At 43.5% G+C, this 138,994-nt stretch overlaps 1 protein-coding gene across 1 annotated transcript; it reads left to right on the forward strand.

The window, feature by feature from the left end:
* The first annotated feature begins 1,745 nt into the window (after positions 1 to 1,745).
* Positions 1,746 to 120,762, forward strand: RFX7 (regulatory factor X7). The gene is made up of 9 exons (XM_027818797.3): positions 1,746 to 2,534; positions 54,418 to 54,451; positions 65,755 to 65,837; positions 67,382 to 67,504; positions 91,796 to 91,912; positions 95,407 to 95,491; positions 96,234 to 96,441; positions 111,885 to 112,180; positions 113,564 to 120,762. Exons 1-9 carry the CDS (start codon positions 2,374 to 2,376, stop codon positions 116,873 to 116,875), a joined length of 4,419 nt encoding a protein of 1,472 aa, XP_027674598.2. The 5' UTR covers positions 1,746 to 2,373; the 3' UTR covers positions 116,876 to 120,762.
* The last annotated feature ends 18,232 nt before the right edge of the window (positions 120,763 to 138,994 follow it).

Raw genomic sequence — 138,994 nt, forward strand, 5'->3', positions numbered from 1 at the left:
GTACTGATCTATCTAATGTACTTCTCTGGCACCTATCAGTGTAGTATCTTAGCACCTCACAATCTTTAATATATTTATCTCTGCAACTCCCCTATGAGATAGGGAAGCCTGTGCTGAATAACTACATCGTAGTGTTACTGTTATCCCCTTCCTTCCTTAACCTCCCTTGACAGTTTTTCTGCAGTCACTTTGTTGCATCCTGTCTGAAATTAGATTCTGACCCTGAATCAGATCTGTATGGCTGGACTCCATGTCTGCATAAAATCTCATGGAATCCAATGGCGCTGCATGCAGGTAGACTTGGGTGAACCCCACTGCTTTCAAAGGACTCTGCGTAGGTCTAAGATACTACATGTGTTGATCCAGTTGCAAAACTGGGCCCTTGGTTTGTAAGCTCTTTGGGCTGGGGATCATATGGCTCGATTCTCCACTCCATCTGAGAGGCAATAAATACAGGAATGCTGAGAAAGTGAAAGGTACATAAAAGCCCCCTTGGTGCCTCCTGTATTTTCCATCCTGCTAGAAGCAAGTCCAGCTGCTGTTGTATGTTAGATCAGCCTCCAGGCTGCTCTAAGTTTGCACTGCTCATAGCTCCACAGAAGCCATAGGAGGCCAAGGGTAAGCAGAGTGCAGCACTGCTCTAGTTTTCATCCAGAATTCCCCTATACTGAGAGCTTTACGGTGGCCACCACAAAGCTATTTCATTGGCTCTAAGCCAGAAAGGGAGGCCCCTACACTAGGGGTAAGACCCAAGCATGGAAGGGAGATCACTGCCTTTATGGTACCTTTATGCCACTGGAGTGCATAAATGGTTGTAGGGCAAGAGAGAATGAAGCCTATCATTCATTGTTTTATCTGTATTGTGGGGTTTCTAGGAAACACAGAGCACTGTAAAATAATAAACAACAGTATTTGTAAATGACAGGTTTCAGAGTAGCAGCCGTGTTAGTCTGTATTGGCAAAAAGAAAAGGAGGACTTGTGGCACCTTAGAGACTAACAAATTTATTTGAGCATAAGCTTTTGTGAGCTACCGCTCACTTCATCAGATGCATTCAGTGGAAAATACAGTGGGGATGTTGTTTCACAAACATTAACCCACGTTGCCTGACTTTGGAGAATCTCTGTATATGCAGTAGAATGCTGATAACAGAATATCAGGGAAGACATGTTTAGATAATTGGTATGGCAGAGTGTAAATTTAAAGTACATATCTATGTATACAGGCACAATACAACCTCAGTTATTCTTAAATATCGGGTGTGTGAATTCTAACCAACAGGTGTTTTGCCTACTACAGTGAGTAGCTTTTAATGAAATGGGGCTGTTCATGTGAGTAAACAGAATGCTAGGTAATACTGTATATAGTTACAGATTGGGCCCTGGGCCCTAACTCAGCAATCTGATCCATGTTTGCAGACCCCTGCACCTATGTGGCATTCCAAGGGACCCTTCTTGTGATGCGTTTATCTGTAAAATGCCATACAGACCTATGGCCCTGTACGTATGACTAACAAAACCAACAGCCCAGTCTCAAAAAACGTAATCTATGCATTTGGCTAAACAAGGATGTGCAGTGTAGGGGCACATTTTACCAGTGCTATTCTGAGTGGGCTACCCCAGCTCCCTTCCCCTGGTGTGATGCCTTGTGGGACTCCTGGGTAGCAGGTGAAGGGCTGCCCTGTATCTCGGGGGCCGCCTCCATACCACTGCATCTGGATCTGTTGCTGGGTGCCTAGTGCAGGGAGCGCCCTGCCCAGCCTTCTCCTTCGCATGGCCACTTGGCAACACTGCATAATCCTGCACAAACAGCCTGGACCCCCACTGACACAGCCAGCCGGAATCAAGGGCAGGGCGCTCCTTTCCCCCCTGAGTCCGCCGTGCTGCCTGGAGCCGGAGGCACGCTGCTGCGGGAGTCAACTTTGCCCCCCTCCCCGCCCGGCTACCGCCGGCTGGGTCCCTGCCCTGGTTATTCCTTCCCTCGCCCCCCCTGTGTCTGAGCCGTGTTGTTGCTGTCTGCACAGGGCGGCAGTGAGCCTGCGCGCACGGGCTGCCTTCGCCTGGCAGCGCCGCAGCAGGGCAAGCGGCAGGCAGCGCTGTGCGGGCTGCTTCGGGGCTGCAGCGGGACCAGGTGCTGGCGGGGGGCGGCGGCGAGCCCGCAGCGACCCCAGAGCGCGGGGCAGCGCCGCGATGCGCCTTCCCTTTGGGAAGGCTCCCCACCCTCCGGCGTAGCAGCGGCTGGACCCGACGCGGCTTCTCCTCCGTGATGTCCCCCAGGCAGCCGGGAAAGGCGACTCACTCGAGTGCTGGGGTGAAGGCCTAGTGTCTCCAGCGCCGCTCGCGCCCGCTCCCTCTCCCGCACCCCTCCGCCGGCGATGATGGCAGAAGAGCAGCAACCTGATCCCCAGCAGCAGCCGCCGCCGCCGCAGCAGCTCCCCGGCACCCCCGCGCCAGAGGGGGCTCTGCCAGCCCTGGTGCCCGGGCTGCAAGGGACGGAAGCCAACGCGCTGCAACACAAAATCAAGAACTCCATCTGGTAAGAGCAGCAGCAGCCGCCGCCGCCTCCATGGCACGCTGGCTGAGCGCTGAGCCGGAGATTTGCTCGTGCAGGCTCCGCGTGTGCATTGCCGGAGCCTGGCGCGCGCTGATAGGGCCCTTGACTTTGTTTTGGGGGTTTATTTGGGGGTAAATTGTTCCCTAATGTGCACATCTGAAACCACCCTCCCGTCCCCCCGAAAATAAACGCTAAACGTGTTTGGGGTTTTTTTTGTTTGTTTGTTTGTTTTTGAGCTGCAGAAAAACAAGTTGCTTAAAATCTATCGGGATCGAAACACTTGGTGCATTTAAAAGAAAGGAGGTTGGGAGATAACTTGCACTGCATGATGGTGGTGTGTATCTGAGGGGTGGGGGATGGGGAATGGAAAATGTGTTTACTTGGCTTTGCAGAGAGAGAGAGAGAGACCCCCCCCCCACACACACACAGGAAGAAGCGTATTGTGAATTTCAGCCAGACGGACCATTGTCCATAAGAATATTAATAGGCAACGCAAAACCTGCTCAGCTGTAGGATTAGTTACCTTCCCTAAATGTTTTTCCATTGTTTATTCAAGATTAAAAACCATCCAGGAGAGGTGGTGGTTCTGCATTTCCTGGGAAGAACGCACCTTTTGGAAATATATATCATATACACACACCTGTGTGTATAATATATATTATATCACGCACATAAATGTGTATCTCTTTTATTTAGAGGATACCAGCATTTTCCCCCGAGGAATTATATACAGTCAAATGTACTCAAGGGTTTGGTTGGCTATGTTTACATTCATTGTATCCAGAGATAATGGTAATTATAGTAGGTTTGTGTCAATATAATGGATGTAGCCTCACCTATTTAAGGTATCTTACTAATTGAATATTGTTTTCTGCTTATTAATAGTCTTTTTGATATATGAATTCATCTCATTCCCCAATAATACAAAGTATTAATGCATCAAGGAGTGCAAATGTTATAATAAAGATTGTATCAGTGTTCCTATTATAAACCTCTATTTCCATGGATTTGCAATTAAAATGTGATTTGGGCTAAAACTTGGCATGGTGGCATTTCCAAGAATCCAATTTTTGGTACAAATTTTAAACAAAATCACCTCACAGTAAACCCATGTTCTGCTGAATTTAATATTAGTTTTTAAAAACTAGTTAAAAAAAGTTAATTGAGTTACGTTTGTCCGCCAAATAAAAAAATTGCTTTGTTTTGAGAGTGAAGTATTGCAAAGGCCTCGCACCTGCAGTATGTGGATTGAGCCCTTTGGGTACATTTTGAAAATTGGGAATTCTATAAGTTACAATAATTTTTGCCTTTTGCAGTATCCATATTATGGATGCCTAATAGCCAATGTACTGATCCAGTGTTTATAGTGCTTCATACTATAGTTAGCTTTTATGGTATGTTGAATTAATATGTATTTTAAAAGGGGGTCCAAAAATGTTAAAAATATTATTAGGGAGGTTGTTATGTAGTTAAACTGATATTTAAAAAAACCTAGGAAATTAAAATTAAACAGTAAATCATGTTCTCTGTCCTTAATCCACACACAGCCTTTTGTTTAGTTTTTGTGTGCAATAAGGTGACTTAAGGAGACAATATTAACTGATGAATTTCCTGGATGTTCCGATTGTGTTACCTTCAGATTATTCTGATTTATAATAGGTTTTTGTGGTACATATTTATGTTTTCTCCCTTTTCTTCCCATCAACATGGTATTTGGAAATCAGCTTCTCAGACAGCATGTTTACATTGCATTCAGATTAGGTATCATGTCCAAGTTGAAGACAAAATGGCTACTAAGTAAAACCTCTCCTTTAATAAGAACTTGCTTTTTAAAAAGAAGACTTGGGTATTATAACATTACATTCAGAGATAGCTTGGTTCAAATATGTAAAGTGTTTGAGTAAATAACTTTTCTTCACTTTCAGTACAAAAGAACTTTATTAGCTTCACCAAATGTACTAGCTTAGGCATCACCGAAGTATCTGAAACCATCAGAGGTTTTGCCAGTACATTGTGATTGTCTCCTCTCCCAATATAGCTTGTAGAATTAATAGATAGTTGATTAGCCATCCTTCACATATACATGACCTTTGCTTCTTGACTGTCCTGGCAGCTTTCTTGACAGGTCTAAAACTTCTGCAGCACTTCCAGATAGTATCAGTGCTTGCATATTGTACTGTAAACATACAATATGTGAAACAACTTATTTATAATAAAATTGCACTTCATTTTCAAACCTTACTTTACATTTTGTTTTTCTGTCTGTGGAGAGCTAACATGAGAAATCCTGTGTATTCTCTTAGTACTGTACTGCTAGCAAGCAGTCTTCACCTGAATGTCTGATTATTATTTTTTTTTGTTTTTACTATTTACTAGTGTCCTATATACTATATTAGTGCAGATTCAGTTATTCTTATTAACCAGAAATTAAGGTAGCTTTGCAAAAGAAAAGTAATATACATACAGTACTTATATCATGCATTGGAAACTCACTTCTTCCCTGCTCCCAACCCAAGAATTAGTACTGTTTACAGTAGATGGAGTGTACTGGCAGTTAATGTATTGTACAAGCTATTCTTGAGCATAATACTAAAATGACAAGATTCCATCTTTATGAGTAGCTTTAACTTATCACTTGTTGAGAAGAGTATTTTCTCCTAGGTTTTGTGTTTTAGGAGGTCAGTGTTTTTTAAATCCTGAAGGATTTAACACATTTAAATGAGTAACTTTTAGCGTTGTCTCTACTGTTTTATTCGGGCCCCCCCCCCCCATTTGCGAGTATAGGGGATGGACATTTTTAGTTTAAAAGACGTGTTTTCTAGTATGCAAAACATATTTTCAATCAAAATAGTATAGCAGGATATAGCAACTACTGAAATACTGGACTTGCTGAGCACAAACAAGTCTGTGCCTGTCCTTCCACTGTACAGACAAATATAAATATAGTATGTGATGTAGGCCTCTAGCAGGACAATGAGTTATTCATTATCTTTGCTCATAGTTAATTTATTCTGTTTATTAAATTAAAATGCAGTTTGACAAAAGAAGTAACTCTTCTATAATTGCAAACATCTAGTATCTCTTTAAAATTAAACACTGGATTAAATTTGAGTGTTTAAGGTTGACGGCATGGTGCATATTGAAGACTTTCAAAAGTATTTAGCAGCATTTTAAGTTAATATTTTTATTCACACTTTAAGAGTCCACTGGAGGGGATAAATGGGAAATTTCTCAGATGTTTTTAAAATGACCAGGAAGCATTAGCATTACAATCATGTCTGTGTACAGGTATGTTTGATAGTTATGGCTTATTAACACTTTGTTGATTAAAAGATTAAGGATTCTGTATTGTCTGTCCACAGAATCATTTTTTTCAGCTGACCCGCTTGAATGGGCCCAAAGAAGTGTTGTCCATTTTTATTTTGTATCGCACATATAACTTGCTCTGACAGTTGGATATGTTCTTACAGTGCTGATGAAAAGGACAGAAATAATATTAGACTTCTTTTCCCAATGACGGATTAGAAGTCTAGACTAGAAAGAACCTGTCTTTACAGAGCCTAGACTCTCTGATTAATATCAGGGTTTGTAAATTGCCTTAGTCTTCCCTGGACATTGGGCCTCAATATGCTTATTTGCATATCATTGTAGATTCATTAAAGCTTTTACATTAATAGCTTTTTGTCCAGACACTAAAGCCTTAGGAGGGAAAACCTTACCCTGTTTAGCTGTCTGTGCATATAGACTAATGGAATTTCAATTAATTTTTTTGAGTGAGAATATAGTATTATCAAATAAGTGTTTTATTTATATATGGAGCCTGTGTACACAAACATACTGCTATGGGTTTTGAGTCTACTCAGAATTCCATTAGGTTGCTAGAGAATATCCTTTGTTGGTGGAAAAAATCAGCCAGTACTGTACATGCATAAAAATGATGTGGACAGAGATTAAGAAATTTGGATTGCAAACAAAGAAAAGTATTTGCTGACATTCTGCACTATATGCAGTAAACAGTAGCCCCAATGGTTTTAGGCAGTTTCAACCCTCTCTTAGTACCCTATTCACAAGGTCCAGTTCACATCCTGTAGCTAGTGGAAATTGTTTTGTTTTCTTTATCCTTATTTTGACTGCTTGGCGAAAATTATTAAATTAAAGACTTGTTTACTGTTGCTGTAAATTGTCTTCTGTTTACATCCACACACGTAGTCAGGCCCTGGGTTTGCTTACCTAGCCTAGATACCAGCAGTTTATTTTTGTCCTTAAGGCATTTGCTATGATTTTAATTTATTAATTCTGCATGAGAGGTGAAGGCTTTTTTCCCCATGTCAGACATGAAAATCGCACTGAGGACTAGGCAGTGTGGAGTTTAGAACACAAAGCATTCGCAGTCTGTCTAAGCAGCACTGGGCGTGGGCTTCTGATCATAATTTTGTCCTCAGATCTGTCTTTCAGCTAGTAGTATGGTGCGCTATGCCAAAACTGCATGAGCTGGGCTGCTCAGTGGCAAACTCCTATGTGTGGCAGGGTCCAGTTTAAGTCCCGTTGAAGTCAGTGGGAGTTGAATTGGCCCTTGTTCATTTTAGACTCTTGGTTTTGTGCTAAGAAACTAGGCTGGATTTTATATCAGTTGTTCCTAATCTCTTGAAAGCCCAGCCCCTCTTCTGGAGAATGAAACAAGTCATGCATCCCCTGCAATCACACCTCTCTTAATTAATATGTCATCTGCTCATAAATTGCAGATAACTCTTCATGCCCCGTGCTTTGGAAAACACTGGTGTGGGCCTTCATAATTTGAATCTCTCCTTTTTTGCATGCTTTGATGAGCAGTGAAATAGTTAAGTGTTGACATTTAAAGAATCACTATTCAAATGAAGGGGCAGTTCACACCTCAGAGTTATTATTTCAGACTCTCTGCAAACTCAGGCTCAAACATGTTTAACAGATTTATTCTGCAATCATGGAGGCTAAAAACTATTGTGGGGGGAGGGGGAGAAATGCTGAAACTTTGGAGGACAGTTTAGGAGTTTGTCTGCAGGCCCTTCCACACCCAGCTACTCTTTCATGCCTCCACAAGGAGCATCTGCCATGATTTGGGAAACATTGTTTTTACTATATAAAAATCACAAAACTAAATTGTTTTAATCCAAAGGGGAAAAAATGAGTATAGAAATAAACTTTATCAACAAGAGACTCTTAATTTCCCCCATCCACCAAACTTGGTATTTCAGTGCTGAGGGGTGTCGGTCGCTCACATTTATTGGAATTTTGTAGTCATGGAGTCTTTGTGTATATTTTATTGTTAAATCTACCACCAAGTTAAATCTACCAACACAGTAGGCCAAGTTTATCCCTGGCGTAAGTCAGTGAGTTATATCAGGGATGAATTTGGCTCAGTAGCTAGGTTGTATTAATCTTGCTGTTAAAATATTGACGTGCTGCTAATGACGGGTCGTCAACAGCATTGAAGCAGTACAGCTTCACAGATGCCCTGTAAATACAAGGGGTTACAGCATGTATACTTGGCTAATGAGTAAGAAGACTTATCTGTTTGAGTTTTGCTTCCTAACCAGACTATTGATAAAGGTGCGGACTGGGAATTTCAAAGGACTCTATGGAGTTAGGAGCAACACATTAAATTTCAATGATATTTGGATACCTCATTCCCTTATGGTCCTCCAACAATCCCAGCGAAAGTGCAGATCCTCTGCATCTGGAAGGGGACAGATGTAACAAACAGAATACTTTGAAATGGTGACAGTGTCTGTATAGACAGTATCTGAAATCTTCCATGACTTGTAATATTGTGTGTATTTATGTATTGTTTCTGTCTGATTGAGCTGTGTGCAATGCAACGTAGTCCAAGGCCCTTGTAATACCTAAGCACTATGGGACAAATAAAGAATTAAGTGAAAGGGATGGTCTAATGACTAGAGTAGGGGACTGGGAAGTAGGTTTCTTGGGCTGTGTCTACACAACAGAGGCTATGCCAGCATAGTTGTGCTGGCATAACCCTGTAGAGTACATGCAGTCTATACCACTGGAATGGGTTTTTCCATTGGTGTAGGATCACCTTCCCATACAAAATCAGCTATGTCAATGGAAGCATTCTTCTGTCAGAGTAACTACATTTACACAGTGAGCTAGGTTGGCACCGCTGTTTGGTCAGGGGTGTGGGTTTTTTCAGACCTCAGCAAATGTAGCTGCATCAACCTAATTTTTAAGTGTAGACCAAACCTTTGGTTATGCTCCTAACTCTGTCACTGTTCCTGTAGTCTCTTGCTTGTGTGACCTTAAACACATCATGCCAATGCTTGTGCCTCAGTTTCCCTATATATAAAATGGAGATGTTTACCCACCTTTGTAAAGTACTTTTGAGATCCTCAAATAAGAGGTACTGTAAAATTGCCAAGTGTTATTGTAGCTAACTCAGTTTTCCTTGGCTTTGTGGCTCTACTGTCATAGGCTGTGTAGGGAGACTTTCCAGTCCAGAACGTACTGCTGTTACTGTATACATAATGAATTGTAGACTGTGTACTTTTTAGGTCAGTGCGTGCTGGCTGCAATGTGGGTCAGCCTGATCAGTCCTCTCTGGCTGGAGTTATCTGGGTGTGACTGCTTGTTCTCTCCAGATTGGGTAGGCACCATCTGCCTGTTACCCTTTTACCTTAGTTGGGTGTGGAAATGGGTGTTCCATCCTTGATCAGTGAATGGGGGTAGCCTGCCCCTTGACCAGGAGAGCTGGCTAGCCCCACATCTGTCATGTGAAGGGGGAGGAGGCAATACCTTCTTCCTCAAGGAGACTTCCTCCTCCGGATACCTGCTCATCTAAAATATCTTCCCTCATTTAGCTGGTTAAGAAAGCACTTACTCTGCCCCTTACAATGGCAAGGAGCTGCTCTTGGCAAACTCTGCATCCTCAACATCCCTCCCATCAACAGGTGCAGCCTGCGACTCTGTCCTTGGGGAATGGACAAACTTAGCTGCATAGATGGTGGGGGCGGGGAGAGCGGAGTAGGGAGAAGCAACTTTTCAAAATGGGGAGCATCCACCAGGACAGGGGAGTCTCTCCAGCTCTGGGGGCATTTTTTTACGAGATTAGAAAATAATCTGAATAAAATGAACACTGACCTTTATGTAACTTTTGAGAGCGAGTTGAGGTTCTATAAAAGACCCTGACTTTCTGAACGTGGCAGAAATAACTGCGCAGAAGTGAACCATTGCAAAGCTGCTAGGAGCAAAATCAGATCCAGCCTTTTCCACATTTATTTGGAAACACTGGGAGCTAAGAAAATGTATTGAAAAAACATTGCCAAATCTCTTATTATTTGAAAAAGAGCCACTACTGTTAACTTCATTTAAAATATATAGGAGAGCATTAGATTGTTGACCTCACAGCATAAAGATATATGATTTATTTTTTTCATAAACATTCCACTTGCCACCACAGGTGTTTTCTTTTTCTCTTTGTTGCAGCAAGTCAGACGGTGCAACATTGTAATATAGAATACATTTCTAATTCATTTTTAATAAGCAAAGAATTGTTTGGACTGTCATCTCAGGCTGATAATCTAACCTCCCTTGAGCCCTAAAGGCCAAATTCCCTGTAAATTGGTGCAGTTCAATTGATTTCATTGGCATTGCACCTGTCTGTGTGCTAGTGGGAAGTTTGATTCCAAATCTTGATATGTTTTTAAAAATACTCCCAGTTTTATTTCCAGCTGTTATAGAATTTAATAAAAAATATACTACTACTGGAGATCGTACTGTTTAATTTTAAATTGGTCTGACCAGATTTACATGGAAAGCACTGACATATTTTTGTAGTCTTGAGAGAGGGGATTGCAGCTTCCATGACTAATGTGTGTGCTTTCTCTTCTTACCCTAATTCTGCACATTTTGCCAAACAGAAGTATTTGGAATTGAGGTAGAGCTGCAAAATTCAGATCAGGATCCAAATCTGGGTTTTTTGTTCAGTCCATCTCTAGTGTTAATTAGTTTATTTAAAATAGTTCTAAAAAGCTGATACAGCTGCAAAATAGATAGATGGATACGAATACATACATTGACCTTACAAAAAGGCACCCATCAGAATATCTCAGAGTGCCTGGTGCAAAAAGTCTCACAACAGTAACAAATTTTAGTTGACCACATTCAGCATAAATCAAAGGAATAAATAAAAATGCAGCAATCCTGCCATTCCTACCAATAAAATTCTACCCTGAAGGTCAGCAGAAAGGAGCTGTTCCAGACTTACAAGAGAAGTGAATTCTGGAGTTTTCCAGAAATACCCTGCCACCAGCCTCCATACTTTTGAGTGTTGGAACTTCTTGCTATAGACCCTCAACAGATCTTCTTTGTAGAAGAATGTAGGGACAGAAGCCATTTTTCAGGTTCTAGGCTCCAACCCTTATAGACCTTTATTGGTTAATAGGAGAACTTTGAATTTACCAACAAGCAAATAGGAAGCTAGTTGCCAGCCATCATATTATTAGTGAGCTTTCATTGACTACCAACAAGAGCTCCACTTTCTACCTGCTAAATCATTAAGACAGCTAAAAATTAATTCAAAGGTGTCAGATATTTTTCCATGTCATTATTTGCTGTAATTGCCATAGGGATGTTATACAAGTGAAACAGGATGGGGAGGTGGTCTGTGCAGTTTCAGATGGGAGGGAGTGTGTCCATGAGTAGATCTAACATATGGCCCCTGCTTTGAGTAGGTTTGAGAATGCCTGGTAGAATTGATATTTGTGTCTATCTCTTACTATGAAGCACAAATTTCTTTGCCGACTTTCTGAAGCTGGAGCTATTCAATTAATTAAATTGGCTAATTCTTGAATTTAGTATTGCAAGAATAAACTTGATGTACACAAACAAAATTTTTGGCAGATTGTTAAAATTACACAAAGTTTTTACTATCCCGAATGCTAAAGTTTTGTTTAGTACATTCCTGTCGACTGCAGAGACTTTTTCTGGATAAAAATTGTTTACATAGTATAGGTATGAAATAGCTCAGTTGTGGGTTTTCCCCTTTGTGGTGAACAGTGACTGTTCATGCCAGACCACTGTAAGCTTGTTTCTAGTGGTAATGTGTGAAGTAAACTAGGGGAAAAAATTGGTTGACTAACCCCTTCTTTATGATGTGCATTGTCTTTAATGGTAATGATGATACCAATGATGATAGTTACCTTTAAAATCATCTTCAGTTTTTCAGTATATGTACTAAATACTTTGCTTTCAGAGTTATACAGAGACTATTTTCTTTCGTCAGGTAAGCACAGAAGTAAGTGCTTTGTTTCTCCTTTATTGGTTTGAGCCAAAATTCCTTGATTGAAAAAAAAATTCTGGGAAGAACCAGCAAGAACAAAGAACTGGGAAAGAAAAGCACAGTCTAGGAAAGAGAATAAGATAATGGGGTCTGAAACTATAACTCAGAAATTAAATAAAAATAATTTTGAAAACATTTAACTATAAAAATCTAATATACACCTGAACTAGTTCTATTGTACTTATTAAACTTATGCCATTTGTTACATACCATAGCTGTAGAAAATTAAAGCTTGATGTCCTCCACTCTGTTATTCTTTAAGCAAAAATGGGTTGTATTCCATTTGATCACTGCTCTTTCAATTGGATATTACAGTACACGGCTAGTGTGCAGTCTACATAGTTAAACTGTGGTTTTGTACAGACTTCTTACACCTGTATCACTCTGAGTATCTTGCTTATTTAGTTTAAAATACTACTTTAATGCTTTTCAGATTAATTTGCACTGTGATAGATGTCTCTCATCTGGGTTCAGGTATCCGTACAGAGTTAAAACTATGCTCGTTGCAGTAAAATGATGTTTCACTGGCTTCAGAAAAGGGTTAGGTGGCCACTGGCCTTACTGAACTTTCCCTCAAGGCTTCATGTAAGTGACTGGAGCTGTTGCATTAGGACCAGATTTTTAAAGCTACTTAAACGTTGCTGCGGTCAGCATTGAAATGGCTAACTGATTGAGGAGCCTAAATCTCAATTTCAGAAGGGGTTTATGCACTTTGGAATTTAGACTCCTATGTGCCTAGATCCCTTTTGAAAATGAGACTTAGGCTCCTAAATCAGGTAGGCATTGCAGCGCTGAGTGCAACAATGCCTAAATACCTTGAAAAATCTGGGCCTTATAACTAAAGGATGTTGTTGGTATGTTTGGAATGCCCTCTAGTTGTTTGGATTGTATCCGAAATAGGAATAAATTGGTGACACTGTGTGCCCTCTCTGAGGACTTGAAATGTGGCATCCCTCCAGCTTTTAGCCTGTCTTCATTTACACATGATATGTTATCTTTTCTTACTGTGGAATAGAGTATCGGTGTGGTGTTTCACAATTATCTTGCCTGATAGACCCTTCAAGCCCAATTTTACCCCTGGAGGTGTGCTTGGGTGATATTTCTGCTCATTGTCAAGATGCCTCATTTCCAAAAAGAGAGGTCTGGTTGCTGGCTAGGGTTCATATCTTCACTTAAGGGAAAGCTTGACAGTAGTTATAAACTTTGTCATTATTTTTAGAACACATCTTTTTGATGGTCAGGTAGGTGATTCAGACATGGAACAAAATGTTCATTTTCAGATGAGAAATATATATGGGCTGCATCCATATTCCAGTGACTTTGTACCAGCAACATGTGCAGTTGCCGCTACGAGGTTCTTAAAACTTCTCTGCTAATGCAAAAAGTAGGAGCACTACTGCTGCCCAACCCAGTTACATTACACTGGTTGCTTATAACAGTGAATATGTATTTTTTTAAAATTTAAAGCCAGCAATTGCCTAAGTACATTTGAGAGCACCACCAAGTGCTACATCCTCAGGAAGCCTGTCCTCCAGCAGCACCTGCTTTGGGTTGGCAGGAGTTTGTGCTACTGATGCAGTGGTTCCTAGCATCTGTAACTTGTTCCTACTGAGCATCTTCCATGGCTGCTCCTTGCCCATGTTCAAAAAGTCATCTGAAAACACTACTTCAGAATTTTTTTCTGTTGTAATTTGGCAACCCCTCAGCAGGCCTTCAGCCTTTCTTTTTAAAAAATTGGTACCATATTAAAATAGAGACCAAAAGCTGAGTTACATTATGCAGCATTTTGGGGTGGAACACTATAGAAATAAGTAATAACTTAGTCAAGTTAAAGACACATGAGGCCCAGAATTTGAAGTCTCTAAACTTTATCTGGGGTAAAAAGTGTTCTGTGGATCGGACTGTAAGCACCCTTTTAAAAAAATCTGCTTTGGCTCTATTGTTAATGGTAATGTTGGAATGCTAACACCCTTTTCCCCAAAACAAGACAAAGTTTTAGAATTTAGTGGCTGGTTCTGTTTCTTTTGAATAAATATCCCAAGCTGACTCAAAGAGCCCTTTAATAACAAAGAAGTAAAAAGAAGTAAAAAATTTTAAACTCTCAGTACTGTGGATGACCCTACGTGTTGCAGTTGAACAGTGATATCTTTATTAAGGAAGGTGTGTGTAAATCGATTGCCAATACTTGCATTTTAAAAATGGAGATCTCTACTACCGAGGGATAAAATTCTGATGTAAAATCTGAAAATTGCCTCTTTTCTGTATGACAGCCTCAATGATGTTACCAGCTTTAGGATCAACCTTGAGGCATGCCACCACTGTAAGTGTTAAGCAGTTTTTTCCAATCCCCGGAAGGGGTTACCTTACCATAGAATAGTTCTTGTTCTCCAGAGAATGATGCAACCACAGTCAGAGAAACAGATTGCCTCACCCTTGTTGCTGTTCAGAGCTCTGCTGTAACGTACTGCCGGTCCCAGAAGTTAAAAAAATCCTGAGCCAGACCCCCCGCAAAATGAGATTGGCTCTAGCACGATGAGCCTTTTTTCACTGAAATGGTTTGAGCCACCAGTACTTGTGCAACTTGGAATAATATGATTGTGGCAGGTGCTGCTGGAACTCTCACTGGAAGACTAGCCGATCAGGGTCCTATTGTGCTAGACATTGGATAAATACATAGTAAGAGAGAATCCCGGCCCCAAAGAGTTTACAAGCTAGTGTAGACCATGATGGTAAGATTGTGATATGGGAGCTGGAACTGGGACTACCAAGCTCATATGGAAGCCAGACATGCATTAGATTTGAACAGGATTTTTGTCCCTGCTGAGCTGGGCAGGATTCACAATGGTGACTTTACAAGTGAAAGACTGTATCTCATTTGCAATGCCCGAAGGCATCTAGTCCCTGTAGGTGCTAATGTTACACCTTGACAATAAGGCTGGCTTTCTGGAAATGTAACCTCACTATGGCCTTTTCCACACTACACAGTTTGTACACACTGCAATGCTCCTTCTGCCGACAAAACTCCTGCTTTGCCGACAAAATAAAACCACCTCAGTGAGAGCCGTAGAGCTTTTTCTGGCAAAGTTATATCAACAAAGTATCAGTGTAGATACTGCGCTTGGTTATGTCGCTGTAAATGGCCTCCAGGAGGTGTCCCACAATGCCAATCCTGACCGCTCTGGTCAGCAGTTTGAACTCTGCTGCCCTTCACCCAGGTTCACAGGCATCTACCCCTCCCCCTCTGAAGGCCCAGGAATTTTTGAAATTTCTCTTCCTGTTTGCTTGGCGTGGAGTGGTCTCATCACATCTTCCCAGCTGACCATGGCTGCTCCACATGGCAAACGCTCTCCTGCTTGGAGCACACCTGAGTTGTTGGATGTGCTGGCACTGTGCGGATAGGAGGCTGTGCAGTCCCAGCTCCGCTCTAGCCATAGGAACTTCTTGTGGCTTGTTGGATAAGGGCTATGAACAGGACATGCATCAGTGCCATGCGAAGATAAAGGAGCTGAGGCAGGCATACCAGAAGGCAAGGGAGGCCAATCGTTGCTTTGGTGCTATGCCAAAGATCTGCTGTTTTTATAGGAGCTAAATGCTATCCTTGATGGCGACCCCACCTCCACCGCCAAGAGCCCGGTGGATATATCAGCAGGGCTGGAGGCGGCGGACAGTGGACTCAATCCCGAGGACAAAGTCATGGATGACGAGGTTGAGTTAGAGGACAATGTGGAGCCCATGGCAGGGTCGTCTGGTTGTGCAACAAGTTGGGACCTCTTTTCCACTCTGGAGGGGTCTAACCAGTCCCAGCAGTCTGTCTTTGGCGCGCATGATGCAGGAGAGGAGAGCCCTGGTAAGTGATCTTTTTGAGTTGCTGCTGCTCTGTTATATTCTAGAATAACAGGACTGGAAGGGACCTCAGGAGGCCATCTAGTCCAGGCCCCTGCACTCATGGCAGGACTAAATATTATCTAGACCATCCCTGACAGGTGTTTGCCTAACCTGCTCTTAAAAATGATGGAGATTCCACAACCTCCCTAGGCAATTTATTCCAGTGTTTAGCCACCCTGACAGGAATTTTTTCCTAGTGTCTAACCTAAACCTCCCTTGCTGCAATTTAAGCCCATTGCTTCTTGTCCTATCCTCAGGGGCTAAGAAGAACAATTTTTCTCACTCCTCCTTGTAACAACCTTTTATGTACTTGAAAACTGTTATCATGTCCCCTCTCAGTCTTCTCTTTTCCAGACTAATCAAACCCACTTTTTTCAGTCTTCCCTCATAGGTCATGTGTTCTAGTCCTTTAATAATTTTTGTTGCTCTTCTCTGGACTTTCTCCTATTTGTCCTCATCTTGCCTGAAATGTGGCGCCCAGAACTGGACACAATACTCCAACTGAGGCCTAATCAGCACGGAGTAGAGCAGAAGAATTCTTGTGTCTTGCTTACACCACTCCTGCTAATACATCCCAGGATGATGTTCACTTTTTTTGCAACAGTGTTACACTGTTGACTCATATTTAGCTTGTGTTCCACTATGACCCCCAGATCCCTTTTCCGCAGTACTCCTTCCTAGGCAGTCATTTCCCACTTTGTATGTGTGCCACTGATTGTTCCTTCCTAAGTGGAGTACTTTGCATTTACTATTTACTTCAGACCATTTCTTCAGTAGCTGAAGGGATGGAAATGTACAAGACTAGTTGTGTTTGAGTGTGCTCCACATTCCCATTTGCAGCTAAGCAGTGCAGTGGAACAGTGTGTTAATGCACACCAAGATTTCATGGGAATCCTCCAGAGAGATCGCTAGGAAACTTTCCTGGAGGTATTCGCCAGTCCTCTGCTGAAGGTTCTTTGGCAGAACTGCTTTGTTCCTTCCCCTGTTGTAGGAAACTTTCCTGCGTCAATTGGCAATCACTGGTGCAGGGACCAAAGTGGCACACAGGTGAGCAGCATGGAGACGGGGTCTGAATCTGCACATGTGCAGAAGATGCACCCTTGCTTACCCTCAAGAGTGAGATATCGGCTTCAGTGACCCTGCCTGTGGAAAATGGTGGTGGAATTTACAATATTGTCCCCAGTTGCCTGCAGCGATCCCCTTAAAAAAAACACCTAGACCCTTTGTTCCATCTTGAGGCCCCCTATCCCGACCGAACTCACCATGTTTAGGGTGTTTGCTGAGATGTGTGCTTGCCAAGGGACAGTGAGAAAGTGATTTGTATGTAAAAAGAGGTATATTTTAGTATGATGATTCAATGCTGTGTGTGAACTAACAGTCATGCTTCTGTGAATTGTTTCTTGTGCTTCTGCAGATGTGGCTTTCAGGGGAATGCCCTACACGCTGGCGGAGCACCTCCCTTAGATAAGGAAATGACCAAGGTGAAGCAAGGAGGACATGTTCTGAGAGGTGCTCCAATCCTCAGAGGCTGCAAAAAGCAAAAGCAGGGAATGGAGAGAGACCCTGAAGGAAAAATTTAAAATAGAAAGGCAGGACAGAAAGGAAAACAAGGAGCACACTGTAAAGAGCCAGGAGCGGATGATAAAAGTGATGGAGGAGCAAACAGAGACGCTGAAGTCCCTAATCACGCTCCAGGCAGAACACATGCATGTTTGCCCCGGCCCTGCAGCTGGTACAGAACTGCTTTCCAGGACCTCCCCAGGCTCCTCCCACACATTCCTTGCAACTTTCTGGAACAGTCTGGTACCCTGTTTACTCCATCCCTTTAGACAGTTTACAAAATGATAGCTGGACTTACAGCTATGACAGCCTGCACTGCCCTGCACTCTTATCTCCCTTCGCACCAAGTCTTTTGTGTGTGTTGTTAATTGGTATTTAATAAAAACAAACTCTGTTAAAGATAATTAATCTTTATTTGTATCCTACAAATGGTGGTTGCTGCTGGTAGTAATACATCGTGGCAATTTGATCATTTGCTGACTACAGATCCTGGTTAGGAATCATAACAATTTTCATCCAAGGCAGCAAATTAACAAAGCATGGCAGAGTGCTGTATAGAAAGATATATTACTGGTGCTCATTGTCAAAATGTTGCCTCAAAGCCTCCCTGATTCGAATATCCCCCCACTGTGCTCCTCTAATAGCCCTGGTATCTGGCTGCTCAAATTCAGCCTCACAAATATTATGGAGCGCACAGCAGGCTGCTATGACCACTGGAATATTTTCCTCATTTAGGTCTAACCTGCCACAAAGGTAGCGCCAGCTCACTTTTAATCTGCCAAAGGCATATTCTATGGTCATTCTGCACCTGCTCAGCCTATTGGTTAAGTGCTCCTTGCTGCTGTTCAGGTTTCCTGTGTAAGGCTTCATGAGCCATGGAAGTAAGGGGTATGCTGGGTCTCCCAGGATCACTATGGGCATTTCAGCATCCCCCCACTAGAATCTTCTTGTCTGGAAAGATAGTCCTTGCTTGCAGGTTTCTGTACAGGCCAATGTTCCTGAAGATGCGTGTGTCATCCACCTTCCTGGACCACTCTGCGTTGATGTCAGTGAAATGCCCACTGTAATCCACAAGCTCCTGCAATACTATAGAGAAGTACCCCTTTCTATTGATCTACTCTGTCGCAAGATGGTCCAGGGCCAAAATTGGAGTACGGTGTCATCTATCAACCCACTGCAATTAGGGAATCCCATTGCCACAAAGCCATCCAATATTTCGTGCACATTGCCAAGAGTCGCAGTCCTTCGTAGGAGGATGCGATTAATGGCCTGGTACACTTGCATTACCGCAGCCCCAGTGGTCAACTTCCTGATTCCAAACTCATTCGTAACTGACTGGTAGCAGTCTGGAGTCGCCAGCTTCCACACAGCGATTGACACGTGCTTCTCCACTGAGAGGGCAGCTCTCATTTTGGTGTCCTTGTGCCGCAGTGCTGGGGTGTGCTTCGTACACAGTTCCAGGAAGGTGGCTTTCTGCATCCGAAAGTGCTCGTCATCCCACCGCTCAGTCCTTGATTCCTGAACCCAAAAGTAATGGTCCACCATATTCAACTGTTCCATGAATGCCAAAAGTAATGGGGCATTGTTTCTTTCAATGGCACAGAGCAGGTGAGGCAACTCTGATTTCTGTTCAGATTGGGAGTTCATGATATACTGTATGACCATCCACGATGTGTTCATAACAGTGACCACAGCAGTAGAGAGCAGTGTGGGATCCATCCTTTCAGACAGATGGCTGGTGCACAGTAAGCAGCGGCTTTTGAAAAATGCCACGAAATGCATTCGGAAGCCTATGGAATGCTGGGACGGAAAAAACTGCATCATGAGATGTTGAGCCTGCACCCACGATGCACTGTGATCCACTTTGTCTTCCCACAAGTCCTAGCCGTAGAAGGTGGAGAGTAGCACAGTGGGACAGCTACCCACAGTGTACTGCTCTCACTGTTGATCCTAGAGCACAAAATGTTGATGCACTCCGCCAACAGAAGGAGCGTTGTGTGAATGTGCTCAAGCAATGTAATTATACCGGTTTCTGATTGTCGGCTTAACTTGCATCAACAAAACTGTGTAATGTAGACAAGGCCTTAGTCTAGCTCTGAACTTTTTGGCTCTTTCACAGGCAGGGTCTTCCACTCCTTTTTCATGCAAGAAAAATCTCCCAGGCTTTGCTCAGCCTCAAACATTCTAAAGTGCCACATCCTTTCCTAAAGGACACTCCCATTAACACAAATCCTTACTTAATGACCTGTATACTAGTATATGGATATTTTTCTTCATCCCCACAAGTCATCAGTGGTGTTTGATCCACAGCTCACATCGTTTCTTCTTCTGCTATCAGAATAATTGGAGCAGTGAAGGCATGCTGTTATCCTTTGTGGATGAATCCACGAAGGAAAAAAAGAACACGTTCGGGCCATTGGTTAGAGCAGTTGAATCCTGAGTATCCGGATTCTTGGTTTCTCTTCCTCAGGGAGCAAATTGTCATCTAATTGCTAGAGATAGTATAGCCAAATGTAATGATGCCTATGATTAGGTTGGCCCACCACAGTTAGGGATCCCCATTGCAGCAAAGCCATCCACTATGACCTACACATTTCCCAGAGTCACTACCCTTGCTAGCAGAAGGTCACTGATTGCCTTGGCTACTTGGATCACAGCAGCCCCCACGGTAGTGTTGCCCACTCCGAATTGATTCCTGACTGAGCGGTAGCAGTCAGGCGTTTCAGGCTTCCACAGGGCTATCGCCACTCGCTTCTCAACTGTCAGGGCAGGTCTCACCTTGGTATTCCTGCACTTCAGGGCGGGGGAAAGCAACTCACAAAGTTCAAGGAAAGTGGCCTTACACATGCAAAAGTTTCCCAGCCACTGTGAATCATCCCATACCCGCAACACTATGCGGTCCCACCGGTCTGTGCTTGTTTGCCGGGTCCAGAATCGGCATTCCACTGTATCAACCTGCCCCACTGCCGCCATGATGTCCCAATTGCCACATCCCGTGCTTTCAGGAATGTCTGTGTCCATGTCCTCCTCACGAGTCGTCCTCGTGCTGGCATCTCCTAGCCAGGTTCTGCACATACTGCAGGATAATGCGCGAGGTGTTTACAGTGCTCACAACGGCAGCGCTGAGCGGGCTCCATGCTTGCCATGCTATCACATCTGCATGGTAAAAAGGCATGAAACGATTTTGTTTGCCGTTGCTTTCAAGGAGGGAGGGGAGACTGACAACATGTACCCAAAACCACCCTCGACAATGTTTTTGCCCCATCAGGCATTGGGAGCTTAACCCAGAATTCCAGTGGGCAGCGGGGACCGTGGGATAGCTACCCACAGTGCACCACTCCGTGAGTCAATGCTAGCCATGGTATTGAGGACACACTCCGGCAACCTACTGCGCTTAGTGGGGACATACACAATCGACTGTATAAAATCGCTTTCTAAAGATCAAGTTCTATAAAATCAACCTAATTTTGTAGTGTAGACATGCCCTGAGAGGACAGAACCAGATCTCTTGGCATGGAAGCAATAGCAGAGTCAAACAGCTATAATGTCTAGCAGCTAGAGGGTAGCAGAGCCACACTATTAGCATGGGTTACAGAAGCATTTGATTTAGCATGTTCCTTCTGAAAAATGATGGCAAAGTGAAAGAGACTTGGCACTGGTGAACCGGACGGCTGTGTGCTGTTCCTAACTCTGCCACAAGTGTTCTTATGCAAGTTCTTCTTTTATCTGTCAAATGGGTGAATGATAGTACATCACAATAGCAATATGAAGCCTTGACTCATAATAAGGGTTGTGAAGGGCAAAGGAATAGTAAGTCAGAGGAAGAGCTGTGGTTAGAACCTCATTATTTCTGTGCTTGCAATTCAGTTAATCTTTCCCTAGCCAAAAGGGCAGTGTGTGTGTGTGTCTGCTTTCCCAAATTCATACGAAAGCTCCAATTTTATATTATGGGGAGACTGCTTGCAGAAAGGCCCAGAATCATGTTACAGTTTGGAAGTGTTAACATGGTGTAGACAGGATCCTCTCTTCTTAGGGCTCTGGTAGAGTAGCGTGTTCCTTACATTGCAGGGGTCTTGCCTATGGGCCAACTGGTTTTTTGGAGGAAGATTATTTAATGAGGATTGACGGCATGGGGTATTCTTCACTTAATTGCAAGGTGCAGTTATTCAAATCCAGGAGAATTAACTCGATATTAAAAGAAACACAAATTTTTGATTTGTCAGGTTGAAGCTTTGTACATATATCTAACTTGAAAATTTGCGTTATTAGTGTATAAATAAACTATTATTTTAATGTCACTAGTAGTAGGATATGTCATCTGAGAATTTCAGAAAACTGCTATAGGAAAAAAACCCACTATTGTGCACAGGTATATTTAAGCAGTATGTAACCGTACACACGACTAGTCCTCTTGAGTTCAGTGGGACTATTTATGTACTTAAAGCATGTGTGTAAGTATTTGCAGCACAAGGGGCTAAAATTATAGTTTAACAACTTTTTAGTAGCAAATCTTTGCCACTTCAAAACAAAATTGCTTCAGAGTTAACAAATAAGACTTACACTTTCAACACATCATAACTGTTGTGAAATTTATACACTGGCCAAAGTTTTCACAAATAGGACCCCGATAAGTTAGAATTCTAATGTGGAATTTTCGAAAGCACCTAAATGACTTACTGACTTCATACGGCAGACTCTGAGGAATGTGAGCTGTTTGGAGCACAATGGCTATGAAGTGTTGAAATTTAGTATATAAGAAGGTAGTGTTGTTTTTTAAGTATAGCACAAGCTATTTGCTTATCTGTCTTGTGTTTCAGGTTTTCTCACAAGTAAGGACATTAAGGTAGTCATGGATTTTTCTTTTAAAATAGTCATAAGCTGAAAATGTGAAACACACAAAAAAATCTATGTAGAATCTAAAATTCTAACTATTAAGAAACTAACAACTATAAATGTCCATATTAGCAATTTAAGACTAAAGGGGGAAATAAAGAACTAGCAATACGTAAATGAGTCTAAATCCTTTTTTAAAATGATTTTTTTAACTGCACTGCTTTCTGAGCCTGTGTATTAGCCCCTTTCACCTTTTTCTGAGGGGTAGGATACATACAGCCTATCTATCACATTCCATTCAAGAAAAGAGCTCTCTCTTCAACTCCCTGCCAATTTCAGAAAACATACTGGAATGTTAGTAGTTTGAATTCTCTTCTCTTTTTTTAATATAGAGAAACAGTTCCTTTAATATCCTGAATAGTTTACACTGAAAAATAGGCATACAGCTGTGAAATCAAAAACTTATTTATACCTGCCAGGGAAAGACACTGTCGTGTTCACAAGAGAGAGTCAATCCCCTTGATGCCCAAGTCTGTTCTCCATTACATTTGTGAGAGGATTCATTGGTGTGAAAATCGAGTATAATCAATTACATAGCCCTCTTTTATGGAACCCCTCTTTTCAGAATTAATGGTCAAACGGAGATTACTGTCCACCTCAGAATAGTACTTATGCAAACAGTTCAGAAAAATTGTTAGTTGTTTGAAGATGAAGCGATAGCAAGTCATGTACCAGATTGAGCAGGTGACTTTCTAAAGTTCATCTAGGTAAATATTGTCTTTTCCTTGATTGGTATTTTTGTGTCTGTAAGCCTGTCCTGAGTTGAACTCCTTGGTGCTTGCAAACAAGTGGCACTTCGCATAAGAAATTTCAGCTTTTACTGTAAGTTTTTTAGGACACCTGTCTTGGGTCTTTGATAAAGAGCAGCCTTTTTGTTTTATGTTTCTCTTAATTTTTTTCATGTAAACGTAGTACAGGTCTATACTTAAAGTTAAGTCGACCCAGCTACATCACTCAGGAGTGTGAAAAATCAACACCCCTGAGCAATGTAGTTAAGCCAACCTTACCCCCCAGTATAGAGGATTGACGGAAGAATTCTGCCATCAACCTAGCTACCACCTCTCGAGAAGGTGGATTAGCTACAGTGACAGGAGAACTCTCCCATCTCTGTAGTGAGTGTCCACACTGAAGTGCTACGGCAGTGCAACTGCAGTGCTGCAGATGTGCTGCTGTAGCATTTTAAGTATAGACGTAGCCTGAGAATAAATGATGTAGTTTAAAGGTTTTATTGGCATGAGTTTGGGAGAGGTATGTTACTCTTGAGCAGAGAAGCAAAGAGAGTTATGCAGGTCCTCCCATTTGGGTGCTGATAAATCAGGGGTGGGAAAACTACGGCCTGTGGGCCGCATCCGGCCCCTTAGACGTTTTAATCTGGCCCCCCAGGAACGGGGTTGGGGGCTTGCCCCGCTCTGCCTGCCCGATGCTCCCACACTTTAGGTGGGACCTGCGTGAGGGCATGCATGTTACTGCAGCTGCACAACCCAAACGCGCCATCAGAACCTGGAACTTGTAAGCCCACGTGTCTGCTACTTGTTGGCTTAGGTGACTGCTGTTTTAGTCTTGTTAATTTTCCATTGTTGAGGATAAAACAAAGAGTAGTTGGCTAGGGAGTGCCAGCTGCATTGTTCACATTAATCAAAGAGGGCGTGGAAAGGAGGTAAGTTTGGTTTAATTATTGTAATACTTAATGATGGTATATTTATAATGGTAAGTAAGGCTTAATGTTTATTTCCACTAAAATGTGTCTTTATTAAATAAAATTTATTTGAATATCTCTGAATTGTTAATTTCATGAGCATTCATGGCCCACCATACAATTTCCATACCCAGATGTGGCCCTCAGGCCAAAAAGTTTGCCCACCCCTGTGATAAATACTTCATGTTATGCTAGCATGTATTCTGCTACATGTGTTGCAGAGAAAACGTGAAGTTTAGAGTTTTTAAAAAATGTATCAAGGTCCCTTTTGTAACTCTGCCTGCGAAGCCAAGTGCATTAGTTACTATTAAGTTAGGGGGAGAGATTTGAAATGGAAAAAGTGATCTAAAATATCTCATGCACACTTAAAATGTCAGGGCCTTTCATGTGTTGTGTACCCCATGTAAAGCTGGGATTGACCCCATGCCTAGTTGTTTAAATGCCTGTTACAATAGTCCTGAAAAGATGAAACATTGAACCTTAACTTGACTAGAGGTCCTATGTGTAGCATGAAGTTTTCTGATGAGTTATATTTCAGGGGAGGGAAACATCTGGCGGACTTTAGTGTTAGCTGCTTGGCTGCTCCATGTTGGAATTAGTCTTTGCAAAGATAGATTAGTAGGCAGATGAAGTGGTCAGCAGTGCATATTACATGGCTCTCATCTCCACATGTGTGGTGTGTGTATGTTTAGGAAGTTATCTGGCATCATGTGTTCTTCCTGGCAAACCTAACATGAAGTTCTTGCTTGTTTGGGAATAAAGCAGCACAGGCTCTTGGAGTGTAGGCAAGACAAAGAAGGCCTCCAAATGTAGTGTTTGGCATGCTCTACACAAAATTGTACTGAATAGTGAAAGATGTGATTTTTGTACCAACTTAGTCAAACTGGTACAACTTTGAGTGGACACTCATAGCTGTTTAAGCCTGCTTTACAGGCAAAAACTACAACAGATGGAAGTGTGTCAGCACACTCAGTTACTCTGGTTTACTCTAATTGAGTTTTTACAGATTTAAACAGGTACAACTTATGATTGTAGACAAGCCCTAGAATCCATTAATAAGCTACAATTCAGCCAAGGAGACTCAAGCTTTATAAACAAAATCCCTAAAGACTGGAGCCTGGTCTGCACTAGGGCGGGAGGGGGCGGGATCTATCTAAGTTATGCAACTTGAGCTATGTGAATAACGTAGCTGAAGTCAACGTACTTAGATCTACTTACCGCTGTGTCTTCACTGCGGTAAGTTGACGGCTGATGCTCTCCCATCGACTCTGCCTGTGCCAGGACGTGACTCAGGGAAGGAGGGCACAAGGGATGGTGAGTTCAGGAGGCATGAGGGACCTTGGGGTGTTGGGGAGGGAAGGGGCCTGGTGTAGGTTGGGAGGTAGTGGGGCTGTTGAACTTGAGGCAGGAGTGCTTAGTGAGTCATTTGTGTGTGCAACTTTGGCCTTATAAGAGTGAAGAACAGGCAGTGGGACATCAGTTTTGGGAGTAGGGAGCAACGATTAGGGTGGGACAGGAAGTTCCTTCCTCATGCTCAGTTTCCCTGTGCTGGTGAATCCCTGCCTGTCTGATGTGGAGACGTCCAGCACAAAGAAACCTCAGCTCTCAATGGGCAAGATGTCCCTTTGCTTAGAGAAGACTGGTTTATATTTTGGGAATTACTCATCACGGGGAAGCTCAGCTAGTAGTGGGGGGAGAGGTGGGTTCCTTGTCTGAGTCTATGAGCCAGGGCTTAAGTCCAGACACTATGTTCAGCCTGAGTCCTACCAGTTCCTTCCTTAGAAGGGAAAGGGGACAGAAAGAGATGGTGTGAGGGAACACCATGAGAGGAGTGGGGTTTGGGAGGAGTCAGGTAGTTTGTGGAAGCATGAAGAGAGATGGGGGGCCCGTGGTGCTGGAAGAGAAAGAACAGTTAGGTATTGTATGTGGGAAGTCAGGCTATGAGGGGCCTGGAAGGAGGTGGATTGTTAGAGGAACCCAGTGTGGGTGGTAGTGTTAATATGGAGTACAGGAAAACAAATGAATGGGTATGGCATGGGGAAGATGACGCTTTGGGCAACCAAGTGTTTGATGTGAAGGGTCAGGGGAATGCAGTATCAGTGAAGGGAGGTGCTGTGGATGTTAGGACTGACTAGTCTGTATCTCCTTGGGCAATAGCCGGTGGTCTTTTTAAGGATGTACGGAGGGGTAGCCAGCCCCTAGCTTCAACGGATCTTGCAGTGATGCCTCCACCTCATTTGCTGCTATTGCATACAGAGACTGAACTTTAAAAATTGGTTAACAGGGCTTAATTAAAAAAAAAAAAAAAAAAAAAAAAGGCAGGATGGGAGTTTCCCTATAACTGGACTCCAGTTGGAAACCTAACTCTGAGAAGCTATTTGCATCAAAAAAAGCTAACAGCATGTTAGGAACCGTTAGGAAGGGGATAGATAATAAGACAGAAAATATCATAGTGCCACTATGGAAAGTCATTGTACGCGCATATGCTGAATATGTCATGCAGTTCTGGTCGCCCCATCACAAAAAAAGAAATATTGGATTTGGAAAAGATACAGAGGAAGGCAACAAAAATGCTTACGGGTATGGAACCGCTTCCATCTGAGGAGAGATTAAAAGGATTTGGACTTTTCAGCTTGGAAAAGAGATGACTAAGGGGGGATATGATACAGGTCTATAAAATCACAAATGGTATGGAGAAAGTGAATAAGGAAGTGTTATTTACCCCTTTCCATAACACAAGAACCAGGGGTCACCCAACGTAATTAATAGGCAGCAGGTTTAAAACCAATAAAAGGAAATACTTCCTCACACAGTGCACAGTCAACTTGTGGAACTCATTGCCAGAGGATATTGTGAAGGCCAGAACTATAACTGGGTTCAAAAAGAATTACGTAAGTTCATGGAGGATAGGTCCATCAATGGCTGTTAGCCAGGATGTTATCAAGGATGCAACCCCATCCTCTGGGTGTCCTTCAGCCTATAACTGCCAGAAGCTGGGAGTGGATGACAGGGTGATTCACTCAATAATTGACCTGTTCTGTTCATTCTGTCTGAAGCATCTGGCAGTAGCCGCTGTCAGAAGACAAGATACTGGACTAGACGGACCATTGGTCTGACCCAGTATGGCCATTGTTATGTTCAGTGAACTGTAATTGAACTTTTCTCACTTCAGGTGTCATTTCTGTAAAAGTGCAGTTATTAGACCCACTCTGGCTTCCTGTAAGAACACTCTTAAGTGAGGAGGAAAAATTCTTCCTCTCTCCTGCCTCTTTGACCCTGTTTCATCCAGCATTGCACAGAAGCACCTGGCTTGGAAATGGGAGGGCATTGTGGCATAGATACCAACTATTTGAGATCAGCACACAAACCATAATAACACGTAAGAACCAGTGATGAAGTACTTTCCCCACTAAATCAGTGTTGCCTCACTGCTTCTCAGTGTGGTTGCTGAGCAATTCCAGAAGTATCTGGACAGATGTTTTGCTACCTTCTAGGCTTGTTTCAGGCCCCAAACAGCACTAAGATGACATCGGTGTGTATGATGGATAATTTCCATCCAGTGATGGAATTGTGACTCCTCTCCAAATTGATAATGGCTATGAATTTTTACTCTTTCATTTGTGAGAAGGCCAGTTCCACAGACTAGCTGGAGACCACTAGTTAATTCCTTTTGAGGTTGTCATTCATTGATGATGGGCAGTTACATCAGTGCCGAAGGCCCTGCCTTGTGGAGTACTGCAAGATTCTCTCAGCTCTGTGGGCTAGTGCAGCTGTAGTGTAAAAGCACAAAAAGATCAATTTGGTGTGGTTGGCGATATCTTCTGTATAATAATTAGGGGCCTACCAAATTCACGGTCCATTTTGGTCAATTTCATGGTCATTAGGATTTTAAAAATAGTTTTCACGATTTCAGATATTTAAATCTGAAATTTCACAGTCTTGTAATAGTAGGGGTCCTAACCGAAAAAGGGAGGTGTGGGGGGAGCTCCTCAAGGATATTGTGGGGGGGGTGTTGCGATACTGCTATCTTTATTTCTGCAGTGTTGCTGGCGGGAGTGCTGCCTTCAGAGCTGGGCAAACCGAGAGGGGCAGCTGCTGGCCAGGAGTCCAGCTCTGAAGGCAGAGCTCCTGCCAGCAGCAGCGCAGAAGTAAGGATGCCATGGTATGGTATTGCCACCCTTGCTTCTGCGCTGCTGCCTTCAGAGCTGGGCTCTTAGTCAGCAGCCGCCACTCTCTGAGGATAATCAATGTACTACCAGAGTACTAAATATATTGGAAGGACAGAACAGGTCATGCTGGTGCAGGAGTGGCACTATATGTCAAAGAAAGCATAGAATCAAATGAAACAAAAATCTTAAATGAACCAAACTGTACCATAGAATCTCTATGGATAGTAATTCCATGCTCTAATAATAAGAATATAGCAGTAGGGATATATTACCGATCACCTGACCAGGATGATGATAGTGACTGTGAAATGCTCAGGGAGATTAGAGAGGCTATAAAAAAAAACAACCAAAAAACCCCCTCAACAATAATGGGGAATTTCAGCTATCCCCCTATTGACTGGGTACATGTCACCTCAGGACAGGATGCAGAGAGAAAGTTTCTGAACACCTTAAATGACTGCTTCTTGGAGCAGCTCGTCCTGGAACCCACAAGAGGATAGGCAATTCTTGATTTAGTCCTAAATTGAACTCTTGATCTGGTCCAAGAGGTGAATAAAGCTGGACCGCTTGGTAATAGTGACCATAATATAATTAAATTTAACATCCTTGTGGCGGGGAAAACACCATAGCAGCCCAACACTGTAGCATTTAATTTCAGAAAGGGGGACTACACAAAAATGAGGAAGTTAGTTAAACAGAATTAAAAGGTACAGTGCCAAAAGTGAAATCCCTGCGAACTGCATGGAAACTTTTTAAAGACACCATAATAGAGGCTCAACTTAAATGTGTACCCAAAATTAAAAAAACATAGTAAGAGAACCAAAAGAGAGCCACCGTGGCTAAACAACAAAGTAAAAGAAGCAGTGAGAGACAAAAAGGCATTCTTTAAAAAGTGGAAGTTAAATCCTAGTGAGGAAAAATAAAAAGGAGTATAAACTCTGGCAAATGAAGTGTAAAAATATAATTAGGAAGGCCAAAAAGAATTTGAAGAACAGCTATCCAAAGACTCAAAAAGTAATAGCAAAAAAAATTTTAAGTACATGACTAGCAGGAAGCCTGGTAAACAACCAGTGGGGCCACTGGAGAATTGAGATGCTAAAGGAGCACTCAAGGACGATAAGGCCATTGCAGAGAAACTAAATGAATTCTTTGCATCAGTCTTCACGGCTGAGGATGTGAGGGAGATTCACAAACCTGTTCCATTCTTTTTAGGTGACAAATCTGAAGAGACCTCAAATGTGAAATTGCAGAACTACTAACTATAGTTTGTAACCTATCGTTTAAATCAGTTGCTGTACCAAATGACTGGAGGATAGCTAATGTGGCATCAATTTTAAAAAGGGCTCCAGATGTGATCCCGGCAATTACAGGCCGAATTACAGACTTCAGTACTGGGCAAACTGGTTGAAACTATAGTAAAGAACAAAATTGTCAGACACATAGATGAACATAATTTGTTGGGGAATAGTCAACATGGTTTTTGTAAAGGGAAATATTTGTAAATCACCAATCTACTAGAATTCTTTGAGGGGGTCAACAAGCATGTGGACAGTGGGAATCCAGTGGATACAGTGTACTTAGATTCTCGGAAAGCCTTTGACAAGGTCCCTCACCAAAGGCTCTTAAGCAAAGTAAGCTGTCATGGGATAAGAGGGAAGGTCCTCTCATGGATTGATAACTGGTTAAAAGATAGGAAACAAAGGGTAGGAATCAATGGTCAGTTTTCATAATGGAGAGAGGTAAATAGTGGTGTCCCCCTGGGGTCTGTACTGGGACCAGTACTGTTCAACATATTCAGAAATGATCTGGAAAAAGGGGTAAACAGTGAGGTGGCAAAATTTGCAGATGATACAAAACTACTCAAGATAGGTAAGTCCAAAGCAGACTGTGAAGAGCTTCAAAAGGATCTCTGAAAACTGGGTGACTGGGCAACAAAATGGCAGATGAAATTCAGTGTTGATAAATGTAAAGTAATGCACATTGGAAAACCTAATCCCAACTATACATATAAAATGATGGGGTCTATATTAGCTGTTATAACTCAAGAAAGAGATCTTGGAGTCATTGTGGATAGTTCTCTGAAAACATTGACTCAGTGTGCAGCGGCAGTCGAAAAAGCAAACAGAATGTTAGGAATCATTTAGAAAGGGATTGATAATAAGAGAAAATATCATATTGCCTCTATATAAATCCATGGTATGCCCACATCTTGAATACTGCATGCAGATGTGATCGCCCCATCTCAAAAAAGATATATTGGAATTGGAAAAGGTTCAGAAAAGGGCAACAAAAATGATTAGAGCTATGGAATGGCTTCCATATGAGGAGAGATTAATAAGAGTGGGACTTTTCAGTTTGGAAAAGAGACAACTAAGGAGGGATATGATAAAGGTCTATAAAATTGTGACTGGTGTGCAGAAAGTGAATAAGAAGTGTTATCTACCCCTTCTCATAACACAAGAACTAGGGTTCACCAATTGAAATTAATAGGCAGCGGGTTTAAAACAAACAAAAGGAAGTATTTTTTCACACAACGCACAGTCATCCTGTGGAACTCCTTGCCAGAGGATGTTGTGAAGGCCAAGTCTATAACAGGGGTCAAAAAAGAACTAGATAAGTTCATGCAGGATAGGTCCATCAATGGCTATTAGCCACGATGGGCAGGGATGATATCTCTAGCCTTTGTTTGCCAGAAGTTGGGAATGGGTGACAGGGGATGGATCACTTGATGATTACCTGTTCTGTTCATTCCCTCTGGGACACCTGCCATTGGCCACTGTCAAAAGACAGAATACTGGGCTGGATGGACCTTTGGTCTGACCCAGTATGGCCATTCTTATGTTCTGGCTGCCCATCTCTGAAGGCAGCAGCACAGAAATAAGGGTGGCATGGTATGGTATTGCCACCCTTACTTCTGCGCTGCTGCTGGTATGGCAGTGCCTTCAGACCTGGGTGCCCGGCCAACAGCCACCGCGCTCCAGCCACCCAGCTCTGAAGGCAGTGCCACTCTAGCAGCAGCACAGAAATAAGGGTGGCAATACCGTGACACACCCCTACCCCATAACCTTGCGACTCCCCTGCAAACCCCTTTTGGGTCAGGACCCCCAATTTGAGAAAGGCTGGTCTCCCCCATGAAATCTGTATAGTGTAGGGTAAAAGCTCACAAAAGACCAGATTTCATGGTCTGTGACGTGTTTTTCGTGGCCAGGAATTTGGTAGGGCCCTAATAATAATGCCATCTGGACCCCAAAGGTCTCCAAAGTTACTGAACAGCTTATTCCTCAAAGGAGGATACTGAAGAGGCACAACTAACCTGTTCATTAACAGAAAATAAATGGGACATTCTTGATCATGCTCATGATCAAGGATCAGTTTTTGCTTTTACAGTGGTTTAGCCCATGAGCTTTGTAGACCAGATTAAGTAAAAATGCTCCTTTTGTTTTTGACAAAGAATGAAAAGACCAGGATTGAAACTTGCCACTCATATCTCCTTCAGAGGCACCTCTCACTATATGTTAGCAAATCTGGGGATCTGTTTATTTTCTCAGTCAACATCATGTACTTAGTCACCCCTCTGTCACCCCAAAGAGACCATCAGCACTATACCTTAGTTAACTGGAGGAGTTGGTGCTATATGGAATGATACTCCACCCTTCCCTTCTGCCCTACCCCACTGGTGTGGATTACTCTGCTGGACTGGGGAGAGAGACCATCTGTTAGGCCCAGATCTCTGGTATTTGGTTTCTGGTAGGAGTGCTCTGTGCTTCCTTTGTCAAAGGTTTCAGTGTTCTTTCCATATGATCCTTAGGAGTGAACTCCAAAGGCAGTAAAGTTACTGGCTTATCTAAAACTTCTATCAGAATAAGCATCCAGGAAAAGGAAATAGGTGCTGAAAGAGGGGCAGGGGAGACAAATAATCCAGTTTTACTCAATTGAAGACAATTAGGTGTTTGAGGCTGGATGTCCTAGGCCTGGTTACACTAGAGTTAAGTCGACATAAGCTGCCTCACGTTGACCTAATTCTATAAGCGTCTACACTAAAGTATAGCTCCCACTTATGTAACTCGCCCACTACACTGACTTAATAACTCCACCTCCATGGTAGGCGTAGTGCTTAAGTTGACGTAGTTAGGTGAACGCAGTGTCAGTGTAGACACTGTGTTGCTTACATCAACTGTTGCTGCCTTTCAGAAACTGTTCCACAGTGCCCGCACAGTAGCAGTTAAATCTGTGCAAGTACTCCTGGTGAGGACGCGCTGACACAAGGAGCAGAGTATGGAATTGTAAAATGGATTCAATTATTGCAGTGACTGTACATCGATGTAAAGTAGGTTGACTAATTTTGTAGTGTAAACTTGCCCCAACTCAGTCTTTTAGCACAAGAGTTGTAGAGTTGTCAGGAACCAAAAAGGAATTAGAGTAATAGTGTGTTACACTGGGTGACATAAATACAAGTCCAAGTTATGAACGTACTACAAGCGAGATATGGCTGTTATATATTCATGCCTTTTGGCTTTAAAACAGTTCAGAGCTATTGCAGTAACTATGAGCACTATTGGGGAACATTACCTTCAGTTTCACTGAGCTTGTTCTTTACAGAACTTTGGAGATTTAAAATTCTACAAGAAATCACATCAAGGATTACACTTTTTCTAGTTTAGGACAACACTGAGCACTATTGAAAATCCTACCTTTGGTGTTCTTAGCTGTTGACAACCTGGATTCAGATGCTTCTATAGCTGTTCTTGCTTATGTCATTGGGATTCTTGGTACAAACGTTTATTGAACGGTATTCTGAAGTAGGTCAGCATCTTTCTAGCCACAAGAGTTCAGGTTTCTTTACAGATTGGAATCTTAAGCTCAGAGTGCTTGCTATGATAGATGCTTTGACCTTTAAGTAAGATCCCACATATGGTGATCATGTCCATTCATTCTGCTGTTCTAGCTGAAGGTGTTTAGATATAACTGTCCTATACAAGCAGGTTCTTTTTCCTATAATACTAGCCAGATCACTCAGCACTTTCTGTATTTAATCTCTCTGATTTTAGAATACCCTGCAGTGCCTCATCTAAACTGTTAACAATAATATATACAGGACATGGCTCCTCTGAAGCCATATTATTGTCCCATATGATGTACAGAAGGCATCACAGCCCATGATTAGCAATGAAACTGCTTGGATTTAACTCTGCACAGCCCAGTGTTTTAAAAATCTAGGAATGCAAGTATCTAAGCAGCTTTTTTGCCACTTCCAGTTTATTAAAGTAACTTGTGGCAAAATATCAAAAAGTAGGAACGTAGGGGGGAAAAGATTACCACATAAGAGTGTCTTGCTGCTGAAACAGAGCACCTAGAATCAGTGGGTAGGTATAATTTTCCTCAAGCCATTTTATAAGAGCTGCAAGACAAGGAGTTTTAAAAAATATAAAAGCCAGATTGACACCTGTCATGGTGACTGGATCTGAAGTTTGACCTATCTGGGAAAACATTCTATTAGCCGCTCAGGAAGGATACAGTCGTGGTCAGTTGACCACATCTCAACTGCTCTAAGTCAGCTCTTCATTATTGTGGGCCAAGTTTGAGAACTGGGTTTTACATTAGAAGCCCCAACTTCCTTCTTTCGTCAGTTACTCATCTGGTTGTTCTTAAATCCTTATCAAACCTGTAACAGTTTTGGAAACAGAAAATGTAATGAAGGGGTTGAAATTATTATTTTTTAAAATCCTATATTGTAAGTGGTATGCTTAGTTGCAAATGTTGTTTGCAATGTAGTTGTGGCAATGTTGGTCCCCGGATATTAGTGAGACAAGATGGGTGAGGTAATATCTTTTATTGGACCAACTTCTGTTGGTGAAAGAGACAAGCTTTTGAGATACACAGAGCTCTGTGACCTGAAGAAAGATCCGTGTAGCTTGAAAGCGTCTCTCTCATCAACAGAGGTGGGTCCAATAAAAGATATTACATGTTTGAACATCTGTATCTAGAGCAGGGATGGGCAAACTACGGCCCATGGACCGGATCTGGCCCCTCAGGGCTTTGGATCTGGCCAGCAGGATTGCCCCCTGTGGTGCCGCAGGCCGTATGCCACTCTCAGAAGCGGCTGGCACCACATCCCTGGGGCCCCAGGGGAGGGGCAAGAGGGCTCCATGCGTTGCCCTTGCCTCCAGGCACCGCCGTCCCCCCCTCGCAGCTCCCATTGGCCAGGAACGGGGAACTGCAGCCAATGGGAACTTCGGGGGAGGTACCTGGAGGCGTGGCAAGGGCAGTGCATGGAGCCCTGTGCCTCCCCTCCCCCAGGGGCTGCGCAGGGATATGGTGCCTGCTGCTTCCCAGAGCGGCGCAGCGTGGGGCCAGGGCAGGCATGCAGGGAGCCTTCCCTGGCCCCGGTGCGTGCTGCTGCCGCCCCGGAGCCAGTTTAGGTAAGCGACACCGGGCCAGAGCCCGAACCCCTCCTGCACCCTACCCCCCAACTCCCTGCCCTAAGCCCCTGCCTGCACCTCGCACCCCAACTCCCTGCCCTGAGCCCCCTGTCGCACCCTGCACCCCTCCTGCACCCCAACCTCCTGCCCTGAGCTCCCTCCCACAGTCCATACCCCTCCTGCACCCCTGCCCTGAGCCCTCCCTGCAGTCCGCACCCCCCTGCACCCCAACCCCCTTCCCTGAGCCCCCTCATACACCCTGCACCCCTCCTCTGTCCCAATCCCTTGCCCTGAGCCCGTTCCTGCACACCGCACCCTGCACTCCCTCCCGCACCCCAACTCTCTGCCCCGGCCCTGCATACAATTTCCCCACCCAGATGTGGCCCTTGGCCCAAAAAGTTTGCCCACCCCGATCTAGAGGACAATTCCAAAACTCCTTGCTCTTAAAAAAAACAAAAAACATTTCCTTGCTCTTAAAAAAAAAAAAAATCAAAATCAAAATCCCTCATGTACTTCTAAAGCATATTTACACTGAGCTTTTTAGAGCTTATCTGTAGTAACCGTGTCTTTGCCCAGTTTAATACTAATGAGCTGGTATCATTAAATGGTTAGATCAGCTTCAATCTGTTAGCTGCAGGCAAGCCAACCATGATTTTTGCTGCTGTTAGCAGTTGCCGTATCTTTATTGTTTTGGATCTACTTGGAGCCAGATTCTGCCCTCATTTATACCCTGCAGTTCCAGTCAACTTTACTGAGGTTGCACAGGTATAACCAGAGACAGACTGGGTTACGTATGAGATAGCATACGTGTTACCATCTTTAAACATAAGCTTTGTGTCTTCTGACACTGCTCAGTCTTCAGTAGCTTAAAGTTGCAGCATGTACTAGGTATGACATTTTACTTATATTTGACAGAGCTAGTACAGCATATGAGAAGTCAGTCTGATTTTAAGGACCAGTTTAGCTGTTTGATGTAGTGTTTTGAAGAACTATGTGTATGAGTAATACCAGTTCTGGTGGAAGAATGTCTTTAGCTGTTAATGGCTTTGAATTTTTCAGCAAGGATGTTAGGCCACCTGACCAGCAAGATTTGTCTTCTATTTGGCAAAGATGGGTTTGTTTCCTGTTTTAAACAGAAGACAACATGGTTCACTTTTGTTTACTTCCTTATTTGTATATCATCAATGTCAGCAGGAGTGAGCCCAGCTCCCTAGTGTTCACTAGATACCTGCTGATGCATAGGGAACAACAGGCAAGCACAAAGCACTGCTTTAGTGTACATCTTAGGAAAGAAGGTTTGTTTAGAAAAATCTTTTCAGTGAAAGTGGTGAGTCTTAACACACTTGCAGTCGTCTGGACACTATTCCACTCCACATAACTGCTAGATTAAATGTCCAATATTGTCCAGCAGAATGTACAGCACCTGTGTTACTAAATATTATATTACATTACATTAGCTTTGCGTTAATAGAATTCATCAGCATAGCTGGTACAGAGGGCCAGCAGTGTCTTGACTGAAGTAGTCAGACTTGGGATCTGCATTACCCGACTGTTGTTTTACGGGGAACACTTCCAGGTCGGCAAGTTAAGTTTTGGGTCTCAGTTGTTTTGGAGGTGCCATTTTAGCAGATAGCTAAAGTAAACTCATTTTGTACTTGTGAAAAATGGGGACAGCTGCAGATTTAAGCATGTATTGAATTGTGGTGCAAAATTTGTTTCTTCTGTAGATGCCATCCAGGATTTTTGAACTGGATAGACTAATCTAGGTTGTTAATGATTTCACTGCAGTGGTTTGAGGTGAAAGTTACTGACTTAGACTAAATGAGGTGTTAATTTGATGATAGACCACAGAGATCCTGCTCTTTCCACTCATCACTTAATGTAATTAATTCCTACAATAGACTGAGCGTGTTCACCCTGGATCACCTTGAAACAAACCTGCATGGATGATTTTTAAAATTGTCTCTGTGCACCTTGTCCTGGGTATCTGTTTTAGGCCCTGATCCTGCAGTTGGACTAGTGTAGGCAAACCCAATTGCAGGGTTGGGGCGTTTACACTGAAAACTCCATTTATTTGGTACCAGTATAGTACAATTATTGTACTTTGAACTCTCCCTTCTTGACATTCTTTCTTGTACCTTTAGATTCAAGGCATAATTTGAGTATTAGATCCTTGTTGTTGTTTTAATTCTTAAACTGATTATACCCTAAGGGAGTGCCTTGTCCTGTGGTTAGACAGTGTTAGACCTGAACTCTGCTCCTGGCTCTGCCATTGATTACTACCCTGGGTCACACATAAAGATTCTCCCATTTTGATCAAGATTATCAGTTCTAATGGTAAGCCCACATTTTAAGCATAGGTTCTCTCTAGTATCTTTCAAAATGGAAGAAGTTATGTGTGATTACTGTGTATGGCCCTAGGTAACTCATGTAACCTTTCCATAACTTAGTTTCACCATCTTTAAAATTGGCATATGCCTTGAGGTGTAATAAGGATTAGTGTCTCTAGTGCACTTTGAGATCCTCCAGTGTAAGGCATAAGATCTTAAGGGCAGAGGCAATCAGTTTGTACAGTGCCTAGTGCCGTGGGGCTTTGGTCTGTGACTGGGGCTCCCAGACACTACTGCAATAAATAACTATATACATACCAAGCATTAATTCTTTGTAGCCACAGGCACTACTCTAAGGTCTGTCTTAATGCATGTGTCAGAACTAAATATGGATTTTGGTGGTAGTAATCTTAGTGTGTCTTATGAAATAAAACCTTCTTTCCTTTCAAACTCATGATTGCTTTTCATGGTAACTTTTAGTATGGCAGTTTTAGTATGGCAAAAACTACCTTCTCTTAGTTTATCTGCTCAATTTATCTTCCCACTTTGATATCCTCCACTCCCCACTTCGATATCCTGCACTCCCCACCTCTTCAAACCTTGTCTTCCCTAGACTTTCATGGTTTGTTACTCTACCATCACCCCCCACTGCAAACCTTCCTAAACTCTGCCACTTATATTACTATAGAGCTTACAGACTCCAGTTGAGGTCAGGGCCCCAATTGAGCTAGGTGCTGTCTGAAATACCTAGGAAAGTAGATTGTAAGCTCTTTGGGGGCAGAGGTTAAGAGCTCGTCTACATGGGGAAATGGACAGAACTATAGTTATGCCATGGTAGCTATGCCAGCATAACTCCCTGTGTGGACATGCTGTGCTGGAATAAGTGACCGCAGGGGGCAAAAATCTTTATTCTAGAATCGTGTGTCCACATAGGGGTTTGTACTGGATTGGTATAGCAGTATAACTATACCAGTCTATTTCCCCAAGTAGATAAGCCTTAAATAGACAAGATAAAGAGTGGAGAGGTAAACAGCTGAACAGAGAGGCAAAGTGATTTTTTTGTTCAGCATCACACAGCAAGAAGAGCCAGAGATAAAACCCAGGCCTCTGTAGTCCCAGTCTAATGGCCACACTCACTTGGGCTAAGTCTTCCTACTGAGATGCTCTGCTGGCTTCCATTCATATACATAAAATTTAAGCTCCCCTTATTCTGAAAGCTAGTATCAGTTTGTCAAGCAGTGGTGTAGATAAGCATGGGCGTTTTTACCACTTGTCATGAACGTTTCTCCTTTTTGTGACTCTGTGGTAAAGACACCCACTTATGCTACTGTTTGCATCTCTCCTTGCACTAATGCAGCTGTGCTGTTGCTAAAAAGTGGATATACATTTTTAGCATAGCTGTACTGACAGAGGGAAATAGTGTCTTTATTCTCCCCCTCTGCTATGCCCTTCAATGACTTAGTTTTCTGAGCCATGAAGAGCAGAAAGTTCCTGCAATGTAGGATGCTTGTGGCCACAGTCAGCAGGGCCATGAAGGCTCGCACTCCTCCCATTTAGTCACTTATGCACTTGTCTCTTTGCAGGGTTCTAGAACCTGCAGTGCTGAAGTAACATCTCCCCCTCCTACCCTCACAGTTCATAGTAATGAAATAAAATTCCCCCCTTTTGTATCCTTTTATTCTCTTAGCTGCTGGTGTTAGCCAAAGTTTGATCAAGAGTCAGACCCCATTAGTTTCAAGTTGGTGAATTTAGGATGCAAAGGTAGAAGTTTCACTGATTTAAGTTGATTTTTGCATCTCTGTGCACCAGCAGGGAATGAATCATTCGGGAATTGAATTAGCACCACATATTTTCAGCCACTGTACCTGAGATCTGCATAGATTCATTTCTTTCTTGATGTTCTTTGAATAGACTGACTTGTTGTAGTGTTGAGCACCCACCCACAAGCTGTACTTGAAATCAGTGGGGGTTGCAGATGCTCAACATTTCTGAAATTCAGGTGGTAAAGTTTCACATTAGTAAGGTTTATAATATCCATTAGTACGTTAGGTTGTAGAAGTATCCACTGGGGAAAGAAAGCTGTAGCCAGGGAGAGAGCCTCTAGGTGGCACCAAAAGGCTTGGTTATTGGATCATTCATATTTTGCACAAGTACCAATTTGGGGGTGGAGACTAATTCATCTGTTCTGAATTGGCCAGAATGAAGAGTGGAATTCCATTCTCAGGTAGTTTCCATGTGCAACAACTAATATTACCACAGGCTAATTTTTTAATTGTCTCAAAAATTGCTTGATCAAAAAAAGCTGGGCAATACATAATATTTCAGATATGTGTGGCAAAATTTTGGAACAATGACTGGCAAAAAGTGGGTTTTTTGTGTTTTTTTTTGTTTTGTTTTGTTTTGTTTTGTTTTTACAGCTGGTTGAATACTACTACCACTAATAGTGTGAGCTGTGCCAGAGAATGTAACATGCCCTGTGTGAATATCTGTTAGTTGGGTATCAACATATATAGGCAATGGCTTCAGAATTTTTCCTCTGATTATCCCTGGTTGCATTTTAACATTTCATTACACTTCTAAAGAGAAGGTTATATGCAAGACAAGTAGATTGATTTGGTAAGGTTAAAAATTATGGGCCTAATCCTGCAACTGCTAGTGCGGGATAGTGCTTACCTAATATGAGAAGTCCCATTGCCTTTAATAGGACAACTTACAGTATTAAGCATTACACCCCTGTTACAGATGTTTGCAGAATTTGGCTCTTAAACAAAGCATGCAGGATGAGGATAAATAGGCATCTTTTTAATGGTTTAATTATTGCTGTTAAACCTGGTTAGAGTTCTAGAGAAGACCGTTAGGCCTATTCCAAGGGAGTTGTTTCAGTGTGTGCTTAGGTTAAAGATATGGCACATAAAAAGTTCCTTATTTCTCAGTATGGCTTTCACCAACATGACATTCATTATAAACGATAAACATTGTTGATGTTTGCTTCTATCGATCTGGTAAATTTCCATGGGTATATCATTCTGTTTGAAAACACTGACAAGAGTTTGCAAGAGGTAAGGAGACAGGGAAGCCAAACAGAAAATAAAGCTCAAGATCAGAGGGGGAGGAAAGAGTGTGTTCACACTAAAATGGCCCCTGTGGCTACTGGACAACAAGCCTCATTGGTTCAAAGGCTGTAGATGGTGTGCATTTAGACTTTTAAGACTTTCCAGACACTACTGTTAAATAATTTGACAGTGGCTCTTGGGGATCATAGGAGGGGAACAAATGCCTGATGCAGTAGGAGGTGATGAGTTCTTTCATAGCTGAATGATTCTTAAAAGGCGGTATGGCCAAAGTGTCTCTTTGGCAACAGCTACAACATTCAGTTTATACTTTGGTTTGCACTGAGTTCACATTTGAAAGGTTCTCTTTTCAGCCACCAGAGTAGAAATATTGGGGAAGATTCTAGCCACTGTATAGCATATGAGTAAAATATAGGGGCCTTATATGAACTGCAAGGGGGAAAGGGATGAGAATTCTCCTGATGTGTGAGAAGCATGTGTGCCCAGCCAAAAACACCCTACACCAGTCCTTCCTTGCAAGCTCTGGCATAGGAGGCTGGGCATGTGTTGGAGGTAGAAGAAGGTGTAGCTGTACCTTTGCCTTGCTTTCCTCTGGGCTGCATCTCTCAGAAGAGCTCAAAATCTGGCCCTGAGGTTTTTTTCCCCCCAAAGGAAGTTAGATGAGGCTCAAATTCTTATCTGTTAGGTGGCTAGCCTAATTAACATATGTATGTGCTAGAATTTTGCATATTTGATTTTGCAGAACCTTGCACACTGGCACTAAAGAAACACATGCCTGTAAAGTTTAGTGTCTAAGATGATGATAATAATAAGGCTCTGACTAGTTAGTCATTCATATTTAGAACCTTGTTTTCTTATGTATGCCTGTGCAGTGTCTCACTCCCTAGACTAGGTATCCTTATACCTAACAGCAGGCTACCTACTTCTTCAACTTTTTCTGTCGTTTTTTTGCAGTTAGATTTTTCCCTTAAAATTTTAGTAAATTAAAAGGGAGAAGTCCAAACCTCTGTATCCATCCCATAATTAGAAGCATGTAAACTTAGGACAGCCTAGATTGCTTTGTTGCCGTCCTTTAGCAATGTAAAAGATGGGTAAAGGCATTCAGGGAAAGCTGTCTTGTATATTTCTGTGAAGCGAATCCTTCAGGCACTGAATAATGGATAGACAATATATGGAATAGAAAGTGTGTGTAAGTACAACTCAGACTGATGGTCTCACAAACTTTATTCATTAAGGTTGGCTGACTTGAACAAGGTAGGGTCTCTGATATATCCACCATACAATACTAGGCACATAAGTTACTATTGCAAAAGGTATGTATTGTAGCTTGCATAATCTTTTCTTATTGCGTATTGGTATATGCAGTGTAATATAGCCAAATATAGGTATGTTGGAAAATCAGTGCTGCTTTGCAGACCTACAGTGATGACTCCATGCTATCTGATCAGGAACCGTGTCCTGTCTTCATGATAGAATGGAGCGTGAGACTAGCAGGTAGCAGAGATGAGATGTTTGTACTTTGGGGCCATATTAATCAGACACAGTGAGTGCGTGGGAGTTGTATGCATACAGAGTATGGCTATGCACACAACCTGGTTTCAGAAACATGCTCTGTGCTTATGCAAGCCGCTTGCAGAAGTGGACTAAATAACAGGATGTCTAGTTCCTTTAACAGACTATACTAACATTGCCCCTGCATGCAAGAGTCTAATGAAAAGTGACCCATTTGGCTTTCTAAGGCTTAATATAGGCAATCTGTTAAGATTTCTTGTACCACAACTGTGGGACCGTATGTCACGTATGATTTAGTGCCCAGTCCTGAAAAACCCTATTCACGTCTTTACTTGTGAGCAAATACATTGAATTCAGTGGTGATTAGGCACGGGAGTAGACTTTGTGGGATCAAGCCCTTACTTTGTCAGCTTTTTTGTGCAGGAATCTTGTATTAGGAGTTTTTTTAAAGTAGAGTTTATGAACAGGCTTAGTCTGTGGGAATCTTAACTGTTGGCTGACTTGGGTAAGATTTAGTTTTACAAAGAACGTGATAGTGAGAGAGGGAATTCGACCAGCACTGCAGGGAAGGATACCTGTGTCTTGCAAGGAAGACAGGCATCTCACTCAATATTGTTTAACTTCAGAGATCTGACAAGACCATAGGCTGCAAGTTAGTGGATTTCTGTTGTTCGTATCTATAAAGAGGCCTCAGGGAGTGAAACAACAGGATTAAGAGTCTAGTGCAGGTGTCCCATGCAACCTTGTAGAGCATTTCTATTAGGCAAGAAAACAAATTAAACGCAACTCATTCATTAACACGACTATCACAGAACAGTAAGTTGCTCTGGAAGGGGAGGTCTCCCTCTCACAAGAGGAAGTCATGGGGAGGGGTACCCATGGAGCATCCCCTTTGAGTTTGTGTGAGGAAGATATGCTTCCCCTGGCCCTATCCCATGTACAGATGCTGTCTGGGGGAAAGAATGAGTCCTCCCTCTCTGTGCTGCAGCGTCCAGTACCAACCTGGGACAGTCCAAGTCGGTGTGTAGGACTACAGAGTCAGTAAGTTTATGCAGTTGAAATTCTCTGTTGTAAAGACCAGTGTTTCAGAATTTATTGATCCCAGGGTGCTTGTGTATATCTGCAGTTTGAATTTGTTACACCGTTAGCTATAACATTTTTATGAACTGCTTTGCCATTTGAGTTGATAGGGGTTAGTGTCAGTGATTGCACAAGTTTTGAGAGGGTTTATGAAGATACTAGGCAATAGCCAGTAAAGTTTGAGTGAGAAACATTTCCCAACCACTTCCCCTTCTGCTCTCCCTAAGTCTTGAAGTCCTCACAAATCCCTTGTGGCTAGGTAGGCTCAGCTATTTGCAGCCTGCTCAATATATTATGTCCTAGATTCTGCTACCGCTGCTCAGTATTCCCACCTGACTCAGTGTAGTAACATCACTGTTACTACTCATTGACCAAGGTACTATTTTACCTGAGCCAGGGAGACAGAATCTGACCCTATAAAATTTTGTAAGAATATTGTAACTGTTTACTTACACCCACCTCTGCAAACTTAGCGAAGCTCACATTCTTCATTCTGCATTATGTTCATGCCAAATCCATTAAAATGAAGTCATATTTGAGTCAGAGCACAAACAGGTCACTGAAAGAACTATGCATTCACCTTTCATATAACTGATTTTCTTCATTAAAAACACTCTGGGTAGAGACAAAGGGCAAAGCTTTTTAGAAATGCAGTCTCATTTTCAAGAATGAGTTAGGAGTTTGTCTAATTGAAGGTCAACATGATTTATATTCTTAAGTGCTTGTCATTTCTGAAAAATTGGGCTACTTAGTCTTTTCTGAAAACTTTACCTTAGTCCTGAGATATTTTAACTCCAAAGTTAAATAATTGAGACAGTTAAGATTGACTGGAAGGGTTTACAATAAAATGGCACTCAACCTGAACTACATAGCCAATACAGTTAAAAATGATAAACAAACAACAAAAACCCCACACATTTATCTCTGGATAAAACGCAGAACTAGGAGCCTACTTCATTCTCAATGCAGTCATTCTAACAAGTAGCTTCTGTCTTACACGGTGCTTCCTCAGCCTTTTTTTAGCCTCACATTCTATGCTATTTGATCATAATTAAGTTTTTCTAAGCTTCATAGTATAGCAAGTGGATTCTTGTTTTTTTGACAAGCGTTTAAATTGATGGTTATTGACACTGCTTTAGGTTTCTAATACCTGACTTGGACCACACTATAGCCTTGAGTTTTTGTTTTTGCAGAAAGTTCTAATTTAAATGGGATTTTCTTCATACAGAGGATAGTATACTGTCTTCTTGAATATCTGTTTGTGAACATTATTTCTGTATCTTTGATTTCATGTAAGCAATCTACATAACAGTATCTACTATGGGAAGTTGTACTATTGATTATGGTGGTGTCCCTATTGGCATTTTTGTATATTTTGATTTTCATAGTTTTATAACTGCGAGTTTTATACCAAACTGAAAGTTTTTAAAGCTGTCAACCCAATGCAGTTGTTAGAATAATCAGTTTGTCAATCACAAAACAGACTGAAGCTTTCAGATATGAGGGTAGTTAACTTTTAATTAATTTTAAGACAGTTTAGTTCAAGCAGTCATCTAAAGATGACTTCCCCTATTAAGTAGATTAGTTCATTTTAACTTCACTGAGATTTTTTTGGACCTCCAGATACTGCTTCTAGAAGCAGCTGTCCAGGAGAAGCAATGCTAGTTGTGGCTGATAATTTTAGTTCTGTATTTAGTTTTCAGATGGGCTTAGGTCATTAATAGATTCAAATGGTTATTTTCATTAGTGAGAGCATCTATCACCTCTCTACTCTCCTGCACCTGTTGTGAGACATGTAGCAAAGCGCCTGGATCACAGACTCCAAATGTTAGTGTAACCCTTCTGCCAGGCCGAGTTGATAGCAGCAAGGGCTGGGTTCAGTACACAGGGGTTCCCTCTCATGAAAGCAAATGCAAAACTGGCTCGAACCCCCACCCAGTGACCTGGGAAAATCTTACACTCACGCCTGGGCGCCTCAAAGAGGCAATACTTCCCCTCTCGCAAGCACAGAGTCTCGGTGTAGCAGAGAATCTTTAATAACATGAGGTAAACGACATCAGCATTAAATTGGGAAAACACCACAACTAGGGTTCATCAACCAAACCATGAGCAAAGACCCACCCCAGCAAATTGGGCCATGTCCTTTCCCTTGGGTTCTTGAGTCCAACAACCCAAAAGTCCAGCCCCAGAGTTCAAAAGTTCATCTGCAGAGTGTTACTCCCTAGTCTGGGTGAAAATGTGTGTGGTGGGGAAGTGGGGGGGGGGGGGGGAAGAGGTAAAGGGCACCTTACGTAATCTGAAGCTGACTGCCCTGCAGCTCCATAGGGCTTCACTCCAATCCTCCCCACGAGCCGTCCCACAAACCATTCTGCTCCACAAGCAGCTCCAGCCGTCCCGAAAACTGCTCTGCTCCACAATAGATCTTCAGGCTCCCCACTACTTAACACAGTGCTCAGTGATTTCAGCTTGTAGTAGTAGGAGCTTTAGTGCTGGTGCACCATAAGGCCAAAGTGAATTCAGCTCAGCACCTGTAGCTCCTAATAAACCCAAAATTAGCTCTGATGTTCTACAGTGGAGAGAAACAGAGATGCAGTTGATGTTTCAGGCCCTCATAAAGGAGCCCACACCACCAGGTACTAATAGCTGTCTCCAACCTCTCTCAATTCACAGAGTTTTGGAACCCATGTCCCTTGCCTAGCGAGTGCTACTTAGTTGATGGCGAGTCCCTCCATCATAACAAAAGGCCAGGTACAGTTCCACTGTCCTTGATTCCCATAATCAGGATAATAACAATTTATTCTTCCTGCCCCAATAACAGAGACACTGGGGATTCTACAGCAGCCAGAGTGACCATTTGGGCAGCTATGGGCTCATTCTAGGCGGGGTGGGTGTGCCTATGCAAATGAGTTCAGCCCCTGAAGTTCTTTTCCACAACTTGCCACACCTCACCACCAAATGTCAGGGTGGAGCTCATCCTGACTCTGCTTACATTAGCAATTATTGCATATAGGGCCCAATCCAGCTGACAATAACCATGTTTTTTTGGGGCTGCCAGCAGTCTCACAGTCTCGGGAGGTCTGCTGAGGTAACAGCTGCCAGCAGTCTCACGGGAAAGTAGACTGGATGAAGCCCTCGGTTATTATAAAATTCAGTACAAACATTGCAGTTATTTAGCAGTAATATTTAGCTCAGGGGTCGGCAACCTTTCAGAAGTGGTGTGCTGAGTCTTCATTTATTCACTTTAATTTAAGGTTTCGCGTACCAGTAATACATTTTAACGTTTTTTAGAAGGTCTCTCTCTATAAGTCTGTATATTATATAACTAAACTATTGTCATATGTAAAGTAAACGAGGTTTTCAAAATGTTTAAGAAGCTTTATTTAAAATTAAATTAAAATGCTGATCTTACGGCGCCGGCCTGCTCAGCCCGCTGCCAGCCTGGGGTTCCGTTCACCTAGTCCGGCAGCAGGCTGAGCGGGGCCTGCGGCCAGGACCCCGGCTGGCAAGGGGCTGGCAGCCAGAACCCCAGACCGGCAGTGGGCTGAGCGGCTCAGCCCACTGCCAGTCTGGGATTTCATCCGCCAGCTCCTGCCAGCCAGGGTCCCAGCTGCCGGCCCCGCTCAGTCCGGTGCTGGTCTGGGATCCCAGTCCTGCCCATATAGAGTGGGTACCTACCTTCTCCCTGGTTCTAGCCCATTCTCTTCCTCTCTCTCTGCACTGAGCTGAGGGTGGGAGTGCACTGAGCACAGGGCTGGGGGTGAAGGAGCAGGCTGGGGGTTGGGGTGTAGGGTCTGGCCAGGAGCTAGAGTGAGGGAGGGGGCTCAGAGTTGGGGCAGGAGGTTTGGGGGTGGAGCGCTTATCTGGACAGCTCCCATTTGTTGCGAGGGGTGCAGGTGGGAATGTGAGGGGGTGGGGGTGCAGGAGCTCCCATTTGGTGCTCAGGGTGGGGGTGGGAATGTGGGGGGTGCAAGAGTCAGGACATGGGGTGTGGGGGGGGCTGGGGGCATGTGAGGGGCGTGCAGGAGTCAGGGCAGGGAGCTGGGAGTGTGTGAGGAGCGTGGAGGAGTCAGGGTAGAGGGTTGGAGGCATGTGAGGGGGTGCAGGAGTCAGGGCAGAGGGCTGGGGGCGTGTGAGGGGAATGCAGGAGTCAGGGCAGAGGGCTGGGGGCGTGTGAGGGGGTGCAGGGGTCAGGGCAGAGGGCTGGGGGCGTGTGAGCGGGGTGCAGGGGTCAGGGCAGAGGGCTGGGGGCGTGTGAGGGGAATGCAGGAGTCAGGGCAAAGGGCTGGGAGCATGTGAGGGGGGTGCAGGAGTCAGGGCAGAGGGCTGGGGGCGTGTGAGGGGGTGCAGGGGTCAGGGCAGAGGGCTGGGTGTGTGTGAGGGGATGCAGGGGTCAGGGCAGAGGGCTGGTGTGTGTGTGAGGGGTTGTAGGGGTCAGGGCAGAGAGCTGAGGTCGTGGGGGTACTCCCAGCCCCTTGCCCTGAGCAGCTCATGGCAGGGGGCTGGAGGGGATATGCCCTGATTCCACCCCCGCTTCCCCACCACCTCCTCCCCACCTCTTCTCTGCCTCCTCCCCGGAGCAGCAAACACCCTGCAGAGCTCCCTTCTCCCCCATTCCCGCAAGGGCCGTGCAAGGGCCATCAGCTGATCGGCAGCAGGGAGGGAGAGGAGGAGGGGCAGGAACCCAGCATGGCGGGGGAGGGGCGGAACCTTGCCTGCCCTGCAGCAGCAGCTGACAGGACCAAGCTTCTTCACCCTGCCCCCACGGGGGGGCAGAGAAGAGCGGGTCGGGGCAGGCAGGATTTTTAAGGGCATGCTGCTGCCTGCCGGGGCCCCGGCCTGGGTTCGGCAGCGGGCTGAGCGGGGCCGGTGGCTGGGACCCGGCAGGCAGAAGTGTGCCATTAAAAATCGGCTCACGTGTCGTCTTTGGCATGCGTGCCATAGGTTGCCGACCCCGATTTAGCTAATACATGCACTGTACAGATCATACATGCACAATCTAAGTAGCTATAGACTAATAGTTATTTGTAGAATAATTTCGAGGTAAGTTTTCAAGGAATAGCTGTTTTCCCTTTGCTGGCTTATTTGAAAGGTAAGTAGTAGACAAAGATAGTAAGTCTGTTCTATCTAGGTCGACTGTTTCACCATCATCCCTATTGCTAGGCTTGTTGCTTTTTATTCCCTGACCTAATGGAGATACTGTACATTTTATAGTTTCCTAAGCGTACATGGCACTTGAGACACAAGGCTAACGTCCTTGTTCCAACAACTTTACAATCAAAGGGCCCCGGGGTGGCAGGTTCGTATAATTTTTTGGTGTTGCCCAGAACAGGTCCAAGTCCTTTCCTGGCTCTACCCCCGGCCCCCCACCCCAATATATATATATTTTTAAATAATATAAAAATGGACTGGAAACAGTAAGCATTTAACAGTTTCCCTATATTGCACACTGGGGGTGGGGGGGCGCTCTGGGGTGTGGCTGGGGATGAGGGTTTTGGGGTGTGGGAGGGGGCTCAGGGCCAGGGCAGAGGGTTGAGGTGTGGGGGTGAGGGCTGCAGGGTGGGGCTAGGGATGAGGGGTTCACGGTGCAGGAGGGGGTTGAGGGCTCTGGCTGGGGGTGCAGGCTTTGGGGTGGGGCGGGGCTGAGGATGAGAAGTTTGGGGTGCAGGCAGGCTGCCCCGGGGCTGGGGCCGGAGAGGAGGACTCCACGGTCTCCCTAGCCCTCTCCCCGCCAGCAGCAGTGAGCTCCAGGAGAGGGGCCCCCTTCTTCCTCCTTTGGCAGCACACTCACCCAGCATTGTCACTACATATGTTCCTAGAAGCTGGGCCCTCTCAGGTCCAGGAAGCCCCTGCGCCTCCCCTGTGGTGGGGGGAGGGCTGCCATCACGTGTGCACCTCCTCCCCTTCTCCCTCTGAAGGTGGTGACTGCCTCAGCCTGCTGCTGGTACCACTCCCTTTTGTAGCCGGCAGCGGCCAGTGAGGGAGCACAGCATGGAGTGTCATGGCAGCTACCTGCTGCCCAGGGTGCAGGCAGGGATGCTCCAGGGGAGGCGCGTGGGGCAGCAGGTGGGGCCAGGGCAGAGACCTGACCCCGAACATTGGTGGAGCCGTGCCCCCAGGCCCTGAATTTGCTGGAGCACAGGCACCACAGGCCCATATAACTTGCCACCCCTGAAGGGCCCTGGTTCCACAAAGTTGCTTATGCTTAATGCTCACATGAATGGTCCCACTGTATGGCAGTAGAGCCACTCATGCAAGTAAACAAAGATTTTGCAGGATTAGGCTATAACTCTGAGATATCAGCTAGGATGGAAGTTTTAGATTGTCTATATTAAGCTGTAGCATACGGTGTCTCTTTGTGAGGCTAGGGAATGCAGAGCTGGACATTCATAGAACTAACTGCTCACTGCTGTTAATAGATACCCTAACAGACAGGATTTTTTTTTTTTTTTGGCCAGTGTTTTACTTGCGTCTCAGGGCATGTGCTTGCAGACCAGGTTACGTATGCATAACCATGCTTTGTTTCAGAGTAGCAGCCGTGTTAGTCTGTATTCGCAAAAAGAAAAGGAGTACTTGTGGCACCTTAGAGACTAACCAATTTATTTGAGCATAAGCTTTCGTGAGCTACGAAAGCTTATGCTCAAATAAATTTGTTAGTTTCTAGCTCACGAAAGCTTATGCTCAAATAAATTTGTTAGTCTCTAAGGTGCCACAAGTACTCCTTTTCTTATAACCATGCTTTGTGTGCCACCAATCAGCTATATGTAGCTTATGGGAACTTTGGCCTATCAGCTGACAATACCCACATGACGTGTTAAGTTAACAGGCTGATATTACCTGTGCCCGTTATTCTTGTGTTGCAGAACTTTTCAGAGGCAGGTCAGGAGAATATTGATGAGCTCTTATGGAAGTAGAGGTCAGCGCTAGAAGAGTGCAAAACGGTTTGAGTTTTTTTGTACGTGAGGTAAAGGACTTCAGTAGAGCCAAGTGCTCCCCTCTTTGCACTCTGCTGTTCTGTGCTTTCCAGACAGCAAATTGAGTCCTGACATTTTCAAACTTTTCTCTTGGAGGAGATGGTGGCTTGGTAATATGCCTTTTAACAGCCTTAGATTGGTGTAATGGGGTCTAGGGGTCCACTTCCACTTCCCTTCCTGCTTCCCCACAAGAAACAAATGTTATTGCAAACCTCCCCCGAGAAAGGAGAGCTTGACAGAATTCAGCAGTGCTGCACTGTGCATCAGCCCAGAGAGTTGCCTAATGGCAGTGAGGTGCTCTCTGCCTTTTTCCTGAAAGAGCACACTGCTTAGTCAGTCAGTCTGGAGAGAGAGTCATATGCAGGCTCAAGTCTGATTTTTCCCCACATGGCAGTGCATTGGGCTCCCATTAGATCAGCAACCTCTCCTGGCCAGATTGGTCCCTTAAGGTGAGGTCTGTAATCATCTGAAGGAATAATTTCTCTCCAGGTATTACCACATTTAGTGTCTCTTTGTCATTAGACCTCCTAATAAGACAGCCAAGGTTATAGGCAGTACAGTAGTCAGATTGCCCCTCTCTCGCTTCCCCAACTTAGTATATAGACTTATACTAAGTGTAAGTGTAGATATAGCCTGAGAAGTTTCAGGTAGATCTGCTTCACCCCCTTCCTTGGAAGTTTCTCATCAGTGTGTCTACCCATTTGACAGCCACCAGCAGATATAATAAGAGGTCACTGCTATGCCCTTTGGAACACAGCTGGCTCTTTCCATGCCTTGATCCCATTGACAGCAGTTCGTTAAGTGGCCTCTGGAACAAAAGTAGGCAGCGAACAGATGTGTGGACAGCATCAGTGGCATTACTAGCTACCTTTACCCATGAGAGCTTCTATTGCCCCTTTCTAGTTATTTCTCTTGGCCCTCCAGCCAAATACCAATCTTGCATGAGGAGGGGCAGTCCTCAGTAGCAACAGTGACCCCTGCAGCATAAATATTAGGCCTTTTTTGAGCACCAAAATGAGAAAATAAACCTACCTGGCAAGATGACAACACTGGTTCTTGCTTCTTTGGTTTGAGGTCTCAGAACGTCCGTTGTAGCAATGGTGGTTGCACTAGTAAGATCCAACTCCCAATACAAAAGTCAGATAGTGGAGCCTGTGATCTTGCACTCCATGTACTTTATGAAAATATGCTTATAAATGTGAATATGAGTAACTGGAATATGCTTTATGCAAAAGGTCTCTTGTAAGGTATCATTACAAAGTTTATAATCTACTGAGCTTATTATATATTTGTTTGCATGTATTATTTCTATGGAGTTAGGAGAATAAGATAGAAACTTGTAAAAAGAAAAGGAGTACTTGTGGTACCTTAGAGACTAACAAATTTATTTGAGCATAAGCTTTCGTGAGCTATAGCTCACTTCATTGGATTGGATGAAGTGAGCTGTAGCTGACGAAAGCGTATGCTCAAATAAATTTTAGTCTCTAAGGTGCCACAAGTACTCCTTTTCTTTTTGCGGATACAGACTAACACGGCTGCTACTCTGAAACCTGTCATATAAACTTGTGTTACTAATGTAAACATATTAAGTGAAAGCCATTAAGGGTGCTTCAGAATCAATGAACTGTAAATGGCTCTGTTTACTTGCAAACCTTCCTGTGTAGTGTGGGCCAGCCCAGGAAGAATGGAGGCTGGAGTCTCACAGAACATGTGACCATGTCACACGATGTTGGAATCCATCTTAAATTTGGTACTTTTCCATTTAGAAGGAGGGGTGGGGATCCAGAGAGACAAAAGATTCTCTCCTTGTGCCAAAGCTATAAAAGGGGGTGGAGAAGGACAAAGAGGCTGCCAGTCATGAGAACACCCCTGCTTTCCACCTAAGATGTCTGCTGGAACTAACAAGGACTATACCAGGGGAAAGGATTGGGCCCAGACTAGGAAGGAGTCTAGTCTGTGAAATAAGTTCATTGGAATAACTCTGAGGGTGAGATTTTTACCTCTAATCAGTTTCTGAATGTATTAGGCTTAGACTTGCGTGTTTTTGCTTTATTTTCCTTGGTGACTTACTTTGTTCTGTCTTTTATTACTTGAAACCACTTAAATCCTACTTTTTATACTTAATAAAATCGCTTTTGTTTATTAATGAACCCAGAGTAAGTGATTGATACCTGGGGGAGCAAACAGCTGTGCATCTCTCTCTATCAGTGATATAGAGGGCAGACAATTTATGAATTTACCCTGTATAAGCTTTATACAGAGTAAAATGGGTTTTTTTGGGGTTTGGATCCCATTGGGAGCTGGGGATAGGTAACCTGCTGAGCAGTTTTTAGTTAAAGTCTACAGCTATGGGGGCATGGACTAGACCTGGGTCTGTGTTGCAGCAGGCTAGCATGACTGGCTCAACAAGGCAGCGTTCTGGAAGTCCCAGGCTGGCAGGGAAAATGGGCTCAGAGGTAATTCCAGCGCGTCAGGTGACAGTCCCAAGGGGGTCTCTGTGACCAAACCTGTAACCGAGCCATTTTCTATTTTTGGTTTACTTATTTCTTACTGTTGACTTAAATTATCTCTAGTGATTGCTTTCTCTAGCCATTCTTTGTTGCCCTGGCACCTGCATGTGAGGAAAATATGTCTGATCACAGTAGGTCTTGTTCCTGCCAAGCTGAGCTAACGAGCTTTGGAGTTAGGATCTAATTCATGCAGCCATTGACTTCAGTGGGAGCAAAGTTGTTCACTGAATTTTGAAACTTTTACTTTAGTACTTGTTTATTAGTTATCCAGTAATTAAGTATCTAGTGTTATATCTTAGAGGCCTGTGCCTGCTTTCATTGATACCAATGGTAAATAGCCAACTGGCTTCCATAGGCTGTGGAGTCAGCATGAAGTACATGACTGTATTTGGAAGTGTTAGAGCCACTTATGGGATAAAGTAGACTAGATTCCCCACAGTGCATTTTTTTGGGCATGTTTACTTAGGGTTGGTCATTTGATCGTTCTAGAAATAACTAGTCAATTGACAGGTCAAATATTTGTCAGATATTGTCAAAAATGGTCAAATATCTTAAAGGACTAATTCAGTAGAACAGTAACGAAGTGTAAGGCTTGGTCTACACTACATACTTACTTTGGTATCACGACATTGGTCAATGGTGTGAAAAATCCATCAAAATTTAATCCCGTGTAGACAGCGCTGTGTTGGTGGTAGAGCTTCTCCTGCCAACGTAGCTACTGCCCTCACAGAGGTGGAGTTATTAAGCCAATGGGAGAGAGATTTCCCATCGATTAGTGTCTTCACCAGATGTGCTACAGCAGCGCAGCTGTGCTGATGTAAATCTGTAGACTTCATGTTCTACAGTAGGCTTAGACTTAGATTCTTATGCCTAAGGCTGCGTGTCTGTCACGGAGGTCACTGAAGTCACAGATTCCATGACTTTCTGTGACCACCGTGACTTCTGGCTCGGGCAGCCCCTGGACCAGCAGCACTTTGGGTATGTTGGAGGGGGCCCAGGGCTCAGGCAAAGGGTTGGGGTGCGGGGTGGCACTTGGCGGGGGAGCCTCCTGGGTTCTGACCAGCATGTCCCTGCAGCTCCTAGGTGGAGGGGCTAGGGATCTCCGCGTGGTGCCTACGCCTGCAGGTGCTGCCCCCGCAGCTCCCATTGGCTGCGGTTCCCAGCCAATGGGAACTGCGGAGCTGGCGTTTGTGGCGGGAGTAGCCCCCTGGCCGCCCCTCCCCGTAGGAGCTGCAGGAATATGCAGGTCGGAGCCAGGTAAGGAGTCTGCTAGCCCTGCAAACCCTCTCCCTCCCAGCACCAGCAGGGGTCCCGGGCCATGTGCCGCCACCCACCCCTCCTCCCCCAGCACCAGCAGGGGTCCTGGGCTGTGCACTGCTGCCCCCGCCAGCACCAGCCGGAGTCCCAGGCCACCCCCTCCAGCACCCGCGGTGCCCCTGCACCATCCCCCTCTCCGCCCAGAGCACCTGCAGCCCCCTGGCCCAATTTTTAGTTAGGGGTGTATACAGTAAAAGTCATGGACAGGTCACGGGCCGTGAATTTTTGTTTACTGCCCATGACCCTGTCTATGACGTTTACTAAAAATACCTGTGACTAAAATGTAGCCTTACTTATGCCTAATTATTGAAAAAATTAAAAAATTACTTACGTTATTTTAATTCAAAAAAATGTGAAGCAGTTTTCTAAAAAAATGAAAGAATGGCACCGTGATGCAATCACACCATCACCGCCGCCTACCCTAGGGCACTCTTGCTGGAATATCTGACAGTATTTGGCCCTGGTCAAATAATAGGCAGTCAATTGACTGGTTTGCCCAGCTGGTGTTAAGTGAAATTACTTGTGATGTGACTCTCATTACTTTTTCCCTCACTCATCCTCCTGTAACCAGCTGAAAGGTAGTAAGATTAAATTGACTCAGTTATTTATTGTAAACACTTAGTTGTCAGTAAAAAAAAAAAAAAAAAAAGGTGTAGTTGACTGTAGAAGCTGTCCAAGACAACCAGAAATTCATATTTCAAATAAGATTTAATTAAATTGTTTTTATAGGTGGACAAATCAAATGAATCTGAAGCAGTTACCAGTTGCAAAAACACTTAATACCATCCCAGAGCCCAATCCCAAGAAATAATGAGCATCTGTCAGTGCCACTTTGTGGAAGTGGTAGCCACTCAGTAACTCAGAATAAAGTTTCCCAGTTGCAGCATCAGAATGCATTAAATTTATATCCCTTGTCAGAAAAAACCTATGTGTTTTAAGTAACAACTATTTCTGGAAAACATTTCTTCTAGAAAGTTACAGGATGAGTATTCTTGCATAAATAACCAGGAATTAAGCTTGTAGCTTCTCAGCATAACAGCAGTTGGAAATTCTGCTATGTAACATTTTATTTCATTGCTGTATAGGTTAACCTGAGACTTCTCTCTTCTTTTCCCCCCTAGCAAAACTGTACAATCTAAGGTGGACTGCATTTTGGTAAGTAGAACTTTTAAGTTTTTCCAAATATTAAAAAGCATTCTAAGACCACTATGGATGGCTGATGGGAATTGGCAGTGATTATGGAGCCCTTTATCACTATACACCATTGGAAAAATTAACCTGGTGTAGTGACGTAAGGTAGTTACCATCTGTAAGAAGTTCAGTGACCTATGAGAAGTAAATTTAGTGATCTCAGTTCAGTTCTCAGTGGACATGTGCCCACATCACACAAGCCAGCTTCAAGATTGGTACAGATTGATGATGCCCTGGCTAGTAATACCACTGGATGATGCCCAGAATGTCCAATTATTTCATCTGTAGGGCTGGTCAGTCAGGCTAGATCAGTGGTTTTCCACGTTTTTTCATTTGCAGACCCCTAAAAAATTTCAAATGGAGGTAGAAAGAAAAGGAGTACTTGTGGCACCTTAGAGACTAACCAATTTATTTGAGCATGAGCTTTCGTGAGCTACAGCTCACTTCATCGGATGCGTCCGATGAAGTGAGCTGTAGCTCACGAAAGCTCATGCTCAAATAAATTGGTTAGTCTCTAAGGTGCCACAAGTACTCCTTTTCTTTTTGCAAATACAGACTAACACGGCTGTTACTCTGAAACCTGTCAAATGGAGGCGTGGACCTCTTTTTGGAAATCTTAGCAGACCCTTTTGGAAATCTTAGCCATAGTATGTGGACCGCCAGGAGTCTGCAGACCTCAGGTTGAAAACTACTGCATATTGCCATGGCAGTAAGGGATATTTTGCACTGTTGCTTTCACAGGAGCTATTGATTTTTTTCCCCCAGTCATTCAGTGTTTTGCAGGGACATTTACTATCTTTAGGCCTGATCCTGCTAGGAGCCTCCGATTAGCCTCATAAGGTGCTCTGTACTTCACAGGATCAGGCCCTTTTACCAACAGGGATTGTTCAGTTACATTTGATTTATTACAATGGCTTGATTAATTTCAGTATGTTATCCTTTGCAAGGTCTTTGGGGCAGATATCATGTTTTGGTTGTGTGTTTGTACAGTGCTTAGCACAATAGGGACTGGGACTCCTAAGTGCTATCACAATATACATTATAATTTTATAAGATTCTTCTACGTGTTTAAGCTTCAGGATAGACAAAGAATGCCTGTTCCAAGCTCTTTGAGCCTTAAAAGATAAGAGTCAAACTAATCCAAAACTTGCCAAAGCAAGAAGGGTGGATTGATTTAAATCAAAGCAATCTAAATCACTGATTTTACTAATTATTTAAATCAGCATACTGGAAACATTGTTTTAAATCATCACTTTTAATTGCGTATTGCCATTATACCGTTTAGTTATTTTCCTAAAAAAGGGTTGATGCTCGTTGGTTAGTAACAATGAAAACATGTTGCTTGCCAACTAAATATAGTCTTTGCTTTAAATTGGTGTTTCTTTTTGGTAATTAGCTGTATACGCTATGTATCTTATGCATATTTACTTAAGCAGTTGTATAGCTTAATTTACATTTATTCAGATTCTTAATGTTAACATTTTGTATTATGTTAGAAAATGGTGAATGGTGCATTTCTTATTTACTAGATGATACATTTTTTACTTGTGATTTGTGTAAAGTTCTATTTGGATGGAAATTGAAATGCAATTAAAAATGTACAAAAATAGCATTTAAAACTTTTATTATATAAACCTACCTCAAATGTGCTGGAAACATAAGAAAAATGTACCAAAACAAATTGTGCATTTAAAACTAACAGTAGTTTAATAATTTAGTGAATTGTAGTTAGTGAATTGACTCAATTATTTCTGTGTGCAACTGTGTCCTTCAGGATTTTAGAACTAGAAATTCTCAAACTCTCTCACACTTAGGGCTAGTCTACACTGGCAGCGCTACAGTGCTTTAAGGTGCCTTGTGTGGTCGCGGCGCAGCGCTGGGAGAGAGCTCTCCGAGCGCTCTAAAAAACCCACCTCCACAGGGGGCATAGCTCCCAGTGCTGGGAGCACGGCTCCCGGCGCTGGTGCCCTGCCTGCACTGGCACTTCGCAGCGCTGAAACTTGCTGCGCTCAGGGGCGTGTTTTTTCACACCCCTGAGTGAGAAAGTTGCGGCGCTGTAAATTGCTAGTGTAGACAAGCCCTTAGTTTTGGAAGAGGAAAACAAGCTTTCCTGCTTTTTCAACTTCCAAATGGTTTTTAACTGGGAGCTAGCTGAATAAACTGAAATGAAGAAAATAATCTCTGCACCTACAGAAGGAGACTAGTGCTATCAAAAGCAGGTTTAGCACTTCAACAGACTCTGATTCCAGGTGCTTAGTCATTGACATCCACCAGTTCAGGGTTTAACTTTCCTTAAAACTTGGCAGCAAATATGTACGATTTAATATTTTGTGTATTTACTTTAAATTATTCTGATAACCTATGTTAAGGCATAAAATTATTGTATCAGTTTCAAATGTATTTTAAATAGGTTTAGTTTTAATAAACAAACCTGTATTTAATTTAAATGAAAAAATTTAATTTAAATACATTGACTTTTATCCATTCTGATAGCAAGCTAGTGGCTTCTCTGCACAGATATAGCCCATCCATAAATACGACCTTCTCCATCCTGTGTCACTCCTGAAAAAGCTAATCCATACCCCTCCGTAAAGAATTCCACACCATTGTCAAGATCCCAAACATTCGCCCAGAGACCAGCTTTGCCGTATGCCTTATAGGTCTTGACTGCTTTGGGCAGAAGGGTGTATTTCTGAAGTTAAGAGTCCTCAAATTATGTCCTCTGATCAGCTCCCTCCGTTACATACACAAGGAGCTCTGCCTAGAATGCCTGTGCTGACTGCAATTGCAGTAGTATTTCACAGGGAGAGCCATCTCAGGAAGACAGATGCCAAGCCATTTAGGGCTCTAAGGGTATGTATACACAGCAGTAACAAACCCATGGCACCAAGTCTCAGAGCCTGGGTCAGTTGACTTGGGCTGGCAGAGCTCGGGATGGTGGGGGTGGGGGTGGGGGTGGTAAAATCAGCAGTGTAGATGCTCGGGTTGGAGCCGGGGTTCCACCCAAGCCTGAATGTCTACTCTGCAATTTTTAGCCCCCCACCCCTGCCACCCCCAGCACAAGCCTGAGTTACCGTGCTTGCCGTGGCTGTGCCTTGGGTCTTTTATTGGGGTATAGACATACCCTAAGTCAGAAACAGTTTATGCTCTAAATCAGCATAAGTCCGACTCCCTTAATACTGTGATCTTGCACCTATGTTTAAGCCAGGAAGCATCCATTTTTATAGATTTTAGGGCTAAAAAGGAGCATTATGATCACTTAGTCTGACTCCCTGCATAAGAGGTCATTGAATTTCACCCAGAAATGAGTATTTATTAAAGTTGTGACTCAAGCTGCCCTCTAGCTACCTTCATATGATATCTGTGTAGCCATATGGCTGAGCACTCTAGGAACATTTTAAAGGTGAGTTGTCAAAGGATAACTTGGATTTCCAAAGTGTTTTTTCTGAGAATAAAGTTACCCTAATTTATGGTAGATAAATGATATTTCTTTAAACTAAGCTGTATTTTTGTATCCACGTCCTTTCAAGGACCAGCTCCTGATCCAGTCTTGCCTACACTTAAAAGGATTCTTGGGTGCGTTCAATATTCAGCCTGAGGATGAAAGTGGCCTCCTGCCTCCTTCTTCCATAATGCTGCCAATGGCAATTGCTCCCCGTATTGCCTCTAATGTAGGTTGAAGTTCATCCTTGAGCAGAAGACCCTGACAGGGGAGGTCAGTGGCACAAAAGCAAGTTGCAGCAGGTAGAAGCATATATAATTAACTCTTTCCACAGTGCAATATGGGGCAGCACTGCTTAAGCAGCACCAGAAGAAGAATATAGCAGAATAGCAGTTGAGCAAATCGTTTGCATTCTGTGCATTTACAAGAAAATTGTGTTCGAGTTGGAAGCAGGTTTCATACTAAGAGTCTTGGATTTAGGATTTTTAAGTGCAGATCATTGGCTTGTCTAGCAGCCACCAAGGGTAGTCAACATTTGGTGGGTGGGGGAATAAAAGTCCTCGGCAGCAAGTCTCAGGGCCCAAGTCTGTAGACTCGGACTCTGAAATTTGCTGTTGCGGGTTTTTTTGTTTTGTTTTGTTTGCAGTGTGGACATACACTAAATGTTTCCCTTCACTTGTTGGATGGGCTCTTGGATTATTCTGGTCAGCTGGACAATTTGGCCATTTTCCTAGATAGTGCCTTAGCCTGTAATGCTAAAGAACAATCTCCACAACTTGATTTAGAATATCACAAGGGTTTCCTTATGCTCTGACCTTGCGTTTCAAATGCTTCCCCGTCTGTCCTGCTAATGGGATCAGATCTCCATTCATAATGGAATGGTTCTCTCTTGGATAATGTACCTTTGAGACAGGATACATACTTAATGTAGTGCAGTCAGTTATAAATACAGCATAGCATTGTTTAGAAGACTGGAATCAAAATAGGTTACAGGAAATAGAACTGGTGAATACACCAGCCACAACACGGAAACTCAGCTAGGAGATCTGATCTTGCTATTGTAAAGCTGTGAGCTGTTGTGTGAGAGTCTGAGAATTCCCAAGCCAATGAAATTACAACACCGCTGACTTTTAAAAATCCTTATGGGAGAGCTTGTGTTAGGAGCTTCTCTCTGCAAGCCCATTCTCTCCTCTACCCTCTAGGGGACAAAGGCTGTCTGCCGTATTTACTGATCTCACACTTCAGCTATGTCTGCAGTAAGGAGCCTGTGTCACCATAGCTATGTTTTTTCCACACCCTTCACTGGCGTAGCTATGCTAGTATCAGTTTAAAGTGTAGGTCAAGCCTTAGTATGAACAGGTTTATATGATTATCAGCAACTGATTCCATGTGATCTGGACATTTAGACACTGTGAGATCTCTTCTCCCCTACACCCCCTCTGCTTCCAAAGAGCCTAAAACCAAGCTTGGGGGAAGGTCCGTTCAGTCCGCTTAAGTGTTCAGCCTTATGTGTAGTTTTCATGGTCTGTGCTTCCTCAAGAGACTTGCAGACTTCTTGGCACCATTTGAGTGCATAGTCCTATGAGGCATGCAGGTACAACAGATCCATATCCTTTATCTGTTCAGGTTTCAAAGTAACAGCCGTGTTAGTCTGTATTCGCAAAAAGAAAAGGAGTACTTGTGGCACCTTAGAGACTAACCAATTTATTTGAGCGTCCGATGAAGTGAGCTGTAGCTCACGAAAGCTTATGCTCTAATAAATTGGTTAGTCTCTAAGGTGCCGCAAGTACTCCTTTTCTTTTTATCTGTTCAGTTTCTTTAATAATAACACCAAGGAATGTTCCAGGGCAGTGCCATTTTGTCATAGCACTTTAATTGCTGACTGCAGTAGAGAACATAAGAACAAGTCCTTTGGAGGAAAAGCCACCTTTTAGCAGTTTACCTTGATTCAGGTAACTGAATTTATAAGAAGTTTTTCTTCCTTAGTCATGTATGCTGTGAGAACATGCTACTGCCACCTTCGTATCTATTTAATCTTGTCCAGTTAGGTTTTTCCTTAAGGTTTCTAGCAAACACATTTTCACTGTAAGTAGAGACTCACATTATTTACTATTCTTCAGCATCTGCATGATGGTAGCACCTAATCCTAGCCAGACACACAGCCCCAGTGTGCTGGGCACTGTACAAACATGCAGGAAGACTAAGCTGCTTGGGGCAGGGACCACCTAATTTAAGACAAGATGCAACAATTTAAGTTTAGGAGGAGAGAGGATAACAGTAATAAGTTCATATAGTTATTTAGCCTTTTGTGTGTCTGTGTGTGTCTTGCTGTACTGTTTGCATCCTGACAGATTAAGTCAGTTTTTGGAAGATCATAAGAAAATCATTCTGTGCTGTGCAAACCAGAAGGGATAATTAGAAAGAATTGTGGGGTAAACATCCATTAAAGATTTATTGCAACATCTTTTAAACTGTAGTAAACATGTCTAGAAGTAGGTGCTCACTTAGTGTGACATTGCTTGTTGTATTTATGTTGCCACATACTAAGTGAACTCCTGAACCTGATTATGTGGCTCACAGTTTGATCATTTAGCAAGAAGTTAAGGTTCTTGGCCCTGCCCCTTGTCTTTTAAAAGGAATTCAGTGCTAGAGAGAGGTGCTGGATTGATGGAAATGATCACTGAAGTCCCTGATCTACAGAGGAGTTTGAGAATGGGCAGCAGCAGTACAAACCTTCTCCTACCACTGAAGTGCTTCAGTCCTGTTCTGCATAGCTATTATCCTGTAGGGGAGAAAGGGACTTTCAGCTATCCAGTGTTGTACTGTATTATGATAGTGACTGTCCCCTCCTCCAAATATTGGCATCTGCAGTTGGACTGAGACTACCAGTAAATTGACCAGAGGCCACCAGACAGCTTCAGATGGTAACACTTTTGGTCAGTACTTATGTGGATTCAAATTTGGTTCTGGGCTGGGGGAGGAGGGAGAGTTGTTTTTAAAATGGAAATCTTGTGCAGCCGAAGGCTTTCTCTTCAGCAGGAAAAAGGGTATGGTAAGTCCTAGTGAAGAAGGGTCAGTTGGTAGTTTTTACACAAATTAGCAGATCAAGGTGTGGTACGGCTCCCCCATAGTCTTTAACTCTACTTCGCTATAGGGGAGCCTAGGTTTTACCTTGGACTGCTAACTTGTGTTAATTCACTAGAATTAACACCTTTTTTTCTCAGTGAAGACACAACTTTAGTAAAAACCACTTCATTGTGGTGTTTTGAGTAGGTTCAGAGCAAATTCGTCTGTGCTGTAACTTCACTGACCTCAAGATGTTCTAATAATGGTCGTGAAATCTTGTCTCGGAATGTACACCGGAAGCCTGCTAAAATGCTGATCTGATTGGTAATATAAATGTGATGAAATCTGAACCTGCTTCTGGATGATCTCCATGGAGTGGAGAAGCCGGTAAAGCTCAAGAAATTCTAGAACTGTTTTTTTGCAGGATTTACTGTATGAAGAGCTAAATTAAAAACCTCTCTTTAGCCATTCAGCTATATTCTAAGAGTTTGAAGGGGTCAGACATGGTGTTTCTGTATTATACTTCACAATTGTGAGTCTTTTCTGGTCAGATAATTTTACAAAAGGCGTTAAAGGACACTTAAAAAATAGATAGGGGGGAAAATCCGTAGGCATAGAATTACCTTGCAGTTTACAGATATAATTTGCTGTTGATTTTTAGTATCCTTGATGTTTTCTGCAAGAGTTATCTATCTGTGTGTTAGTGTTTGTTCAGAGCTTTGATGGAATACTTCTGAGTAAAAATGAATAATTTTACCAGGTTGAAAGGTTGTATGATCTTTCACTGCTCCAGAAAGACAAGGGAAGCTAGACTGGTAATGTCAGGTGTGTTTCAAGCTTTGCTGCTGAGACATTTTAGAAACCTCACACTTTTTTGTTGAAGCATATAAGGTGTGAAAACTGGTAGGAAGAGTCAAAAATGGCAATGTTTCAATGCGAGCACAAAGCTCTTTTTATAAGTCATAGTAAGTTCTGTGTTTTACCGACTTAATACAAGGCAAGTTCATTCCTGCATGAATTTTGCATGGCTCATGTTAGTATGCATAGCATCAGAAATGTAGTTTATACAAGTGACTTTTCCATCCTGAGACACAGCATGTCAGTTTTATTTACTTGCAGTTAGTTATTTTTAAAAACATCCATTTTTAAAATAGTAACTGCTGTTTGGATGAACTCTTCATTATTAGTAATCCTTCCTTCCCTCCCACCCCCACTGACATGGGTGTGTTACTAAGGAGCAGAGTTATAAATCAGATGAATCTACTCTGCCACAGACTGAACTTGGCCAAGATTGAATGACGAGAGTAGAACATCAAATTATAGAATCAATCAATCACGAATGAATATGTATTCTAATGAAGTCTGACAAGTCTTAAAGCAAATCTGCCATTATATTGAAAGTTTCATTACTGTTTCTACCAGCTGTAGTTTGGGAACTGCATTCTTTTAATTTAAAAAACCTACAGCCCTGCATGCATCAGCAGTTCTCATCTTTTGGCTCCTTACAACTCACAATTGACTTTTGCTCAAACCTGCAGTGGCTGTTGGAACAAAAAAAAGAGAACATGATCCTAGGCAAGTGCAGTTCTGGATCTGTCTGAAATTGAAGGAGCAAGACACAGCTCCACCTTGGAACAGATCAGGGTGGATGACTCTCTATGCAAATGCATACTGGAGCCTCCTATTGAATTTATTGCAGACATATTTTGCTTGCTTCTGTAGAGTGGGGGAGTCACTTGTACGAAAGAGGGGGGGAAATCCTAGACCCTAACACAGAAGCCATCTTCTGTCTCTTTACCAGAGTCCTTTTCTTTGTCTCTTCCTGGACTTTCTTAGTTCTTACCACTGCATGGTCTTACCACTGCCCTATTATAGGAGCTATTTTCCCAGCATGCCCTTTCTGGATACTGACCTGTGGCCTCTTAAATTACAAGCAGCTGTAATCCCAAAGTGGCCATTTCACCATAGGCAGTTGCTTCTTGTATCTCCCTTTCTTCCAGCTGAAGAATTGGCTTTTTTCAACTCCTGTTACATTTTCTATTTATGTCTCAAGATGGCAAGTTCGTCATGTGCAGAAACGGGGGCCTTTGCTGCACAAATTACCATATTTGCATTTGTTTTTCTTTCTAAAATCCTATTCTAAAAATATAGTGAAGCAATATGCAGTGGGCAATGTTTAAAGAAGACAGAGCTCTACTCTGGGTTGATAGTGGGAGAGTCTCTTCCTTTTCTTCTCGTGGGGATGGGGTTTTCCCTGTGGCTCCTTCTAGGAGCAGCTGCCTTTTACACTTCGCAGTGCCTTTTCAGTTTGCTCCCTGCTCTAAGAGAAAAAGTCCCTGCTGTTGTTGAAGCATCACCTGCTTAGCCTAAGCCCAGGTAAAGCAGATGTAGTGGTAATCAGTTCTCTTTCCTCACACTTCCACAGTGGTGGGAGACCATGGGGCAGAGAGAATTCAGTGACCCCACAGTATGTATTGAAAAATACGTGAGACCTGTCCATAGAGAAGGCGATTTAAGTACCACAACCTTAATAGGAACTGCAGTAAAAGTCACACAGAAATCATTAAGTCAGCAAGTTTCAGGGGTTAGTGTGAGTAAAAATACCAGGTTTCAGAGTAGCAGCCATGTTAGTCTGAATCCGCAAAAAGAAAAGGAGTACTTGTGGCACCTTCGAGAGTAACAAATTTATTTGAGCATAAGCTTTCGTGAGCTACAGCTCACTTCATCGGATGCATGCAGTGGAAAATACAGTAGGGCGATTTTATATACACAGAGAACATGAAACAATGGGTGTTACCATACACACGGTCACGAGAGTGATCAGGTAAGGTGAGCTACTGCCGCAGCTTATAAAAGTGGTGAATCTGGATGGATTGTGCCCAACATGTTACTGTTGTGTCTATTGGCTCTTACAAGTTCTCTTTTTTCTTTTTTTTTCTTTTTTTCCCCAGTCTGGTCTTAGCCAGCTGTAGCCATTTAGGATTAGAAAGCTCTTTGGTTCTCTGGTCTAACTCCCCCAGACAAATTTTTGTCTAGTTCTTTCTTTCCTCAGAATATATTTTCTCATTACTTAATGGCTCAATCCTCTCAAGAGACTTTACATGTGTTGTTTGTTGTATCATTCTCAGGATTGTTTGTTTTGTTTTACACTGTGATGCTGCTAGTTATACACTAATTACAAAGCAAAATAGATATTAACATAGCACTTCACTTTACAATACATCCCCTTTGTAGTTTTTCAGAGGTGTTGACCTCTTGGCCACCTGACAAGACTCCTCTCAGCCTTGATTGACTTAGGGGACACCCTGCTTTGAAATTAAATTAAAGTTCTGATTAACTGCTTTCTTCCTTGGTTTCATTCACTCTTAGACTCAATAAGCAGATGCCTTGGTTTTCTCTTTTAGTTGAACAATTTTAAAAGCGACGTAACCGTCAAGGAGAGATGAATTAATCACATTCCAGATAGCATTGTTCTATGTTTAAAAAAAAAAAATTGCTCATATTTACTCAATGTTGCTTATGCATGAACTAGTTTTACTTTAGCAATAGTCTTCTCAAGTTAGTGTTAATACAAATGAAGTGTGAATTTTTATATAAATATTATAATTTAAATAACATACATTCACCCTATCTCTGGTACTTCCCTGAAGGAGACTATTTGCTCCTTGCTCTGGGAAGTCTGGTTTATTTGTCTGTGCTCTACACTTGGATATGTTACCCAGGTCACCAAAATTGACTTTGCTAATATTTCAGAGTCCAATTTACTGCACTGGGATCACCCAAAGCCTAGCGCTTTCCTGATAACACTGTGTCATGCACCTGCTGCTTGGGTGTGCATGTGCCTGCTGTGTTTGTTTTGTTTTTCACCACCTTCCTTGATTTAAAGCAGTGGTTCTCAACCTGCAACCCAACCAGCACATAGCTGTGGCCCATGTGACATCCTCAGGGCCATACAGATAGTAGATATAGATTGTGTGGATGCGACCCACATAACACATAGAGAGCTGCATATGCGGCCCACACTGGTAAATTAGTTGAGAACCACTGATTTCAAGGCTTTAAGCCAGATCCTCAGGTGATAGGAACGGGCATAGCTCTGCTGAAGTCAGTGGAGGTACAATGATGTACAGCAGGTGAGGATCTGGCCATCAATATCGATTGTAATCAATCTGTGACAGCCACTTACAAGGAATACAGAAACTTGACTTTCAAAAAAGTCTTCTTTAGGGCTTGCTCTGTTTGACCATTGATGCAGTTGTATGAATCAGTCCAACAATCGTGCTTTATTACAGAAGAGCCGTTATCTGATGCTTTGGTCTTAGGGTGTTGAATGTGACCCTCCAAGAATGGGAAATCATAATGAAAGGTTTCAATTTAAACGTCTTTTCATTACAGTTTTTTGGCTGGGAAATCTGTTTCTGGTTATCAAGATTAACTTTTTCCTTTACAGTTAAAAACGGGCAAATATTCCAGTGTTCACTTTTGTTTTAAGTGGTGATCATAATTAATATTTATTATTATTATTTGCCGTACTGTAATGTCTCTAGACATCCCGGTCATGGACCAGGATCCTGTTGTACAAACACAGAACAAAAGGGTGGTCCCTGCCCCAAAGAGCTTGCAGTCTAATGCTTTCACATTGCAAAATGTTGTGTTTTGTTTTATTTGGGATCATTTTGAAAATGTGTGTTTGGTTTTTTTTACAACCCGTCATGCTGTTCATTTACCATTTGCTTTTTTAAAAAACCTTGTTTTCTAGCAAGAAGTTGAGAAGTTTACAGACCTAGAGAAACTCTACCTCTACCTTCAACTGCCTTCGGGTCCCAGCAATGGAGAGAAAAGGTGTGTGGGTGTGGGTGTTTAATATTAATATTGGTATAATTCCCATGAGATTTTTTTTCCCCATCAAACACACATTTATCTACTGTTTCTGGAAACAGTAACGTTTCTTTATTTTTTATTTTTTAGGAAAAGTGTCTAATGTTTTCAGAGAACTAGTTCTTCAGTAAATCTGAACTTTGGGAACCCTTGATGCATAGTAATCTGACAATATAAGCTTTGCATGGTAGGATGTTTATGAGGAAGTGCTTTTGGTTGGGAGTCTGATTATGGACCAGGTCTGACTTTAGCCTCAATTTTTATATAATGGAGGAATAATATAGCACTTAAAATATTACTATTGGAAAGAATGATTATTACTTCATGGTGGGTCTGACAGTATTTGTTCATTAGGTCCTTGCCATCTCTGAAATCACTCCACATCTCATACTTGTAATAATTAATCATTTCCCCCTCATACCGTTACCCAGAAAAGTGTTTTTCATTTGAGCTGATTGAAATTTCCCATATTTTGAGTACTCATGATTTTTTTAATTATGAAGAGACTCCATTGTCTCCACAATTTAAGGAAGAATCTTGCCTTCCATTATAGGCCTTACTGTGACCCACTCTTAACTTCACCAAAACATAACCAATCCACATGAAAGTGTATAGGCAGGAACTTATGCCAGGACAGACATTTCTGGAAACTTTGAAGTAAATTGTAAAAGGCATTTGGGAGATATGAGGGATGACCATAACCTTTTAAATATGATGGGCTACGTGAAGTTCTTCATTCTGTATGTCCCCAGTGCAGACCATACAAAGTCTAAAGCATCAGTTAGGGGAACCACATGAGAGATCCAGACGGTGCTACCGTTCTTTATACTCAGTGGTTCCATTCTGCTTGACTGATGGGTTACCTTGCATACAGCTTTCCCATCAGTTTGCCCATTGCTTCACTGGACTCACAGAAACCTATTTCAGGAATGCAGTAAATTGTCCTTTCTTTAATGTTGTTTTCATTATGTGTCCTATCCTGACCCTGATTTATACAATAATAAGGGACATGAAAGCTCCTTGTGCTCATATAAAATGGGGGTGCATTGGGAAGACAAGCCCAACAAGAAGCCCTGCATGCCCTGTTAGGATATCAGGGAGCCATTGTACGTGTAGTGGAGGAGAAGTGCAGTGGCTAGGACAGCATAGGAGGCATGGTACTTGAACCTGTCTGAAGTGGCCCTTTCTCCCTCCCACCTCCAGGGTTGTAGAACTCAGTGAAGCTGGGGTTGTATGGATGCATACATGAATAGATGTTTGATCATTCCTTACAAAGCCATTCATGCAAGTTCAGGGTTTTTTTATGCCTACTGTTATTCGGCAAAAACAGCTCATAGATGAGACATTGTGGAGTAAATTTTAAGAATGGCGCTTACGGGATGCCTGCACAGGAACATGATTTCTTTCCATGTGAATCTTTTTAGCCCATTTGAACACTTAGCTCTACTAATTGAAGAGGAGCTAGAGAGTACATTCTCTTCATCAGAACTATTTCTGTTTTCACTTAGCGATCAGATCTCGATGTCATCAAGCCGTGCGCAGCAAATGCATGCATTTTCTTGGATTCGGAATACCTTGGAGGAGCACCCAGAAACATCCCTTCCCAAACAGGAAGTTTATGATGAGTACAAGTGAGTACTGCTAAATTGAATCCATACATCTAGTTGTAGCAATGCATAAAGAGTAGTGTACACAGTACAGATATGTAACCAGATGCTACAATTGCTTCTTTTATAAGCAGAGGCTTGAACTGCCTTGACTATAGTATAGTTAAGTATGGTGCGGGTTAGAACTTAAAATCTGACATTACTTGACCATGAGGTTTAAATGAGAGGAACTGTGGATGAAGTCCTGGGCCTACTGAAGTCTGTGGGAGTTTTGCCATTGACTTTTATAGGGCCAGGATTTCACCATTGTGCAGAACAATAAAGAAGTGAAAAATCTTTTTTTTCTGCAGTTTCAGACTTTGAGGAAGGAAGTTATTAATGTTTTTATTATTTATGTTTCATTTTGTAATCTGGATATTAAACTTGCTCAAATTAGAGTGAAGTATACACAGAAAGGCCCTGCTTCCTGAGGCTCAACCCTGTGTTCAGGTGGAGCCAGTTACAGGGTTGGGACCTAAAAATGCATTTAATTAACACATGTTGTAATTAGTGACCAGAGTTTACTTAATTCAGAGAATGGGCAAGACATACATTATTCCATTTACACATACATGTCTGTCTTACATGTCTCAGTGCCTTAGTACTTATTCCTGGTAATAAGTGCATATAAGACCAGCTGCTATGCATTAACATAATGACTGAGGATGCACTAACTACAGTGATGCAACTGCTACTGTATTCAGAATTTTCACTATTAAAAGTAAGATCATAGTTTTAAACTGCAGATTAAATATATCTAAAGTTAAGAAACTTTTTCAAAAATAAGGATTTAAATGAATATTATTTATATTATGATAGAAAAAGAGGATTTGTATACAGAACACTAATAATTTCTTGCAGTACATTTATATTGTCCCTTTGATGCAAAAAGGGCCCAAATGACTTTTTGCAAACTGTGTACGTACATCACCACTGAAATGCAGTGATTTCTTACATTCAAGATTGTGGCAACTAACCAGTGCCCAACACATTGCTCAGCAGGGCAAATGGGGGAGTTTTGGTCAAGCAGATGGGAGTAAACCATAACTTCAAAGTGCCAAGAGATCTTAAAGCCCAGACAATACATTGGGTAAGACTGGTCACCCAAAAGATCACATCACACAAAGTCAACTGCATGAAAGTCACTCTATCTGCATCAGGAGGATGAAGGACTGAATCGACCTTGCTGGGGTTTGAACAAGTAGTTCAAGGAATTGTAGATATATTTCAAAACTAAGATTTAGTCCACTAAATGATCCTCTCTGGAATAATACACGAAGTACTGTGGCTGTCATAGAGAATGAGCCCTTGTGCGGGAAACCTGTTTCCGACGGGTTGCAGTACATCATAATGGTCATAGAATTGGTAACCAAGCCAACACACGTTTGTGTTCAGTTAGATCTCAAAGCTACCATACAGCTAGAAAAGAGATTAGGACTGGAGGAAGGGAGCAGTCAGACAAGAGTTGGCTCTGATTGTATTTAAAACCAAAATCCAAAAATTAATCAAAGCAAAAAACCATGGCCCAATTCCCAGAAGATGAATTTGAATAAAGAATTATGATCTGGTATTAACAGTTTCACATTCCAAATGATTACAGTAAACTGCAAGGTGTTTAGTATTCAGCTCACAGAAGGTGCGCAGTGCTATGACCAGATTTCCTCTGCAGTGTGTATATACATCACCTTAATTAACGCTGTCTGGCAGAGTCACTTACTCCGACTGAGTTGAAATGGGGTGGTATTAGCTTGCCTGGAGTTGCTGAACATACGCACACCTAGTTCTGAAATCTCACCATCAGCTCAAGTTGTGACGTAGGCTAGAAACATAACCAATAGTGCAAGTATGTTGAACTAACCAATCACGGAGCAGTCAGTTACCCATACACACAGCAACAAAAGCAACAGCAGCTGTTGCACAAGAGAAAAATGTAAGCGTTATGCTTCAGTATATTTCTTATTAAATAATTTATAGCCTGGTTCAGCAACAAATCTGCTTGGCTTCCATGCTGTGCCAAGCTGCAGATGCCCAGAAATATAATCATCTACAGATTGTGTAGTGTGAAACTTGGACAGATTTTCTGTGTAGCTACATCAAGCCTTTGTGTATTGTTTTTTTCCCTTCACAAAATAAGGATGGTGAGGAAATATCTGGGAAAATATCATATATCTGTAATCTGTTCTCCTTTTAAAGCATCTGTTCTTCTTCGAGTGCTTGTTCACATCCATTCCACATTAGCTGTGTGCGCGCCACGTGCACGAGCGTTGGAAACTTTTTCCCTTAGCAGCTCCCGGCGGGGGGCCCCCTGAGTTGCGCCACTGCGCTGTGCATATATACCCCTGCCGGCCCCAGGCCCACGGGTTTAAGGATTGTACCACGTGCCACAAGCCTATGCCAGTTAGTGACCCCCATGACTCGTGTCTACGTTGCCTGAGGGAAGAGCATCAAACTGAGCGGTGTAAGATTTGCAAGGTGTTCAAGCCAAGAACAAAGAAAGAAAGACTTTCTTTTGAAGCAGTTGTTGATGGAGGCTGCATTGCAGCCACCGGACCCGGAGCACCCGACGTCGGCTCCGGCTTCCTTGGTGCGTAGTGCCATGGAGTTGTCGAGAGACCCGGCACTGGCTAAACACCAAAAACTGTCGGCCCCAGAGCACCAGACTTGGCCCCGGCACCGCTCGTCCTCCCCGGTGCGGCCCACTGCGCAGCCGGAAGGAAGGCGCGGATGTTCCCTGCATAGGAGGCAGGCATCTTCCAAGGCCCCGAGCACCGATAAGAGCAGGAAGGCCGCTATACCAGCGCCGGTGGCTCCGGCACCACAAGTCCCACCGAGCCCAGGCCTAAGTGAGCTCAGTGCGGATGATGGGCTCGAGGACATAATGGATCAGCCCTCCACGCCTGGCACCTTTGAGGCGGCAAAGGACTTCATTGAGCTGTCGGCGGCAAGCCCCGTCCTGTACAGAGAGAATCCTCTGACACCCATGCCATCAGTGCCAGTGAGGGGTAAGCCGGCAATGGTGTGCTGTTTGAGGACACCGTCTCGGCATCGCTCCCAGAGTTGGTCCCGGTCGAGCTCCGCATCAGCGGACTCGCAGTTACCCGCGGCTCAGAAGGAAGTTGCGGTACCGAGAGTGGGTCAGCACGAGGAAGTAATGGAAGGGGCACGACGCTCTCCAGCACCACTAAGAGACCAACACCGGGAGGAGTCCAGACGGCCCTCGCTGGAGGACTCCTGCAGATGCCGGCCCCTGTCCCGGGAACGCCGGCCCCAGTCCTGGTCCAGATCCCGGTCCCGGTCCCAGGGATATCGGTACCGGTCCTGCTCCCGTTCGGTTAGGAGCCGCTTGTCGCTCTGCACCGGCACAGATTGTTGGCACTGCCATGGCCTTCGCGGTCAGCATCACCGCAGTCCAGCACCGACTCCGGCCATTACAGTTTCTCGCACCGTGCTCCGGACAGCAGGGACCCTCAGACGGGTAGGCACCCCCAATGGGGGCCGCCAGGTCCTTGGCCCTTCTGGACTCCTTGGGCCTATCAACAGCACCAAGGTGCCCCGTCCAGGGCGAGCTACTCGGTGCAGCGGTCCCGGTCCCCGCACCAATGCCCGACAGCGCCGGAAGCTACAATATCCAGGCCTCTAGCATCCTCCCAGGATAAACCAGAAAGACCAGCACTGTGTCCGGTGCCGCCCCAAGGTCTCCCACCCCGGCCCGAGCCGGAGGCCCCTCTCATGGGAGAGGAAGAGCAGGAGGAGCAGCCAGAGGGGGATGAGCAGCTGCTAACCTCCTCATCATTCCCGGATGGGGCGGTGGCGGGTACAGCGGTGTCCGGCCCTCCACCGATAGACCACAGAGTCCACCAGGAGCTACTGCGTAGGGTCACCCAGAACTTAGGGTTGCAGGCCAAGGAGACGGTTGAGCAGGAGGATCCCATAGGGGACATTTTGAGCCCCGAAGGTCCATCTAGAATACCGCTCCCCTCATTAAGATCATCCAATCAAATTATAAGACTATATGGCAGACCCCAGCCTCCAGCGCATCAACGGCCAAAGGTGTGGAGCGCAAATACTTTGCCCCGTCAAAGGGCTACGAATTCTTGTTCTGCCACCCAAGTCCATGCTCCCTGGTGGTCTCGGCAGTGAACGAAAGGGAGCGCCATGGACAACAGGCCCCAGCCCCTAAGGCCAAAGAGGCAAAACACCTGGACCTTTTTGGCAGAAAGGTGTACTCATTAGGGGGCCTTCAGTTGAGGATTGCTAAACAGCAGGCCATCCTCAATAGGCATAATTTTAACTCCTGGGCGGCAGTGGGGAAGTTTAAGGATAACCTCCCGCAAGGTTTCCAACAGGAGTTTACAGCCCTGGTGGACAAGGGCAAGGCAGTAGCCAAGACCTCTCTCCAGGCCTCCCTGGATTCAGCAGATGCAGTGACCAGAACAATCGCATCGGGGGTGGTCATGAGGAGCTCGGCGTGGCTTCAGGAGTCAGGCCTGCCGCCTGAGGTCCAGAATATGCTTCAGGACCTCCCCATTGAAGGGTCTGGGCTTTTTTTGGACCAGACAAGACGCAAGGCTGCATAGCCTCAAGGACTCGAGGGCTACACTTACGTCGCTGGGTATGCACACCCTGGTGACCCAGAGGAAGCCCTTTAAGCCACAGCCTACCCCTCACGCCAGTACCAGCCTCGCCATAGGCACGAGCCTTACCGTAGGCAAGGCAGGGATAACAGGCGATGGTGCAATAATAACAACAATAATGCGCCGGGTCAGAATCAAAGTCAGCACAAATCCCAGCCGGGCACTAATCCAGGCTTTTGAAAATGGACTCGGAGACAGCGTACCAGACCAGTCACTGGATCTGTGCCTTTGTTTCCTGAACCGCCTGTCCCATTTCTCCCGTGCAAGGTCCAGAATTACGTCAGATCTTTGGGCTTTGGGTCTTTCTTACGCACGGTACAGAATGGGTACTCGCTGCCATTCTCTTCCTTCCCTCCCTCCCGCTCCCCTTTCCCCGTCCCTCTTCAGGGACCCCTCTCACGAGCATCTCCTAGAGAAGGAGGTTCGCTCACTGCTAGAGGCGGGGGCGGTAGAGGCAGTGCCACATGGCCTAAAGGGGAAAGGTTTCTACTCCCGGTACTTCCTCATCCCTAAGGCCAAAGGGGGCCTTCATCCCATTTTAGACCTGTGCGGGCTCAACAAGTTCCTGGTCAAGGCCCGGTTCCGCATGGTCTCTCTGGGCACCATCATCCCTTCCCTGGATCCGGGGGGCTGGTATGCTGCCCTCAACATGAAGGATGTGTACTTTCATATCGCCATCCACCCAGCACATTGGCAGTTCCTGCACTTCACTGTGGGCCAAGAACATGACCAGTTTGCGGTTCTCCCGTTCGGTCTAGCTGCATCCCCACGGGTGTTCACAAAATGCATGGCGGTAGTGACGGCCTTCTTACGGAGGCAGAGGATCCGGGGTTACCCGTACCTCGACGACTGGCTTCTGACGGGTCGATCCGAAGCGGAAGTGCGGGGTCATGTGGAGGTGGCCCTGAGATTGTTCCGCGAGCTGGGGCTCCTGGTCAATGTCCCCAAGTCCACTCTCGTGCCCACGCAGAGAGTGGAATTCATAGGGGTAGTCCTGGACGCAGTGCAGGCCAGGGCAAGCCTTCCAGTATCCTGATTCCAGGCTATCCAGCAAGCGGTGACCTCCCTGTGCCAGTTTCCAATGACAACAGCCAGATGCTGCCTGCGGCTGCTGGGCTACATGGCAGCATGCACGCACGTGGTCAGGCATGCCAGACTGAGACTCAGGACTCTGCAGGCGAGGCTCGCTCGGGTGTACCACCCAGGCAGGGATCCCTTGGACTTAGTAGTGACAGCCCCAAGAGATGTGCTGGACTCCCTGCTGTGGTGGCAGTCCCAGCCTGTGGTTTGCGAAGGCATCCCCTTTGCCACCCCAGAACTGGACCTCATGCTGGTGACGGACGCATCAGATTGCAGATGCGGGGCTCACCTGGGAGACCTCAGGATTCAGGGCTTGTGGTCCGGAGCAGAGCGGTTGCTCCATATCAATGTGAAGGAGCTCAGGGCAGTTCGTCTCACCTGCCAGACCTTTCACACCACTTTGAGTGGTCACAGCATGACAGTTCTGACAGATAACACTACTGCCATGTTTTATATAAACAAGCAGGACGGGGCCCGTTCCTCACTGCTCTGTCGCAAGGCTCTCCTCCTCTGGGACTTTTGTATAGCCCACGCCATTCACCTCTAGGCGTTGTATCTCCCGGGGGTGCGAAACGAGCTGGCGGACTACCTCAGCAGGTCGTATTGCATGCACGAGTGGACGGTCAGAGCGGACGTCGTGCTTTTGTTCTTCCGCAGGTGGGGGTTTCCCCAGGTAGACCTGTTTGCCCCCAGGGTCAACGCCTAGTGCCTGCGGTTCTGCTCGTTCCAGGGCCACAGCCCGGGCTCAGTCACAGACGCATTTGCGATTCTGTGGGAAGGGGGCTTGATGTATGCCTTTCCCCTGTACACAAGGTCCTGCTCAAGGTAAGCAGGAACAGGGCAGCGGTGGTCCTCATTGCCCCGGCTTGGCCCCGCCAGCACTGGTACACAACGCTCCTAGAGCTGTCGGTGGAGGCCCTGGTAGTCCTGCCCCTACGCTGGGACCTCATCACGCAGGACGGCAGGTGGCTTCTCCACCCTGACCTGCAATCACTGCACCTGACGGCGTGGAAGCTCTGTGACTAAATGCCTTGGAGAGCCAGTGCTCCCTTCCTGTGCAGCAGATTCTGCTTGGCAGTAGGAAGCCCTCTACCAGGGCTACCTATATGGCCAAGTGGAAAAGGTTCTCGTGTTGGTGTGAGCCCCGACAGGTGCAGCCGTGCCAGGCCCTGGTGCAAGCCATCCTAGAGTACCTCCTGCACCTCAAGCAACAGGGGCTGGCCCCGTCCTCACTCAGAGTGCACCTGGCAGCCATCTCGGCCTTCCATCTGGGGTTTTCGAGGGGCTCGGTGTTTTCCCACCAAGTGGTGGGATGGTTCCTTAAAGGATTGGAGAGGATGTTTCCATACTCATGCCCCCCAGTCCCTCCATGGAACCTTAACTTGGTCTTCTCTAAGCTCATGGGACCCTCTTTCGAGCCCCTCGCTACCTGCTCCCTCCTCCACCTCTCCTAGAAGGTGGCATTTCTGGTGGTCATTACCTTGGCCAGAAGGGTGTCTGAGCTGAGGGCTCTCACCTCTGAGCCACCATATACAATGTTTCACAAGGATAAGGTGCAGCTCCGACCGCACCCCAAGTTCCTCCCTAAGGCGGTCTCACAATTCCATTTGGGCCAGGCCATTTGTCTGCCGGTGTTTTTTCCAAAACCCCATACGGACCCGAGTCACCGCAGCCTACACACCCCGAATGTCCATCGAGCGCTAGCGTTCTATTTGGAGCGCACCAAGCCCTTTCGTAAATCCACGCAGCTGTTTGTGGCTGTAGCCGAGAGGATGAAAGGCCTCCCGGTGTCGGCGCAGCGGATCTCGTCTTGGATTACAAGCCACATCTGGGCGTGCTATGAGCTCGCAGGTGTTCCGGCCCCGGTGGTCACGGCCCACTCGACCAGGGCACAAGCGACTTCCATGGCTTTCCTGGCGCAGGTCTCGATCCAGGAGATCTGCAGAGCAGCCACCTGGTCCTCGGTGCACACCTTCACGACCCACTACACGGTCAACCAGCAGGCCAGAGAGGACATGGCAGTTGGCAGAGCGGTCCTCGGATCAGTTATTCCATGACTCCTACCCTCCTCCAGAGGTAAGCTTGTGATTCACCTAATGTGGAATGGACGTGAACAAGCACTCAAAGAAAAAAGATGGTTACTTACCTTCTCGTAACTGTTCTTCGAGATGTGTTGTTCACGTCCATTCCACCACCCACCTCCTACCCCTCTGTCAGAGTCGCCAGCAAGAAGGAACCGGAGGAGGTCGGGCCGGCAGGGGTATATATGCACGGTGCAATGGTGCCACTCAGGGGGTCCCCCGCCGGCCCGACAGGAGCTGCTGAGGGAAAAAGTTTCCGATGCTTGTGCACGCGGTGCGTGCACCTAATGTGGAATGGACATGAACACACATCTCGAAGAACAACAGTTACGAGAAGGTAAGTAACTGTCTTTTCTCTTTTAAAAACATTTAGCTTCCATTAATATTTTTATGAGTTACCCTCATGCATCAAAAGGAGAATAGAAACAGGGTAGGAGGTGGTGGGAAATGGCATATAAATAGTAGCATTAGTTCTGATAGGACATTTCTCCCTTCTTAGGGGGATTAAGACATCTCAAAACCTACTTTTGTCTGTGTCACTCATGAGTTGTTATTTCCATCCTCCACCTGTAAAGACAGATGTTGTTTGGAGTTCACAATGAGCACTTTATACACACAGATATGAAAATGCATTAATATTATAAAATATGAAGGGATCATATGTCCATCAAAAGCTAACAAGACTTTTGAGGAGTTGCACCATAAAGCTAACACTTAAATTCCTGCTGTAAATATCAGTCAGAAATTCTTCTTTGTAGTTTTACAGAAATACTGAATTTCTGCTTCAACTATGATGTGGTGGTTTTAACCTGTTTTATTACAATATAGTTTGAATTCCAAGTGTTTGAAATGTTAAAGGCAGAAGCACAGAATCTACCCAAATCCAGCATAGACAAATTTTACTTGTATTACCTCCTTCTTCAAGTTTCAATGCACTTTTATCTGTACACTAGTTCTTCCTTTCTGTACATATTGTGACAAAGTTCCTGCGCTACCTTGGTGGGTCTTGCGCTTATTGGCGGATTTGCTCACCTTGGAGCTTCACGGCAGCCCTCAGCTTGGCCGTTTTTCTGAACCCACAGTCCAGGTCGACTCCTCCTGTGTCTGACCAGGAATTAGAAGGATTTGGGGGGAACCCGGGCCCGCCCTCTACTCCGGGTTCCAGCCCAGGGCCCTGTGGAATGCAGCCATCTAGAGTGCCTCCTGGAACAGCTGTGTGACAGCTACAACTCCCTGGGCTACTTCCCCATGGCCTCCTCCCAACACCTTCTTTATCCTCACCACAGGACCTTCCTCCTGGTGTCTGATAATGCTTGTACACCTCAGTCCTCCAACAGTCCACGTTCTCACTCTCAGCTCCTAGTGCCTCTTGCTCCCAGCTCCTGACATGCACACCACAAACTGAAGTGAGCTCCTTTTTAAAACCCAGGTGCCCTGATTAGCCTGCCTTAATTGATTCTAGCAGCTTCTTGATTGGCTGCAGGTGTTCTAATCAGCCTGTCTTAATTGTCTCCAGAAGGTTCCTGATTGTTCTCGAACCTGCCCTGTTACCTTACACAGGGAAAAGGGACCTATTTAGCCTGGGGCTAATATATCTGCCTTCTATTACTCTCCTGTAGCTATCTGGCCCGACCCTGTCACAGTATTTACTTCTCTTTATGGTTTTATAAGTTGGGTGTCTAGGAAGAGATTTGAATTTTGTTATTAGATAGAAGTGACTACACTCATCTTGCCTTTAAAGTGGTAAAATAAATGAAAATTAAATTACAAAATAAAATAGTAGCAGCCCAGGAAGATTAAGAACTTGCAGTTTAATTCCTGATATGAGTTGGTTCACAGGGACAGATCCACTCTCACTGGCATTAGGAGGTGCAGTTTGCACCAACCATCATGAGCAAGGCCCCCTGTGCCCTAGAAGGTTTTAACGCCAGAGAGGAAGGGCAGGTGATGTTTTCTCTGTGAGCTGCCTTTCAGGTTTACACCAGGGAGATGCAGCTTTAAAATGTGCTGGGGACTGCATGGTATGCATTGGGGATGCACAGAATAAATGCATCCCCTTATCAAGTCCCCTCACCATTCTATGTGACACACCCATCCAGCAAAGAGAAGTTTTGTTGATGCAACTTCTCCCCAGCAGTAAGGATTTTCTACCTGGGCCTATGCCATCAGAAACCAGTATAGACCATAGATGAATTTAATGCATAAAGTGCAATCCTGCAGCTGTTGCTCAGGCAAGACTGATCTGTCTGAGCAAGGGCTTAATGGGCGAAGTCACAGCTACACAGAAGATTGTCTTCAACTGGTGAGAAAATCTTTCAAGAAGAAAATGAAAGATGGCACATGTTGCTGCACTGGTTTCTAGCTCTGTTTGGGCTCTGCTATAAGGACTTCTGTTGCTGAAGTCTTGCTGCCGTTGTGATGATCTGAAACAAGTGTATCATCAGATCATTCAAATATTTGAGGTAATGGAGCTAATTGTTCATTTAAGTTTCTGATAGAGTTGGTAAATTTTGATCAGAAGTTCTTTAGTCCCCATCTTCCTCCTGTAAATTATTAATCACTGCTTCACTGTCTGTAGAGGGCAACCACTTGATTTGTAGATGGTGTGTTGTAAATGTTAAAGATCTCAAGCAATGAGTTAGAAAAGGAAGACTCGGGAACTAGAATAGAATAGATTGAGGGCATGGCTACACTTGCAGATGTAGAGTGCCAGGAGTTAAACCAGCCCTCGGAGACCGCAGCAGGGAAAGCACTGCGGTGCGTCTACACTGTCAGCTGCAAGCGCAGTGGCGTGGCCACATTAGCAGCTCTTGCACACTGGGATAGCTACCACAATGCACTGCTCTCTGTGGCGTTGCAAGTGGCTGCAGCGTGCTTTTCAAATGGATGGGGGTGGAGCGTGACAGGGAATGTGTTGTGTGTATGTGGGGGGAGAGACAGTGTGTTTTGGGGGGCAGAGTGTGTGTCAGCATGCTGTCTTATAAGTTCAGACAGCAGCAGGAGGAAACCCCAACATCAGCCCACCCCCTACACACATGCACACACGCCTGCCTTGGTAGCAGCAGCATTCCACAGTAATGGTTGCTTTGTCCTAGAGCAGGTAATCATGCTGGCTGTCAGACATGGAGCTTTGAAAGGGGATATCTGCATGCCTGCAGCCGATTTCAAAACAATGACAACAGTGGCCACTTGACCTCAAGGGATTATGGGACGTTTCCAGAGGCCAGTCATAGTGCAGTAATGCAGCACGTTGTCCACACTGACACTCGGGCCTTTCAGCCGGGGCGCAGCAAGCTCTATGCTTCTTGTGGAGGTGGATTACCAGGAGCGCACCAGCTGCAGAGTCCAGGCGCTCTAAGTGCCTTGCCAGTGTGGACACCTCAGGAGTTAGGGCGCCCGGGACTGGTTTAATGCGCTCTAACTTGCAAGTGCAGCCAAGGCCTGAGTGCTGAAAACTCAGCTAGATGGATGTGATTGGCAAATATGTTAAGTGTTACACGTTTTCTTTGTTTCTTACACACTACAGTATTGGCTGATAACACTTTCGGCAGTGCTTTCCGTGATGGGTGTACAAACCCTAGGGTTGATGGGCTGCTTGGGGCCCAGTCAACCCTGCCCCATGACACTTAAGCAGGTGTCAGGCTGGGAGAGGAACTAAAAAGAGAGAGGTGCCCAGCTGGGAAGGAGAGCAGATCTTGAGCTCTCACTACGAAAGAGAAGACTGGCTGGGCCAGGAACTGGGATGGATTGTTGCGTATTTGGTCCTCCCCGAGGGAAGGGAAGGTTTTACATTTCTCACTGTTTATTTGGCACTTTGGGTACCTCGGAAGGGGTGGAACTGTTACATGACCTAGCTGGAGGGCTAAATCACCTCCACCCAGAAGGTGTTGGAGGTTGGGTGGAGCAGTGGAAGAGCGGAAGGGAAACAGAGGCAGAGCCATTGCCACATTGTGCCATGCTGCAAGGAGGCATGCACTTTTCTTTCAAGGAAATAAAAAAAAAGTTCAAAAGAATATATAATGCAGTCCCCTAAGACTGAAGCCAGTTGGACCTACCTTTACAGGCAGTCTTTCTATAAAGTCTTGTGTCTTTATTGGCCTTTATTTCATTAATTTATTTTATGTTCCAAGTAATTTAAATTTTATGTCTCAAGCATATTTAGATTGTAGGTCTCACAGAAAAAGTTCTTTATTCTGAGGGCTTGTCAACATGGTGCCTTAGTCCATACCAGATGGGGTATAAGTTCTAATGGGTTCTAATATGTCCCACGCTAACTGGCCTATATGGACTCTGTTGGCGTGCACTAAAAGTTCTCTAGTGTGTATTCTTGTAGTCCCGTTTCAAACAGTACTGCATTAATGCACACTAGGGAACTTTTAGTGTGTTCCAGCATGGTCCAGATGGAGCAGTTAGTGTACAATTGCTGGTGCATGTTAGAATTTACACCCCCGCTAGTGTGGATTAAGGCAATGTGTAGCTAAACCCTGAGTCAACCTTACTATGGGTAGTGTAGGAAGGAGAGGAGGCCCTTTGCAAGGTAAAGATACTGGAATCTTCCATACTTTCCTATCTCTCATTTGAACACCCTCCACCCCCATCTGCTTTCACTCAATCTGTCCTCCATTCAAGCACAAAAGCTTCTGGGCATATCAAAGCCGGGCAACAAGCAGAGAGGGGAGCCATTAAGAAAAGGCATTTGGTGCGTGGTGCTGAGTCAGCGTGAGACCACGTGAGGTTCTTCCAGGCTGAGCTTGGAGAGGGGGTCGCAAATGTCATGGAATGGTCTGTCTGTAAATTTAAATTACATGATAAAATAGTAGTAGCTCAAAAAGGTCACAAGCTTGCAGGAGCTTCCAGCCTGGACCCAGGGAACCCCAGGCAACTGTGTAGATCTGTGACTGCTGCTAAGTCCTTTATAGAAACAGACCTATTATTCTTGGTGGTTGCATATTTTTCTTTTCTTTTTCTCCTTAGAGTGAAAATTTTCATTTGAAAAGAAGTGAGCGATGAGGTCCCAAGCCCAGTGTTTGCTAGTTGAAGTGGGTTTTACTTGTACTGTTCAACTTCAAAGAAGGATTTTCAATATTCACACTCTGTTTTCACTGACTACATCAAAGAAACTGTAGAGTACACCCAGATGTATGCTACAAAGGTGATGCTTTGTACAGCAGCTGAAAGCCAGAATACAACTGGCATCAGCTAGCTGTATTATCCCACCTTTTGAGAGCCTCTAGAGTAAAGTCACAGTCCAGCGGAGGCTGGTGACATCTGAAAATGGATAGGTGAAACTGGCAAAGGTCTGTTCAGAGCCAATTTACGGCAGAAAGTAAAGCTGCTCCTGAAGCCATGTCTACACTACAAACTTTGGTCAACGCAAGTTACGTCAGTGTAAAGCTGCCACAATTAGAATATCGCTCATGCGCTTGCATGCTTGGCTTGTGTTGATGCACAAGGAGAGCTTGTATTGATGCACAGTGTGGTGCACCATGGGTAGGTATCCCACTGTGCCATGTTCCACCCTCAGGTGCAATGCCTTTTGTGGAATTTTTGAATACATCACGGGGCACATGTGAGTCATACAAGTGGGTGCTGGGAGCAAAAGGTCAAGTTTCCATCATGCAACTTTCTCAATCCCATAATTCCATACCTATCCCATAATTGTTGTCTGTCTGTCTTTTTTTTTTTTTTTTTTTTCAATCCTACTTTTCGCTGTAGCATCTGTGTCAGAGTGTCAAGACCAACAGGTCATGAACCTGGGTCTTGGGAGTCACCACGTTCCAATCTTCCATCCAGCAGCTCAAAAGCAGCAGCTGGGACTGCGGACCATGAAGCGTAACTGGGGCACAAACCCTATCCTTATGCTCTTGATTGGGAAAGCTCCAAGACTCCTGATTGGGCCTCAGTTCCTGTGTAAGCCAGGGGAGGAAACAGGAAGTTATCCGTACAACTGGGCTTCACTTGACATGGACCACAGGTCTGTTGTTTTCCTGTTTCTGCCTTCTGATCCTTACATCCTGGTGTCCTGACTCAGCCAGACTCTTGGTAACTACCTCCTGGTGCCTGCCCTACAGTTCCATCACCTGAACCTGACCACCTCGTATCCTGACTCAGCCAGACTCTTGATCCCTGCCCTTTGGTTTGTCTCTTGATTCTGATCTCCTGGTGTTGCAGTCCAGGCTGATTCCTAGTAATTGGCTCCTGGACTCTGTTTACATCTAACTCCTAGGCCAGGCCACCCACTCCTGGCCCTGACACAGAAGCATAGAGCCCACACAACTAGGCAGTATGGTCATGAACGTTGCAAACACAAGACAATAATCCTCTGGTATTTGCAGATCAGCAGGAGATACCTCAACAACACTGGACATGACAATTTTTTTGAAGGACATAGCAAAAAACAATTCAGATTTGTTGATGGCGTTCATGGAGCAACTGCAGATGATGAAATGCCTCTTGGGCCCAAGAAACAAGCACTGACTGGTGGGATCACATCATAATGCAGGTTTGGGAGGATGAGAAGTACCTGCAGAACATTCAGAAGAGAGAGATGCCACATTCCAGGATTTTTGTGCCAAACTCGCGCCAGCCCTCCCATGCAGGGACACCAGAGTGAGAGCTGTACTGACTGTTGACAGATGAGTGGTGATTGCACTGTGGAAGCTTGTAACCACAGATTGCTACCAGTCAGTGGGAAATCCATTTTGGAGTTGGAAAATCCACAGAAGAGATCGTTGTCATGCAAGTGTGTAGGGCAATTAATTGTAGCCTGCTATGTAGGACTGTAAACTCTGGGCAATGTGCAGTACCTTGTGGATGGCTTTGTAGCTGTTGGGTTCCTGAACTGCAGTGGGGCGATATATGTCATGCATATCCCTTTTTGGCCCCAGTCTACCTTGCCACAGAGCACATCAACAGAAAGGGTTACCTTTCCGTTGTTATGCAGGTGTTGGTGGATCACCAGAGACACTTCACTGACATCAGTGTGGGCTGGTCAGTGAAGGTGTTTGACACTTGCATCCTCAATCAGGAAGCCGCAAGCAAGGAAATTTTTTCCCAATCAGTGGATTACCATTGCCAATGTTGAAATGCCAGTAGTGGTCTTGGGGGACCCAGCCTACCCTTTCCTCCCCTGGCTCATGAAGCTGTATGCTGGCAGCTCCAAGGAAAGATTCAGCTACTGGCTCAGCAGGTGCACAATGAAGCTGAATGTGCTTTTGACAGATTGAAGGGATGATGGGGGTGTTTACTCACTAAATCAGATCTCAGTGAGAAAAATATCCCAATGGTTATAGCTGCCTGTTGTGTCCTGCATTATATCTGTGAGGCAAAGGTGGGGACAAGTTGCTGCCAGGGTGGAAGACGGAGGTGGAGCAGCTATCTGCTGACTGTTAACAGGCAGACACAAGGGTCAGTAGAAGAGCTCAACATGGCGCTATGAGGCCTTGAAGGAGCACTTTAACAGTCAGACACAGCAGTGGGCTGTGCTGGACAGTGCTCTATCTTGGCTTGAAGTTTGGGGGTGGTTAGGAATTGTGTAGTGCTTAGTGCCATATTCATACATGTACACCATCTTTTAATGAACCTATGAATGATGTGGTGTTTACTGTACATTTGTAATGATCACATTGTGTTTTTAACTCAACATATGAGTTCTGTGGTCTCGTTCTATTACAAGGAATATGTACTTTGAGTAGCACTAGGCATTGTGCAGTATATGTTATCAAGTATTAAAGATGAATTTATTTCCAAAAAACAAAAAATGATTGTATACCAAAAACAATGCCAAACATTAATGTACTATTAAAAAACAATACATTTTATTTATAAAAATAAATTAACAGAATAGAACTTTGAAATTAGAATGGTAGAAAACATGTGTCGATTTCTGCCAAACATACACTGACCACGGTTCTCACAGGTCAGCATGTGTGAAGCTGTACTTTTCCTTACTGTTGCTGAGCGTGCCATGGTAGGGGTAGGGATGCAGCCCGTGGTGCCCTGTAGAATGTTGTGGAGTGTAGGGAGCTGCTGAAATGGAGTTCTCTGTTGACCTCAAAGGGAGGCAAGCCTGTGACTGTTGGACCTGTCAGTCAGCAAGAGTTGCAGCATTTGTGTTTGCTGTCTGAGAAGCCCCATTCTGTCCTGGTGCACCTCCCTCTCCTTTTCCTTCTGGGACTCCTGGGCCTTTCTTCTGTTCACTCTTTCGTTTTCCAGGCCTTCTGCTCACAGTCTGATGCAACACTAGCTTGCAGGATCTCAGTGAACATGTACTCCCTTGTCCTCTACTTTCTCCTCCTCATCAGGGTCAGCTGTTCCATAGGTGTAGAGGGGGCCCCCCTCAAGGCCTCAAGGGAGCAGCTACAGATAAAACAGACATAACATTGTGTTTACAGTCACAATGGAAGGCAAAAGATAAGTTTCACACTCCCTTCCCTTATTCCCATAAGAGATTTAAATAAGACATTATTGATGCTTCAGCTTTGGCGTGCCTCTGCACAGCACTGCTCTCTAGCTGCAACCATGGTGAGTATGGCTCACATTGGGTAAGAGTGGGCAGAAATGAGGAAGGAATTGTTTGGCTGCAAACAACAATAAAAGGCCAGCCCTTGTTTCCATGGTATGAATACAGGACAATGTCACTGAATATTGGCATTATTTTTCACAGGCAGTGGTGGTTTTAGCTGACATCTGTCAGAGACTGAGGGTCACAAAGGCTCAGAGAACAGAGATGCCACTGCTGCTGCTCACATCCCAAAGCTGCCCGGACCCCTATGCTGCTAGCCTGTTTGTTGCAATGCTGCCTGCTGAAGTCTTTGTTATACCAATAAAATAAAAACCAGCAGGATCTTATTAAAGGGAATAAGGCAAAATGCCACATTTATTGTGAATCCAGAAAGAATCATAGTAAGCAGTTAGTTATAGCTATAACATTCCATTCAATTTCATATTTATTCACACATTCATTCACACGCACACACACAGGTTCTGCAAGGTTGTTATCATGGTTACCAGCCTTAGAGTTGCTCATGCCAAGCCACTGGCCAGGTGGCCTGGACACGAGGAGGGAGCAGGGCCTTGTCAGATGCTCATCTGATGCTCCTGGAAGTTGGTTTGCAGAATCAGACCCCAAAGTTCTCACTTTGTAGAGTCCATTTTTATAGGAATTTATTTCTTTGCCAGTCTATGGGAATTGCTTCATCATGCTGTTGCTGAATCAATCAGCAGATGGCACATTCCTGATGGTTCTGTGCTGCCAGATGTTATCTTGTTCTTTGGTTCTCAGGCTGTTGGGTGGATTCCAGTCTGCCCTCCAGGGGTCCTCTGGTTGTTTCCACTTGATGCCTTCTTCGGCCGATCGACACTGGATTCTTAGACTGGCACCTCCCCGATCATTTATTATCCACACCAAGCATCCATCCACATACATCCTCTATCTCTATTTTAATCACAATGGTTAACAAAGCAAGATAAATACAACAAAAGGGCGGGGAGTCTCTGTGTGGTGTTTCTGTTGTTACAAAGTATTGCTTTGAGTCTCTCTCTCTCTCTCTGTGTGAGTAGTTGTTGTTACAAAGTATTGCTTTGAGAACAGATTCCCTCTTAGGATATACTAACACAATTAGCAGCTTGCGAGTTTCACACAGACAGGGAGACAAACAGTAAAAACAAGAGACCAAAAACCAGGAGACCTCTTAATTAGTAATACCCTGGAATTTAAACTAGGGGGAGTCAAACTCATTTGTGATTTTAATACAGAACTTCTTTAATATGATCCAACATCTTCACGGAGTCATAGCCAGCCTTAGGAGTTGGCGACATGCATGACCACCCAGGGTGCCGTGGTCAGAGGGATGTCATGGTCAACCTTTCCCCCCCAGCCCCGAAACACACACACAAACAGCCTAAGGCCCCCTTAATTCCTGAGCACAGGGCCCAGAGCCAGGGAGGGCTAGGGGTGGGGGCACCTACCATGCGACGGGCTCCAGCTCTTAATCCTGGCCCGGCTGGGGAGGGATGGGGCTTCCTCTTCCCCTGCATGGGCTGCTTCCGGGGCCAGGTCAGACCTATCTCCGGGAACCTCCTCTGGCTGCAGGAAGCTCTGCACCCTCTCTTCCCTGCCCCCAGTGTCCTGCCCCCATTGCTCCCTAGCCACGCGGGAGGGGTCACTGTAAGGGGAGCTATCCCCCCATTTGCCCAACCCCAGTGCATCTAGGCTCAGACTGCCATTTTCCCTAAGGCTGGCTCTGCATGGAGTGGTGTGGGAAAGTGTCCTACTGTGAAGGAAGAAATAAGGAAGCCACCCCTAAAAACCTTCAGGAGAGGATTTCAGATATCTCCATGGAAATTACATCCAGCTCTCTCAGGAGGATACAAGGACATCCCTGTATACATAAACAAACATCTCTGCATGCCCCCACCTTCCTACTGCCTAACATTACAGGGGAATGAAGAGCAGATAATAACTCTACGTCTTTTCGTACAAGTAAAACAGGAACTGACTGAGGAGATATCTGAGCCATTAGTGATTATCTTTGAGAAATCATGGAAGATGGGAGAGATTCCAAAAGACTGGAAAAGGGCAAATCTAGTGCCAATCTACAAAAAGGGAAATAAGGACAATCTGGGGAATTACAGACCAGTCACCTTATCTTCTGAACCTGGGAAGATAATGGAGCAAATAATTAAGAAATCAATTTGCAAACACCTAGAAGATAATGAGGTGATAAGTAACAGTCAGCATGTATTTGTCAAGAACAAATTGTGTCAAACCAACCTGATAGCTTTTTTTGACAGGGTAACAAGCCTTGTAGATGGGGGGGAAGCAGTAGGTATGGTATATCTTGACTTTAGTAAGGCTTTTGATACTGTCCCGCATGACCTTCTCATAAACAAAGTAGGGAAATACAACCTAGATGGAGTTACTATAAGGTGGGTGCATAACTGGTTGGAAAATTGTTCCCAGAGAGTAATCATCAGTGGTTCACAGTCATGCTGGAAGGGCATAGCAAGTGGGGTCCCGCAGGGATCAGTTCTGGGTCTGATTCTGTTCATTATCTTCATCAATGATTTAGATAATCGCATGGAGAGTACACTTATAAAGTTTGCAGATGATACCAAGCTGGGAGGGGTTGCAAGTGCTTTAGAAGACAGGATTAAAAATTCAAAATGAACTGGACAAACTGGAGAAATGGTCTGAAGTAAATAGGATGAAATTCAATAAGGACAAATGCAAAGTATTCCACTTAGGAAGGAACAATCAGTTGCACACATACAAAATGGGAAATGACTGCCTAGGAAGGAGTACTTCGGAAAGGGATCTGGGGGGCATGGTGGATCACAAGCTAAATATGAGTCAACAGTGTAACACTTTGCAAAAAAAGCAAACAGCATTCTGGGATGTATTAGCAGGAGTGTTATAGGCAAGACATGAGAAGTAATTCTTCCTCTGTACTCAGTGCTGATTAGGCCTCAACTGGAGTATTGTGTCCAGTTCTGGGCGCCACATTTCAGGCAAGATGTGAAGAAAGTCCAGAGAAGAGCAACAAAAACGATTAAAGGTCTAGAAAACATGACCTATGGGGGAAGATTGAAAAAAACGGGTTTGTTTAATCTGGAGAAGAGAAGACTCAGAGAGGACATAATAACAGTTTTCAAGTACATAAAAGGTTGTTACAAGGAGGAGGGAGAAAAATTGTTGTTCTTAACCTCTGAGGATAGGACAAGAAGCAATGGGCTTAAATTGCAGCAAGGGAGGTTTAGGTTGGACATTAGGAAAAACTTCCTAACTGTCAGGGTGGTTAAACACTGGAATAAATTGCCTAGGGATGTGGAATCTCCATCATTGGAGATTTTTAAGAGCAGGTTAGACAAACACCTGTCAGGGATGATCTAGATAATACTTAGTCCTGCCTTGAATGCAGGGGACTGGACTAGATGACCTCTTGAGGTCCCTTCCAGTTTTATGAGGGTGAGCCAGGCCCTATCTTCACATTTAAACATTCTAAGGGAGAACGCATGCACACGCTGTCGTGAGGTTCCTTCCCCCTGGATTGGGCTCTTCCGTGCTCGGGCTGAGGCGACTTGTGGGAGAGTCAAGAAGGGTCACATGCCCCCCTCCCCCCTTCCCTCCCCCAGCAGCCAGTCTGAGCGGGGAGAGGAAGGGACAGAGACAGAGCCTCTTCCAGCCCCACTGCCTGGGAGGCTGTCCGGTGCAGCGCAGTGTCCCGGCTGACTGGGAGAGCACTTGGCTGCGGCAGCAGCATCAGGCTGCCCCCCACCCAGTCTTGGCTTCCGGGGATAGCGGCTGAGCGAGCCTGAGCCCCCATCCCCAGCCAGGCTCTCTCGCAGCCAGCCACTGCTGCGCACCCAGCGTAATGGCTGCGAGAGAGCCAGCAGCCTGGCTGGGGAGGAGAGCAGCACCAGCCCGCCCCCTGCCTAGGCACACCTTCTGGGGACAGGAGCCGACTCCTGAGCGTGCTGGGGGAGGGGCCCCCAACTTGCTCAGATGCTATCCCGGACGGCAAGCCTGGGCAGGAGGCAGCCCACTGCTGCCACAGCCAGGCAGTCTCCCGGGCCGTTGCTGCCCTGCACCAGGTAGCATCTGGGAGTCGCTCTGTCACCCAGCTCTGGATGCCAGACAGAGCAGCCGAATGTGCTCAGGGGGAGCTGGCACAGTGGGAGGACAGAACCGCCCTCCCCGGTAACATAGGGCGAGGAGAGCACGGGGCCCGAGGACGAGATACGTAGTGAGGTCACATGTCCTCCCCATCAATTGTCTTGCAGCATAGTTGGACCCCCTGACGCATATCCCTCCTCCTCTTCAGCCCCTCCAAGATATCCACAGTGGTCTGCGGGTTTCTGATAAGGTCTCTGCCAGGGCATGCAGCTCTTTGTAAAAGCAGCAGGTCTGCAGCCCGGAACCAGATCAGGTGTTAGCCTCCCTGCCCTTGTGATATGCCTAACGCAGTTCGTTCACTTTCATGTGACACTGCTGCTAATCCCAGTCATATCCTTTTGCCTGCATCCCCAGCGCAATCTTTTCATAGATGTCCATGTTTCTATGGCTTGTCCATAGCTGTGTCTGCCCAGTCTCTTTTCCTCAGAGGCCCAGGAGAGCCAGTGTCCCTTGTCTGCTTGTAAAGAATCAGGGCCTGCAGCAGAGCTAGTCTCTGGGCAGCCTCATTAGTACAGATGATCTGTAGCAGGCTGCCTACTTAGCCACATCATCTGTTTGGCTACAGAGGCCAGCGGGCTGGTTCTAGCCAGCACTAGAAGCAGCTCGCTGGCTTGTCCATGCTCCTGCTGACCACTCTCTCTGCTCCTTCGTTACATGGTTCCTGCAGCTCCTGCCTTCTACCCAGCCTTGCCTCTGTCCTGCCCCAGCCTTGAACCCTCCCCCCTTTGTCTGCTCCCCTGCTTGCTCCAGTTCCTCCTTCCAGTTTGACCTTTGGCTCTGGCTCCAGACTCTGGCTTGACCCTTGGTTTTGGTATCCATTTCCTGCCTTCCCATTTGACCTTGGACTTTGGCTCCAAACTACAGATGCCTGCTCCGACCACTTGGCCTGATGCCCGCTCTGACCACTATACTAGACTGCCTTTGTCCCAGTTGGTTGACATTACTCCAGGCAGGACCACATCTAGAGTGCATAGCCAGCATGATTGATTGAGCTTTTGACCGCAACACAGAAGAGCTGCTAGGTGTGCTCACCAAGCTGGGCAATCAGGAAAAGCCATTTCAAAAATATGCAGGTGTATACAAGGGGGAGGGTGGCTTCCAGTCTCTATGACCCTGGACAGTGGAAGTCACAATTGTGACCAGAGCAGTCAGCGTCAGGCATTGTGGGACAGCTGCTGGATGACTGTTAGGATCAACATAGGTCAGGCAGCATCTACATTTGCCCTACATTGACAGAGTATGTTGAGCATGGTTCAATGCTATTTGGGACGGTGGTGTTACTGTGTCACCACTTACGCTGGCAGGAGACAAATTTCAGTGTAGACACATGCACAAATAAGTTGTCAGAAGGCAACGTATGTCAGCCTAAGTTTGTAGTGTAGACCAGGCTTTTGAGTAGTCACAAGAATTTTCTTGGACTCCCAGCACCCTGGACTTTTATGTTTCCACCATTCTCTTTCACCTAAATAAAGCAAAAAGCATGAGATGGTCTTGTCCCAAGAGAAACCTGCTAGAGGGGCCAGCAAATCCTGCAAGGCTGAGCTCTCTGAATTTTACTGCAATCATCCCATCACTTTGGGGGAGTGTAGAAGGGGAAATGGAGATCCTCTGGTGAGAGACGTCTCAGTTGTGTGGCGGCAGAGGCTTCCAGATGGATGACTGAATCCTCTAAGCTTCTCTGCTGGCTGCCTCCCCTTGTCGGTATGGCTTGGGTTAAGTCATGCTGACTGACAGCAGCTACAGAGGAGCTCACTGGGGGTTAATGCTTTTGGTACTCCTTTCTCCCTTTGTATCTCCCAGGGCAGATTACTGGATCTGGGTACCCTCCACTCATGGAAATGGAGGTCATTATCTACCAATCCTGTATACTCTCTGATCTCATAATGATAATGATGAAAAACATGAATATCAGATATTTGTTCAGTAATACGTGGGACCTTGACTGTCGTAGGGCTGCTTTACATGTTTCCTCTCAGTTCTATGGACTGATCACCTGCCTGCATTCTCCCCCATGTGTAAGGTGCTGGTCCTCCCCCCTAGACCAGGAAGAACTTTTTACAGACACCATTTTGTTCTCCATACTTCTAACTTACGCAAAATAACAGACACAAAAACAGTTCCTCAACCCACTCTGTGCTGCAGCTCCCAGAGGCCTGCCTCCTCTCATATCTCCTGTTACTCCCTCTCTGCTGAGCTCTCTCAGCCCTTTTCAGGGCTCACTTGATCCCTTCCCATTTGGGTCTCATAAATTCAACAGATCTGAGTGGCCCAGGCCTCCTGGTCCTTAAAGGAGCAGGCCACCTTGTTATATTGACAGTGAAAATATGGTTTGCTTGTATCCCAACACCTCTTCAATCATCCACATTAGTCATGATTTCAGAAGGGAGCCTTTGGTTGGCATATTGATATACAGAAAATCACTGCTATTTAGTGCCATTGTTATTCTTGCTGTAGCAGGTGGTACTGGGAATGAAACTCCAGTTTCTGGAGTGCTGTAGCATCTGTAAGTTAGTTTCTCTAATCTATAGAATCATTGTGCTTTCTCTGTGTATTTTCAACTAGAAAGCTTTTTGTTACATTCATAAAAGCTGAATTTTGCTAGCCTACATGTGCTTTGTGCTGTTTAGTTAGAATACCAGGCACTGTGGTTTGTGAAAAGGTTCTGTATAAGTACATACAGATTTCGACATTATGATTTAAGAACTTACTGTGTGGGTGTGGTTCCAAAACAGCTTCCATTATTTCCTGCTTTAACATGCTTCTTATTTTCCAGAACATTCACATTTTAGATTGAAATGATCCATTCTTGTTCTCTTGTTCTTGTTCAAGGTCACATTTTTGCGGGGAGAGGAATGGATGTTAGAGCAAAATTCCTTCTGCTGTTTTCTGAGTATTGGAGGAATGGGGAAAAGATACAACCATGCTGCAATCAGTATAGCTTATTTCCCTAAATGTACAGGAATATTCTATACAGATATAAGCATCGTTGAACCAGTATCACTAGGTCACATTATGGGATTGCACTGCTATCTTTTTCTAAACCAATAATTGTTACAGTACAAAAACTCTATGTAGACCAGCCCTGGATTAACAGGGGCCTGCCAAACCCATACAACCAGTTTTAAACTTATAGAAGTGTGTCCACACAGGGGTTTGCACCAGTTTAACTAAACTGGCTTAATTAAACCAGGGCAAGTTTGTGTGAAGACAAACTCCTACAGGGCTCTGTGGCTAATTAGCTATTCCCCATTAGCGCTAATATCCCAGATGAGTTTATTAAATTAAGTTCTAACCTTTTTGGAGTTTTCACATGCAGGGTCTTCCACTCTCTTGACATATAAGCAAAATCTCTCACCCTCTGTTTTTCGACTATTCATACATGGCCTCACACCTTGTTACACCCAAGCAATTTTAACCCATGTATTGACCAGTCAGATTTCTTCTTTTATCCAAGCCATGTCTTAAATATATGTAATGAAACATGTTGAAATAATAACCAAATTGTACAGCAAATCCTAACCATTCTCCAGATAATGTCACTGTGTATTAAATCTCCACATGACTCGCCTTTGAACCTGAAAGAGTACAAGACAGAAACGACAGTATTAACAGCTCTGTTTATGCATTTTTAATGTATTCAGTTCATTGTGGATAGATTCATTAATGTTAAATGTGGTTCTAAATATGGATGGGTCTGAGGGTTTTTTGTTTTTTTGTTTTGAAGCCTTTGATGGAAGTCTAATGTGTAGGATGGCCTTTTGCATTAATACGAGTTTCATTCACATTTTCTTTCCCTGTCTTTCAGGAGCTATTGTGACAATCTTGGCTACCATCCTTTAAGTGCTGCTGACTTTGGAAAGATCATGAAAAATGTCTTTCCAAATATGAAGGCCCGCCGTCTGGGCACAAGAGGCAAATCAAAATATCCTTTGCTAGAATGCTTTTCAGTAATCTCTTCTGTGCTTGCTTGAAGAACATCTGTTGTTGTAGCTCAACTACCAGCTAAATTTAGAAGTAAAATTAAATCAAGAAATGAAAACAATTTCCCCAAAGTGCTTTGTAGAATACTTGGAAATTTGTTAATCTTCTGTTGTTAAGATGTAAGACGAGTCTTCAGAAATTTTGTGTCTGTTTGAGTTCATCTGATTCTAAATGTTTAGTTGTTCCTGTAGTTATTTACCTTGAAAAATAAAAAGAAGGGTCTTAGATAAAACAACGTGCATTAGATCCATGCAATACCCTTTATGCTGTAATAACACAAGTAAGGAGAATTATGATCTTAACTTCCTTGTCCTGTACCAGATCAGTAATGTGAGAAATTAAGATGAAGCCATTGATGCCTCTTAAGCCATATTAAATTGTTGTTTAAAATTGCCACCTCTCACCCCAAAGAAGTGCTCAGGCTACAGAGCACTGTTTTTCTGGTAGGGGGAAAGAAAGGTTAATTGTTGCTTAAAAGAGGAGAGGAATGAACTGGATGTCAGTGAGGAAGGCGTTCCACATGCAAGAATCCACGAAAGCAATAACACAATTAACTGGTGACCTAAGATGTAACTTGGGATACCTGAAAGGATGATGTCAGAGCACAAATAGGTATCTCTACTATAGACAGGGCTATGCACAGGTAAAGGCATTAAAAAAGCCAATAGGCCCAACCTTATGTCATCCCATCACTTAATAGGCAGCCAATGTGAAGAACTCAGGTCAAGCATAATATGAAAAAGTTTGCTCTAGCCAGTGAGGAAACGTGCTGCATTATCATCATGAGCAAGCAGTGAAAAAGCCCTGCCAGGAAGGAATTGCAGTATTAAACCTAAAGGCCATGAGGACGTGTGTTGGTGTTCTGAGTTTGTCTCACATAAGTAAAGGAGCAGCATGTATAGGTTGTGTAACTGAAACACCTCTATTCCATCTCTAACAAGGTAAGGTGTTCCTGGAAAAACTGGTTGAAAACTACATCAAGTTACTTAATCTTGCACATTACCTCTGAACAAGTCCACTCAGTAAGCAGAGACATGAAGGCAGTGAGAACTTGTATCTGTCAGGAAGAATTTTGTCTTCCTAAAGCTGAGGATCAGTCTGTGTATTATGTATCTTTACATATGATGAAAGATGTGCTGGTCACCTCAAATAAAGAGGGGGTGGCTCTGATGCATCCAGCTGGCAAAATCAGCCAATCATTCTTCCACATCTAAGATTGAGCATTCAGACTCCAGGGGGCAATAGATATGTAACTGTATAATTTGCATGCCCATGTCTTTAGAAATGAGATCATGAGAAGGCCTCATAAATGTTGAGGCACATGGGAGATAGATCTCTGGGAGGGTATCACATTTCACATTCCTCACTGGTGATCTACAGTTTTCTGTCACCACAGATTGACTCTTGTCCTCTAAGGTCTGTACGACTTGAAACACTGGATGGTACTGCCATATTGTCTGTGTATGCAAGGCATGTGTTGCATACAGGACAATTCTATCCAGCCCCTGAACACTCATTTAAACACACATTTTAATTTTTAATGGTGAGAGTAATTAACCATTGGAACAATTTACTAAGGGTCATGGTGGATTCTCCATCACTGACAATTTTTAAGTCAAGTTTGTATGTTTTTCTACAAGATCTGCTCTAGGAATTATTTTGCAGAAGGTTGAGGGCCTGTGCTATACAGCAGGTCAGAGTAGATCAGTGGTTTTCAAACTTTTTTTCTGGGGACCCAGTTGAAGAAAATTGTTGATGCCTGTCACCCAACGGAGCTGGGGATGAGGGGTTTGGGGTATGGGAGGGTCTCAGGGCTGGGGCAGAGGGTTGGGCTGTGGGGGTGAGGACTGAGGGGTGGGGCCAGGAATGAGGGGTTCTGGGTATGGGAGGGTGTCTGGGCTGGGGCAAGGGGTTGGGGTGTAGGAGGGGGTCAGGGCTCTGGGGTGGGGCCTGGGATGAGGGGTTTGGGGTGCAGGAAGGGGTTCTGGTTGGGGGCGGTCAGGGCTGGGGCAGGGGATTGGGGTGCAGGAGGAGGTCAGGGCTCTGGGCTGGGGGTGCAGGCTCTGCGGTGGGGGCAGGGATGAGGGGCTTGAGGTGCAGGAAGGGGTTCCAGGTGTGGGGGGGCTAAGGGCTGGAGCAGGAGGTTGGGGTGCGGACTTCCCTCCGGCAGCCAGGGTGCAGAGCAGGCTTCCCGCCAGTCCTGGGACCGTGGACCACACTGCTCCCCGGAAGTGGCCAGCAGCAGGTCCGGCTCCTAGGCGGTGGTGTGCAAGCAGCTCCACACGGTTCTCACCCGCAGACACCGCCCCCACCCCCCAGGCTCCCATTGGCCTGGAATCAGGGCGGGAGCAGCGTTCTGAGCCCTGTGGCCCCCCTGCCTAGAAGCCAGACCCACTGCTGGCTGCTTCCGGGGCACACGCGGTGTTGCGACAGGTAGGTACTAGCCTGCCTTAGCTGGGCAGCACCGCTGATGGGACTTTTAACGACCCGGTTGACAGTGCTGACCTGAGCCGCTAGGATCCCTGAGTGCTGAGCAAGGCGACCCAGTGCCTTACATGCTGCAACCCAGTACTGGGACGTGACCCAAACTTTGAAAAACACTGGACTAGATTACCACACTGGACCCTTCTGGCCTTGGAATCTGTTTAAGGAAAGACTTCAGTGCTTAGTTGGTAGCAGTTAACTATATATGCCCTCTAGTTTAGAGAGTCAGTGCTTCATGTAATAGGAAATCGGAAAATTACGAATAAAAAAAATCGTTCTCTTATCAAGTCAGGATGATTAAAATATGGCCTTATCTTGTAAAGGGGTGTTAATCTACCAGAGAGAGGCATAAAAAGAACCAATGGCTGGAAGTCAAAACCAGGCAAATTCAAATTAGAAATAAGACACACATTTTTAACAAGGAGGGTAATGATTAACCATTGGGACCACCTATCCAGGGAAGTGGTGAATTCTGCATCTCTTGAGGTCTTGAAATTCAGATTGGATACCTTACTGGGTACCCAAACACAAGTACTTGGGCTCAATACAGGAGTAACTGGCTGAAATTGTTTGGCCTGTGTGATGCAGGAGGTCAAACTACATGATCTAATGATCCTCTTTGGCCTTTAAATCCATGAAACGTACCAAGGGCCTGCAAATGACACCATTTAGGCAGACTGCTGTGCTCACATGGAACCCCACTGACTTCATTTGGACTCCAGGGGGGTACAAGACTCTACCCATGCGGATGACAGTGCAGGACTGGGGTCCATCATTTACGCTGTTTTGATTACTGGCTTAATGTAAAGGATTTTTTAATGTAATGCCAACAAGTGTGGGGCCTTTTGCTTATAAAGTCCATATTTGGAAAGCAGAAGAGTGTTTGAAAACATTTGTCATTTTGTTACAAACCAAGGAGCAGAGAATATTTAAACCTTAATTTATGATCACATATTGCTACAGTGGACTGAGGAAGAAAGCTTTTGTGCATATGCCAACACTGCCCAACCTTGGCTTCCATAAAACTGGAGATGGGGTACAGTATCTACATATGTATTTGTACAAACTAACTTTTACCATATTTTCTTTTAATATTTAACATTATTGAAACAAAAAACATTTCATAAGAAGTATACAGCTAAAGAGCTGTGCAGTTTAAAAATATATATATATAAGATTTTTTTTTTTACAAAACTCTCATATCCCAAAACAAGCCTAGCTGGATTTGCTTTAAACTTAAGTAACAATTGGAATGCTATTAATAAAAATGATGATCTGATTTAGCAGCTCTTCACAGTGTCACCACCTACAAATTATTATTTGTTAAATTCATAATTCTCTGTGTATTTTTGCTATAAAAAACCCAAACGATCAGTGTTAGAAAGGGAGCAGGAGTCACAATGACGTAAACATCTTCCAGATAACAGGTGGCATGCTAAATTGGTAGGCTCAGAAGAAAACTAGCAAAACATTAAAAATGCTTTGCTAATTTTAGTTTGGCTTTTCATGCCAGGGGCATTGGATTGTGGGTAGTGAAAGCACTGGAATTACTCATGCAGTATTCTTCCAGAACGGCAATAGTAACGTAACATCATGTCTCTGCTTGTGCACAAGTGGTAGGAAAATATTGATGTGTTTCATCTTGGATAATACTGATCTAGATGTAGAATGTATAGATTTTTTTTAATTAAGTAAATGCGTACCATTGCTGTATCATCATTTGCTCTAGGGTTCTCATTGCTTTTTAATAACTGAGCTTTGCTTTTTCTTTGCATTAGTTGGAAGGGTCAGATCCATCAGGGCAACTACAAAGTGCTGATGAGGAAGTTGTGTCAGCCGCCTGTCGACTTGTGTGCGAATGGGCCCAGAAAGTCCTAAGCCAGCCATTTGATTCAGTCTTGGATTTAGCTCGTTTCCTTGTCAAAAGTCACTACATCGGCACCAAATCAATGGCAGCTTTAACTGTAATGGCAGGAGCGCCAGCAGGTAATGGGTTAACTCTTATTTCTGAACCTCTGGGATGGGTGATCTCTTATTTTAGAAGAAAATTAATGCATTTTGTGTAATGATGACTTTTTAAATTTAAATAGGGAGAACTGGGGAGACTGGGTGATCCAGAAGGACTAGCAGTTGGATACAGAATTTGCCATCTCTGTCACACGTTGGAATGTGGCCCAGTTGAGGAGTGACTGAAAGATACGTTAGTCTGATGATCATTAGGTGAAATGAGTTAGTAGTGTGAGTCCAGTCCGTAACGAGTAAGCATCCACTTCACTAACACCCTGGTTCCAGAAAGCCCCCATACCTTATGCATGTCCTGAATAGGGATGGATTTAAACAAATATTAAAGTGCTTTGACTGAATCAGAGTCTAAATTGCTGACTTGGTTGGTTCCCTTGTTGGCTGGCTGAGCATGGAGGCCTAGGGATTGAAGTTGCAAAGCCCTGCAGTGGACTTGGAGGGCTGGAAAGGGGAAGCTTGAATTGCTATTGCCTGTGTTGTGCCTCTTCTGTGACTTTAGTTTCCCAGGCTGTTACAATGGCTCCTTTCACCAGTGCTATAAGAGGAGAAAGTTACTATGACTATTTTTGCTGCAGTTGAGATTTTTATGTTTGTTAGTTGTAAGGAAAGGGAGTGGAGATGTTGAGTAAAATATTGTCACATCTGGTTGGAGCAGTTTTCTGCCTGGGAAGAGAGAGAAGCCTTTACATAAACTATGGTTTACATTCACTGGGATTATTTCATGGGGACTGTGGAACCCCGATTGCTGCTCCAAAAGAACTACTACTCTGAAATCCAGTAAGCATCTGAACAGTAGAGAAAGGAGGTGAAGGGAGGAATATTTGGCTACATTAATGTTAATTGTGACAGTACACATGGTACAATCTGGAGTGATGGACAGCTTTCCCCCTCAATTCTTCGACCTGGGGTGCCTTTTAGACTGGTTCACTGTGAGAGCAACCACTCCTGGTTTGCCCGCACGCAGCCTCCAGCATGTAAATTGCTCATATACTGTATGAGTGTTCTAGCCAGCCACTCCTGAATTATATTACAGAGCAACACCAGCAAATTCCCAGTCCCAGACTTGTCCCCAAAAATGTGCATCTTGTATTGCCCAGTACCCTCCTTAACAATGCAAGCTCATAGAAAGTCCATCATTTTATTAATAGAAAATGATAGGCACAAATCTTCTCATCTCAAAGAGAGTTCCCCAATAGGGTTGCCAACTTTCTAATTGCTGACAACCGGACCCCCCCCAGCCCTGCCATCTGCTTCACCTCTTCCCCCAAGGCCCCACCCTTGCTCTGCCTCTTCCCTTGAGGCCCCGCCCCCCATTGCTTGCTGCTCTTCACCCTCCCCCTTCTTTGTAGCTGGATCATCTTCACCTCCCTCCCTGCCCCCCCTTCCCCCCCCCCCCGAGCTGGGCTCCTTCTGCTCTGGAGCTGCAGCCTGATGCGGGGCCTGCCTGCCTGCCTGCCCACAAGATGCAGGTAGGAGGTGGCCCCAGCTGAGCAGCGGCTAGCATGTGTTGATGACCCGCGCATCCTTCCTTCTCCGCCCACAATAACTGGACTTTTAGTGTCCAGTCAGTACATCTGACCACACACTGCCAGGTCCCCTTTTCAATCAACTGGACACCTGGCAACCTTATTCCCCAAACACTTCAATCCAAACACACTGGCTTAGATAAAACAATAAAACAAATTTATTAACTACAGAAAAACAGATTTTAAGTGTTTACAAGTAATGAGGCATAAAAATCAGAATTTGGTTACAAGAAAATAAGAGGTTAAACGCAACTAATATCTAACTTAACAAGCTAAAGTTAATTTCAAGTAAAATGTCTCTCTCACCACATGATTTTGCACTTTTACTGGCTGGATGCCTTTCAGCCAGAAACTCTCCCCCAATCCAATGCTCCTTTCCTTCTCTTTCAGGCATTGTAGATGTTGTGGGCAGCAAGAAAGGGAGGAGAGATAATCTGAGGAATTTGGTCCCCTTTTTTTATAACAATTCTCTTAATTGAGAATTATCTTCTGCTGGGGTTCAGGTGACAGAGAGTCTGTGGGACGGGAACTTCCAGCTGTTTCTTTGCCAACATGTAAATTTCTCTCTCACAGCCTTCTTGCGAAGAATGGCTGCTTAACCAGGTGATAGTCCATTTGATTATGCTGACGCCTGGCTAGCCTTTTGTCTCTGGAGAATTAGTTTGAAGCGGTTTCCCTAGACTTGGAACATGTATTATACAGTAGAATTTTTTAACTTTACATGCAATGTAGGAAAATATTTTACCAGGACAACGTTCAGCAGATTATGTTTTCAAATGATACCTCACATAGCATACTTTGTACAAAATTCATCATAGTCTTGTAAAAAGGGTGAACATAAGGATACAGATGTCACAAGCATCTGAACAGTAAAGGAGATGAAGTGAGGAATATTTGGCTACATTAATTGTTACTAAAAGAATTCAGGGTGGCCTCTCTCAAATACATTTCCCCAGTCTCCAGAAACTGGTTATGAATTCACAATCTCATGGAGAGAGGGGGTAAATCCCCTGATTGAGGCATTTTACAGTCAGGATATAGCACTCTAGTTCAGCGTGGCCATTCAAGTTGGCATCCACTTCACAGGTGTTTGCAGAGTTTGTATGTAGAATTAAAGAACGTCTGTTCCCTTTCTGTACAGGAGAATTTCCTGAATACAGGTGGCTCTTTGAAAGCAACATATAGGGAGAATGCATATCAAATCGATTATGGATTTTTTAAAAGGATTTTTCAATTTAAACTAAATACATTTTTCCTTTAAAATGTAAAATGTTAAAAGTTGCATATGAAATCATGATAATCTGTGTTAAGCCTACATTTACTATTATATATTAAAATAATTTAAATAAATAAAAAGTTGCATCAGTGAATCTTCCTCAGATGAATTAAAGGGTGCTGCTTTTTTTATTTTATACAGAATCGGGGGGAAAACATGTTTATTGAGGTCAACGCAAGCTTTATAAATAGGTTACAATGTCATGCATTGCATTAAGTATCTGTTATTTTCAGTCTTACAGTGGAGCAAATGTTACTTACATTTTTCCAAATGTAAGTATTTTCAGTTTCTGTTGTATAAAAAAGCTTTTGACTTAATTACTTTTGATTTCATTTAAATAGTAGGTGCACAGAGAATATTTTCTTCATTTGGTCTAGTTCATTCAAATTTGAGAAACCAATTGGGAGTTGAAAAAGTTGTGTTCCACTTTCAGATTATGACTAAAAACCAGAATGAAATCTACTAATTCTAAAAACTTGAAGGAAATGGGGCTAAATTTTCAAAGTTAGTTAGGCCATAGACACCCATCTGTATCTTTAGGCACCTAAATACTTTTAAAAATCTGACCCCTGGTGACCAGAAACAATTCATTAACTCGACAGTTAATATTTCCTTTGTTTAATAAATCAGTTAGTTTTAAATGCAAAACATGTTTTGATGAACTTAACTTTTTTTCTTATGTATCCAGCACTTAAGGTAATATAATTTTACTAATAAATACCATTTAAAAATGCTGGTTTTGTACATTTTTCATTGAATTCCAGCTTCCATCCAAATGCAGTTTAAAACCAATTCTGAGTATAAAGTTATTATCTAGTAAATAAGAAATGCTTAATTAGAATCATAGAATATCAGAGTTGGAAGGGACCTCTGGAGGTCATCTAGTCCAGCCCCCTGCCCAGAGCAGGACCAATCCCAACTAAATCATCCCAGCCAGGGCTATGTCAAGCCTGGCCTTAAAAACTTCTAAGGAAGGGGATTCCACCACCTCCCTAGGTAACGCATTCCAGTGTTTCACCACCCTCCTAGTGAAAAAGTTTTTCCTAATATCCAACCTAAATCTCCCCCACTGCAACTTGAGACCATTACTCCTTGTCCTGTCATCTGCTATCACTGAGAATAGTCTAGATCCATCCTCTTTGGATCCACCTTTCAGGTAGTTAAAAGCAGCTATAAAATCCCCCCTCGTTCTTCTCTTCCATAGACTAAATAATCCCAGTTCCCTCAGCCTCTCCTCATAAGTCATGTGTTCCAGAACGTAATCATTTTTGTTGCCCTTCCAATTTCTCCACATCCTTCTTGTAGTGTGGGGCCCAAAACTGGACACAGTACTCCAGATGAGGCCTCACCAATGTTGAATAGAGGGGAACGATCACATCCCTCGATCTGCTGGCAATGCCCCTACTTATACACCCCAAAATGCCATTGGCCTTCTTGGCGACAAGGGCACACTGTTGACTCATATCCAGCTTCTCGTCCACTGTCACCCCTAGGTCCTTTTCTGCAGAACTGCTGCCTAGCCATTCGGTCCCTAGTCTGTAGCGGTGCATTGGATTCTTCCGTCCTAAGTGCAGGACTCTGCACTTGTCCTTGTTGAACCTCATCAGATTTCTTTTGGCCCAATCCTCTGATTTGTCTAGGTCACTCTGTATCCTATCCCTACCCTCCAGCGTATCTACCACTCCTCCCAGTTTAGTGTCATCCGCAAACTTGCTGAGGGTGCAATCCACACCATCCTCCAGATCATTAATGAAGATATTGAACAAAACCGGCCCCAGGACCGACCCTTGGGGCACTCCGCTAGATACCAGCTGCCAACTAGACATGGAGCCATTGATCACTACCCGTTGAGCCCGACAATCTAGCCAACTTTCTACCCACCTTGTAGTGCATCCATCCAGCCCATACTTCTTTAACTTGCTGACAAGAATACTGTGGGAGACCGTGTCAAAAGCTTTGCTAAAGTCGAGGAATAACACGTCCACTGCTTTCCCTTCATCCACAGAACCAGTTATCTCATCATAGAAGGCAATTAGATTAGTCAGGCATGACTTTCCCTTGGTGAATCCATGCTGACTGTTCCTGATCACTTTCCTCTCCTCTAAGTGCTTCAGAATTGATTCCTTGAGGACATGCTCCATGATTTTTCCAGGGACTGAGGTGAGGCTGACCGGCCTGTAGTTCCCAGGATCCTCCTTCTTCCCTTTTTTAAAGATTGGCACTACATTAGCCTTTTTCCAGTCTTCCGGGACTTCCCCCGATTGCCATGAGTTTTCAAAGATAATGGCCAATGCCTCTGCAATCACATCCGCCAATTCCTTTAGCACTCTCGGATGCAACGCATCCGGCCCCATGGACTTGTGCACGTCCAGTTTTTCTAAATAGTCCCGAACCACTTCTTCCTTCACAGAGGGCTGGCCACCTCCTCCCCATGCTGTGCTGCCCAGTGCAGCAGTCTGGGAGCTGACCTTGTTCGTGAAGACAGAGGCAAAAAAAGCATTGAGTACATTAGCTTTTTCCACATCCTCTGTCACTAGGTTGCTTCCCTCATTCAGTAAGGGGCCCACACTTTCCTTGGCTTTCTTCTTGTTGCCAACATACCTGAAGAAACCCTTCTTGTTACTCTTAACATCCCTCGCTAGCTGCAACTCCAGGTGTGATTTAGCCTTCCTGATTTCATTCATACATGCCCGAGCAATATTTATATACTCATCCCTGGTCATTTGTCCAATCTTCCACTTCTTGTAAGCCTCTTTTTTGTGTTTAAGATCAGCAAGGATTTCACTGTTAAGCCAAGCTGGTCGCCTGCCATATTTACTGTTCTTTCTACACATCGGGATGGTTTGTCCCTGTAACCACAATAAGGATTGTTTAAAATACAGCCAGCTCTCCTGGACTCCTTTCCCCCTCATGTTATTCTCCCAGGGGATCCTGCCCATCAGTTCCCGGAGGGAGTCAAAGTCTGGTTTTCTGAAGTCCAGGATCCGTATTCTGCTGCTTTCCTTTCTTCCTTGTGTCAGGATCCTGAACTCGACCGTCTCATGGTCACTGCCTCCCAGGTTCCCATCCACTTTTGCTTCCCCTACTAATTCTTCCCGGTTTGTGAGCAGCAGGTCAAGAGCTCTGCCCCTAGTTGGTTCCTCCAGCACTTGCACCAGGAAATTGTCCCCTACACTTTCCAAAAACTTCCTGGATTGTCTGTGCACCGCTGTATTGCTCTCCCAGCAGATATCAGGATGATTGAAGTCGCCCATGAGAACCAGGGCGTGCGATCTAGTAGCTTCTGCGAGTTGCTGGAAGAAAGCCTCGTCCACGTCATCCCCCTGGTCCGGTGGTCTATAGCAGACTCCCACCACGACATCACCCTTGTTGCTCACGCTTCTAAACTTAATCCAGAGACTCTCAGGTTTTTCTGCAGTTTCATACTTGAGCTCTGAGCAGTCATACTACTCCCTTACATACAGTGCAACTCCCCCACCTTTTCTGGCCTCCCTGTCCTTCCTAAACAGTTTATACCCATCCATGACAGTACTCCAGTCATGCGAGTTATCCCACCAAGTGTCTGTTATTCCAATCACATCATAATTCCCTGACTGCCAGGACCTCCAGTTCTCCCTGCTTGTTTCCCAGGCTTTGTGCATTTGTATATAGGCACTTGAGATAACCCGCTGATCGCCCCTCGTTCTCAGTCTGAGGCAGGAGCCCTCCCCTCTCACACGCTTCTGCTCGTGCTTCCTCCTGGTATCCCGCTTCCCCACCTACCTCAGGGCTTTGGTCTCCTTCCCCTGGTGAACCTAGTTTAAAGCCCTCCTCACTAGGTTAGCCAGCCTGCTCGCGAAGATGCTCTTCCCTCTCTTCGTTAGGTGGAACCTGTCTCTGCCTAGCACTCCTCCTTCTTAGAACACCATGCCATGGTCGAAGAATCCAAAGCCTTCTCTCTGACACCACCTGCGTAGCCATTCATTGACTTCCACGATTCGACGATCCCTACCCCGGCCTTTTCCTTCCACGGGGAGGATGGACGAGAACACCACTTGCGCCTCATACTCCTTTATCCTCCTTCCCAGAGCCACGTAGTCTGCAGTGATCCGCTCAAGGTCATTCTTGGCAGTATCATTGGTGCCCACGTGGAAAAGCAGGAAAGGGTAGTGGTCTGAGGGCTTGATGAGTCTCGGCAGACTCTCCATCACATCATGAATCTTAGCCCTTGCAAGCAGCACACTTCTCTGTTTTCCCGGTCAGGGCGGCAGATAGATGACTCAGTCCCCCTGAGGAGAGAGTCCCCGACCACCACCACCCGCCTCCTTCTCTTGGGAGTGGTGGTCGTGGAACCCCCAACCTTAGGACAGTGCATCTCATGCCTTTCAACTGGTGGAGTCTCCTTCTGCTCCCTTCCCCCAGACGTATCATCTGGGCCACTCCCCGCAATGGTACCTGTGGAGAGAACATGAAAACGGTTACTTACCTGTATCTGCGTTGCTGGTACATGGACGTTCCCCCTTCTTCTTCTGGAGGTCACGTTGCCAAATTTCATCACCGTCCTCCTGTCCCCGCTGCGCAGCCTGCTCTGAATCTTCAGAACCTTGTGCTCGTAGAAGCATATCCTGACGTCTGTCCAGGAAATCTTCAGTTTCTCTTATGCAACGCAGGGTCGATACCTGTTGCTCCAGACCTTGAACCTTCTCTTCCAATATGGAGACCAGCTTGCACTTTGTACACACAAAATCGCTTCTGTCTTGTGGAAGAAAGACAAACATGGCACATCCAGTGCAGGTCACAACAGCTGAACACTCCCCATCCATATTACCTTCCTACTACGAGCTTCCTCAGGAGATGCAGTAATTACTCAGAGAAGTAGTTAAGGTGTAAGCCTCAGTGGGCTCACCCCAGGCGAACTCCCAGGCAAACTCCTGCTGTTTGCTGCTCTGCTGTCCCCCGCCGCTCAGCTGGTTCGCGGAGCCGCCGGCTTTTTTTAGACAGCCAGGCTCACCTGAAACAAAACACTCCCAACTCCCGCCCTTTTCAGCCAACCAATCAAGCACTCGCTCAAACTTTCAAGCTGCCCTCACTACAAACACTCCGATCCTCTCACCAAACACACACTCAGATACCCAGATACTCACCAACACAGATCCCAGGCAAACTCCTGCTGTTTGCTGCTCTGCTGTCCCCCGCTGCTCAACTGGTTCCCCGCCACTCAGCTGGTTTGCGGAGCGCCAGCTTTTTTAAACAGCCAGGCTCACCTGAAACAAAACACTCCCAACTCCCGCCCTTTTCAGCCAACCAATCAAGCACTCGCTCAAACTTTCAAGCTGCCCTCACTACAAACACTCCGATCCTCTCACCAAACACACACTCACCAACACAGATCCCAGGCAAATTCCTGCTGTTTGCTGCTCTGCTGTCCCCCGCTGCTCAGCTGCTCTAACAAAAAAAAGTAAAAAGAATCTGAATAAATGTATGTTGAGGCATATGATTGCTTAAATAAATGTGTATGTGCAAATTTAGTGTAAAGGCTATATTTGGTTGCACATCAATGTTAATGGTTATACCAACCAAGGGGAATCAACCTTTTTTGTAGAAAAATAACTAAAAAGTACAAATGCAAAACAAGATTACAACCAATAAAGGTTTCCTGGTTGCTGATTTAAATTAAGATTACATTAAATCAGTTTGATTGACATCAGTACACCCTGCTGCATATCAGCACTTGGATGGTGAATTGACTATCCCTTCCAGACTAGCCCCAGACGGGTTCTCAAAACACTTGAGATGGTGGATAAAAATCAATGATTTTTTTTAAAAAAAAAATTTTTAACGGATTTTTGTATTTAAATCAGATTTTGAGGAAAAAACTTATCTAAAGATAGTTTTAATTAAGATACATTATAGCTCAAAGATATCTCCTCATGGAATAGGGATTATAAATTTTAATTCTATAGTATGAGACAATATATTCATGTAATGTTTAAGAAAAGTTTTGTCAATGAGTTCCAATAGTTCATGGATTAGGGACCCAATCTTATGAGGTTCCAGGGACTTCTATATAGATTATTTAGGTTAATCTTTCTATCTACCCAATGGGACTCAGTGCTCAGTCTAGAAGATACCATCAGAGATGCTTAGTTTTGCAGTTCTCAAACTGTGGATTTGTGTCTCCAGAGATAACATGCTTGTTAAGAGCAAAAATATTTTTAAATAAATAATATATAGAGATGAGAAATAACAGACCGCAACCCTATTGTCCCTCTGCAAATTTGTGTACACAGAGTCAATCCCTTACCTCTCTCTAAAAGTGCAAAGTTTCAAAAAGTTCAATGACTAGAAGATTTTTGGGGGCGGAATAGATTTGGACAAGAAGAAGAAGTCTGGAGATAAATGTGAGAAGGGAGGGACAGGCAGTAGAAACAAAAGTGAAACTGTTTGAGCAGCATATTCCAGAAGTCTTGAGGTCTTTCTGAGTGTAGCCTTCATTGATTTGAGATTTACCATACCATTCTCTCACTAGAAGGGAAAACCTATAATGGCAGCAGGCCGTAAAAGAGATCGAGTTTGGGAATATTTTAATGAAGTTCCTCTACCTGTGGGTAAGACAGGCAAGCGGGCAAAATGCAAACAGTGCAACAAAGAAATGCAAGGCCTGGTTGCCCGAATGAAACAACGTCATGAGAAGTGTTACTTCTCAGGAGGAAGCTGCACTGAAGATGATGAAAGGAGCATGTCTGAACATGCAGGATAGTCAGGTTGGTAACTTTTTTATTTCATACTTTTTCTTAAGGACTGCCTGTCTTCCTTCTGGACTATTCTTGAATTCTCATGTTTGAGCAAAAAATATAGGTGTTACTCTATGGTACTATCATTTTAGATACAGTTGTGATAAAAAATAAGTAGCTGAAATAGGCAGATCTTTCTCCTTTTACAATTTCACCTTTAAAGTAGTACTGAGTGTCAGTGAATTCAGTGAGTAATACTAAATGAGCAGTGTGGTGGTAATAATTAAATAACTGCATTGACTTATTTTGTTTAGGAGAATCCATCCTCAACATACAGGATTCTGAAGACTATCTACCTTCAAGATCACCATCATTTTCTATAGTTTCAGAGTTATCTGCCAATGATAGTGTTTCAGTCTCATCATGTATGTCACATAGCCATAGTATATCACCTGTAGCAAAAAGAAAAAAAATCTCCATCATCCAGAAACAACCATAGATAAGTTTGTGATAAGAACCAGCAGATTACAAAAAGAGGTAATTGATGAAAAAATTGCCCCGTTTGTTTATGCAACAAACTCTCCTTTCCATATGATTGAGAACCCACACTTCATCAATATGGTTCAGTCATTAAGACCAGGATACAGTCCACCCAACAGAGTATATGTCACAGGCAAATTGCAGGATAAAGTGTTTGAAAGAGAAATTGAGCAGTGTGCAAAAGGTCTAGAGCAGTGGTTCTTAACCTTTACTGCAGCCTGCACCCCTTTGGTTCTCAAAATATGTTCTCGCACCTCTTATCAAAAATCGTTGAAGTCGGTCAGTTCTTTGAACCTAAATATATTTTTTTGTATATTACAGTAATGGTTAAAAAATGTATAATGTTAATAAATACATAGGTTTGATGAAACAAAGTAGTTGTACTTACGTGCCTGTGCTTAATTTGTGTTTTCGATCATAGATCATAGAATATCAGGGTTGGAAGGGACCTCAGGAGGTCATCTAGTCCAACCCCCTGCTCAAAGCAGGACCAATCCCCAATTTTTGCCCCAGATCCCAAATGGCCCTCTCAAGGATTGAACTCAAAACCCTGGGTTTAGCAGGCTAATGCTCAAACCACTGAGCTATCCCTCCCCCCCATGATTTACCTTCTAAAAAATCTGACATGTCTCGCACCCCCAGAAATGGCATCTTGCACCCCAGGTAAAGAACCACTGGTCTAGAGGGTGAAATTGTTAACCTGAGTCTTGATAGGTGGAGCAATGTCCGCAATGATCCTGTTGTATGTGCTTGTGTGACAACAAAAGAAGGGAATGTCTTCCTTACAGAAACAATTGATACATCAGGAAATGCACACACAGCAGAATCCTTACAAGAAGTAGCAGTAAAAGCTACAACAAACTGTGAAAAAAAATTCAAATGTCTAGTACGCAGCTGGGTCACAGACAATGCTGCAAATGTATCCAAGATGAGAAGAAATTATTTAGAAGAGAGTGAAGAGAGTTCCCAAGCTACATATGGTTGCAGTGCTCATTTGATGCACCTCCTAGCCAAAGACTTCAGTGTTCCAGAAATAAAGGCTAATGTTGTTGAAATTGCAAAATACTTCTGTAACAACCACTTTGCAGCAGCTGCTCTGAAAAAAGTGGGAGGAACCAAGCTAACTCTCCCACAAGACGTGCGATGGAACTCAGTAGTGGACTGTTTTGAGCACTGTATCAAGAACTGGCCTAATCTGATGACAGTTTGTGAACAAAATCGTGAAAACATAGATGGCACTGTCACAGCCAAAGTTCTCAACACTGGGCTTAAGAGAAAGATTGAACACATGCTGAGTACCCTGAAGCCTATTTCTGTAGCCTGGAACAAAATGCAGGGAAATAGCTGTTTTATTGCTGATGCTGTTGAAATTAGGAAGGAACTGAGTGAGATCTTAAAAAGAGAAATGTGCAATGACAGAGTTCAGTTACAAGCATTAAAAAAACGAATGGGACAAGCACTATCTCCAGCTCATTTTCTTGCAGATATTCTCAATACTCGGCACCAGAGTCAAACCTTAACTGCTGAAGAAGAGGAGTTGGCTATGACATGGACAACCAGCAATCATCCCTCCATAATGCCAACTATAATAAACTTCAGAGCTAAGGGCGAACCATTCAAGAAATGTATGTTTGCCGATGATGTTTTAAAGAAAGTCACACTAGTGAACTGGTGGAAGTCACTTAAGCACTTGGATTCAGAGACTGTTGAAGTGATAATCTCACTTTTAACAGCAGTAGCTTCTTCTGCCGGTGTAGAAAGAATATTTTCTTCCTTTGGGCTAATTCATTTCAAATTGAGAAATCGTTTGGGACCTGAAAAAGCAGGAAAGCTTGTTTTTCTTTTCCAGATTACGAACAAACAGGAAAATGAAGGTGAAGACGACTGAGTTAGCTGCAGAAGCCAGTATTATAAGTTTCTCATGTTGACTTGGCTGACATAGTCGATTTAATTTTTGTTGTTTTTTTTTTAAATATTTCATTTAACTATTTTAGTTTAAAACAATTTTAACAAAAACAAACCTGATTTTAAAAAACTTGAATGTTTAACTAAATTCAAAAATTCATATGCTTGTTTTGTTAAAATGTTATATGTTTGCTGTTGAAGAAAAAAATCCAGAATACCTAACGTTGTTTTAGTTAAATAAAACCATTTAAATGTCTGTCTGGTGATGTCCTCCTCCTAATACAACATGGCAAGAAAATCCTCCAAATATTAAAGATTAACCTGTTGAATTGGAGATAGTTCACCTCCCAGTGACTTCATAAATATCTGCTTCAGTTACCTTTGGTAAATGAAATAACCAGACAATCATTCGTTTTCTGATATAGCTGTAAAACTATCTGAAAAGTTTTCAAAATAAATCACTTTAAAAATGCACAGCGTGTACCTTCTAAAAATGAAACCTACATCTATCTCTGTGTTGTGAAGAATATGTGTATTAAGGTTATAACAACCAACAAGAATGCACTTTTATGTGGAAATCCATGATTAAATCGAGTCTTCCTGACTAGTGATTTAAATCATGATTTAAATCAATTTGATTTAAATCAAATCCAGCCTGACTTGAGAGCATGCATAACTTGAAGCATATGATCAATGACATTAAAATCATGGGGACTATTCATATGCTTAAATTTAGGCATGTGCTTACATACTTCGTTGGAGCAGGGCGGTAGTAGCACAGTGACAGCACTTCGGAAATACGTATAGATAGATTTGGTGTGAATTTTCTGTTAGGTGAATTTATCTCAGCTCTTATTTAATTTTCTTTCAACAACTGATGTTCTCAGGGGCAATCTTGATGCATGTCAGGTGCAAACTGTCCTGAAGTGTTTGCTCTGGTTCAGGTAACACAAGTAGGTCAGCAGGTGTCAGCATCAACCATACTAAAAATAGAGCTTATGTAGGCGGGGTGGATGGGCTTCTGCTGGTGCAAGTTTGTGAGGTTGTGCAGCTCTCCCAAATATTGTATCTTATTTAGCTTTTCATTTATGATTAAGGAGCTGCAGTAAATACTCCATTGTTAAAGTTAAAAGACAATTTACACATAGGAACATAGGAATTGCCATACTGAAACAGTCCCTTGATACATCTAGTCCGGTATCCTATCTCCAAGAGTGGCCAAAACCCAGTGGTTTTGACTAAGGTGCAAGAAACTTCCTAATCCTTAATAGATTGAGACTGGCTTAAGACCTGAAGCATGAGGTTTACTATCTCTTCCAAAATTTATAGTAGCAGTAACTATTATAGCTCTGGATATTCTTGTTATCCATATAAATGTCCAGTCCCTTTATGAATCTTACTGAGTTTTTTGTCTCAAACATATCCTGTAGCCGTGAGTTCCAGTGCTTAATAACTTGTGATTATTTGTGTAAAAAAAATTTTCCTCATGTTCCCTCATCATTTTCAGAGACTCCCTTTAGTCTTAAACGTCCCGTGATTATTAAGAGGAAATCAGAGAATACTTGTTTGGTGTGGAAGGTTTGAAGTAAATTGCTGAAGTACAAAAGGCTGTTCTTGAGTTGTAAGGGGGAAATTATGATTTCTTGTGCATCAAAACTTGTTCTCACTTTGTGTTTTGTGTCTCAAAAAGCATCTGGCCTGAGAAGTTATCAATAGTTCTATTAAGGATCAGTGTAAACTTGTGCATGCTACCCAGGTAGCTCTCTTGGCTACAAAGAGAGCCTTCGGAATGTAAAAAGGGTGGTTGACCACGATGATCATTTGTTTAAATAAATAAATAAAATGGGAAAAATCACAGATTAATCTCCCCTCCCCTGCTAAACTCTGGCTCATCCCCCTTTTCAGGCACTGGCATCTGTGGCTCATAATTTAGAGTTCCTAGCTCATAACTAGAGTTCCTACTCCGGATGGCCCTTATCTTTTCCTTGCCCATATCCAGGGCTGATACATGGCAGTGCAAATCTCCATCTCCTTCATACTGCCCCTCAGATATGTGCTCTTAGCTTCAGCAGCACTGCCAGCAGTGCCACCACAAGAAAACCATAAATGACCCTTCACTCAGTACTTCAGCCAAGGAAACTTCTTTCCATCCCTTCTAGATGAGATGGTAGTCCAAGGGAGTGAGTGGATCATTCTTGCAAGCACTCGTGAGGGCTCATGAGGATACTACAGAAGTTCTCTCCCTCTGTGCTGTCCATAGAAGCTCATAGCTCTCGCACACCTCTCTGTCCATGGTCTGGGCACCAGACCTCTTCTTCTTTCCTCTTTGGAACCAAACTACCTTTGCTTTTTTTGCAGAGAACAGTTTGTCCATAGTGCAGATTCGAAAGAGAGCATGATTGCATGCATTCCCATAGTTGTTCTTCCCCTTCAACATTCAGCCCAGGTCACTCAAGATGTGGACAATTCAGTTCTTAAGTGAAAGAGGAATTGAGAGGTGAAGGCTGTAACATGCTGCAGCATTCCTCATATACAGCTTTTAAACTCCTGTGATGTGGAAAGGAAACCGTGTTAGAACCCATTTACACAGGCATCATTTTAAGAACATGCTAGTCCTGGAACTGTTACTAAACTTTCTGAAGATCAAGGTTGTAACATGATTTGGTTACAGGTTAAAATGTGGATTAGTCCTGACTACACAGGTAAAAACAGTTGCCTGGAGGCTTTGCTGTTTGTCTCTGACTTTCAGGGACACTGTTTCCAGAGAGTATTTTTCTCAGTCTTCTGTATCTCCATCTCCCCTTCTGCATTCAATTGTCTTTCCCGTTTTTCACCTTCTCCATGTTGTGTCTCCCACCCTTCCGTGCACTGGTAGCACTATTAAGCACTTCTAGCGTTACCTATTACAAGCTAATATCCCTGCCACACTTGTACTGCAACTGGTGTTCGACACCGTATACTGCTGGACTCTCCCCAGACTGTTCAAGGGGATTTAAATGCTGTATAATCTGTTCAGCACGTCTCGTCCATGGCACAACCTTGTGTTTTGGAATGTGTAATTTTTAAAAGTGATATAAACATTAACAACAAAAAACAGATTGAAGATGCTTTAAAAGTATATTCACTGCCATCTACTGACAGTTATGCAAAGGACACACTGTCAGTATTGTGTTAACTTGGATACTGCAAATTGGGATTTCTAGAAACAAAATGCCGATGCAAAATATTTGAGCAACAACATAAGCGTATCCAGCTTGCCCAGCACCGAGGGGGTTTATCATCAGTATTAGAAATAAATTTAATCAATAAATAACTATTCCAAGTACAAAACCCCTCATGAATATTTTCGTGTGCACACATGCGCACGTGTTGCCATGTATTTATTTAGATTTAGAAATATCACACGACATACATGGCATAAATCACTTTTGTTCTTTTCACTTTCAGGAATAAAAGGGATCCCTCAACCCTCTGCTTTTATACCCACGGCTGAAAGTAATTCTTTTCAGCCTCAAGTGACAACTCTCCCATCACCAGTTGATGCCAAGCAGCAGCTACAGCGTAAGATCCAGAAGAAGCAACAGGAACAGAAACTGCAGTCTCCTTTGCCAGGAGAGTCTCCAGCAAAGAAAACAGAAGGAGCTACAGCCAATGGAGTAACAAGTATTTCTAATGGAAGTCCTGCAATCTTGTCTCCTCAGCCTATTGGTATCGTAGTGGCAGCTGTACCCAGCCCCATACCGGTAATGTGCTCCAACAGTTTTCAACCCAGACAACCTTATAAAACTGTTTTTCTCTATTTTATATTTATTCTGGAAATATTTAAGCAAATAGAAAGTTATCACAGACTAATGGCTTCCTGTTGCTATATGAATGTTGAGAGATAGATTCAGTGACCCTTCTTTTCTTGTTCCAGGGACTTTTTCTGTTGTTCCAAATAAGTGACAAAGCCAGAAATGTAAAAATTTTGTCTGATGGATGTGGATGTGTTAGAATGACACTTACACAGCATGGGCCACATTCATCCTTGGTGTAAATCAGTGACAGTGGCACTTAAACCAGGAATAATTTGGATTTTAAATGGGAATCATTATACCTTTAGGGCAAAATTTACATGAGTTCTGAAGCTTGCACAAGACCCAATGCATTGCTTAAGCCCTTCATATGGTATGTAAATGTGGCTTCATTATTCCAGAGGGCTTTGTACTGGCATCAGTTTAACCTTTATTTGAATATCTATACTGTAGTACAGACTTGTTTGTTTTGGCTGAACAAAACCTGATTTTTGGCTTTATTGTATATTTTGATAGCTAAGCCAGTTTCTGCCTGAATAATGTTTGGTTTGTGTTTTATTCACTGGTGGAAGTTTAAAAATTAATGTTTGAAAATCTCCTCCCCTCTCTATCTATTTTCAATCAACACTCCAAGGTCCTGCATCTGAATCATAGAAATGTAGGGCTGGAAGGGACCTGGACATGTCAATGAATGCCCCTTTGTTCTGCAAAAATGCACTTAAAATAGGGCCTCAATTTTACGAGAATCAAGCCCCAAGTATTTAGTGCAGATTTTAGTTATCTGGATTATTATTATTTGTATTACCGTAGTGCCTAGGAGCCTAGTCATGGACCAGGGTCCCTTTGGGTTAGGCAACAAGGATTATTTGTTCTGTTCTGATTTTTTGCTGGCCTTAGTACTCAACTCTATTGTCTTTCATCCTTTCCCCAGGAGCTTGGGGAAGAGGTGAGCCTAGGGATAGTGAGGCCTTGTTGCTTTGTCATTATATCTGTTCTCGTGATCTGATGTGTAAGTTGTGGGGCAGTTGACCATTGAGGTGGAAGAGCAGCTTTACTATATGTTTTGAGTATTTACTGTGACAGTCTGCAAGGAGGCTATATCTCTTTGGGATTGTCCATGATGGTGGTGATGTGAGTGTTCATATTCTGGAAGAGCAACTAGAGTGTAGGATGGGTGCCTGTTTGCAGTTTTATATATAAAAAACAGTGCAGCATCCTTTTAATCCTTAGGATGTGGCACTCTTACTCCCCATTAATCTAACTCTATCCATTAGATTATGTAGGGCATGCATACTTTTGTTTAAATTGACTGTCCTTTTTCTCCACATACAGGTACCGAGGACCAGACAGCTGGTGACATCTCCAAGTCCCATGGGCTCCTCTGATGGCAAGGTTCTTCCGCTCAATGTTCAGGTGGTCACTCAGCACATGCAGTCAGTCAAGCAGTCACCAAAGACTCCTCAGAATGTTCCAGCCAGTCCAGTTGGTGACCGTTCCGCCCGGCATCGTTACCCACAGATCTTACCTAAGCCAGCAAACACCAGTGCTCTCACCATCCGCTCGCCTACTACGGTGCTTTTCACCAGTAGCCCAATCAAGACAGTTGTGCCAGCTCCCCATGTAAATTCCTTAAACGTGGTAAAGATGACAGCAATATCTCTTGCCCCTAGCAGCAGTAGTGTACCCGTCAAACACACTACTTCATTGAACAGCAGTACAGGAGCAATGGAAGAATCGAGGACTGTTCCGCAGATTAAAAATGGGTCTGTTGTTTCACTTCAGTCTCCAGGATCCAAGACAAGCAGTGTTGTAGCTACACCTGCAGTTGAGATCAAAATGGAACCAGAAGCATTGCTGGATGAGAACCCAATACAGTGCCAAGAGAATTCTGATGTGTCTAAAGCTATAAAAGGAGCACCAGGCCAGCCTACTGCTCAAAGGAATCATTTTGAGGGAACAACCTTGAAAGGTTCAACTGAGAGCATCAGTGAAGTGAAAACAGTTAAGGGCTGTGATCAGAGACCTGAAGGAGCAAGGACCAAATATAAAGCTCGACCTAAAGAAATCATACAAGTTTCTTCAGCAGGCAATAATCAAAGCACTCTTACTCTCTCAGTTGCCACTCAAAACTTCTCCAACACCAGCATCAGTTCACCTCCTAGTGGTGATTCTACTATTAAAGATAAAACATGCACTAAAAGTCCAAGAAAGCGACTACCTTCTACGCTTCAGGAGTCCCAGGTACCACCTGTAAAGAAACCACTAGTGGGGCAGCTTTCAGCAGGTAGCATGGAAGGTCAAAAAGGAAGCAGTGTTAAGAAGGTTCAGAAGGTTGTATCATTAGCTAGAAATGACAGTGCTAGAGCACTTGCTCAAGTTCCTAGCAAGGTCACTATAAAAGTAAATTCTACAGCTTCAACACACTTAGTGACAAACTGTCCATTGAATTCCAATGTTATAAATACCAGTGATTCCACTTTGGGACAGCAGCTCACAGCCTCATCTCCAGATATAAAAGTAAAATTGGAAGGAAATTTGTTTATCTTAGAAAATGATTCAAAATCTGATGGCAGCTTTAATCCAAATGCATGGCAGCATATCACTAAAACTTCTGACTTTACATCTGTGAACGCTGAACAGCAGCAAGATATCAGTGTTATGACTATTGCAGGACAGTCTGGCTCTAATGATTTACAGGAATCTGTATGGGAGCCAGTGCACTGTGAAGGAATACAACAGGATACATACAGCCAGCAGTTACAGAGCCAGATCCAAGAATCAGCTTTGGGTCAAATACAAGCACAGTCCTCAAATCAGTTACCGTTACCTCTGCAGTCTGAGTTAAAAGAATTCGAACATACAGTCCCTCAATCAAATGAAAACTTCTTTTCATTTGATGATGACCTTACACAGGACAGCATTGTGGAGGAACTGGTGCTCATGGAGGAGCAAATGTCAATGAACAGTTCTCATCCTTATGGTAGTTGTCTGGGAATGGCACTGCAGAATCAGACAGCAGCTCAAGGAGCTCCAATGTCATCTCATCCAAGCAATACGCACTTCTACCATTCAATCCACAACAATGGCACTCCAATTCACACTCCCACACCTACCCCAACTCCCACACCTACCCCGACTCCAACCCCAACACCCACGTCAGAAATGATTGCTGGATCTCAGAGTGTGTCACGAGAGAGCCCATGCTCACGACTGGCTCAGACTACTCCTGTAGACAGTGCTCTGGGAAGTAGCCGGCATACACCCATTGGCACACCACATTCAAACTGCAGCAGCAGTGTCCCTCCTAGTCCTGTGGAATGCAGAAATCCTTTTGCATTTACTCCAATAAGCTCCAGTATGGCATACCATGATGCCAGCATTGTCTCGAGTAGCCCTGTGAAACCAATGCAGCGACCTATGGCTACTCACCCTGATAAAACCAAACTTGAGTGGATGAATAACGGGTACAGTGGAGTCACTAATTCATCAGTTTCAAATCATGGCATTCTTCCAAGCTATCAGGAGCTAGTGGAAGACCGTTTCAGGAAACCTCATGCTTTTGCAGTTCCTGGCCAGTCATATCAGTCTCAGTCCCGGCACCATGATACTCACTTTGGTCATGTGACTCCTGTGTCACCTGTATCACATCAGGGAGCCTCTGTAAATAGCACCAACAAGCAGGAAGGCTTTGCTGTTCCTGCCCCTCTTGACAACAAAGGAACAAGTTCTTCTCTCAATAACAGTTTCAGATGCCGGAGTGTAAGCCCTGCTGTCCATCGCCAACGTAATCTTAGTGGAAGCACTGTCTATCCAGTTTCTAATATACCACGCTCTAACTTGACCCCTTTCGGAAGTCCAGTGACACCTGAAGTTCACAATGTGTTCACAAATATTCATGCAGACACTAGTGCCAATAATATAGCTCAAAGGAGTCAGTCAGTCCCTTTGACTGTTATGATGCAGACAGCCTTCCCGTCTCTTCAGAAACAAACAAACACTAAAAAAATAACAAATGTGTTGTTAAGCAAACTTGATTCTGATAGCGATGATGCAGTAAGAGGTTTGGGAATGAACAACATGCCTTCAAATTACACAGCGAGGATGAATCTCACTCAGATTTTAGAAACATCCACCACTTTTCCTAGTGCCAACCCACAAAATATGATCAATTCCAGCACTTCAGTTTATGAATTCCAAACACCAAGTTACCTCACAAAAAACAGCAGCACCGATCAGATCAGTTTTTCTTCTGGAGATAACCAAGCACAATCAGAAATTGGAGAACAGCAATTAGATTTCAGCAGCACTGTAAAAGACTTTTTAGGGGAGGACAATCTGCAAACCAACCAGCAGCTGGTGAATCAGGTGGTGTCAGATCTCAATAACGGTGCATCTGTCTTTTCCAGCGACATCAGGTTGTCTTCCGACCTCTCAGGCAGCATTAATGATCTGAATACTTTAGATACAAATCTACTGTTTGATCCAGGTCGTCAGCAGGGACAAGACGACGATGCTACACTGGAGGAGTTAAAGAACGACCCCTTGTTTCAACAAATCTGCAATGAATCCATAAACTCAATGACTACATCAGGTTTTGAGTGGATGGAGAGTAAGGACCATCCTGCTGTTGAAATGTTGGGTTAAATTTGTTTAATAATATGTATGTAGCACACTGTATCTGAAAGACAGACGTATTGTATTTGTCTTAATGGAAGTGCCTCCTGCAGCAGAAACACTTGCTAAGAATTGTGGCATTTTTAAAAAAGAGTTTGCTGTACAAGTCACTTATTCTTTAGCTTGGAATAGGCAGTCTTTTCAATTTTAAATAAATTTCTGAAGGCTATTGAAGAGCCAGTATTAGAATTTAAATTTTATAGGGTTCCCACTTAATAGCATTTCTTATTGTAGCAAAAATATATATACATAGTGATTGAAAACCAGCATTCACAACTTCAGGAGAGGTGTTGGGAGGGTTTTAAATCCAACTTACTTGTTACTAGAGATTCAGTACTTAGTATTGCCTGCTACTTCTGAGGAGATGTTTGATATTGGCCTGTGTTATTCAAGTCAGAAATGTGTGGGACCTGTAGACAAGTAGGTGGTTGATGAGAGAGAGGGGTTACAGCTTGATGAAGGGCATACAAGTGGTGGTGTCTCATTGAGCATTACCCAGAGCTGCAGTACTATGGTGAATCGTGAGGAATGTGTGTGACACCATTTACATCTATGATGAAGGGCCAAGATAGGAGAAAATAATGGGAACGATCAAGGAAAGAGAAAAATGCACTAAAATTTTATTTTAAATATATATATTTAGTGTTTTTATCCATAGATATCCATGACCTCACCTTAATGTTATTTTAGTTTTCACTTTAAATGTTGGATTTTAATATGAGTTTAAAATGCATGACAAAAGATTCTGAGCACTGAGGCTTAATAAAAGTAGACATATGTATATTAGAAAATGATAGTTACTGTTTTATTATTTATCAGAATTAGCGAAGGTGACATGACATTTGTTTTCTTTTTTCAGTAGAATGGCTGCATGAGCTTATTAAAATATTACTATGTTTAAGATTTGTTATTAAACCCATCTGTTCTAACCTAATGGGGAGTAGAGGAAGGTGTTTTTCCTCTGTATTTTTCAGTAGGCTGCCCCTTTCTGTGCCTCCTGAAAATAAAGAAGATGATAAAAATGTTCTGATATTGGCTGACAACTATTAAAAATAACTTCTATAGAGCCATAATGTTACCAGGCACTTTACAAATATGCAGCAAGACACATGAAGTCCTTGGGTAAAATTTTCAAAAGTGCTTATGTCCCATTGTCAAAACTGTCTTAGGTACTAAGGATCCTAAATCTCATTGACAGTCAATGAGATTTAGGCTCCTAAGTCATTTAGGTGCTTTAGAAAACTTTAACCCTTGTCATTAAAAGTAAAAGAAGAATTTGAGTATTGTAAAAATCTCTAATGATGAATAGAGAAAAGGAACTTAACCAGCCGAGGCCCTAATGCTACAAAGGGGATCTGCACAGGCAAACTCTGACTCCCATGTGGAGTGTCACAGATGCCAGGCAGGCAAATCACTTTGTAGTATTGTTCCTGGAGCTTTGTAAGGGGTTTGTTGTTTCTCCCATGGACTGATGACATCAGTAGAACTTAAAGCAGGGTGTCACATTAGAGGGTTGTTAGGTCATCAGCTCATGTAGGAGAGAGGCAGAATGCCGCCATCTAGATTGGGCAAATGAGGAAGAGAGGACCAGATTTTCAGCTCTTGAAATGTATTTTTTCAATTTCTTGGTTCTTGAAATGTATTTTGGTAATTTCTTGCATTTCTGCTAATGATCTGAAATCTTCAGTATTTGGTTTTGACAGCATTCATTGCCATGGTGCTGCTGCACTAGCACTCCAGATGCTAGCACATCATTGCTTCTCCTGGTCCCTGGGCTCAAAGCACTGAAGTAAGGCAGCCCCCAGCACGTGAGCTCGTCTGATGAAGGACAAACAGTTGTGCCATACTGCAGCACCTGATCCCACGGGCAGCAGACCACAGAGAGAGTTCATGCCCCTCCTCAGGCAGACTCCTTTTGTTTTCTTAAGAGAGGCTTGCAAATTTTTTCAAGTTTGTGGGGGAGGTATTATTATATGGTAAGCTTTGGGTTGATTATTTCCATGTTCTGTTGATTTCTACCAATAAGTACACAGTAGAGCCATTTCCCTTTTTGAAAGAAGTTGCCCAAGGTGGCTCTTGAACTGATGTCTTTTGAGATGCTCAGTGCATCGCAAATCTGATCCTGTATCAAGTGCCAGCACCACTGTGCATATGGTAACCCTGCACTTCCAGCAGGCCTGACATGGGGGGATGACAAGGGAAGGCACATACATGAGGGAGCATCTGCACTGGTATTATGGTGTTCTATGTATGTGCATGGCGTTCTTCCCTTGCCTTTGTGCTGCTAGTACTGCACAATAGCTCAGTATAACTAGTCCCCTCCAAATTCTTGTGTTTTAAGAACATTTCTCAGCAAAGTTAAAGTAAATTTAAAAACTGGCTTTTTCTAAATTATGCAGCCATCACCGAAGGTTTTTAAATGCAAACGCTATATGGGGGCCTAGCAGAAAATTTTCCTTTAACTTAATTAGCAGGCAAATAGGAATACTATTTAATCAGTGGATTTAAGGCAAATGTGTGTTTAATTCAATAAGGATTCATTAAATTACCAGACTTAGGGGTAAAACATTTTCACTTCAATAAATGGTGCTAGGCTAGCTCACAGCTTTGTATATTGGTATGTATTAGTTTATTGGAGTTCATGTGTTTGCTGTTATAATTAATAATCTGTTAGATCCCTGTTCTTAGTGCTAGTTACTTCTTTACTGTACATTGAGACAGAGCACTACTGCACACCAAAGTATGCAATACCCAAAGGAAAACTCTGTGATTCTAACTAATGGAAGCCTGTCTGTGTCAGATACTCCAAAAATAATAATTTGAGACAGTTCTGACCCCTTGTTTACATTACTGGCTTCCTACTAGGAGAAAATAATGAAATTATTTTGATAGCATATTTTGCTAAAGTATAAAGACTAGTGAATTTGTACCCCATGTACAGTATTGCAGCAAACACTTTAAATTTGGTTGGTTAGTCCAGCAAACTTTCTGGGGTTCATATATTGCACTAAATTTCTGTTGAACCTGTGGCAGGCACGTTCCTTAGGATAAATGCAACCAATACGGCCCACAGATAAAAACTTTTTAATGTGTTTCATTATTAAAAGGCAAAATGTCATAAAAATGACAGATGAAGTTGTCTTATGTAGCAATGTGCATTGATCTCAATGAGATATTTCTATTTCTTATTCTCTTACGTGAGAATATTACAGCAGGAAGAAATTAAGTTTAGTTTGCTTCACCATGTTAATACATGATCACAAGACGTGCATGAGTGTTATTGACTTATCTTGTACAGTACTAGGTATATTCCTGTAACCACTTTATTTTTTTTATTCTTTTGCTGTATTGAAACTGGTTCCGTGTTAACCAGGCAAGCATAGTTATTCACAAGTAATTTACTTTTTTATGTTTACTAAATTAGCTTAGTTATTGTTGAATATGTTCCTTTCTTGGATTATTTTTTATTGTTCTGGTGTTGAAAAACATTTTTGTACCATTTTATCATGATAAGAATTCATGAAGTAAAGAATTTGCAAATAATTGCGATAAGCACTGACTTCTGAACTGAAAAGAAGGAAAGCATTTCTTGTGCAGTGCATCTGAGGTTCATATAATAGTCTTGTACTATACCGTGCTTTCTTTACTGCACCATAAGGAAAGAAATATCCCTGTTCTACATTTTCATTTAGTGCAGGAAATCCGATTCCCCGCCCCCAGTGTTTTGTTGTCTGTTGTACTGCTGAAACTACAGTAGTTGAATATTGCAGTAGCATTTCAGTTATTTTTTTTATTGAAAGTGCTCAAAAATTGTTTTTTAAATGTTTTCAAAAACAATAAAAACATTTTATATTAAACTGTCTTGTTGAGTGTTTTCTTAGCAATCATATGGGAATGTACACTGATGTTGACAAAATAAGGACCTTTCTGATTTGTATAAGACAGGTCACTAAACTATCCTGTCACATCTTAAAGCCCTGATCCTGCAAAGATTTATAGTTTACAGTCTTACCTTTTAACACATGGATTGTCCCAATGAGATCGATGAGACTAGCTCATGTGCTTAAAATTAAGCATGTGCCTAAATCTTTGCAGGATCGGGACCTTAATTTGCACTATGAGTTCTCTTGAATGCAACAGAACAATAAATACCATAGAGCTTTTTTGTAAGCATTTTGCTCTATGTTACATGTCCAATACAGATGTTAAACCAGAGGAATGGAAGGCAGTAAATGTTGCTGTATTTTTAAAAGACACTGAGGAGATCCAGGGAATTAAAGACCAGGTAAACCTTAATCTGAACCTGGTGAACGGGTTGAAGTTGAAATGTTCAAATAAATCTAACTACCGTGGCTCCTGCAAGGGAAGAACATGTCAGTAAAATAGTGAATAAAGAACGGGAATTCAGTTAGACTTTTAAAAGGCAGCTGACAAAGTTCCGAAGAGGTTACTAAAGAAATCTCAGTAGTCAATGTGTGAGAGAGAAAGTACTGTCATGGATTAGGAACTTGCTAAACCAGAAAACAAAGAGCAGGAATATATGATCAGTTTTCATCATGTCAGAAAGTTAACAGTGGAGTGCAACTAGGTTATATACTGGGTCCAATGTAGTTCAGTGTATTAATGCTCTGAAAAAGGAGGCAAGTGGTGAGATGGCAAAATCTGATGAGGACAAATCTAGATAATTTTTCATTAAGATTTGAGAAGATTGTGAGAAATGTCAGGGACTTGAGTAAAATGGGTGAAGGGGCAGCACAAAGAAAGATGAAATTCAATGTCAACAAATGCAAAGTGACTTGCCTATGGAAAAAGACCTGGGCATCATTGTGAACAGCTCATTGAAGATCTCTTCTCGATGTACCGCAACAGTAAAAAATGCAAATAAAATATTAGGATGTACAAGGAATGGGATAGAGAATAATACTGGGAATTATAGTGCCATTCTAGAAATCAGTGGTGTGCACTCATCTGGAATAATGTTCAGGTCTGGTCACTCCATGTAAGAAAAGATAAAACAGAAGTGATATTAAAAACGTGGAGAGACTGAAAAAGACTGGGACCTTTGGAGATGCATAAGAAGAGACATAACAGTAATCAAAAGAAGGAATGGTGTAGAGAAGGTAGAAGGGAATCTCCTGTTCACCCCTTCTCACAGTGCAAGAACAAGGGGACTTTCAATAAAATTGAAGGGGGGGGGATTCAAAATTAATAAAAGGGAAATATTATTTCACAGACTCTGTAACTCATTGCCACATAGTACTGAAGCCAAGAGCTTAGCAGGCTTCAAAAAGGAGTTTCACATGTATATGAATAATAAGAATATTCAGCATAAACATTAAGCAATAGCTTTGGAAAGGATATAAACCTACAACCTTTGGGCCATAAGCTAACCTTTAACTTGGTTTAGTAGGAAGTTTTGCTGGGGGCAGGTTATCTGTCTCACACCTACCTACGACAGGGTTTCTTTCACCGAAGAAGCTGAAGCTGGCCACTTTCAGACAGAATACTGGACTAGCTGGGCCCCTGTTCTGATCCAGCATGGTAATTCCTGTGTTCCTAAATGAGAAACATGGCTTGACAGGATACTAGATGTATTAAGGGGATTGGTTTTCAAGGTGGGCCCTCCCCCCAATTTTATATTTTTGCAGGTATGTATATATTTCAAAGTACCTCTCAAATTGCTAACTACCAGCTTTCATTAGATATCCTACAAGGTAGAGTTTGCATCATTCACCCAAGACTTGGCTACCATAAATTCCCACCCTAGGACCCTTTCGTCCCCAACTTTAGCTCCTGTATTCTAGAGACATTCCCACCTACTTTATATTGACGGTAGCATTTGGGGGCTTGTCTTCACTGCGGAGTTAACTTGGTCTCTTCCTTGGGTGTTGTCCCTGACTGGCTCCCATCCACACACACAAACCTCTGACCCAAGTGTGTTCATGCTTTACACCTATGGGAGCTGTCTTGTCCTGGAGTACTGCTTACATTTGGGCTGGTAACTGATCCACTTTGCACTGTGGATGCAGGCTAAACTACTCCAGTGGCTTCCCATAATTCTCCCTATGTGCCCAAAAGGACAAACAAATTCTCCCACAATTCACTGGGAAAAAATCATAGCCCAGCATAGCTTACTGCAGCACAAAGAACCATGGGTATGTCCCAAACAATTCCCAACATCTCACATGAGTGAGCATAGTACCAAGATGGATGCAGTTGAGTGGGTTGCACTCAAGTATGACATTGCAGTATGTCCACTCTCACCTGGGCAAGGCCAACCTCGGTGTTCCCACCTGAATGCTGACTACTCCTACTCTGATGAGTTAAGAGGAATTCATCTACAGCTTCCTGCAGGGGCCCCAATACCCTGACATGGGTAACAGTAGAATCTTGCCACTCTGTCACACATGGTCTAGAGTTCAATTTGGATAAATAAAATGAAATTGAACAAAGGAAAATCTGGGATGAATGTTTCTAACAGTAAAGTGTAGTAAGTGATGAAATATCTGAAATCTTCAAGGGACTAAGAAAAACAGCACTAATCTGAACTGTACTCTTCAAAAAATATAACCATTGTTTTTGAGTAGTGGTTAGAGAGGCAAGATGAAACTTGTGAACACTTAAAGATACATATAAATTGTTATCTCTGCAAGGTTACTTATGGTTTTATTATGTCTTTTGAGTTTGTTAGGGCTCAGTTCTTCCCTGCGTTTCCTGTTCAGCTTGTCAGAGATCCAATTTTACTAACTGTACCTGTTTTCTGAACTCATGCATGGCATAGGTGAAATCAGCACAGACTGAGGATTGATTTAAAATGTAAGGTGCTAAAGATACTGCATTCTCATTCCTGGAGTTTCCAGCATTTCAACAACTGCAGTGAACAGTTGGTTTGAAATGTAACACGCTGTTACTTGCTGGCATTTTGTAGTTATGGTATAGCTATCGCATTTTGTTTCTGTTATTAGAATGCATGTGAAGTATAGAGGTTGTTACGGCAGCTTGAGGAAACCTGCTTGTTGAATTATATTAGAGGAGGGATGTCTTGTTCTACTCTGACAAATGTATTTTATATCTTTTGAAATACAAGAGATGAAAAAACAGAAAGTCAAAACTGACCTCTGTCCAGATAGCTTAATAACTTTCAAATTTACCGTTATAAACTCCTTAATGCTTCTATCTATAAAATTATATTTTAAATACAAGTAACTCCTTTCTGCTATTAATGTCTTCTCTCTCCTCATTCCCCTTCATCTCAGTGCAGTTTCTGACACTGCAGACTACTCCATCCTCGTGAAACATTTGTATACCTAAGCAAGTACCTTCAGTTTCTCTGCAGTCATGGTTCCACTCATATAACTATCCCATTTCTCTTTTCCATCCCTGTGCAATAGCTTTTTCTCTGTCTTGTCTGTGGAGTCATCATTCTTGGCCCTCTGAACTATTTCTCTTTCCGCTACCTTATTTCTAATAAACTACCACTTTTATACTCAACTGCATGTAACTTTTGACCTCCGTCCAGACTTTTTGTGACCAAATAAACTAGTGACTTCATCACAGTTTATTTCAGTTAATTGTCTCCCAGTTAGAAGAGCAGCATCCTGAAACACAACTCCATCTCTCCTATCTCCCTCCTTCACTCCTCATATGCAGAGTTGTTGTAGCCATGTCGGTCCCAGGATATTAGACAGACAAGGGGGTGAGGTAATATCTTTTATTGGACCAACGTCTGTTGGTGAAAGAGACAAACTTTTGAGCTACATGGAGCTCTTCTTCAAGTCTGTGGAGCTCAAAAGTTTGTCTCTCTCACCAACAGACATTGGTTCAATAAAAATATTACCTCACCCACCTTGTCTCTGTGAAGTTCATAACCTTGGTAATTCTGGGCAACTCCCTACACCCTACCTCTGCTGAAAACGTCATCAATTTCTTCATCCCTCTTCAGCTGGAGTAGCTCAATTCCCTTCTATGATGTCGCAATGTCTCAGCTATCAGAGTCCAGCGTCTGCTGAATGCCACTGCCCAATGTCTCACCCATGCAGAAAAGTGTGACCACATTACTCCCATCATCTAACAACTCCACTGATTTCCTACTCCTCTTGGAATCTAGTCCACAACTGTTGTGTTGTTTTAGAAATATTTTCAAATTAATACAAAAATTAACACCCCTCCCAAAGCAGAGATTTTCAACCTGGGGTCCGCAGATTCCTGGGGGTCCACAGACTGTCTAAGATTTCCAAAGGGGTACACACTTCCATTCAAAATTGTTTAGGGGTCCACAAATGAAAAAAAGGTGAAAACCACTGCCCTAAACTAATTTGAAAAGTCCCTCTGACATTTTTTATTTGAAAAAGAGGAGACCCATTGGGCCTCCAAACATGCAGCTTTGTAATAGGTGCCCTTTTTGCACATGCAGAAAGCCATCTTTGCATGCACCAAGCAGGCAGGCAGGCAAATATGTGCCCTCTGTATACAATGATGTGGTGTTTTTGTGCTTGCTATTGGCTGCAGCAGCAAATATTCTGGATGCTGGTGTAGAGACCTTGGGTAATAAGACAGTTGATACACAGGCCCTTTAAAAATTGTGTGTGGTGCAGTAGGTCTATAGATACCTTGTTACTAGGGAGGTGAATATAATGCAAAGTAAATATGAAAATAACATACCCCTGGTTATATGAGGAGTTTCTTTGACAAGAGCATTATGGACTAATAATCAGACAGGGCTTCAGGATTCCCTGAGGGGAATCTGAAATCGAAGACAATGCCAAAGAAAACAAAAGTGGTGTCTGATAACTAATTACACCTTCCTTGTTTCGTTCTTCTATTTTTTTCCTGACTGGGACCTACAGGGTAATTTCCAAAACATGCTTGTTTTCCACAGAGTAAAACTGGAGAGTAAGGTGTTCCCATGAGTCAGGAGTGTAACAAAACAAAAACTCTTTGTAAAAGTTGATTTAATATTTTGATTAATATGATTGATAGCAAAATCCAATGTTTTATAAACTTTAAATTTTTGAAGATAATTATCCACAACTTGTTGCTAACCCACATTAAAAGGAACTTTTTTGATTATACAAAGTGGCCAAAATGTAGGAATAAATGCATGTTAATCACAATCCTGCGATCAGAGCTGGGCAGGGGGACCCTCGAGCCTACCTGGATCCAGCTGCAGAATTGAGGCCTAAATATGTTTGATCCTGAAGCCCTAAAGCTTGGCAAAATTAGTTCTGACAATAGTATTTTCACGTAAGGCATTAAAAATCCCTTTCACAAATGACTCTGCTGTATTTTTAAGAGGTATATTCTGGTTGTCTTCTATTGGCGGGACTAAACATAGGCGGTTCTGAGCACCCCCTGCAATGTCTCTGAGCTTCAACTGACTTTATCAGGAGTTGAGGTGGCTTAACACCTGTAATTTGTAAAGGTTCTTCAGTATAATCAGTTTGATGGCTAACACACAACAAACTTTTCACCATTTGAGAGAGTGTTTTGTTTTTTTGAATACTCTAGCCTATTCTGAAAAAGAAAGAAAGAGAAAAGAAAGAAACAAAGTAAGCTTTTGATCCAGGCATCTTTTAGCTGTAGTGGATTGAACGTTAGGGTTCATTTTTCAAAAGGGCACTTCACAAACAGCAAAAGAAAAAGTTAGACAATAAGCCCCAATCCTGCAGAACCTTAAGCATATATGTAACTTCATTCTTGTTATTCCTACTGAAGTGCTTAAATGTTTGCAGAATTAGAGCCAGAGTTTACAGTGCTACATTTTCATTGCAAAAGTCCTTCTTTCTGGTATAAGCAATCAGGAATGAATGACTCTGTTCTAAAGTTTAAAAGTAGGCCTCAGGTACTATAGCTTAGCCAAATAGCATAGCATAGCTAAGTCATTATAGGCATAGTAGTATTACCTATACTTATGCCTTCAGTTGCTGCTGCCAACGGAGTACTAGGGTCTATTCTATTCAAGTTCATACAACCCTCATCCTTGTAGCATCTGAGCACCTTCTAATAGTGCATTAGGTACAGTGACCACCTGTCCCTTATTTGATTTGTCTCATAGGGTGACTACCTGTCCCTTAACAATTTTGAACATTAAGTTGAAGCTTATGATAATTGCATTGTATACTTGAGGACAATAGAAATGTACATGGGAGAGAAAAATATATGATATACTAAGAGAAATGGTGTTTCCCTAAAATGTCCCTTAAAATAAAGAATTGCCATGGGATAAGAGCAGTCATGGGATAAGAGGGAAGGTTCTCTCATGGATTGGTAACTGGTTAAAAGATAAAAGAAAAGGAGTACTTGTGGCACCTTAGAGACTAACACATTTATTTGAGCATAAGCTTTCGTGAGCTACAGCTCACTTCATAAGCTTTCGTGAGCTACAGCTCACTTCATCCGATCCAATGAAGTGAGCTGTAGCTCACGAAAGCTTATGCTCAAATAAATGTGTTAGTCTCTAAGGTGCCACAAGTACTCCTTTTCTTTTGCAAATACAGACTAACATGGCTGCTACTCTGAAATCTGGTTAAAAGATAGGAAACAAAGGGTAGGAATAAATGGTCGGTTTTTAGAATGGAGAGAGGTAAATAGTGGTGTCCCCCAGGGATCTGTACTGGGCCCAGTCCTATTTAACATATTCATAAATGATCTGGAAAAAGGGGTAAACAAGGAGGTGGCAAAATTTGCAGATGATACAAAACTACACAAGATAGTTAAGTCCCAGGCAGACTGCTAAGAGCTACAAAAGAATCTCACAAAACTGTGTGAGTGGGCAACAAAATGGCAGATGAAATTTAATGTTGATAAATGCAAAGTAATGCACATTGGAAAACATAATCCTAACTATACATATACAATGATGGGGTCTAAATTAGCTGTTACCACTCAAGAATGAGTGGATGATTTCAGAGAACTATCTACAATGACTCCAAGATCTCTATGTGCAGTGGCAGTCAAATAAGCGAACAGAATGTTGGGAATCAAGAAAGGGAAGGATAATAAGACATAAAATATCATATTGCCTCTATATAAATCCATGGTACGCCCATACCTTGAATACCGCGTGCAGATGTGGTCGCCCCATTTCAAAAAAGATATATTGGAATTGGAAAAGGTTTGGAAAAGGGCAACAAAAATGATTAGGGGTATAGAACGGCTTCCTTATGAGGCGAGATTAATAAGACTGGGACTTTTCAGCTTGGAAAAGAGGCGACTAAGTGGGGATATGACAGAGGTCTATAAAATCATGAGTGGTATGGAAAAAGTAAATATGGAAGTGTTATTTACTCCTCATAATACAAGAACAAGGGGCCACCAAATGAAATTAATAGGTAGCAGGTTTAAAACACAAGAAAGTATTTTTTCACGCAACACACTGTCAACCTCTGGAACTCCTTGCCAGAGTGTGTTGTGAAGGCCAATACTATAACAGGGTTCAAAAGGGAGCTAGATAGATTCATGGAAGATAGGTCCATCAATGGCTGTTAGCCAGGATGGGCAGGAATGGTGTCCCTAGCCTCTGTTTGCCAGAAGCTGGGATTGGGTGACAGGGCATGGATTACTTTATGATAACCTGTCTGTTCATTCCCTTTGGGGCACCTGCCATTGGCCACTGTCAGAGGACAGGATACTGGGCTTGATGGACCTTTGGTCTGACCCAGTTTGGCCATTCTTATGTCCCATATTGATCATGTAGTTTCCCCTTATTTCCACCAACAAAGGTGGCCACCCAAGTGTTAGGTGATGTAGCTAGTCATGGTTACAGGGCTAGCTGCGCCTCTGTCCCCTTTGTGGTCTCTCTGAGTGCACCCCTCAGGTGTCAGGCCTGATGCCTTTACCACTCCTGGGGTGGAATTCCACAATTTTCTCACTTCTAGATTATGTCTAAATTGTCCCATAGTTCAGACTGTGGGGGTGTGAATAGTTGTGTACACCAAAGTGCTGGGCTGTAACTCCCCTATGTGGACAATGCAGGTGTGAACTAAAGGTACCTATTTTGCTTTAATGTGATCCTAGTTGAAGAGGACTAGGTTAATGAGAAGTAGGCCACTGCAACTTCCATATCCATTAGGGGGAAATACAGCACAGCATTTTGGGGCACACAGCTATTCCTACTGCCCTAGTCTACGCTGTTCAGCAGTGTAGACAAGCCCCTAGATTGGGCCCTGGACTGCAGTACCCAGTGTATCAACCCTGTTTACCCAACAGGTCTGACCTGGTTTGGCAACTGCTGTTCTTCCCTTTGGGAGTTTGTGGCCACTGGTGTACGTATCATGACTGGACAGGTGTTGTAAAACCAGAATATTTTTTGTTCTCACAGTAGAGACAAAGCATAAGTGAGAGATAAGTATTTTACAACAACAAATAGACCACACGCATTGCTAATTTACCTAAGACTTACCATCCCCTGATGATAACTTAGGCAGGCCTTATTTCTTCTAGCCCCAATGAGTTCCTGTGAGTCTAGTTTCTCTGTACAGTTCCCCAATAAGTTCCTCCTCCTAGGGGAGAGAGAGAGAGAGAGAGAGTCCCTTATACTCCAACCAGAGTTCCTTTGTTCTTGTCAGTTCCCAGGCTTTTAGCCTGTTTGTCAAAATCAGTTAGGTAGGCTTGATTGAGGATCAAGCCAGTCTCCTCAGAGCCTCTGGCTCTGCCATTGTCCTGTAACAACCCTTAAGGGCTTGTTGAGGGGTGGTGTATCTTGAGCTGTTCTTCCATTCTTGCTTGCCTTTCCTTATAGCTTACTATTAAATCAAAGCAATACAGTCATACAATAAATACCCCAATAACCAGGGTAAACATACAGAATTCATAAATCATTTCAGAGCAGCTCCACTTCTTCACAAGTAACATGTCACATGGTTCTTTTTTCCTCCCTGCCCAGGGAGAAATTGTGTGAGGATTTTTTTTTTAAATGTAATATATGTACAGTGTTCCATGTATTTTTATTAATGAAGGTAAGTCGAAGGAGTGCACCTTTGCACTTGGAGCTGAGGTTTGAGGTGGTTCATAGTTCGTACAGAAATCTTGGAGCAGCCCTCAAGAAAGCTTTGTCTCCTATACAGATGAGCATTACCCTTGCGGTAGAGAGCTGCACTGTGCCTGAGGAATTGAACTGTCGACTACAGTTCTCACCCTAGAACTTTACATGATCCTTTAGATCAGTGTTTCTCAATGACCAGTCCATGGACTGGCACCAGTCCTTGAGATCTCCCTGGCACAGTTTAGGAAGGCAGCAAGCCAGCCCCTGTTATAAAATAGGTTGAGAAACACTGCTTTAGATTTCCTGGGATCAGGCCATTGACCCTCTTGAAGATAAGGGATGAGACCCTGAACTTGACTCACTATTTTATGGGAAATCAACAAGAAGAGTGGAGGACAGGTTTGGTATGCATTTCGTAGCCAGTGCAGATGCACTGCAGCATCCTTTACTAGCTGTAGTTTTCTAAGAATTGATAATCAAGTAGGTAGCATTGCTATAATTGAGTTGGGAGACAAAGGTGTGTATTACTGAGCCCAGGTCCTCATTCTCAAAGATGGGATGTAACCACCTAGGTAGCTGTTGTAGATGATGGAATGCCTTACTGCAGATACTGCTATGTAAGAGCTTTGTGTCAGTGAGGAATCCAGGAGTACTCCTAAAATGTGGACTGAATTGGCCAGTTGTGGTTGTTTATCTTCAACCAAAAGAGACTGCACTGTAGCTTAAAAATCCTCAAAGGATTTTCCTCTGCCAACTGACCTCTGACTTTCTTGCCCAGGCTCAGCTTCAACCCACTATTCTTCTTCATCTATGCTCTGATCTTGACCAAATACTGGACTAGCTTGTTGACAGTAGAGTTGTCATATGTTGTAAAGGACAGATAGAACTGTGTCCTCTCTGGTATTTGCGGCACTTGAGTCCATTATTTCTCACCAGTTTTCCTAATAGCTGCATGTAGATGGTTAATAAGAATGGAGAGAGAATAGATTCTTGTGGGACTCTACAGGTCAGGGGTCCGGTGGCCACACCATTACAACTCGAACGATGTCAGACACAGTTAGTGGGATCCATCTTCTCATATCCTTTTTTTGTTGTTGTTTGTAGTGTGGATGGGAAAACATACATCTATATCTGTATTGTAGCCTAAACTACCATGTTATAAACTAGGCTCCTAGGACCCTTACACCTTCCCCTTGGCTACAAACTTCTTCTTCTTAGTTTTCAGAGTAGCAGCCATGTTAGTCTGTATTTGCAAAAAGAAAAGGAGTACTTGTGGCACCTTAGAGACTAACAAATTTATTTGAGCATAAGCTTTCGTGAGCTACAGCTCACTTCATCGGATGCATTCAGTGGAAAATACAGTGGGGAGATTTATATACATAGAGAACATGAAACAATGGGTGTTACCATACACACTGTAACGAGAGTGATCAATTAAGGTGAACTATTACCAGCAGGAGAGCGGGAGTGGGGAGGACCTTTTGTAGTGATAATCAAGGTGGGCCATTTCCAGCAGTTGACAAGAACGTCTGAGGAACAGTGGGAGGGGGAATAAACATGGGGAAATAGCTCATTCTTAATCTTTCCCTGTTTGCTATAGAGGATGTTGATCAGCTGGTTCCGCAGTTTCTCCAACCCCTCAGACAGAGACAAACACCTACAAGATCTCTATCAAGCATTCTTACAACTACAATAGTCACCTGCTGAAGTGAAGAAACAGATTGACAGAGCCAGAAGAGTACCCAGAAGTCACCTACTACAGGACAGGCCCAACAAAGAAAATAACAGAACGCCACTAGCCATCACCTTCAGCCCCCAACTAAAACCTCTCCAACGCATCATCAAGGATCTACAACCTATCCTGAAGGACGACCCATCACTCTCACAGATCTTGGGAGACAGGCCAGTCCTTGCTTACAGACAGCCCCCCAGCCCCACAGAGCTGTGATAATCAATTCCTGACATAACCAAGCTCAACTCTCTCCAGACCCTGGGGAAATAAGATACATTTTGAAGCACTTTGTTTGAAAAGCTGTGTGCATGCAGTTGAATTATGTATAACTGTGTTAATGAACAAAAAGTTGACAGGACTTGTTTAGATTTCTAAAGCATGGGGAATGCAAATTAGGAACAGGTGCTTGAAAGAGCAGAACATTCTTTACTGCTGGATACAAAGACCCTTGATTTACAAAAGTATTGGAGATGAGCTGGCAAAGAGAGACTCAGAAGGGGCTCGGTCTATAAATCCTTGCTCACGCAAATAAACTTTTGAAATCAGCAAAACCACTTGCAAGGGTGAACCTTGACTGTGGCTGCCTCTGAGAGCCCAAAATCCTAATCCCAGATACATGAACAGAGAATCAGTGAGAGTAGCCGCCACTGGATATCATTTCAGTGGTGGCACATCCAGAAGGTGCCGCTTTGAATTTTTAATTATACTGTTTATAACATTACTGACTCAAAAGGTAGCTATAAATGCAGTGAAGTATTTTAATTTCTACTATTTTGTATTTCCCATATCTGACATAATACTTACAGAAAAGTTTTAATGTTTTAAAAATACTTTGTGCTATCTCCCATTATAAATGCTTAATAGACTCTAAACTATGAATGAATTAAACTTCCTTTGCCACTACTTTTAAATATATATATATATTTAAGACAGGTGGAAGAGGGAGGCAAGCTGGTGTTATGATTTGGACACAGGATTCAGAGTCAGAAATCCTGGGTTAACATTCTTGCTCTTCCACTGTGAGTGTACGGAGAGGAGGGGAGGGGAGCGGTTAGGTGTGTGTGTGTGTGTGAGAGAGAGAGACATTGGGCAAATCCCTTAACCTCCCTCTGTCTCATTTTCTCTATCTGCAGAAAGGGAAAGTCATAACACTCAGCTACTGAAGCAAAAGATATTGTGAGTTTAATACATTTAATTTATTTGCAAATGGTAAAAATAAAGTAAAGATATGAAAAGAAAAAATGTTTAGAAAAATAAAAACTAAAATATTTATTTTATAGCTAAAATAATCTTGTTAACGTAACATTTTGTAGGGTTTTTCTTAGGGTATGTCTACACTGGCAGAGTTACAGCACCGGCAGTTACAGCGCTGCTCAGAGAGCGCTGAAGGGAAACCCGCTGTTATGTATTCACACCGTCAGCTGCCTGTGCAATAGCGTGTTCACACCTGTGGCACTTGCAGCGGTATTTGGAGCGGTGCACTCTGGGCAGCTATCCCACAGAGCATCTCTTCCTCTTCTACTGCTAAGAGTTGTGGGAAGGCAGAGTGGGTTGCGGGGCATCCTGGGTCCTGTCCCAATGCCCCGTGATGCATTGCTTCACATCCCAGCAATCCCTGTGCTTCTGTCCACATTTGGTGACATCTTCCAATGGTTTGAGTACTGCGCACTCTGCCTCTTCAGTCTGCAGGAATGGATCCTGAACTGTTGACCAGTATGCTGCTCGCTCTGACTAACACATCACGAGTGGCAGTGGAGTTATTCCTTAAACTAAAAAGGCAAGAGGAGTGCAACATTGGTCTCGCCACACGTAGTAGCTACAACATGAGATTGCTTGTGGCATTCACAGAGGTGCTGACCACAGTGGAATGCCGCTTTTGGGCTCAGGAAACAAGCACTGAGTGATGGGATCACATCGTCATGCACATCTGGGATGACGAGCAGTGGCTGCAGAACTTTCGGATGAGGAAAGCCACATTCATGGGACTGTGTGATGAGCTCGCCCCAGCCATGCAGCGCAAGGACATGAGAATGAGAGCTGCCCTGCCGTTGGAGAAGCGCGTGGCGATTGCACTGTGGAAGCTGGCTGCCACTGATTGGTCGCTAACCAGTACGGTGTGGGAAAGTTGACGTTGGACTCGTGTTCATGGATGTGTGCAGGGCCATTAATCGCATCCTGCTCTGAAAGACATGACGTGTGTGACATTGTGGATGGCTTTGCACAAATGGGTTTCCCTAACTGTGGAGGGGCCATAGATGGCACGCATATTCCAATTCTGGCACCAGACCACCTAGCCACTGAGTACATTAATCAGAAGGGGTATTTCTCAATGGTTCTCCAGGCACTTGTGGGTCACTGTGGGCATTTCACAGACATTAATGCAGGCTGGTCCGGAAAGGTGCAGGATGCATGCATCTTTCAGAACAGTGGCCTGTTCAGGAAGCTGCAAGCAGGGACTTTCTTCCTGGACCAGAAAATCACCGTAGGAGAAGTTGAAATGCCCATTGTGATCCTGAGAGACCCCGCCTACCCCTTAATGCTGTGGCTTGTGAAGCTATACATAGGGCAACTTGACAGCAGCAAGGAGCAGTTCAACAGCAGGCTGAGCAAGTGCAGAATGACTGTTGAGTGTGCTTTAGGCCGTTTAAAGGCCCACTGACGCTGCCTATATGGGAGGCTGGACCTGGCAGATTGCAATATTTCTATGCTTATAGCCGCATGCTCTACACTCCATAATATTTGTGAAGGGAAGGATGAAAGCTTCACTCAGGGCTGGACCGCTGAGGCTCAGTGTCTGGAGGCTGAATTTGAACAGCCAGAGACCAGGGCTATTAGAGGGGCGCAGCACACGTCCATAAGGATCAGGGATGCCTTGAGGCAGCAATTTTAAGTTGAAAGCCATTAATATTTGTTGCTATGCTCAGGAGTAGAGTGCTTGTAACGTTAGCAGGTGATTGTGATTGGTGCAGATGATGCAATCTGAAGGTTTAAGATAATTGTCTCTTGCTTTGCAGGGCTCTGTTTGCTTCCAATTAATAGAATAAAGATTGTTTTCAAACCAACATAATTATTTTATTAAAAAACAACAACTGGAGGAGAGAGACAAACAAAAAAACTAGGACTGTCAAGCGATTAAAAAAATTAATTCTGATTAATCACGCTGTTAAACAATAATAGAATACCATTTATTTAAATATTTTGGATGTTTTCTACATTTTCTACAATGTCAAACTTTAGAGCCTACAAGTCCAATCAGTCCTACTTCTTGTTCAGCCAATCGCTCAGAAAAACAGGTTTGTTTACATTCGCAGAAGATAATGCTGCCTGCTTCTTATTTACAACGTCACCTGAAAGTGAGAACAGGTGTTTGCATGGCGCTGTTGTAGCCAGCACTGCAAGGTATTTACATGCCAGATGCACTAAATGCTTGACGCTTCAACCACCTTGATGCTTCAACCACCATTCCAGGGCACATTTGTCCATGCTGATGACGGGTTCTGCTCGATAAAAATCCAAAGCAGTGCAGACCGTCGCATGTTCATTTTCATAATCTAAATCAGATGCCACCTGCAGAAGGTTGATTTTCTTTTTTGGTGGTTTGGGTTATGTAGTTTCTACATCGCAGTGTTGCTCATTTAAGACTTCTGAAAGCATGTTCCACACCTCATCCTTCTAAGATTTTGGAAGGCACTTCAGATTCTTAAATCTTGGGTTCAATGCCAGAACTATTGTGATAAATGAAGGCAGGGGAGATAGCTCCCTTTTATGGACCCAGCCAGCCTGTTAGCTATAAAATCCCTCTCAGTAGCTGTTCTCGACTTGCTTTACCTGTAAAGGGTTAAAAGTCTCACTGTTATGCATAGGTAAAAGGAAGTGAGTGGGCACCTGGCCAAAAGAGCCAATGGGAAGGCTAGAACTTTTTAAAATTGAAACAAGACTCCCCTTTTGTCTGTCGGTTGTTCTCGGGAAGAGGGAGCAGTTATGCTGTGAGAAGCTTGGGCCAGGTATGAAAAATCATCAGTATCATACCTAGAAACTACTCATCTAAAACCCCAGATATGTAAGTAGATCAGGAAATGTCTAGAAAGACACGATTAGGTTTATCCCTTTTATTTCTTCATGGCTTGTGGACTCCTCTGTGCTAACCCCAGAGCTTTTGTTTTGCTTGTAACCTTTAAGCTGGACCTCAAGAGAGCTATTCTTGATACTTAATCCTTGTCATTGTTTTTTTTTTTAATCTAGCAAAACGCCTAAGTTCCCAGATGTATTTTCTTCTTTTTTTTATTAAAAAAATTTACTTTACTTTTAAGAACAGAATTGGATTTTTGTGTCTTAAGAGGTTTGTGCACATGTTGTTTAATTAGCTGGTGGCAACAGCTGCTTTCCTTTTTTTTCTCACAGCTCTTCCCCGGGAGGGTGAAGGGGGGGCCTTGAGGGTACCTCACAGGAAGGAATTCCCAAGTGAGCCTTCCTGGTCTCTCAAAGGGTTTCTGCACTTGGGTGATGGCAGCATCTACCAATCCAAGGTCAGAAAAAAGCTGTAACCTTGGGAGTTTAATACAAGCCTGGAGTGGCAAGTATTAATTTTTAGAGTCCTTGCGGGTCCCCACCTTCTGCATTCGAAGTGCCAGAGTGGGGAATCAGCCTTAATAGCTATCTTTAGACATTTCACATTGGTATCTTCTTTGCATTTTGTCAAATTTTCAGTGAAAGTGTTCTTAAAACGAATAACGTGCTGGGTCATCATCTGAGACTGCTATAACATGAAATATATGGCAGAATGAGGGTAAAACAGAGCAGGAGACATACAATTCTCCCACAAGGAGTTCAGTTACAAATTTAATTAACCCATTTTTTTTTAATAAGTGTCTTCAGCATGGAAGCATGCCCTCTGGAATGATGGCCGAAGCATGAAGAGGCATATGACTGATTAGCGCATCCGGAACATATATATCTTGCAATGCCAGCTACAAGAGTGCTATGCAAACATCTGTTCTCACTTTCAGGTGACATTGTAAATAAGAAGCGGGCAGCATTACCTCCTGCAAATGTAAACACACTTGCTTCTCTTAGCAATTGGCTGAACAAGAAGTAGAACGGAGTGGACTTGTAGGCTCTAAAGTTTGACATTGTTTTGTTTTTTAGTGCAGTTATGTAACAAAAAAATCTACATTTGTAAGCTGCACTTTCATGATAAAGACAGGTTTCTAAGGTGCCACAAGTACTCCTTTTCTTTTAATGATAAAGAGATTGCACGACAGTACTCGTATGAGGTGAACTGAAAAATACTATTTCTTTTGTTTATCATTTTTACAGTGCAAATGTTTGTAATTAAAAATAATATAAAGCGAGCACTGTACACTTTGTATTCGCTGATGCAACTGAAATCAATATATTTGAAAAGGTAGAAAAACATCCAAAAATATTTGGTAAATTTCAATTGGTATTCTATTGTTATAAGTGCGATTAATCGCAATTAATTTTTTTAATCACGATTAATTTTTTTGAGCTAATCGCATGAGTTAACTGTGATTAATTGACAGCCCTAATAGATATGTATGTACGTCAGTATTTCAAACTTGTGCTATGCTTCTGCGTGACACCCCCAGACAGTTTGGCATCAGCACTACCTAGCCTACTTGATGGCCTATTAAGAATGGTCAGCTATACAAGTGACCCATTGAGAGAAGGTAAGGGATACACCTTAGGACTCAACAACTCATGCAGGGGCATGCCTACGGACAGAAAAGGCTTCCAAGCCATGTGCTGGGCAGTTTGTGTTTGAAACAAAGGAAGCACAAGCCGCATGGCAAAAGACTATAAAAAGGCAGCTGCATCTTCTCTTTTTTGTCTTCAATCCTGCTTCTTACCTCTGGAGAACTTTGCTACAAACTGAAGCTCTGAACAAAGGACTGAATGACCCATCCAAGCTGTGGATGTATTCCAGACGGATTTTCAAGCCAGAAAACTCACCAGTACTGCTAGAAACCTGATATATGGACTTTGAAGTCTTTGTATGTGAGGCCTGGTCGACACTGAAGGGAGGAAGGGGGGGATTGATCTAAGTTACGCAACTTCAGCTTTGTGAATAAACTAGCTGAAGTCGACATACTTAGGATCTACTTACTACAGTGTCTTCACTGTGGTAAGTCAATGGCTGACACTCTCCCGTCAACTCCACCTGCGCCTCTCACCCTGGTGGAGTACCGGAGTTGATGGGAGAGTGCTCAGCGGTTGATTTATCGCATCTAGACTAGATGCGATAAATTGACCTCCCCCAACCCCCACTGGATCGATCACTCCCCGTCGATCCAGCGGGTAATGTAGACAAGCCCTATAATAACTGTTTTACCATTTAGCATCTCTCTTCTTGTTCTTTCTTTTTTCTTTATAATAAACCTTTAGTTTTAGACACTAAAGAATTGGCTGGCAGTATCATATTTAGGGTAAGATCCAAAACTATACTGACCTGGTAATGTGGCTGACCCTTTCGGGTCAGAAGAACATTTTGTATATGTGAGCAGAGGTTTTTTTTTAAAATAACTTCTCACTGTACTGGACCTAGGTGCTGATTGGGAGCCAGAGGACAGGAATGCAATAAAAGACTACAGGCTCCGGCAGTGATTTAAAGGGCCAGGGGATTTAAAGGCTCTGCTCCTTCTGCCTCAGGCCCTGCACTCCTCCCAGGACCCCGGCCCTGTGTACCAGTAAGTCCCTTAAGTTACTTTCACTCCTGGCCCTTTCCCATATCAATGTTAACAACTCTTGCAAGTTATTCATAAGTCTGGTGATTTGGGGTTTGTTTGCTTTTTGTAAAGTCCCCAACTGCTGGAATCATTTTGTTACCTGAGGACCATCCTCACCATCTATTAATCTCTCCCCCCAAAAGTAAGTGTCGAGCCTTGCCGCTGTAGAGAAAAACTTGACAATGTGACTCGAAAAGTCACCAACTGCAGACGATGTATAAGACGAAGGCCACACCTATTAATTAGTAAAACTCATGCTTGTTAAACCAATCTCACAATTTTTAGGGCAAATCCGATGACTTTTGAATCCTTCGGGCTGGCACTGTACCTGGAAGGGCTAAAGCACCGGGGAGTCCCAGCCCCCATCAAAGGCACTTCCCTGCCTGCTTGGCACAGTGCCTGTAGCCTGGGTCACCGGGCCACCGCCGCGGGAACCTCCACGCGCTACCCAGAACACAGCAGGGAGACGCTGCACCCTTTGACCTGTTGGGGGCGCAGCTCAGCATTTAAACGGGCTTTAGGTTACTGAGCTAATCAGGAGGGGTATCGGTCACCTGGATCGGAGGCAAGACTGGGTTCTGAGCCAATCAGAAGCAGTATCTATCTCCAAGGCCGGAGGGAAGGCGGGG

This window comes from Chelonia mydas, chromosome 10 (assembly GCF_015237465.2).
Source record: "Chelonia mydas isolate rCheMyd1 chromosome 10, rCheMyd1.pri.v2, whole genome shotgun sequence".
Lineage (NCBI taxonomy): Eukaryota > Metazoa > Chordata > Testudines > Cheloniidae > Chelonia > Chelonia mydas.

Coding starts and splice junctions, on each gene's coding strand:
- RFX7 (XM_027818797.3), top strand. CDS start 2,374: ATGATGGCAGAAGAGCAGCAACCTGATCCCCAGCAGCAGCCGCCGCCG. Junction 2,535..54,417: donor AAAATCAAGAACTCCATCTG/GTAAGAGCAGCA, acceptor TTTCCCCCCTAG/CAAAACTGTACAATCTAAGG. Junction 112,181..113,563: donor CTGTACCCAGCCCCATACCG/GTAATGTGCTCC, acceptor CTCCACATACAG/GTACCGAGGACCAGACAGCT.